The 142,058-nt window shown below is 40.9% G+C and overlaps 3 protein-coding genes across 6 annotated transcripts; 2 read left to right on the plus strand and 1 right to left on the minus strand.

The window, feature by feature from the left end:
- The first annotated feature begins 13,287 nt into the window (after nucleotides 1-13,287).
- XPO4 (exportin 4) lies at nucleotides 13,288-99,299 on the plus strand. Of its 2 annotated transcripts, none has more exons than XM_074569482.1 (23): nucleotides 13,288-13,377; nucleotides 36,848-36,953; nucleotides 40,630-40,771; nucleotides 41,031-41,169; nucleotides 52,867-52,983; nucleotides 53,762-53,915; nucleotides 62,229-62,341; nucleotides 64,815-64,972; nucleotides 65,241-65,415; nucleotides 70,728-70,904; nucleotides 73,127-73,269; nucleotides 73,387-73,532; nucleotides 74,857-75,034; nucleotides 76,756-76,915; nucleotides 78,601-78,770; nucleotides 79,732-79,906; nucleotides 81,007-81,300; nucleotides 82,152-82,332; nucleotides 83,855-83,973; nucleotides 84,921-85,051; nucleotides 85,826-85,943; nucleotides 87,222-87,314; nucleotides 90,968-99,299. In XM_074569482.1, the coding sequence occupies exons 1-23, from the start codon at nucleotides 13,288-13,290 to the stop codon at nucleotides 91,163-91,165; spliced, it is 3,477 nt and encodes a 1,158-aa protein (XP_074425583.1). In that variant the 3' UTR covers nucleotides 91,166-99,299. The 2 variants fall into 2 exon arrangements, with proteins under 2 accessions (XP_074425583.1, XP_074425592.1); XM_074569491.1 differs by having other exon boundaries at nucleotides 13,310-13,377; nucleotides 74,938-75,034.
- A 4,146-nt stretch (nucleotides 99,300-103,445) lies between these two features.
- Nucleotides 103,446-115,073, plus strand: EEF1AKMT1 (EEF1A lysine methyltransferase 1). Of its 2 annotated transcripts, none has more exons than XM_074569526.1 (6): nucleotides 103,446-103,486; nucleotides 107,174-107,233; nucleotides 110,768-110,921; nucleotides 111,613-111,695; nucleotides 112,341-112,621; nucleotides 114,110-115,073. In XM_074569526.1, exons 3-6 carry the CDS (start codon nucleotides 110,772-110,774, stop codon nucleotides 114,235-114,237), a joined length of 642 nt encoding a protein of 213 aa, XP_074425627.1. In that variant the 5' UTR covers nucleotides 103,446-103,486; nucleotides 107,174-107,233; nucleotides 110,768-110,771; the 3' UTR covers nucleotides 114,238-115,073. The 2 variants fall into 2 exon arrangements, with proteins under 2 accessions (XP_074425627.1, XP_074425636.1); XM_074569535.1 differs by having other exon boundaries at nucleotides 103,485-103,503.
- A 1,960-nt stretch (nucleotides 115,074-117,033) lies between these two features.
- Nucleotides 117,034-137,264, minus strand: IL17D (interleukin 17D). 2 transcript variants are annotated; one of them, XM_074569503.1, is made up of 4 exons: nucleotides 137,199-137,264; nucleotides 136,496-136,707; nucleotides 131,268-131,557; nucleotides 117,034-122,153 (listed from the first exon to the last, which is right to left on the minus strand). In XM_074569503.1, exons 2-4 carry the CDS (start codon nucleotides 136,541-136,543, stop codon nucleotides 121,838-121,840), a joined length of 654 nt encoding a protein of 217 aa, XP_074425604.1. In that variant the 5' UTR covers nucleotides 136,544-136,707; nucleotides 137,199-137,264; the 3' UTR covers nucleotides 117,034-121,837. The 2 variants fall into 2 exon arrangements, with proteins under 2 accessions (XP_074425604.1, XP_074425614.1); XM_074569513.1 differs by lacking the exons at nucleotides 136,496-136,707; nucleotides 137,199-137,264 and adding an exon at nucleotides 131,691-131,930.
- Between the last annotated feature and the right edge of the window lie 4,794 nt (nucleotides 137,265-142,058).

Here is a 142,058-nt window from a genome sequence, read left to right on the forward strand (position 1 = left end):
CTGGACACAGTACTCGAGGTGAGGCCTCACCAGTGCCGAGTACAGAGGCACGGTCACTTCCCTGCTCCTGCTGGCCACACTATTTCCTGATACAAGCCAGAATGCTGCTGGCCACCTTGGCCACCTGGGCACACTGCTGGCTCATGTTAAGCTGGCCATCCACCAGCACCCCCAGGTCCTTTTCTGCCGGGCAGCTTTCCAGCCACTCTTCCCCAAGCCTGTAGCGTTGCTCGGGGTTGTTGTGACCGAAATGCAGGACCCGGCACTTGGCCTTATTAAACCTCATACAGTTGGCCTTGGCCCATCGATCCAGCCTGTCCAGGTCCCTCTGTAGAGCCTTCCTACCCTCAAGCAGATCAACGCTCCCACCTAGTCTGGTGTCATCTGCAAACTTACTGAGGGTGCACTCAATCCCCTCATCCAGATCATTGATAAAGATATTAAACAAAACTATCCCCAAAACTGAACCCTGAGGGACACCACTGGTGACCAGCCGCCAAGAGGATTTCACCCCATTAATCACAACTCTCATGTAATGTGTAATTTTTCAATTTCTGAGTGGCTAACTATATTATTAAGTATTTGTTTTCTTCGTCAATACAAACATAATCACAAAACTGTGATTAAATAAATCAAAGCCTTTATCTGAAGAAACAAATTAATGCAACTTTATCTGAATTTATTTGAATAACTTTGTGAATGGAACTTCACAGACAACATTATACATGGACAACTAATAAGAAAATAATTGCTGAAATATTTTTTTAATATGCACTCTTTTAATACTCTGCTCGCTGGGAAAGAAGACAGGGAAGTCATGACATAAGAAAGCCATGACGGCCTCAAGGAGGTAAAGCACATTCTGATGATGCATTGGCATCAGATGCATAAAATCTTCACAGCCATACTGCTCAAGGTACTCGTCTTTAGCCCCAGACATTGTATGAACCTATCTCTTAAATCAGTTCTAGCTCTAAAGGGTTAAGGGGTTGGTGATGATTGTGCCTGCTTTGTAAAATAACTCCAGGTTGGATCCTGAAAAGCATAGATCAGTAAGCCTTTTATATGTATCTGACAATATATATCTGATTTTCTTGGCAAAAATGCCTAGAAAATCATGAGATGCTATGCTAATGTTTAACCAGCATGCTTTCTGTACAACCCCAGCAATCTCATAGCATTACTTAAAAATTGTGATAAAATGATGGGAAAGGGGGAGGTAGTTTATATTTATTTAGACTTTCAGGAGACTGTATAAGAAAGTAAGTGGTCCTGAACTGAGAATTCAAATAATATAATAAAAAGGAACTGGTTAAAAATACAAAAACCTAAAAGAGATTTACGCTGTAACTGATAAAAATTAAGAACAGGTGCTTCAAGGTTATGCATTAATTCCATTATTGTTTAAGATACTGCCATCTGGAAGGGGAAATATTAAATAAAATATCTGCAGATTGTACAAGTAAATTAATTATTCTAAAAAAAACCAGGCACAGGCCATGATACTTAAGAAAGATTTAATAAGAATATATGAATGGACAACATGATATCAAATGATAATTTAATAGTGACAAATACAATAAACACTGGAGACAAAAACATAAACTATTCATACACCTTCAAAGGGTCTAAATTAATTTGATGAGCTCAAGAAAAGCACCTGTGCATAAACATAGGCAGCTCCTTGAATATCTCTGGTAAACATGCTGCATAGCCATGAAAGCATGTAAAATGTTACAATGGTCAGGGAATATATAACAATATTAAACAAATCTGTGGAGTATTCCCATGTGGTATCTTTCACCCAGTAGCACAGTCTCTCTCAAATTTTTCATTTTTGATGGAGGTGAAAAGAGCAAAAGGAGGGAGACTCCACACTGCACTAATAACAGGAAACATATTTGCACAGAGAATACTACGTAGCACAATTCTAAGCAAGTTTCTAAGGACAAAAATTTAAGAAACACAAAGGGATTAACTATGTGCAAGGATAGCAAATGTTCACAAGTGTTGTCGTGTATTTCTATACCCAAAAGTTAATATTAAAATGTCTTCTGTCTTTGGAAAGGATAGTTTATTCCAGGTCTATCTTCAACCATTAAAGAAGTGGATGGCATACACTGAGGACATACGAGTCCATATCCGCCAGCTGTTCATCTACTTCCACCTTCCTCTTCAGAATTTCATTCTCGCCAGCTCTAGATCTAAGGTATAGTATTAAGTTTATATGAAGTCTAATCCAGAATGGGAATGCTTATGTACTTACGCATTTATTTTGAAGAACCAAAAAAACCTACAGACTCAAACCATTATTTTATTCCAGAATAAATTTTCTAGAGTTCAAAAAAAGTCACTCCACTGTCCCACAGAAAATTAAACTAGAGATGCTTAAGATTGTTAGAATGGAAACTATCTGGGAGAAAACTACAATGGATTGTATTGGAAAGAAAATGGGAGGAAAGGATCTTGACTGAAAGCTTCTAGAGCTATAAATATCAATCCGTTAATAACTTTCCGTTCATTTTGACAGGACAAGAGGAAAAGGGCTCAAGTTGCACCAGGGGAGGTTTAGATTTGATATCGGGAAAACTTTCTTGACTAAAAGGGTTGTCAAGCATCGGAACAGGCTGCCCAGGAAGTGGTTGTGTCACCATCCCTGGAGGTATTTAAAAGACGTGGTGCTTTTAGGGACATGGTTTTAGTGATGTAGTTGGCAGCGTTAGGTTTATGATTGAACTCAGTGATCTTAAAGGTCTTTTCCAACCTAAGTGATTGTATGATTCTTGTCGGTGGCAGCTTACAGTAGCCGTGAAGTAGGTCTAGTGTCTCAGCAGTGGAGTAAGCATACCCTAGCTGGAAAAATCAAAAAGGTGGACAGCACCTGGAACACAAATGGCAAGCAAGCAGTTGCAGTCAGTCACACAGGACTGTTTGGCAACTTCCAGGGGAAAACCCCTAACAGGAACAAGGTGAGATATCTATGGGAAGAACTGTGATCTTGCAATACCCCCCTGGAAAACCAGAGAGAATCTGAGACACTTGTCCATCAGCCTCCCAGAACTAGAACACCAAATCTGGGGGACCAAAAAAAAACTTAGCCTAGGAAAAACAGCTTGAAAGGTCTATCCCCTAGTTCCCCCATGATGACATACCAGAGGTAGAGTGGCACTAAAAGGATTTGCTGACCAGTTTCTTCAGCTAAAGTCACAGAGCTGGCCAACAAGGTACTCACTTGCTGCCCTCCCAGACTTCAAACCAGAGAAAGCAAAGCAGGATCAGGGCTCTCAAGTGCCGATAGAGGGGCTGGCTGGAGGAGTCTCAGAAAGCTCCTACTAGGAAAGGCCGGGTGAATAAATGGGAGTTGGGTACATAAATGGGATGGGGATATAACTTTGGAAAGAGTGGTTAATCTAACATTGCCTACAGCTGCTTGAGACTTCCAAGGCCCACCTGCAAAAAAAATTTAATTCCTGTTACAAATTTATTAGAAGGATTAAGAACTTCTTTATCACTGTTTATACCAATTGCCATACACAGAGGTGATTCTAGCACTAAGACAAGCTGCAGGGAAGTCCCTAAGGGGCTGATGATGAAAAATAGAGATGGTATTTCTGCCACATAGACAGCATTGCAAAGGGGCATGTCAAGGGGTGGAAAGTCTATAAATAGACCCAATTTTAATACTTTTACAAATGGCTTGAGAATAAAAAGTAGAGCACGTTAATGAAATCTGCAAATAGTATTCAGGCACATTCAGAAAAAGATTATTAAAAGTACTGTAAAAGGAAAAACTAAATTACTTTGATACATGGAATAATAGAAATGGCATGAAGTTTTTTACTGGAAGACTTCTGGGATTAACACCCTAAAATTCCTGCTGTAATATATGTATGCATATCATCAGGTGATTTTGGAATAACTAAGCCCCTAAAATGATGCAGATGTGAAACTAGTGGAGGCAATTTTACAACCTTGGTCTATGCATTTCCAACAGAGCTAAGGAAAAAGCAATGCCCCTGTAAAACATAGTCTGGAGTATCACCATTCTGGTGGTCACTTTTTGAGACAGATCAGCTCACGTTAGAACAGAAGAAGCGCTATTTATGAGAAGGAACTTATTTATGGGAAGAAAACTCTTCTAATTCTATATGAACTCTCAATATGAAGAATAAGGGGAACATAACTTTCTAAATATACATAGACTAACCATGAAGCAGGAAGAAAATCTAATTGGAATAATGAACAGTATCTATCCCTGTGCCAGAAAACCAGCAGCAAATACAATGAAAGTAAATAAGCTGCAAGTCAGAAGGATTTACAACTCTCAAAAGGCAAACTCTGGAATAGCTGTTCAGTAAGAGATGCAAGGACAAGAAACTTAACTCACCTTAGACACTATAAGCGTATATATGGCTGCGCATGACTGCAATGTGAGGTGCTTAAACTTAGAACTGTAAGGCTCTTCTGATTTATCATGTTTCTCTCATAGATTATATACAAATTTTTTTTCCTGGTTGACTTCATCAGGCTGTTATAGATCTGGTCATACTAACTATCCTGATGGACAATACAAATCTCTCATAAGGCTAGCAAATGTTTGGACTATCTGGTATAACTGGAGCTGCTGAAAGATCTTTCTAATGTCTGAACACACCAGGGAAACTAATATTTTTTTTTTCAATAAAACAGTCAAATCCACCTCAGACTAACAAGAAAAATTCATTTCTAACCATGCAGTGTTGCAGTCTGTTGCAGGAACCAGTAAGGAGGTGCAAGACTTTCATTGGTTCAAAACCATGGTGACAGTGGTTATCTACCCTGGAAACGCGGCAGGTAAGAATGATACCCACAGTTCATACTAACCCATCACCCAGGAATCTCCTTCTAAGGCACACTGTTATGTTCCCTCCATAAAACTCCAAGAAGGGGAGCAAGAAATCCTTTGAAAATCCCAGTTTATTCCAGAACTGCCAAAGCTGAAAAATCTCCTCATCCTTAGGCTAAGCTCAGATAAGGACTGAACTCTGTCATTTGGTTTTCAGAGAGCTTGTGCAAGCTACAGACCCAAGCTGAAGAGGCAGATTGGTTCTATGTAATGATCATTTCGCTTGTGTTCCCCCAGCTATTTGTGAATCTGTAACTGGCAGGGCAGTTGCATTGTACTACTAGCCTCTTCTGTATATGGAACAGAAATACAGAGACACTAAATAACGAATCCTGTTGTGTATTTCTGCTGTGACTTCAGAGTTAACCACCTTTAGAAAGCCTATGTTCAACTAACTGCTGGACCTTTCTTTATTGCAGTTGATTTCTCCACATGGCACACACCTATGGCAATTGTACAGAGTTCAGGTCAGCTGAGTTATCAGCTTGCTTTCCCCTGACTGCCTTCAAAATAGGAACTGGATAAATGATGAACTTACTTGCAAATACTCCGTGATATTTCTGCACCCATGAGGAAAACTTTCAGACAAAATTTCTCAGCTTATGTCAGAGGTGCTTAAGGGAAACCTCTGAAGTAGTACAGCAGCATTCACAAATACTACAAGTAAAACAAGCGCATGCATGCATGCGTGTGTGTGTTTTAAGCTGCAAAGGCTTCCTTGGCTCCTTCTTCTATGAGCTAGCGCAGATGTTTCACTTGTCAGTTTCTCCAGACCCTACTCTTTTGTACCTATATAACACACAGGGAGAGTCAGACATCCAGATCAGGCCCATGAATTCCCCTAGCATTAAGATGGTAAGTCTTACCTACGGGTCTTGCTGACTTCCACTTAGGTCCTTGATTTTTATGCAGGACCAGTGAGAACTTGGCTGTCACTTGTAAGCTACTGAGAGGAGGAAAAGCCATGTCCTAGGCAAATGGCCTTGGGAATAAACTATTAGGAGCAGGAAGCCTTTTGCAGGCATCTTTAGAGCAGGGCCAGAACAGAACAACCTCAGAGGAAAGACTAAAGTGTCAGTACTGTACCCTATGCTAATCAAAAGAATGACTTAATGTGGAGTGAATGACACTTATATGAAAGAATTAAGTGTCTAGAGACAGTAGCCTAAAATACACTAGTGCTGCATTGATCCCTTTTAGGTTGGCAAGTTTGCCTTCACAACAGTCTTGAGATGAAAGAGGCAGTAAGCTGGCAATCAGAGTTGGCATTTTGTGTGCTTGAACATAGATATCTGCTGGATGAAGACTTCTAAGTGTTTGTTACAGACAGGATGAAAGTGGCTAGCTTAAACTACCACCCTACCATTTAGTGTGCCAGTCAAGTGTTCCCAAATACCACAGAAAACCGTTGCAGAGGCAGCACAGAGGCTGTGTGAAGGAAAGCATATGTGTTTTCCAAATACTTAGTGTAAGTTACTGCTGATAAACTTCCAAGTGTGAATCCTAAGCAACATGTTCTGGTCAACCAGTCATAAATCCTAAAGATAACTCTGAAGGTCAAAATAGCTAAACTTAGTGACTGTTATGTTCAACTCCCCCTTTCTCGGTACACTGAAGTGCTAACCGACACGGTGGCTGCTAGACAAGAACAGCCAGGAAGAAACAGAACATAAGCAGATACAAAACCAAATACAGTATGCTTCCTGTAAAACAATTAATGCACTCACTTGTTTTAAACAATGCTTATGCTCTTACTATTACAGCTTCAAATACAGGAATAAGATGCGAAAAGTCTAGATCTAATAACACTGTCCACCTAACATACATCTTTTTCTTCTATTGACATTTTGCCTCCTGGAGTCAGTCTTATCTACCCCAATGTAAAGCCTTGCTTGTGAAAAGCCAAATTAAGTGTGAGGCACGTGCCTCAATTCTTGGGCAGAACATTAGTTTAATAAATACTGAGTGTGACTCAGTCATCCATGTGTCTGACATCCTCCTGAATTCCCCTTCTGCAGGCTGCTGAGGGAGCAAACCAGAGCCGCTGCTGTGGCAACTTGACTGCTGCTCTGGGTGTGCCGTGACTGCTGCTGGCCACTGTCACTGTTCACTGCTCTGACAGCACACACGCAACTACAAAAATGCACCAGTTTTCTATAACGTCATTCTTATCCCCTGTATCTCCATCTGTGTACCACTGGTGGTTATGGTTCATACTTTCTTTCCAGCAAGACCCAGTCTTAAATACCTAATATTTTACCTCTTCCAGTTAACCTCACTTATGACACACTCCATTCTTAGTCAAACTTCATTCTTAACAAAACCAAGAACTTGAAATTAATGACGAACGACTAATCTAGCTTTGCAGCATTGTGTACTGTGGCTTTCTAAGAAATAAACTGAAGAGACAATGTCTAACTCAGTGTGAACAACCCGAGGGAACACTTCTTCAGATACCAAGAAAGTTTATTTTTAATTACTCCAATGAATTTCTCATTGTCTTTATTTGCAGCTGTAGATCCTTAGTGCTGCTACAGATAGACCCCAGAAAACAAGCCAAGCCCCATAAAATAAGACACATAGCAAAAATATGAAGCCTAGCTTAAGCCCCTTTAAGCACAAGAGGAATGCAAGAATGGGCAGGCAAAGACAAGCACCCTCCTAGAATTCTTAGAATCTGCTTAATCATTTTTGTTCATCCTGCGCTTCCTCAACAAGAAAGGTAAGGTACCTCCTACAGACAACCTGCTTCTACCACAGACCTCTGATTTAGAGCTGGATCTTAATTTATTAACAAAGAAGACTTTGGGGGTAAACAGGAAGAGTACCATTCTCTGCATCCTGAAGGAAGGCAGGAGTAAGGGAGAAGTGGATGGTGATTGTAGAGACTTCAGCCAGAAGCAAAAGCTGTGAGGAGCAGGAGGATGCACTGGAGAATGAGACGTACAGTCCAGTCACGTGTGAAAGCTGCGAGGGAAATGATTGTTCTGAGATCATCTGTGAACATTAAGATGAATTGTCATTGAGAAGGGAAATCTGCAGGCTGCATTTACTTTATCAAATCAAGTACGTATAAGCCTTCTTGGTTTAGTAGTTCAAATGTGGCCAAACACAAACTGATTTTCAGGCATGGGAACAGACACTTTCCAATCAAAATTTTGCTTTCTCAAACTTTAAACCCATTTTCAAAAAAACAAAAAAGAAAAAAGGTGGCCTTCTGAAAAAAACTCAATTCAGTCTTTCAACTTTATTTTTCCCTATTTTTGTTCTTAGAATGGACTACTAGGGCTACCAAGATGATTAGGGGACTGGAACACCTCTCTTATGAAGAAAGGCTGAGGGAATTGAGTCTTTTTTCAGTCTGGAAAAAAGATGACTGAGGGGGGACCTTATCAACACTTATAAATACTTAAAGGGTGGGTGTCAGGAGGATGGGGCCAGGCCCTTTTCAGTGGTGCCCGGCAACAGGACAAGAGGTAACGGGTACAAACTTGAGCATAGGAAGTTACACTTAAACATGAGGAGGAACTTCTTTACTTTGAGAGTGGCAGAGCACTGGAACAGGCTGCCCAGAGAGGTCGTGGAGTCTCCTTCTCTGGAGACATTCAAAACCCGCCTGGACGCGTTCCTGTGCAACCTGCTCTGGGTGACCCTGCTCTGGCAGGGGGGTTGGACTAGATGATCTCCAGAGGTCCCTTCCAACCTCTACCATTCTGTGATTCTGTGATTCTAGCACAAGTGTACATATTCTCTAAGCTTGTAACAGATACTTTGCACAGAAACCTGTATTCCCAAAATTTTAAACTTTGCCCAACTTCAAAGGCAATTGAGAACTGGGTTCGTAATAGGAAGAACTGACCAAAAGCACTGAGTGCTGCTACCAGACCTGCTTGCAATAATTTTGGCAGAAGCTTTTGCTCAAGAGAGGAACAGTGACTTATATGTCTGTGTAACTTGACTGAGGCCATTTGTATGGAAATCTAGCCAGGGTGTCTGCAGGAATTAAGCTGAGTTGTTTGAAGTCACCCTGTCCAGTAGTTCACACTGGTGGGAGACCTCCTGTGTCACTGGAGATGAGCGTCATTGAACACCACTACTGGAACAGCTAGTACTGGAGCCACTACTCTGAACAGACTTCTGCTAGGCGCTGGTCAAAAGCCAGCAATAAATCAGGAAGTATTGCAGGAATTTATTGCAGATTTTATTTGCAATTTATATGCAGAATTTATTTCAGGATTTGTTGCAAAAATCCAGCCAGTGAAGGTAGATATTAGGAAAAAGGTCCCTGGGAAAGGAAGCAAACTGGATGTCCTGACCAGAGAAAGGAGGTCTACAGAAAAAAATAAGTGCAGGCTATGTGGGAAGAGATCTCTTGAACACATTTGAGAAACAGGAGGGAAACAGTCTTAAGAACACCAGGAAATCAAGATTAGGCAATAAATCAAGATGTGCGTCCTGATAGAAGAGGATGGTTTCGAAAGCTCCTACCTAACCAATGACGAAAGATTAATTCCTCCCAAGCTTGCCACTTGTAAGCTTGAAATTGCCATTGCACTTTCACGCTAGTGATCCACTTCCCTACTGACTTTGATTTCCTTGTCTCATCCAACTTAGTGCACAGTCACTTCTATTTCCGTACCTTTGACATTTCAGGTGCTCCTGACTATAACAGATCTTTTCCAGTATTATTGTGTGTGTGCATAGCACTGATTAACATATATTTAAAACAAAACAAAACAAAACAACTTAATTCATGACTGTTTTGCTTCCAACTGCTGGCTCATTTTCCTTAACATTTTAATCTTTAGCCAAAACCGGCACTAGTTGGATGTTTTCATCTGTGGAAGAAAGCAAGCTAGAGAAGGACTGCTAGAGGAGAAAGCACAGGCTCCGCTACTGACAACACTCTTTCTGGCAATGAGTCCAAAACTTCTGAACTATTTTAAGAGTATTAACACCCCAAAAGAGGGAATCGTTAAGGAAGAATGTGATGCATCTTTTTTAGCCAAGAGCAGAAATAGCTTCAGCATTCACTCTGACAAGATAAATGAACAATCAGCTTTTCTAAGACTAGCCAAGAGAACATTAAGATTGTAATATAGCTGAGAGACAATATGACTACTTGATCACGTTCATTTTTACTGTATATTACTCCACTTAGTCCTTCACTGGAAATGAGGGCAAGGTGCACCTGATGATGGCACAGTAAAATGCAAGATTTTGTTGTACATATTGTATATATTTACGAAAAAAAGAGTGGATTTAATGAATATGCTACTTTTGAACTATGCTCAAATAGACGACTTCAGGGGGAGAAGGGAAAGATTAAGATTGATCAAACGACTATGCCTATTCAACGAACTGATGGATGGATCCTAAGGTGTCATACTTTATCTGAGATGGAATAACCACCACAGCAGTATAGACTGAAGACTGACTGAAAAAGGGATGCGGAGGTCCTGGTGGACTGTGTCATGGACAACAAGAGCAGGGCCACTCCATGAGGGCGGATAAGCTGGGAAACAAGGCTGACCACAGCACAGGCAGGACAGTGCCCTCACCAACGAAGATGCAGCCCCACAGGATTCAGGCAGGGCTGGGTTGGTGACAGGCTTTCTCGAGAGCCCAAGACAAGGCGACACAGAGTCAGGTCCAGGGTCCAACCAGGAACGGCAGAAGACTGTCAGAGACAAGGCCAATGCAGGAAAAGTGGTTGGAGACAAGACTATACATTACACCCACTCTACAGGTCCATCCAGGAAGGCCAACTGATAAGCCAAGGCAACAGGAGACAAGACATGGCACAAGTAAACTTACAGTACTGCACATGCTAAAGTCCCAGGTGAGAGTGCCAGGGCAATTAAGGCCCAGTTGTACACTTTACTTGGCCCTGACAGACACCAAGCTAAACATAAGTGAGCAGAACACCACAGCAGTGAGCAAGGCTACCTTCATAAAGACATACTAGGTTGTTTTTACAGGCACGAAGCCAGTAGATCAAGAGAATTATTAGTCCTCTTTACTCAGCACTTTTTAGATCATGTCTGGAAAACCACATCACCGTTTAGGCCCCCCCAGTATGAGAAAGAAGTTGACAAATTGCAGTGAGTGCAGCTGAAGACAATCAAGGTGGTCAGGGGATGAAGGTACACAGCCTGTGAGGAGAGGCTGAAGGAACTGCATTCAGTCTCAAGGCTTGAAGGCAAACCCAAGAACTTCCCTTCAGTACCTAAGATTATCAAGAAAATAGCAGAACTCTCTACTGAGGTGCATGGCAGCAGGATGAGAGGCAATTGTCATATGGGAAGATTTTGATTTCAGGGGAAAAAAATTCACTGTCAAAACAATCAAGTATTGGCACAGGTTGTCCAGATAAGTTGTGCACTGTCCATTCTTGGAGATTTTCAAGACCCTGCTGGACAAAGCCCTTAGCAACTGGGTCACAGCTGAAGAAGCAGAAGGTTGGTTTAGAGACCTCTTGAGCCTCCCCAGCCTGAACAATACTATTCTATTTCTATTGCTCCCATGGCTACTGAAGTGTGCTGCTGAACACACGAGTCCACAGGAGAATGAAGGACCTTTGAGCATACTGAAGAAGCTGCTGAAGAATCTCATTTTGAATACAAGCTATAAGTACAGAAACACTCAACTGAAGTAGTCCTTTACTGAACACAGAATTCCTTAAAATAGCTTTTTTTCATACTCTTCAGGGTTTTTTTTCCCCATTACCTCCTCGTACACAAACTTCTAAGTGTTTAGCTCTTGTTTTGCTGTTCTTTAGAGTAAGACTCATTGTACATTGCACTGATTGCCCAATAAACACACTTCAGGACTTAAGTGTGTCATCACACTTTCACTACCTTCGGCCTCCTCCATCTCTGACTGTGAGTTCAGTTTTCCTTATACTCATCTCTCCTTTCAGTGCAGCCCTGCTGATCTCCCCACATTCTTCAACTGTGGAGTTGAATGTTACCCTGAAATACATTTAATATTCTGGCATGAATTACATTAACTCCTAGGTAAACCACAAAATCAACCTTTTACATGGTTCTATTGCCGCTTCTAATCCTGTCTAGTAGTGAGCGCTGCCATGACCCCTTCAGCACTGAAAGGTGCCATTTCTTGGGAGAAAAGTACTTGCATTCTTCTTTTGAATAGGAAAGATGTATTTCTTTCTGTCCTCCCATTTCCTTGATCCTTTCTTCTGCCTTTGGCTGTTACATTGTATCACCTGCATGGAAACATTGCACATTTACACTCAGTTTGTGTGAACAGCTTGTGAGCATTCAAGACTGGTATCAGCTTGCCCAGTTAGCTGATATGTTCCAAACTTTGCGTTAGTTCAGCACTAGAGGTCAGCTAATGTCTTCTCAAGGTTGGAAGGATGGGAGAACTATGGCTGCTGTCAAGAGTGGAGTGGGATGTGGAGAAGAGAACAGCCGATGCTGCTCAGGGGTATGCACGGCAAGGGACCTACTCTGATAGAGATCCAGCCTGGCCCTACGCACTGAGCACTCCTCGGCGCTTGCAGATCTTCCAATTTAGTGTCACCTGAAGGTATCAGACCTCCAAGTCTGCTCCAGTGTGCAAACTGAAGTGGAAACCACCACATTTGTTCAAAAGGCAAGCTCCTAAACCAAAATAAAATGCCAGTGAAAGCACAATCCCAGAGACCTTTTGCTCCTACAGGTGTACAACAACGTTCTCTCCAGAGTATTTTCCAGAGGTGACGCTGTCTTGTAACTCACATCGAATAACGTGAAGTGAGCTCGAAAGATATGTGGAAAAAAGTGCATTTTAGACCAGTCTTAAACATTGGCTATTTTGTCTGCCATAAAGCTGTTCCATTTGGAGAGAGGCTGGTCGCCTCCCCCACTCCCCACCACCCCCTAAGCTGCGTTTTAAGAACGAGCCCTTCTCACGCCACCGAAGATCCGCGAGCGCCGCTGGGCGCAGGGACCCGCCCGCGGCCCCACCGAGGGCGGATGAACCGGGGAGCACCCGGACAACGCTCCCGCCTCAGCCCGCTCTCCCTGGCCTGGCCCGGGCCAGGCCTTGCGGCGCTCCTCCGCCCACACGCGGGCCCCGGCAGGTGCGGTAGCCTCCAACCGGCGGCGGCGGCGGCGGGCCCCGCCCCAGGGCTCCCCAGGTCCCGCTGCGTGCGCCGGGCCGGGCCCGCCCGGGAGGCGGTCGGTCGATCGATCGATCGGTCGGTCTGTGGGTGGGTGAGGAGGGCGCTGCGGGGCGCGCAGAGGCGGGGGCTGTCTCCGGCGGTTCCCCCCGGCTAGCGGCCGGCGGTCACGCTGCGGCGGCGGCGCTTCGCCTCCGCGCCGGGCCCAGGATTGGCTGCGCCACCGCCTCCTCCCAGAATGCAGCGCATGGCGCGTCATTGAAGAGAGACCATGATGGCGGCGGCGGCCGCGGCCGCCGCGGCGGCGGGGGGGGCCCCCGAGGTGATCGCCCAGCTGGAGAACGCGGCCAAAGTCCTGATGGTGAGGCGGGCGGCGGCAGGCGCCGCGCCCGGAGCGCCCGCACCGGTTCCTTCCTTCCCTCCCTCCCCGCCTCGGCTCCTGCCGCCCGCCGAGCCGCCTGCCGCCCTCGCCCCTCAGGCGCGGGGCGCAGCCCGCTGGGGCGCGGCGCCTCCGCCGCCCCCTCCCCGCCTCCTCCCGCGCCCCGGCCGCCCTCCCGCCTTCCCTCCCACCCTCCGTCCTCTCCGCAGGCAGCTCGTCCCTGTCACCCCGCAGCCGGGCTCGGCCCCCGCCGCGCACGCCGCGCCGCTCCTCCATGTGCTGCCCGCTCTCCTCCGCCCCGGGCAGGCTGCCGGCGCCCGGAGCTCCCCGCCGCTGGCGGGGTGTCCTGTCCGTCCCGCGAGCCCCGCACCCGCCATTGTCCGCCGTAGAAAACCCCCGCCGAAGTTGCCGGTGGGCAAACTCTCTCCCTCCCGGCGGCGGGGGCCGGACTCCGGCGCGCCTCCCGTGGGGAGATGTGGGGGGGTCGTGTCCGATCCGCGGCCCAGCGCGGGCCCTGGGGCACCGGCGGCAGCGAGGAGGCGACCTCAGGAGGGCCGCGGGCCGGGCGCCGCCGGCTTCCAGAGTGTTCCTTCCCCCGGCGGAGCAGGGAGCAGACGGGGGCTCGCGGTGCCGCCGGCTCAGAGCAAAGCGCTTGGTGGTGCTTCGTGCCCTCGTCTCTTCAATACCTGTTTATTAACTGTTTGTGCTGGCTGCAAACGCGTTGTGTGTTATTTTCCGTGATTGCATGGAAAAGAAAGTCCACACGGCAAAGACCCGAATTGCGATGGAGCTAAATGGCTATAGTGACTGTTGGTATTAAAACATTCCTAGTTGGTCATCCTCATAAAAGTTTTTTGTTCCTTTGAATGAAGAGCTGTGTATTGGCCTGTGTCATTTTCAGGTCTGTCTTGCAGATCTTCTAAAACTGGCTAGCTTAAAGCCTTCTCCACAAAGTTTATCTTACCAAAACATGATTTCAACAGGAATAAAGTTTCTGAGTTATCAATATTAACAGTAGGAAAGTTTACCTGGTATCGATAATTGATCAATGACCAGAGCCTGAAATGATTGTGAGTTTAATGTCTAGCCCAAGTGGCCTGGCTGTAAAGCGATAGGTGTTTGGCTTTACTCGCAGGTGTCCTCGTCAAAATACTCGCGTGTTACTCCTTGTGAAATCAAAGCCTGGAAAACATTGACTGTGTTCTCAAACAGGAAAGTAAAGGCAGATAGCTTAGCAACAAGCACTAATCCTTTCAGATGAAAACTTCTCAAAGTATGCGAACAGTGATGCATTGTAAGCTTTGAGTTGCTTTTGATTCATGCGTGCCTTTGCAAAACACAACCGTGTAGATTCTTGGACGTTCTCATCGTGTCTGTGTATCTCAGTTTTAAAAATAACACAGTTGCTGTAATTACCAGAAGTGTTGGACTGCGTAGGGGAAATGTGTAGTAAGTATTATTACGAGACAGAACACGTGTGTGGAAGGAAGCTAGCAGTTAGGTAGTTTTCAGTATCAAACTGATAGCACGTGAAGTGGCATGTCCAAAGTTTTGCATCTGTTCTAGAAAACTTAACGTTGCTTGTGTTGGCATAGTTACCTCGCCTAGCCCTGCTGCCATAGAGAGGGAAATGCAACTTAATGGGGAGTTAAAGTAAATAAAAATGTTAATACAGTGAAAAAATGCAAGCCTTTTATGGTATTGTTTGTGCTTCTGTTGAAGAATAGGTGCTAAACTTGCCAGTAAAACTTAAGTCTCAGGTCTGTAAGCACACGGTCGTTAGGATCCTTGTTGAGTTTCTAGCTTCCTTTCTCCCTCCAGCCTCTGACAGTATGAAAGCTAACTTGTTGTGGTCATTACCTTTTTCTTTTTCTTCTTTTTTCTTTTCCGCAGCAGCTCGTGGAAGTCTCATAGACAACACTGAACTGACAAGAATTAGTTAGAAAGGTCTTACTGAGGAAGCTGCATAAACCAGAGAGATTTGCTAAAGCTATCTGTGAGGCTAAGCACCCGGAGTCAGGCTTTAAGCTGGTTTGGCTCTAGAAGAACTGTGAGAACTGCTTAGGGTTATTGCTGTGTATTTCTTCTTCTCAAAAATCATCAGGTTTTTGGAGTGACAAAGGAGAGGAGGAGTGTGGCTTACCATGTCAGCTGCTTTACAAAGGTGTATGTGAGACCCTAGAGACTGAAAGGGTTATGCGCTACGCTCCTGTTCTTTCTGACTAGCAACGGTGGAAAAACAAGGGCTGAATGATGTTTCAGGACTGCACCTGGACAGTGATGATCTTAATTTAATTTAGGCAGAGGGCTGTACTGTTTGGTAAAATCTGGTAAAACGTCTGCTTGGGAATGAGGCAAGAAGTGACTCTGTGTGGCAGTTGGGAGGTGTGAACTGATCAAACTGGTGGGATCACTTTGAAAGGTATTTATGTAAAAATCTGAGGACTTGAGGGAGGGTTGCGAACTCGGTGCTGGTAATGGGGGGTCATGAATAGAGGCCAGCACCTTGCAGTGGAGCCATACCTGAAGCAGTGGGAAAGGGCAGAGCTGTGAATGGTCTGACAATAGATGTCAGCAAGTTTTAACTGGGCAGGGAGCGGTGGAGAGATTCAGGGAGGTTTTCTTGTGGCAGCTGAGACAGTAGCAATCCGAGTAAAATACACTTGGCTAGGGAGGCATCAAAGGTGGTGCAACGTATCTGAGGATGGAGCAGGGAGAGGTGGTGGTTTACATGATACTTGCCTTGATTTCAAACCGAAACACTGAGCCTTGGGAGAGAATAAGGGACTGGAGGAATTCAGACATGCTAATAAGAAAACCTGAACGTGTTTAATTAACTTTCTTTGAGGGTAAGTATGGATTACTGTGAGCTCTCTCGATCTTTGATAAGTATTCTCATAGTTAGTTTTTTTTTTTTTTTAATTGCTCTGGATTAGTTGAGTTTTCCTTTGGAAAATACTTTTTATATATCAGATAAGAGATATGTTAGTGCTGATCTCATAAATTGCAAAGTCTTTATGGTCTTTGCAAAACATGGTGTGCAGCGTATGGAAACTGGAAAGATTCAATCTGTTCTCTCACCAAGCTCCTCTGAAGGAATGCTTTTCCTTTGTTATCAATTTTCGCCTTTCAGCAGGTTATAGGGAGCCCACATTCAAAAGGCTTAGTTTGGAAAATGATTGAAATTTGGTATAAAGTTGAAGAGTTGTTATAAAAGATGAAGCTTGAGTTGTCCTGAGCTGCCAAATGTGACTTTGAATGCTGGTCCTGTGACGGTTTTCTTTGGTGTGTGTAAGAGCATTTGCTATATTAAAAAATTTGCGCCTTTTAGGTACTTAATTCCTTTCCAACAAATCCAATGGTGTTTACTTGAAGTAAGATCCCCATAGTGCCTTGTAACTTAAGATGTAAAATGCTGCGCGGTCATGCAGTGACATAGGCTGATGCACCTTTGACGTGTGTGACTTTGGCTTGGTGAAGACCATGCACCATCTGTATGAACCAAATGAGTTTACTGCTCCTCCGTTTCCAACTGGCATGGCATCCCCTAACCAAATGTATATGGTTCCTATCTATTGCGTTTTGTTTAGCTCAGGGGGTAATTAATGCTGAATATAATTAGTATAGTTAAGCACTATTTTAATAGCTGTCTTCATGGATGAGAGAAGACAGAGGTTGTATTATTAAGTACAGAAATGTAAATGTCATCTGGTAGGTGAGAGGATGAAGTAGGAAGCATGCAGAAGACTGTTTAGTTATTGCTGGGAGTTTATTAAAGCAGGTTGAAATTTTTTAATGTATGTTGTTCTGTGACACCTAAATCTAAATGCACAGGTTATAGCTTGTTCCCCCTGCCCCCCTCCAAAAAGGGGTGCTCTGTTTCTACCTGCAGCCCCGCTTTCTCCCTTGTGACCCTGTGCTGAACATATTAATATTGCTGGGATGACACAGGAATTAAACAAGGGAATGGATTTCTGTCAAGTTAGCAAGACGAATTGGCTATCTGTGCAGCCATTTAAGTTGCAGAGCTAGCACGGGGGGGCTGAAATTAGATTGTCGGACGGGTACACGGCTGGTCTGCCCCTATTAGCAGTGGTGAGCTGTCATGTTGGCTCAAGTGCATCATATACCTTCACTGTACAATTTACTTGCTAACTCAGTCTGTCTGGAGATTAGAAATGCCAGACTTTTCTCAGAGGTGTGCAGTGAAAAGACAAGAGGTTACAAGTTTCAGAAAGGGAAATTCCAGCTGGAGAGAAGGCAAAAAAAATAAAAATCACAGTAAGTGTGGTTGGTGAAGGCAGTGGAGCAGGCTACCTGGAGAGGCTATGGGATCTCTCATCTTTGGAGATATTTAAAACTTGACTGAACAAGGCCCTAAACAACCTTACCTAACTTTGAAATGAGTTCTTTTTTGGGTAGGAGATTGAGAGAAGTGAGGTACCGAGGTCACTGTCATCCTAAGCTATTCTACGCAGTATGGGTCTGGGTAGTATTAACAGGTTCAAGAAGAGCTGAGCAAAGGCTTTTGCAACAGAATTCCCTTCTTTTAAAAGTTTGTAAATGTTCTTGTTTCACTGTGCTCTGTTTTGGGGGTGGTGGGGGATTCACACGTTACTGTCTTCTCAGGGTACTACTTAGTTTGTGGCTTATCCTGCCTTTCTGAAGGAGGTTTCAGGCTAAAGTTGGGTAGTCTGACACTGGTCATACAAAGTTCTCTTTCAGACGTTGAAATAAGCTTACAGAGTAAGAGCATAAGGCAGCACATTAGCATCCTTAAACTCCAAGAACAACTTGTTTATATCACCCACCCCAACAATTTGTAAGGTTGGCTTGGTTTTTGACCTGCCTTTTGTGGAGTTCACGACCATGACAATCCTCCTCCCATGAGGAAGTTCAGTTTCTCCTTGCAGCCTGTCTTGATTGCAAGGCAGTTTTTTAGACTGTGAAGCATGACTGATAGTAAGGGTGAAAGGAAGAGATGGACTAGCTCTGACTTTGTTGTGGCAGGTTACCTGCTGGAAGAAATCAGACAAATGAATCATTCCAATGCTGAGATTTGTTACAGTCCTGCAAGTCATCACCCAGCAAAGCAAGCTGGATGTGTGCTACATTATGTCTGGATTAGACCAAACATCTGCCCAGCTGAGTTCTGTTTCCAGTGATGGCCTCTAGCTGCTGCTTTAGAGAAAGGGTCTAAAAAATAAGGATAATCCTTTCAGTAATATACATTTTACCTTATTTGAATTATCAATTTCAAGAGCTCAAGGTAGCATCGTTGTATTTAATGATTGTTGATCAACTTGCCTTCCATGAATGTGTCCAGTTGTTTCTGGAATGCATCTGTATTTTTTTATTGGGTTTTATATTAGGCTTGTCTAGTAGTAATGAGTTTCACAGGTGTTTTTTGTAAAAAAAACCCCCAACATCGTGTTATTTGAGAGAAGCTTGCTGTTTGATGATTCATTCATTCTTGAATTATGAGAAATACCTGATTGTTGTTCTGATTTTTCTTCTACGGTATCCTTTGTGATTTTTATAGTTCTCTATCGTATTGCATCCTCCAGTCATCTGTTAGCTAAACTGAGGGGTCTTGTCAGTTTTTCATGTGGGAGATTCCCCGTACATCTAATCATCCCTGTACTCTTCTGTAGCTTTTTAGATTTATGATACCATTTGTGAGATGGACTAACCAGAGCTGTATTCTTTTGTGATACGGTTAAGTGAGGATTTTAGATGGTTGTAAATTTTTGGTATCCTGTATTCCTTTCATAATAGTTCTTAACATCGTGCTTTTCGCTATTACTTCAGAGCAGCAAGGTGATGTTTTCAGAGGACTATGTCCAAGCAGTCCGGATCTTTTTTTGGACCAGTACTAAGCTACTTAGAGTTCATCATGTGTATGTATAGTTTTTCCTCCTTTTGCTTAAGAACTGGTATGGTTGGTGCGTTTTACAGGCACACAGCTCATATTACAGCTTGGAAGATAAGTACATGCAGTGCATGGCATGCTAATGAAACTTACCTGGGAGCTGAGAGCAAATGTGCATGGAGCATACCCGAAGCATGCGGTACTAAGGGTGAGGAGTTGAGAATAGGAGTATGAGGATTGATACAGATTCTGGTATCTTTGAAAAGCAAACATAGCATCTGATGAAATGAAAATCTAGTGAAATAGGATTCTTCATGCTTAGGGTTTATTTTCCCTGATTGTTTCACAGGGGGAGTATTCATCTTTGAATCAAGATGATGTTTCACACTCATTTGACATGTCACTGTTGCATTGGCATATTTTTATATTTTGTTCTGAGTTGTAAATGACAATACTGTGTGTTTGCTCCTAGATTCTTCTGCTGGGGAGCTTCATTAGTCCGTAACTCCATCTGGATAATTCTTCTTCAGGCACTAGCTACCGCTGTCTTCCCTTTAACCTGCTTCCTAAGACTCTTATCGTTGTTATGCTAATCTGTGTTCATTAGTTAATTAACAGCTTTCCATATGGAAGGGTGGAAGAAATCCTCTTGATTAAGTTGAGCTGATGCTGTCACAAGCAGCTAAGTAATGTATTCCTTTTCATAAATTTCTGACACTGTTTAGATACTAAAAAGTCTGTCTGGATTAGGTATACATAAGATCTCCACTTCTGTGTCCTGGCTTGATGTAGGGGTGAAATTCTGGATTTTTATGATCAAGTCCTTCACTTTACCAGGGGAAAATGTGTTGTTTGTATCTATCTCCTTTCCTGCTTTCCAGGTTTCCTTGACTTCCCCAGAACAAAAGAAAGTGGAACTGGTGCCTGTGTTGGGGCAGTGACCTGGTAAAGGGAATGTGGTAACATCTGGAGCAATTTTGATGCACAGTGGGGTGTATGAGTGGCATAAAACCACATCTGTTCTGGGAGATGCAGCATAGAAGGGAAAGTGGCAGATCTGAGTTGTAGGAGACATTGATGTGGGTCTTCAGTTCTTTTTCATCCCATTAAAGTCTGTCTAAAACATCCTGTTGAATAGGGAGTAGTTGTTCGGATAGGGAGTTTGAGAAATGGGGGAAAGCTGGCAGGAGGATATATTTTAAATAGTCCCTGTTCTTTCCCTTCCGTGCCTCTACCAAAACATGGAGTGGTAGCGCACTCACTTGAGTGGCTGCGTGGTGAACTGGATTGGTAAATGGATGCAAGAGGAAAAGTTTTTTTAATTCTGGTAATTTTTAGTATGTTGCATTAGAAACAATTTTGCTACCTTAACTGAGGTGAAAAAGTTTGCCTATGGTCCTAAAAGAAACTTTGGTCAAATTATGCTGTTAAACCACTTGGAAGTAGCAGATATAATTCTCTTTATCTTCAGATCAAGATTGATTGTATTTATTTTTTCTAAATGGAAAATACACTTAAATTTGTTTGGATTAGTATAGGAGCAAGTGAATGAAGTTTTATTGCTTTCATTACTCTAGAAGTCAGATAAGTTGATTTAGTGGTGCCTACCAAATTAAAAATTCACACAACTATAAAAGTGAATATAAAGAAAGACTAAAGTTATATCATGGTCTGTGCTAAAATTATGAATTTCAGTATTTATCTCCATGCAGTCCAGCTGTGTTATGTGCAGCTGTGCAAAATGGTAGAGGCACAGCTGTAGTAGTGTTGAAATAAGCCTTGTGCCAGGGTTTCTTGAAGGCTTTGTATGATTAAGTTGTGGCTGTGAAATCAGTAAAGTGCGTAAGGGTGTTTTGCCATGGAATTTTACATTTTATGATGATGGTCCCTGGGATTTCAAAAGGGCTTGGCCAAGGTGATGAACATCTGCCATCCCAGGCTTGTAAGTGTGATGCAGACATATGCTATGTTTTCACAGAAGCCTGAACTAGCCTAACAGTGAGTGGCTGAGAAAAACCATTGCTTGTCTTTTTGCTGGATTGATTATCTGGTAGTTTAGTGAGCTGGGCTGGCTTACAGAAGGACCTGCCAATTGCCAAAGCTAGCATGAGATAATGTTAATAATGTGTGTCTAGGAGTGGAGAGGAATTGGCGTGGTCAGAAGGAGAGGAGGAAGGTCTCCATCACTGCATTGCCCCTCTGGGAACCACAGCCTTGGAGTTGTGGAGAGGCAGCCCCTCTTCACTACTGTTAACTTGGACCATTAACTATTAAGATTATTAACTTTTCTGTGGCAAAGGAGAATCACAGAATGGTAGGGGTTGGAAGGGACCTCTGGAGATCATCTAGTCCAACCCCCCTGCCAGAGCAGGGTCACCCAGAGCAGGTTGCACAGGAACGCATCCAGGCGGGTTTTGAATGTCTCCAGAGAAGGAGACTCCACCACCTCTCTGGGCAGCCTGTTCCAGTGCTCTGCCACCCTCACAGCAAAGAAGTTCCTTCTCATGTTTAAGTGTAACTTCCTATGCTTAAGTTTGTGCCCATTACCTCTTGTCCTGAGAAGAATAATACCAGCATCCTTCATCAATGTGTTTCGAAAACTGCTCATGGGAAGCGCTGCAGAAAAGTTAGGTGATATTTGTCCTTTTGTGTACTTTACTGAAAGTATTCTGTTTTCTTGGTAAGAGTGGGCTGTAATGTTTAGAGTGCTGGTGTTCGAGGTGGGTAGTGGTGGGGTGCTGTATTATGTCATTAAGGCTGTACTGGAGTGGATGGTATATTCCTTGACTTGATATTTCCAGTTTTTCAGAAATGGGTAACTTGGTAGCTTTTAAGACACCAAGAGGTAGTTGAGCCATGTTCAATTAGCTCTTCAGGCTGCTTTGGAAGGACCTTGAGTTCAGCTCTTTCACAAGTAAATATCCTGGCCTCTGAGGTTTTTTGCTCCAACAACAGGCGAAGGAGGGCAGAGGTAGGTCATAGAATTCACTAAAGAGGTTGCAGCATCATTAACACAGAGTCTGTAAATGCAGTAGTTAGGTGTACTCCAGAGGCTGATGCACTGGCCTGTGCCATGGGGCATCTGTGGCTCTGGGACTTAAGCATCGGTTTGTACAGAGCTCAACGGTGCAGTTGGATGACAATCAACATTGAGTTATACCACCCTTAATTATTATAAAATGATATTCCAACTATTGTTAATTGTGGCGTTAGTGATGATATGCAAACAGTATCAAAACAAACACAACAGCAGAAACAGTTGTACGAACACAAACTGCACTGGCTCATTTACACACTCGTTGATGAGTTACTGCAGAACCGCCACCTTCCTGTCACGTGGCAGCACAAGAGAAGTCATAACCTCCCTGCACTGCCTGGTTGGGGACAGGGGAGAGTCCCCACGCTGGTGATGTGGGGGCAAGCATCATCAATCTGGGGTCCTCTCTGGACCAGGATCTACATGTGTAGCTTTTCTGCCTTGGGCACACAGCGAAGGCAAGGGTCCTCTTCTCTTTTTGCTGTTTTTGTCTGGCTCTGCAAATAGGTGGTCTTCAAGGTTTTGGAATGAACTTCCCCAAACTTTATCTGCCACGGCTTGGGCTTGTATTGGTGGTCTTGGCATCACATGGGCTCTTCAGTCAGTTCCTCATTTGTCTTGCCATGACTTTACTTGGGCATCATTTGTGCTGGTGGAACCTGCCTGCCTGCTGTGGGTTTCACCTTACAGCACAGTTAGTTTCCTCTTATGTTACACCCCTCTTCTTAAAGCTACATTTTACACGCTTGTCACTGGTAGATTTCGTGAAGACTTCTCCACAGCATCTGTATGTATATATGTGTATACAGTAACTGGAGATCCCCAAATGGGAGACAGGATCTGTATCTCTCTTGCAACAGGACTGCAGCCCTGGGAGGAAAAAAAAAAGTTTCCTCTTGCAGCTACAGATAGATGTTGGTTTGATATTAGGTGCCTTAAAGCTGAGTTTGTGTGGTTTTAAAGCAGTGGCTGAAAAGCATTACTTTAAAAGTTCATTGATCTTATATGCAAAGAGCTTTGGGTGTTTCCTGCACTGACTATAGTTTTGAGGGGTTTTTTTTTTGTTCAGGTCTTAACTGTTGACATTTAGCTTAGCTCTTGTAATCTCTTCAGTCACTGATTTTGCTAATAACTTTGCTGCTATTTGACTTTTCTATCAACCACGCTTTTTTGGTAGCTTCCCAGATGGCTGAAATTTTGCATCTTTTTTGAGAAAATGTACAAATAGGTTTACAAAACACATACACTCCTCTCTGATGAGGGAAACATGAATAGCACTTTCCTTACCTGTCAACAACAACAGAAGCCCAACCCAAAAAACAAACATGCTTCTTCCTGAGAGAATTAAGGAGGCTTAGTTGCCTTTTTTTGTGACGTTGTTTTAAGTGGGATTAAGAACAGATGTTGGGTAGCTTTGGGATAATGAATTGTTTAGCAGGGAATATATAAATATTAATTCTAATATCAAGAGAAATGACAGTATTGTTTCTGGAGCTATTCTACTGTTCATGTTACAATAACATTCTCTCTAACAGCACTAAGAATAAAATATATAATTATGACCACATTTCTTCACAATAATTTTTCAGTATGTGGAGCCCTGTGACTGTTCAGAGCTTGAGACTTAACTGATTTATGCAGGTTCTTGCAGTGAACTCAGGCACTTAACTTTAAGGGAGTCTTAAAAGCTTCCTCTTTTAAACAAGCCCCCAAAGTATGTGTATGTGGAATAAAAGAATATTTTTCTTCATAAAAGAAGTGCTTTTTAGAAGAGGATCTCTCAAACGCCTATCACATGTCCGCTCCTTTGTATATTGGAGGGTGAATACAGAGATGTAATTTATTTGGTAATGTGGTTCAGGCTGAATTTGTAAGAGCGGAACAAATTAATGAAACAAGGTAAAAGTAAATTGCATTCTACCTTCTCAAGTATGTACAATTCTAGGTATATTTTTGCCATTTCCCAGTAATGGGCAAAATGTTAGGGAGAGGAGCTCTTAATAGGTGTTCAGTGAAAGTCCAGAATTTTTCCTGGTTCTGAGTGAAAGAAATTATTCACTTTACAAAACCATTTTCAGTTTCGCGATTCCTCTTGGCTTCCTTACCCTGCAGCCTGGATTAGATGATGAGCTTCCTCATCTGGCCTCTATTCTGTTGCGCTTTTCTTTGCTGTCTTGATTTCATGTTCCCTGTAGTTACATTTCTGTTTGCTTACATGATTCAGGTATTGTGTTTTCTGTATATTTTACTTGTGTCTGTAAGTTTCCATTAATGTGTTAACAGCTAAAAGCTGTTAACAAAGGTAGATGTATTAGGCCATGCTATTTTGAAAGTACACTAAGCCAAAGGAGTTTTCCATGTCGAATTTAGATAAGGAATTATTTTAAGTTTTCAAAGTTTATCTCACTTTTAATCAACTCCTTCCAAGTAACTATGCTGGGACAAAATGGTTTTGAAATTTTAGCAAGATTGATGGAGGAGGAAGTGCAAAAACCTGAATTTTGGCAGGGAATCTGACTTGCCCTGTGTGCCTGTCTTTCTTCATTAGCTTGGTGAGAGGAAATGCTTTTGTGATAGGAGGCAAAGCCTAAAACTCTAAGAAACTCCAATGCATTATTATCTCAGTTTAAATCTCTCATCAAGTGATGACTTTCAACTTCTGTGTTGTGTGTGTGTGTTACCCCGTGATGTCCTGTTACCCTGTGATGTCCCACTCCATCTTCATGTACTTAACCGTAAAAGGCTACCTGTAAGTAAAAGTAATGTTCCCCCTGCAACAATGGGTGGTTATAAGTGTAGTCTCAGCAAGTTTCATTTGAAATTGGGCAGCAGGGGAAAAATAGATACTATAAGGTACTCCTTCACATAGAGGTAAAATTAAAGTTTCTCTTGCAGTAGGAGAGCAGTTGCTGACAATATTTGATGTACAGTGAGCCTGATATAAATAGGTTATATGTCGCCTACTTCTCAATGTGTGATTTTTTGGAAAATGACTGTGGCCATTACTACTAGCATTATTAAGATCTGCTTTCTAGTGGAAGAGGAGTCACAGCAGTTCTTCCTTGACTTAAAACTTTGTCATGAAATTCACTGTCACACTCCTTGTGTTTTTTATTGAGCCATGCCTATACTGTCTTATAGGTATAGAAACAGAAAACATCAAGATGAGCTACTTGAATTTTGTGATTCAGTTGCGATTGTGATTTCAGGGGCTGTGGATGGGCTAGGGCCCTACCTCTTGCTGGAGAGCCAGGACCTGTCATGGGGATAGTCCACCCTGCAGCAGAGGCTGCAGTGTATGTTGATGCTGAGACCTCTCTCCTTCCCACCTTTCAGGATAACAGACAGGGCCTGAACTTGGGACCCATTTATCTTCCATGCCTCCTTGCGGAGGAAAAAGAGAAGTACCTGTAGTTGGTAAGAGCCAAGAGAAAAGTTTGGTTCATATCCACCAACACTTCTCCTCCTTCCTGCAGACTGAGGAGGCCAAGTTCGCTCCAGCTCCAGGAGAATGGTCAGAGGAAGGAAGCAGGACAGCAAGACTAGAGGCTAGTGCAAGTGCAGTTGTAGTAAAGACTCCTTATGACTTTTTGTATCCTTTAGTAATGTATACTATGTATATTTTTAGGGTTCCTGTGCTATTGCACTAGTGATGTTTCATTCCTACTGAAGTCAAAGCAAGCTGATCTTATTTGTTAACATTAAATGGTTTAAAAATATTTGGGGCAATGAGGTTTTGCATAACTGTTCTGTGTAGTTATGATGCTTTTCTTATTTGTCCTTCTCTTCTGTATTAAGTGTACTTGTTTTGTCCTGTCTGAGTTTTTTCTAGTCTGCATGGGTTGATTCTTGTTGCTTTGTAGGATCTTAATGACTTCAAGGGACTGTGCATGGATTTGCTTATTGCCGTCAGCCAGGCATTTTACAGAAATTACTTTGCTAAAAAGAACTGCCTGTCGGGCCTTGCTTATGCTTTGAAACATCAGAACAGTGAATGTGGAAATTAGGAAATAATGTTTTATTTAAGGCTCTGAACTGTAACCTCATGTCAGCATTCATGCTCTGGCTGTCCACAGCCAGACTACTGCACGCTAAATATCGATTATAGGACATTTCTCAGATTTATTTGTTCTCAGTATGCTTAAACCGATGTCCTAACTGCAGTATGGAGGAAACAGTAACAAATAGGTATGTCACACGTATTTTTCTAAAGCATTAGTCTTTACTGCTGTGTTACGCTGTATCCTGGTTTTTGTTGCCTAAATTTACAAAAGTGAAAGACTATTAAAGTTTACACTGAATTTTTTTGGAACCAATTTGAAGCATTTTCTTGACCCAGAGATTATAAAGAAAGCATTAAGATTTAAAATGAAAACTAGGTCTTGGTTGTAGTGTATGTAAGGTCTGTGATAATTGTGTGTGCTGCTATTGTAATTCCTTTATATGGGGCTCTATGAGTTTGGTCTAGCACTGGCAAGTTTAAACTAGTAACTCTTGGGATATGCAGAATTTCCCATGCAGATTTCAATCATTTTTCCAAATTCTGCTGGAGCAATCCTCCATGGGGTGGATGGAGTCTGGGCTGATCCTGTTCACCTAATGCTTCCAGAAGGTTGGCATGAGTCAGTGTATCAGTATACTGTTAATGTAGTTGAATTTGTAGATTTTCTTGTTGAGCAATGTGGATCATGTGAGGAGACTGACAACAGTCAGAGCTGATAGTGGATGAACAGCTCACATAGATACATAGATCAGCTACAGACATCCGTTTGTCAGGGTGCTACCACAGCTAGCTGAGGGCTACACCTTCATCATCCTCAATTCTTTTCTTTTCTCTTGCTCCTCTATTGTCCTGCTTCCTTGAACAAAGATTCTGCTCCACCTTCTTCCCTTTTGCCTTTCAAGTCCTACCCGCGCTTCTTCAAGCAGCAGGTCTTGGGTACCTGTTTTAATGCTGAGAAGCAGACGTGAACAGTCTATATTTGAGAGTGAAATTGTTAATAGAGAAGTAAAATCTCCGTAGTTTTTGTTGCTTATCTTGGAGAGGAAGTCTTATCTCAGAAAACCTTTTTGATATTGATGGTAATGATTTACTTTGGCTGTCTAGTCACTTAATGTGTATATATAGTATCTTCTATAAGACCATTTCAAAACTGAGAATAGATCTTATCACAAACCACAATTTATCTCCTGTTTTACTTGCAAAAAGACATAATAAAGTACATCAGCTTCAAAATACAAAATAAAATCTGATATGAAAAAAAGTCTTTTTTCCCTATTGTTAAGTCTCTGCATGAAAGCAAGACATGAGTGAGTAGGTGTGTAGGTGGTAATTCCTGCAGTAGTCACGCATTTGTTCCAAATATATACCGAAAAATACTGGGCACTCTGGAGTTTAAATAACTCAAATCATAATTATTCTTGGGAAAGATTTTTTTTTTTTTAAATCAGACAAAGTTTTTGCTCAGAAAGTTGTAAATCTCTGCCATGTTGTCTCTGTTGCAGGTCTGGTTGGAAGCCATCTATTGCCTCTTTCTTACCAATCTTCAGAAACAATCTTTTAAATTGGAAGATGAGTTACTGCTGTAATTCCAATGATTATTCCGAAAAAGCAAGTGCAAAGGGAGTAGTCGGAACGTAGTTGAATTTGTTTATTATACTAGCTAGGTTTTCTGTGGTAACTTAGCTCTTACTCAAGGCTCTGGCAGTAATGTAATGACAGATCTGAATTGGACAGCAGAAGCTGCTATCGATACTAGTTGACTAAACGGCGTTCTGGCCTGGTGCCTGAGGCAGGAACATCTGATCCACTTGTGAAGCAGTTGCCGAACACTGTAGAGCTGAGCATCTTGAATTGTTGGATGGCAGCATCTGCTTCATGAGTGGATCAGACATCCCTGCATTGTTGGGCATCAGCATCTGCCAGGGAAGTAGGGTGAGTAGCTGAGAACAGAAGTGTGTCTAATCATCCAGTTCTCTCTCTGATCCCTGTATTTGATCTCTTTAATTAGCAATTTTAATAAGGCAAGCAACAGTTATTGAATGTGTAGTTATTAATATGCTGTAGGAAAAAGCTTATTTAAAACTTGAAAAGCGTTACTGGTAAAACTGGGGTGGAAACTTGTTGTGGCTTGACTCCACAGAAGTCAGGTTAATGCAGTCTTGGGGTCTATTGCTTGACGTGACTGGTAGAGATAAACTTCGAATCTCTTTATTCTGAGAATCTGATTCTTTTGTATAACTCACCTATATAGCAGAACTGTGCTGGGGAGTTGTTCTCTTAAGGTGTTTCTTGTTGTGTAAGATACAAAAATCTGTTTGTAGGGGGTTTTGAGCATCTTGGTAGAAGAGCACAGTAAGTTAAAATTTCGTGACTTTTGATTGTTTAGGTATGTTGCAGCTATAACAATTGCTTATATGTATAGAATAATATATTTAGCTGTCCTAAATGCAGTATGTGCACTGGTTAAAAATTATTGCTTGCCCTTGTGTTTTGATTATGGTTTTTTCTTTTTCTTTTTTTCCCCCCTCTTTCTCCTATTTTTGCCCATACTCCTCAGCTACGTTATCACTCTCACATGGTGTTCCCCTGCACATGCTTCTCAGTTTCACTCATGACCTTTCTCCTATGCATATGCCTCACTGTTACTTGGTTTCCCTGCCGGCTGGGACATGTTGGCGAGCCATCTGGGCTTCCTCTATTCCTTGCTTCTCCGAGCTCGTCCTGCCTGATGGTGGCTGTCAGCAAGGTCCAGACCCAGTGGTGCCACTGCAGTCTGTGGTGGCTTTTGTTTATCCTTGTATATTGATAGAGATTCAGTTTCTTATGCTTGTCTCAGTTAGGCTTCCAGGCTGTCTGCAGCACAGTCTAGACACCGTTCTGAAGAACAGCTAACGTGTTTAATTGGTTTTTCATAAGCTGATAATGGCCCACAGACCAGAGGTCGGGAATGGTTTTATTTTACCTCTTGACTGCAGGGAAGGCAAGATTCCCCTACATGTTTGGGGAAGCTCAGTTTGGAGAGTTTGTGGTGAATTTTATGAAGTCACACCTCAGTAGAAATCTCAGATTTTTATTTCTACCCTCGTCAAGTTTGTAATGTGCTTTACTTGCAGACATAAACATTGCCTTTGGCAAGAAAGTTCCTTCTTGGCTTTAGCTGTAGCAGGTACAAGCAATTTGATCTTTTTTTTTTTAAACCAAAGAAAATTCTCTTAGTAGGCATGTTTGCCTTTCCATAATCCTACTAGTGTTTAGACTGTACTGTTCATAGGGGACCTTTTTTGTAGGTGGGAATACTGTGGGTGTCAGCTTAAAACACTCCGCTGCACTCTCTCTGTGTTCTCTTAAGCAGCAAAGTGTGGAGGAGTGCGTGACTGTTCTTTGTGACATGCTAATTTGCAGATTTCCACCAGTGTAATTGTAGAAAGACGCTGAATTTGATTGTATTCAGTGCTGTCTTGCCATAGCAAAAGTCTGTGAAAAATCAGAATTTGTCTCTAGCACTTTTCTGTCTGTAAGGAATGAATGCTGTTCGTCCCATCCTTAATTATGCTTATACAAGATCATGGCCAGGATAATTATTTTTTTTTTTAGCAAAAGTGTGATGCAGAGATAACAGTGCAAACTGGTTAGCTAAATCATCCTTAAATTAAAAACTATTCCATTATTAATTTTAATAATAATGTTGTCACTTGAATGTTAGAAGTTGTTAATTTTAAGATACTGTTACTGTCCACAAGTGACTGATAAGTAATATTCTCTGGCATCTAAAATCATAAAGAAAATAATGTCACTTCTAGTATGTGATCAAAAAATGTTGCATTTTGTATGTCTATGATGATCAACATGAAACTGACTGAACAGAATCACTTGAGGGGATTTGATACTTTTTTTTTTTTTAAAAGCAACGTGTTTTCAGAAATAAGAGGAAGGAACTAAAAAAGCAGACGCCACTTCAAATGTGGATGTGGTGTTACTGCTTCAGTCTGTTATTGGCAAATACACAGTGACTTCAACTTCAGTCTTACGAAGAGGGCATGATACTTGCAACCCATTTGGTACATTTCTCATGTCTCTGTTACCATCGTTGCTTGGCAGTCTCCATCGTGACCAGTTGTAATTATATATATATTTTTTTAAAAGGTATGTTACTGAGGAAGGAAATGCTTGTACTAAGCATGTGGTTCTGTATATGTATGTATAGCTTCAGATCCTCTATCTGCATCTAACTACTACTACTATTTAGAACAAAGCAAAACCCCCTAGCCCCTTATGTTTATACCTTATTTTCCAATGTGTACCTTCGCCAGATGTTTCCTAGTCATGTGTATATTTTTCAAATGACAGTTCATCTAACCCTTTCTCATATCTACTTCTTTCCTGTTCTGAGTGTCACTATGAATTAATATTTTAAATTATTTGTAATATCTGTTTGTGTTACTCGGTTTCTGCCTAGGTAATGTACGACAAATTTTTAGCCCGTTTAATTGTTCCAAGTTGTGCTGTCCTTTCTTGTAGCATCAGTGAATAATATTATATCATTTAAATAGGTGGTATACCATCAAGGGAGGAGCAGAAAAAAAGATCATCAAAGTTAGAAATGAGAAATCTGTGTTATATAAGGGAAAAAAAAAAGACAGGTTATTTTGGAGAAGAAAAAAGTAATTGGCAATATATAAACTTATGGAATTAAATGATGCTGCTGTATCAGGCGCCTTTTTTTATCTTCCCGTAGTACAAAAGGATGGTTGCAGGGAATATGAATGGGAAAGCTAGTTACAAACCTACCAGTGCTCTCCTGGCTGTGGAGGCCCCTGTGCTGTTTGGCGGGTTTAATATTGTTAATTTGTTGCATTTGTGACTTCTGCGTTTTTCAGATCAGTGGATTGCTTATACTAAGATTGCCAGAGGTAGATAGTTGTTATGAACAATGTTGGGGCACCCCCTATTTTGTTAGTAGGGAGAAGGGCGCTGGAGCTTCATCTGTGTTACGGTTTGTCGTAATAGTCTTGTAGTGGTAAGAAAGGGGAGAAGAAGGTTTTAAAGTGGGTGCGCTGACCTCGAACTCGTTGAGGAGAAACTGTTCTTTGTGATGGAAAGCTGAAGCCAGTTTTGTTTTTATCAGGTTCCATGCTGGAAAGAAAAGGTAATTGTTTGGAATTAACGTTTAGATTTTTGTAAAGTATCTGGTCTGATAGTCAAGGAAGGCAAAACTGGACATGGGATTAGTTTTACACAACAGTTTCTGTCCTTCCAAAATAATTGTCTCATTGCTGTAGCAGCCATGTAAGCTCAGATGGGCTATCTCCTGAGCGTGCTGATTTTATTGAGTTTTTTAATGTACAAAAAGTGAAAAATCAAATGTAGGGTGATATGTGAGTCTGTGAAAGGAAACTATTAAGAATCTAATCAAGGATATAAAAGCCTAATCTCTCTCTCTTCCTACCATTGAAAATCACTGCCCAGCTTTTGAAGGGCTTGTCTGTATCTGAGATCTTTATGTACTGTGGAGCTGCAGCCTGTGTGTTCAGTCTTTGTAAAGAAAGTTGGAGCATGCTTACATCACACCAGAAAAATGTGTTTGTACCTATGATTTGGGCAGCTTTTCGGTTTGGCTGATCTGTGCCAACACATTCCTTCAAACTGCATCTGTCTCCGTGTATCCCAAATTATTAGAAAGGTGCTGAGGACTCAGTCCTGTATTTACCATAATGTGGAGAACTTCAGTGTCCATCTCTCTTCTTTTTTTTTTTTTTTTTTTTCCTTTTTGTTTCCCCCCCCCAGTCCTCTTTTTTGACTGTGTGTTGTTGAAGGAGTTTTCTACTTTTGACTTCACAGACTCTATTTTCTCCTAAAGTTTAGTGTTTCTGCTCTTTTCAAAAAGGTTTTTTTTTTCACTGTCTCATTTACTGTTGATAGCTTGAGGAGAATCATTGCCATTATTTGTGGTGTTCTAAGAAGAGGAGTGAGAAGGGAAGCAAAGACCATGGCTTTCTTATGCTTTTTCCTTGAGTAGAAAAAACACAGTAAAGGTTTTTCATGACCACACAGAGAAAGTATGGGATTTCTGTAAGCACGTGCAGGATTTAAATTGTCTAACATATATGCTTCTTGGCTTTGTTACAATTTTGTCATCAAATACCTAAATACCTTACCTTAATTTTCGACTAGTGATAGCAGGACATAATGAAGTAGAACAAACTATGTTTTGTTTTTTTTTTTTTCTTTTTTTCAGAAGCTAGTTGACATGAAAGAAAACATTACTTAGTTGTCCAGGCTTTCAGATAAGTTTAGTAGTCCTGAAAGTATTAGTGCTCGTCTTCCAGTGTGTTTCCAGTCTTGGTTTTTTTCAGTTTCTCTTTCCCTTGTGTGAATAATCGCCATTTGAGTCAGCAGGCAGTGCTGTTGCTGTTCCTGTTGCTTTATCCAGACAGCCTTGGTAGCTGAAAGGATGTAATTTTATTTATAGTACTGTGTTATATGGGAACTCTATTCTTATGGGGCAGCATCTTGCTATGCTAAAACCAGAAAGATGATCTTTGTCCTGGAGAACTTTTTACAGGTAAATTGTTAGACAAAAGAGAGAGCAGAAGGGTATTAGTGGTAAGATCAGGCAGCACAGAAAGGAAAGTGGTATAGCTGGCCGTAGTTTCAGTGTGCCAAAAGAGTCTGATCATTACCACACTGTTTTTTAATTCCCCGTAAACTGGATGGTGGTGAAGAATTTGAAGGAGACAATTGGAAAGAAAACAGTGAATGTGTAAGTATCCTGGGGAGACTTTCCAAGCGTGATGGGTACTTGGGGTACGTTTCTAACCCTTTTGCGGGCACCGGCTTCCAGGGCTCTTGGGCTCCCCTAAGCCAGTGTTCTCGTAATGTGAAATTTGTACATAAAATGTGTGTATGCTGGGATTTGCTTTAAAGCCTTAAATTAGCTGTACTTTACTTTTGGTGTACAGATAACTACTGTTTGAAGGCAGTGAAGGCAGCAGACTGTGAGCTTTAAGCTCCCTCTGGTGGCTACATAGTACAGTTTAAAGCTTAACCTGTTGCACTTGTCTTTTCTGGAATTTTGAGAGTGTAAGTGCAGAATGTATTATTAAATTATTGCAATTTAAAAAATTAATACAGGAATATGATGTCCCGTATGCCTTTTCAAGGTGCCAAAGGTCTTCCGTAATCAGACTTCAGAGATGTAGAAGAGTTAAAATAATGTAAAGTTAGAGGTCTCTTTTCTAGTTATTGTAAGCATAAGGGGGTATTTCCCATGAAACTTTCATTCTGTCTTTTTTTTTTTTTAATGGTGCCGTAATTTGCTGTTGATATCCCTGAAAGTACCCTTAAGTGTTACAGAACACTGAAAATAGATATGATCTCTGTGTGACAAACTCAAATATGCTTTGTTAATGCAAAATCAGTTCAAGATCAGGTAGCCCTGAGCTCTCCTTGCTCTAAGAATGTGAATATAAATGACCCCAGGCTTGCAGAATGTTATGCTTTGTCATACCCAAAGGATTCCTTCTAACTTGGCTGTAATTTAGTGAGACTTCACGAGACTGCAGAGCTGTGAGCTGCAAGGTCAGTACTGCTGAAAGGGCAACATCATTTCATTCCTTTTCCTCCCCATTGTTGACTTGTCTGACTACTTGATGCTTATTAAAGTAACAAAAGAGTGTTCATTCCCCTTGTGTCCCCCCCCCTTTCTTTTTTTGGTGGGCTAGTTGATAGATGGGATAATTCAAGGAGGTGACAAGCCCACGCAGGTAAGAGCAAGAAAGGAGTGGGACCTCTCCTTTTGGTAGTGGAGAGTTACTAAAATAATTCACTTGTCTCAAGAAATTTGATTCTTAGTTCTCATGAAACTTCATTAGCCAAAACTGTGTGTTTATTGAGACTTCAGAGTATTCCCATGGCATTGCACAGCAACAGAGGCTGTAGGTTAAATGCACTTTAAATGGTAATTGTGCTGGAAAAAGCAGCCTGTGTCACCAGCCATCATGTCCTGTGCTGTGCTGGCACAGGCGTCTCTGCTGGCTTATGGTGATCCAGGCTGGGGGACTGATCGAGATGAAAATAACCTGCCTTTGGTGGGATGCTTTTTGGTGATCACTTTGCCAATCTAGGCATTTGCAGAAACGCTTGCCCATGGGCAAAAAAAACAGGGACTGCTTGCTTGTTTGTTTTGGTTTATTTGCGATAGCACTGACTGAAGTGTGTGTCAAGCTGTGGCAGTACAGGTCATTCCTGCATTTTTGATAACCTGCTGCAGATATTCTTCTGGCATTCAGTACAGCTGGCTGTGTCGCTGTGAATGTAGCCAGAGTCCCCGTAGAGCAGGACTGTCCTTCAGACTGCAGAGCACGTGGGTGGCTGGGAGCAGCTCTGTCTGATGGCTGGCTTCATGCAGGAGAGTTGAAGTTTTATCACAGAAGTGTCACATGCCCTAATTCACTGAGGTTGCTTCTTTACAAGTTTAAATTTGCTTTAAAAGTTACTAAAAGTTTGTGTTTCTGCGTTGGATTGGAGTTAGCTGAAGCTCAGTGTGCTGGAAGGATTCAGGTACCTCCATGGAGCTTTCTTCTGTGTCAGTTGCTCAGAAGTTTGTAATGCCCCAAATATCCGAAAACTTTTCTGTGCGAGCATCTGCATCCAGCCTGCTGACTTAGACCCTGAGATGCTGCTCTGAGCACTTGGGAGGCAGACTTGAACTGAAGGCATGCTGCCGTCTGCATGGGTACACAACCTCCTCTGTACCGCCTCCTGCCCAGAAGGGGATATAGGCAAACACTGATCAATCCCCAGAGCTGGTAAGGTTGAGCTGTCCTGTATGCGTTTAAATCACTGTCCAGGGAGATCCTGCCCCAAACTGGCTGTAGCAGAGCAGATTTGTGAAGGAACAGAGCATTTATTCTGCATCCACGAGGCTTTCTGGCAGCTGCCTTCCTACTCTTCTTTTTTTGCTGCCTTCCCAGGGCATTCATAATGTCTGCACAGGAAAAGTTGTGAGAGTCAGAAATTTGCTGTGTGAGAAGGAGCATGGCTGCTTATTAGGACCCCCTTGCTTTGAGGATCAGCAGCCTACTTTCCTTTGCTTCATTTAGTCAGATTATTGAGGAAATGATTGAGGAGCAGCAGTCTGGGATGTTATTAGCTCATATTTGAATCTTTTGTCTGTGTTTTGTCAAGGATGAATGAATTAAATCAGATTTGATATATTTTATTTACTGGAATATATTTTTCTTAAGTTAAATACCTTGGTCTTTATGGTAAGATATTTGTGCTTTTATTCCCAAAGCAGCAGGTATAAATCAAAACCAAAAGGTACGTGGCACACACATTCTCCTCAGATTGCCAGGAACAGGACTTGAATTTGGAGTTTGGAAGTTCAGCTGAAGTTCAATAACCTACTCTGTCACCTTGACCCGGCTCTGTAGTTTGTATGCAGTCTCTCTACGTGTGCACGTTCCTTTCCCGAATACGCATCGATTCATCTTACGCTGCCCGGTGTACGAGGGCAGTGTAATAGCCTGTAAGAGTATTTTGTGCCGTGTGCTTGTTTAGATAAATCCCAAATAGCAGAAATTGGAGACTATTAATGGCAAAAGCGGAGAGCAACACGGTGTTGTGAACAGCTGATGTTTTCGGCAGGGTTGCCCTTACCTTGTGGGGCAGTGGGAGCGGATCTCAGGGTTGCAGCATGAGGTGAGGCTGCAGTGCAGGTGGTGAGCTCTCATCTGGGTTCCGTAGGCTGATATCCCACCTCGCAGTGGTCCAGGTTACTGCGTAGTTTCATGCTTTACCTCCAGGTGATTTTCAGGTAGAAGCCACTGTGGAGCTGGCTTTCAGCAGTAGTGGAGCAGCAGGTAGCACCTGGAGCAGTTAAGGTGCCCGTGGTGTAAGGGGATGGGGCTGTAAGGGGATGGGTATCATCCCTCGTACAGCTAGGGAACCACTGTAGCCATCCCCAAACAAGCTGACCCCTCTCTAGAATTCAAGCCCTCACTCAGTCTTTAAGATGTCAATTTTAATGCGAAACACTAGAGGGTAGTATGTTACTGCTGATACTTTATTTTAGAGCGCATCCATAGTCATGATTTTTTAATCCCTCAAATTTATTATACAATTCAATCTTTTAAAACAAATGTAGAACTAAAGGAAAAACAGTGCTTTGCTTCTGTGGCTGTGAGTGTGTTTAGCGGCGTTCAGTAGACGTGTGCAACGATACTTTTGGTTTGAGTAGGAAAAAGATTGGGTTGAATTTAGATCTGACTTTTATCTTTCTTCAGAAGTGTCATCAGAAACACAATACTTAGAATTATTCACTCTCTGCCTGATGTCTCAATATTTACACTTACATGCATGTGATATAAATTACACGGTGGTATGTAAGAAGAGGCCATGACCGAGAAAGAACAGGTAGTTTTACCAAGACATACTTGATTTTAACAAGGCAACTATGTTTAAATTCATGACATTGCTCGTGTATATTTACAACTGGGATTGGGTTTTAGTACTTGGTTAACTCTTTCTTTTCTTTCAGGCACCACCTTCCATGGTCAATAATGAACAACGCCAACATGCTGAGCACATATTCTTATCATTTAGAAAATCAAAATCACCATTTGCTGTTTGCAAACATATTTTGGGTAAGTTTTGATAAAGGAAGCTAAGCACGTATGTGTTTTTGTAACTGGAACTGTGCCATTCTTTTCCACCTGGGAGTATGAACATTAGTTTTGATTTTGAGGAGGGGTAGTTTCTGATGGAGGATGAAGCCTATTGCTGCCCTTTGGTTTTGTTTCTGGCAGCTTTAAAGCTGTCAGGTGTAACTTCATGTAGCTAAGTTCCTAAACTGATATAACAGATTGAAGTTTCCTCTGCTACATGATTATTTGTAATCCTGTCTGATCTGTGGAATTTGTAGAACTGCCTGTAGTGTGATTCCTTGGTGCTTCCCATTAAATCAATCAGCAGTACAATTTTATATAGCTCTGCCAGCTTTTGCACTGATGCTGAACTTTTCCACGGTGGAAGTTTTTCAGATCAAATGTCTTAGTAAGTTGCTGTTAACAGACCAACTGTTGTGTGAAAAACAAACAAAAAAAAAGTTAGAAAAGTTTCTGCCCTGCTGGTAGAAGCAATAGAGTATTGATTCAAAGTTTTGTGGCGTTTATACCTGTGGAGAAAGGAAAGAGATCGGTAGGTTTTGCCTTTTATCAGAAATGTATTGGGTTTTGATGGAAATGATGTAAATGTGGTTGTGTTACAAGTCTAAAAACAAATCTGTTTTTACAGGCGCTAGAGAGACTTATTAGAGTTTGGCAGCTAAATAATCTGAAAATTGCAGGAGCAGTGAGCATGTAAGATTCCTGCTCAGCACCGCTGTACTGACCAGATGGGAGTGTTGGAGGCAGGCGAGGGGGAAGTTTCAGTGAAAGCTGACTCTGAAACCTGGTGAGGAAAACCTGGAAATTTATGGAAAAGAATATACGCCAAAAACCCCCAAAAGCAACATTTCTTTCAAAGGATTTTCCAGAATAAACAGAGAAATATTAGAATTATGTTTAAAATAATATTATTTTCATAATTCATTTATTCCACATTTATTTTTTTAACAGTTATTTCTAAAATGACTGGATTAGAGAAGTGCAATTCACGAATATTGTGATGTCAATATTGCAGGCCTACTACTTTGTTAAGCTATACTGTAAGATATAGAGCAGTGTGTGGTTCTTTTCCTATACCCACTCCCCAACCAAAATTTTTTCTGCAAATGAGTTTCTTCTGGGTTTAGTATATTAGAACTTCATCTGGTCCTGAAGACTGTAACCACACTTTTTGCTTTGTGCGTCAGCAAAATTGATGCTTTTTATTTTCACATTGATTTTTAGAGAATTTTAAGTGTGCAAAAGAACATATTTAATTAACTTTGTTTGCAGAACGTTTTGATCTCTCCTAAGTGATGTATATAGCACTGCTCAGAAGTAAATAATGGAAATTTATGACATAAATACCTAGCAGTACTACCTGTGCTAAGGGATACATCACGGCATCTTGTCCTTGAAGAAGGAAATGCAACTTAGCATTAATAATTAAATATCTGCAGACATTTTTCTTTTTTCATTTAGAAATATGGCTGCTTGGAAGAATGTGATCCTGGTTTTAACATCTTCTGGATGTCTAGAAATATTATATCCTTAAACTGCTCATGTGCTATCACCATTGAGAAACCAGCATGTTTCCACATGGGTCAGGTTTTTCCTGGCAGTGGCTTCTCCAATAGGCAGTTGTGATGCTGAGACCTGGAACTGAGAGACTTTTCCCAAAGCTTTGTGCTTCTGGAGTCAGTGTTTGTACAGTCTGGACAGAAAGAACAGCTGGTTAACACCTGGGAGGTGAGAAGGGAGAGGTAGGAATTATGAATCAGGAACTGGACAGGGAAACAAGCTGTTTATAACGAAGGATAAAAGTGTACTGAAGGGATATGTGCAGGTAAGGATGGGCAGGAACCAGAGGATTACAGTAGGTGGGTTTAAAAAGAAACAGGAAAAAAAAGAAACAGGAAAAAAAAATGGTCAAGACTGGAGTTGGAATGGAGATGGAGAGAGATAACAAAGATGTCGATGGCATTCATGGAAAGAAAAGTGTCCGAGCGATACAGGGAGAGCAACAGAGATGATGAGCGTAAGGAAAAGGGGAACAGCCAATACTGTACAGTTTCTTTAGAAACCTGGAGTTGAACCAGGAAGCATGAGGCTCTATGTTCTTCTGCTGTAAGCTTATAGCTCCTAAATGTACTAGCAACACTTATCCTGTCTTTCTTTAGTAACTTCATGTAGAGGATAATGGTTGTCCGACTAGTTATAAGCTTACACTGAGTGCTGGACGTCTGTGCTGTTAATGATTGCAGTTGTGCATCTGTGGTACTTGACACAAAGGAGAAATTGTATCCTCTTTTGTTAATAACATTCTCTTTTTGTGTGAGCTTTGTACAGTTTGAAAAGCCAAAGACCCAGAAGTTGGAAAATGGCAGAATTAAAATTCCCATGCAGGAATCATTTGGCTCATATTTATCTTTTAATTAGTGGTTACTTACTTTTCCAAATAAAGCTAAGTAGATTTAATGGTGGTTTATTTTTATTTAAGCATGTTCACCTGTGTAGGGTTTAGATTTGGAACCTGATTAAATTCCTTAAAAACATTTTAGCAAAGTGGCTGCTATCTTGGATATAGAACTTGCATATAAAGGATATGTGTTACAAACTTGTGTGAATATGATCAAGGGAAGAAAGTTTGTTTTGTAGTCTATTAAAGCCCATCATCTCATGACTGAGACTTTCTCAAACAAATGAAGTTTTTCTAGTCCTCAAACTCCACTTCTTATTTGGGAATTTTATTTCACTGTTTCATACTTTATGTTTTTGTCACCTGTGGCTACACCTTTTTTGAATGCTCTTTCTGTGTTTTCTACAGAGCTCAGTATGTTTGAAACTGGCTACTGAGATACTAAATGCTATTTCTAAGTTAAAATTTATAAAAGCAAAGGAACAAAAAAAACCTCCCACCTCTCTGTAGCTCTGTCGTCATACAAAATAAATACGAATTCTGAGGTTTCTCTTTAAATTATAGTCTGTAGTCATCCAATTTGTCACCTCTTTTCTTTTTCTAGTTTTAGTGCACTATATACAAATCAATCAGATATTCAGATAATAATACGTGATTCCTGCTCTTTGGTAGGAAGTTATATTTTTATTACCTCAAGATAAATATGGAAGCTTGAACATAATGTAGAAAACCTTAAATGCACCAGTCTGTAAAACTTACTTTGATAGTTAAACACAATTGTTATCTCTAGGTCTAAGTGGACTTGGTTCTCTTTACCATCCATAAAATAAATGTAATTTTATGCACTATTGGCTCCAAAGGCAAGCACCCAAATGATGGAGAAGTCTTCGGTTCTGATGTGCCTGTCAGATTGCTCATATCTTAATGTATTGGGACTAAATGAGTCTTTTTGTTGTTGTTCCACAGTTGTGTTAGCATTCTTATTCCTGATCTTTGACCCAGTCTCCTTGTGCAGCCAACTTTTCTTCCCTTAATCTCTGACTCAAATAATATTGGTCAATTTGATAATTGGGTTATTGATTTATTTTTCCCCACTTTTGAGGCATAAATTCTTTGTCTAATTTGATAGCAACAAAATTCCATTTAATAATAAATTAAATAGAAGTAAATTCCATTAATTTTTTTCTTAGAAATACACACAAAATAAATACATGTATGCCTTCTGATACTCTAATTGCCTTTTTTTTTTCCCCACAGAAACTAGTAAAGTGGACTATGTCCTTTTTCAAGCTGCTACAGCGATAATGGAAGCAGTTGTAAGAGAATGGATTCTCTTGGAAAAAGCTAGCATTGAGTCACTGCGAACATTCCTTCTAACCTATGTCTTACAAAGGCCTAAGTAAGTACAGGAAAAAAACCCTCTGAACATGTAGGATTCTACATAAAGTCTGTGTTATCCTTTTGATTCCAAGGGTAGTGGTAGAAGACCATTTCAACAATATCTTCCATTAACACTTAGTTGTCTTCTGTAAAGTTGTCAGCTTTCCCTCATAAGGGAAATTCACACAAAATGTTTGAAAAAGAAATGAGTTAAAAATTTTACTGAGCACTGATGTTCAAAATTATTTGCAAACATATTTTTGTGGTGTTGTTTACAGCCTTCAAAAGTACGTTCGGGAGCAGATTCTATTAGCTGTAGCGGTGATAGTGAAACGGGGATCATTAGACAAATCAATTGACTGCAAAAGCATTTTTCATGAAGTCAGCCAGTTGATCAGCAGCGGTAACCCCACTGTAGTAAGTATTTTCTTTTTTTTATTTAAATTTAAAGCAATCTGTATGAGCAGCATAAATTATATACTTAGTGACTATAAAATCTTGTATGCTTCTCATTTAAAAATTAAAATTAGTAATTAAGTTGATAGCTATTCAAGCAATTGTTTACAAAGTCTGAGATTTTTTGGATTAGGATGTTTTTGGGACTAGTAATAGTATGTGTAGTTCTTCAGTACACCATATTTTCTAGGAAATAGGTTTCTCTGAATAGCCACTTTAAGTGCCATGGGTTTTTCTTGTTTTGTTTCTCTAGGTTTCTTTAATAAAAGAGCAGGATCTAAAATGGATTTTCCATTAGCTGGCAGGTTCTCTACGCGCTCTGTTCGCCTTCCATCTGTGCAGAGCTGTACCCTCCTGTGGCTCAGCTGTCAGAATAGGCTACCCAGCAAGAGGCATAAGGCCTCTGCTGTTCTCTGGGAGACGGGTAGGTGGAGAGAAAGGGGTGTGAGGAAGTAAAACGTGGAATGGAAATACAAAACTTAATCTAGATTTAATGTCATACTACTAGGGGTAAGTGTTACCTTCCATACTGAGCTCAAAGTGGAAACAAGGTGTCCAATATCTATCTATGCATTTAGTGAAATTCCGTTTGCTATGCCAGGGGATAAGTTTAGAATAGGTCATAATAGAGGCATGTAACTAGAGATTAAAGAGAGGTGATTTTTCTCCTACCAAGTGCAAATCAAAGATAATGTAGATTCCATGCTGAAACTTTTAACCGAAGCTTTTCTCAAACAAAACAAACCTTGAGGGAATGGACTCCTGACATTGCCGAGCATTTAGAGCAGCAGTTGTACTAGTTGTGAGCGGCAAGTGTTTAACTCTGAAAATTCGATCAAAATGTGCTAGAAGTAATGCAGCTCATGTCATGGTCCTAAAAATAGTGTGTCACCTCTAAGCACAAGTGATATCCCCCTAGGGTATGGAAATTTCAGTTATACTTCTAAACCTTAATTTCACTGATATTTAGCTGAAGGGAGAACATTTTAACCTTTTTGGTTGTACATAATTTGGATAGAAATGGGCATTTGCTTAAGAGATCGATGTTAAGTTCATGTTTTTTTTCCGGGAAAGATAACCTTGTTATTAAAATGGAGCTACAACTGAGGTTTTCAAGTTTTTTTCATGGTGGTGTGTATGCTGATGTAGTTTATATAATCTTTGCATAAAGATACAGAAGTGGAGTAAATAGCAGCCTGGATGTTAACAAAGAAATTGTCTCTGAACTAACTCTTGAGCAATCCAACTTCTACAGTTGTGTTCTGTGTGTGCACTAATACGCAGACGGGCTGCACTGACCACAGCAAGCTAAGCCTGCCGGCTGTAAGCTATCACCCCAGGCTTGCTGCGGAACACAGCTCCGTGCACAGGAGCTCAGGCTGGGGGAAGGGACAATATTTCACTCTCTTAAAGTTTCACTTGCTGCCACTATACAGAGACCAAGTTTGGCCCAGCTTTTCATTTCCTTTTATCTACTCCTCTTCACAAGTATTACTTTCTCCATAGTTTTTCCAAAGTATGTTGCTCACATTTTAAGAAGGGTGTTTAAGACATCTTTAGTATATAAAGATGTTTTTTACTCTGGTATGCTAATACAAAGTACTAGCAAAAAATGACAGACGATGCTGCTGGAACATATTTTCTGTAAGGCGCAGTATATGTTCGTTAGTCTTTGGCAGGCTGGTTATAAACACATGCTCCCCTGTACGTATGAGGTTTTATATTATAAAAGAGTTCATAAAAATGTTTTTGTAATCTTCTAAGACTTTGCTGCAAGAGAAACTCTGGTGCCAGCACAGCTTTATGTGACCCAGCACTTGGCATACACAATGACAAGGGGTAATAAAATTGTGTGTTAGCACAGTACCTGCCACAGCTGAGCTCTGAGTGGGTTCAGGGCACACATCTCTGGTATAAATATATAATAACTTTGAAAGGTTGTATGAGAATTCATACAATGAATTAGCCACCTATCTTTTCAAACACGGATGAGTGTTTTTACTAGTGTCCCTGTAGCATTCGGCCATGCCCATCAGGCCATGTGGCACCGCAGTGGTGCAGCCGCCTTCTTGCCGTGTGGAGTCTCAGCAAAGGTGCTTCAGGGTCCGGTATGAAGCTGAGGGAGTGACACTGCTTTCAAGGTCCAAGATGCGCCATGCAGTGTCACAAGTGTTTCTGCACTTCACTGGAGATGCGTTTATATTAGTTATAAAAACAGGCCTTCATCCGAGTCAGGGAAGATGCTAGGATACAGGTGTTGGGAGAGATCAACGGAAGTTTTCCAGCCTTCTGTGCCTTCCCGACTCCTTCCACTTTTTTAACATGTCGTTCCTGTGATATGCGCTCTTGCCTCCAGCCTTGTACACTCAAGTTTCAGAAGTCTGTCATACCTTTGACTCCCAATTCTCTATCGAGTCTCTTGGTCCCTTTTCTGTGTCCTTCCCAGACTTCTGCTCCATGTTTCCTCTGACCTACTGCCCACCCGTTTGTGTCCTCCTACCTGAGGTTTGCTCCAGCAGCTGAGAAATAACATATAGAGTCAGGAGCATGTCATATCATATTTAAAAATGTTTAAAGCTCTGAAACGTGGCTCTTAGCTGTTGATAATGACTTTCTACAGCAGCTTGTAATTCAAAGAAAGTCCTTTTAAAAAAAGCGACATGGTCTCTTGCCTGCTTCCTGCTTGCTTTCTCCTTTCTGCTGGCTCTGGAGATTCCTGGCCCTTCTTTATCTTACAAAAATAAAGTAGGTACTTAATCTTTTCCATTCCCTGCAACCCTCCATCCAGTTCCCATCAGACATCTGTACTAGTTTCGTGTTTGTTAGGCACTCCTGTGCCACAAAATAACATGTCATGAAGGTTGGTGTAATAAGGACAGCAGCAAATGCAGATGGTATTGTGTCTTTTACATGTGTCCTTTTGCAGGATTTGGTATGCTTAATACCTTAACTTCTTGGGTATTAGTTAACAGTATCTTTAGAAATAGATGTATTTTGAAGGTGGAACTTGAAGGTATGTTGAGTGACGTTGTGTCAAACTCACATGGTAGCAAGACTGATGAATGAACTGTTGAGAATGCAAAACAAAAAGGAGACTGGAAGGAAGAGAAGGAAAGGAATAGTGATGAGAGGAAGTGGGCAGGAGATGAAAAAGATGGTTTTACTATTGAGTAATTTCTCAGTGGTGGAACACAGTGTACATGTTAAGGAAGTAACAGGGCACTAAGGAGAGTTAATACTACAGGGATGGGAAGGATGCATGGTTAGAGCCAGGGTTTGAACCTGGAGCATTGGCTCTTGCTGCTGCTTCTCTGCAGTATGGACCTTTATGGATCTCATGGCAGAAACTTCTGTCTGAGAAGGGAAAGCAGACTACAGAGGGTCTGGCTGCCTATTAATTTATAAATGAGTTTAGGTAGTAATCTTCTGGGAGGACAAGGATTAGATTTGGAGTTCCTGGTTTTGTTTTTCCTGGCTCCTCCTGTAACAGAGATACGAGCCTGCTCATGAAGGAGAGTCTGTAATCTCCCTCCAATAGCCATTTCAGGATCTCTTTTCAAAATCTTCATCTCTGGGGGACAGAGCTTCTGGCAGTAGACACAGTATCATGGGCCAATCTTAAAATGCTAAATACATGTTTTCTATCACTGATTTCAAGATTTTGGAGAACTGTATGGGCCAAGTTCTTCTCAACTATAAATGCCTTCAGTTTCTTGGCCTTTTCTTTTTGTGTTAGAATATTCTGCTTTTGCATAGCTGAAGGATTTAGTTTGTCCTTCACCCCTTCCAGAAGGACAGGAATCCTGGCAGCTAAGGTGATTGATTCCCAGGAGGAGGAACTGGTTTGCATGTGAACACAATCAGATGGACTTTGTTTAAAACTGGACTAAGGTATGGGTCACACCTGGATTTCTTCCAGAATATGGGCAGGCAGATGCAGAGGGGTTGAACTGCTGTAGGCCAGACACAGGTCTGGTAAGCAACAGAAACTGTATGTTTTAAGATCCACAACACATATGGTGGAAAGTATTCCGATATAAAGCTCCGTACCTGAAGCCTAAATTTTTCTGTGTGTGCAAGAAGACTTGTCAAGATATACTGGAAGAGCTCTGGGATCCTAACGGTTCCTTCTCTCTTAAAAAAATCTGTAAATCTGTTGGTCTGTTTCACAATATTCATGGCTGGGCTAGAGAGGAGGTTCAGATGCTTCAGGTTACCTAAAACTGCTCAGGAACGGGCTGTAGATACATCTCATGTGAACAGTGGGAAATATTAATAAGCAGAACTCTAGGCATTCATCTTCATTGAAATTAATCTATCAATAGTAGTGGCTGCATAGATAACTAATAACGCTTATTTTAGCATTTATGATTCTCATTTCTATTCTTTAAGAGGAATTTTACTTCTGGATCCCTGTCTAGCTGTTGCTGCCTCCTGTGGTAGGGTAGGAGTTGTAGAGGCGCTCGTGACTTTTATATTTGGACAAAAACATTTATATTACTTTTCCCTCTCTACCGTCAGTTGTATCTTCTGGTCTAATAAAATTATTACCTTGTCCTATGAACCTTGCTGCCCTTGAGACATGTCGAGTATAAAAACCAGATGGTAAAACAGGATATTTAAGCTGTTTTCTTCATGCTCACAAGTGCTCTATAAAGGCCTAAGTTAGCGTGTTAAAGATTGGTTTGGGAATTTTAGGGATCCAGAAACTACTCCTAATATGAAGTTAAAATTCGGTAATAGAAATGTAAGAGAACTTTAAAACATAAGTATTCTTTTAGTAGCTGTATCAGATTTTTCTTTTGAAAGAGAGCCTACTTTACCAGAGATGCAGTAGACCAAGACTCCAGCTTAGTTGCTTAATAACTTTAATATTAGAAATTCATAGCTGCCAGTATTGTTATCACTTACAATAGAGCTATAGTTTCAAAGACTGGGCTGGGAAGTGAGGAGACGATCCAGAGGAGAGATGTGTGCCCCATGTACTATGTGTGTCATCCAGGACTCTGTTTCCTCAATTCTGCCATCTCATGAGATGTGCAGATGTGGAGGCCCTCACCCATAGACCTCAGAGAGTCGCTGGGAAGAAAGAAATGATGCCTCTCCATGCGTTATATTTCTTTTATTACCATGGTGACACACAAAAGAATAGGCTTGAGGGGAAAAGCCTCTATAGGAAGTTTATTGACCCTGGCTGCTTGGTCTTCAGTCCCACTTTCTGTTGGAGGTACTGCCCTTCTGAATATATATGTTCAGTAATAAACTGGATCTGTGTGGGACTTTACTTAAAACAACCAGCCTCTTCCCTCCTAACCCTTGTTATATTTTTTTTCCTTTTTTCTTTTTTTTTTTTTTTTTTTTTTGTGGAGGACAGCCATGTAATGCAGCTCGTGTGACCTATCTGGCAGTGTGGCAGGCAGAGGTAGGCAAGAAGGACCAGGAAAAGTGGGGGGAGAAGGGACCCTCTGCCTACCAAAGAGCACTTGCCAGGATGTATATTTAAAGCTGGGTGATGCTGGTGTGGAGCTGCATGGCTAGTCTTACTATTCATTATTTTGAATTTAATTAAAAGTCTTGGATTTGTTCATGCAACTACTGTAGGAATGAAGATTTAACTGGTGCCTTTCAGACAAGAACCTGGAGAAGGATATGTTACCTCTAGATAAATAGTTTTCAGACCTTCACTTTCTTTGAGGTTACTTTCTTTTTTTTCCCTTCCTGATTTCTGCTTTACAACTTTGCCTATCCCCAGAGAAACAAAGAAAAGCATGTTTTTGCACCTTAAACTCCAGCAAACTCTGCCTGGACCTCTTCCACTATTAGTAGAGGCTGCTACTTCCCTTCTCTCTTCGGCCAAAGCCTGCATGCTTCACATGCCACAAGATCATCTTCCTGTAAGCCCCAGTGATTCACAGAGGAATTGGTTTTCTGAGCTCAGCCTTGGGGGTTTCCCTTGCTTGGTTTGCCTGGTTCCCCGCGAGGAAGGGAAGCAGGGTCTGGCCCGTTGTGCCACTGTAGGTGGGGTGTGTTAGCCTGGTGCTGCTGGTCTGCCTCTGCACGGTGGCAGAGAGGGAATGGGAAGAAAGGGGTGCGCTGCCCAGCCAGTCCCTTACTGCTGACAGCGCAAAACTGCAGCTGTGGGTCCTATTCCTATCACCCTGTCCCTGCTTTACAGCTTTTTTCCACCAGTTGGCTCATTTGGGAAGCAACAAACAGATAAAGTCCAGTGGGTTTTTTCCTGGTGCTTGCTTGCATTTCTTCAGAATACATTCTGATTTTCTTTGGTTGGGAACTACTACTTCAGCTGCTGGGTTCCCCCCCGCCATTGCAATACTCACAAGTTGAAAAGCTGGAGAGGCCCCAGTTACTCTGTGTACATAATGGTATTTCTTTTGGTCCTGTGGCCATCCTGTTAACCTTTCCATTTGGAATTGCAGCTTACGTTCTGGGGGTTTAGATACTCTGAAAACAGTAGCAAATACAGCTGTGCTTATTCAAGGAAGTTAGGGAAGAAGTGTATTACCGCCTTTATAAAGGAAGCCTTGCTTTAAACATTTTATTTTGATAAAATTGCTTTTGACACGTTCTCACTACAGAATTTTATCACCTGGGAGCAGCACAGCAAATTCCACCTCTGATAGATTTACTCTTTGATTCTTCCTGCTCTTGTGTGAGTTAAAATTAGCTAGTTTAGGGGTATTATGGAATGTTGTTTGTGGCTTCCCTTTGATTTCAGTAACAGAGTTGACATTATATGGATGGAGGCAAAAAGTCCTTTAAATACGTATTCAGGATGGCAGTGATTTAATGTAATAGGATAGATGTTATTTTCTCTGCTCAGGTGAGACCTTTATTCTTTTAAATATACTTACTTATTTTTCTGTAGGCATAAATGACAGTTGCAGAAGGTGGGAGGTGGAGTGGTAGTGCTTGATAGTTTAGGTTTTGTAGTGAAATGAATGATTTAATCAGGCCTCTGACAACCTAGCTGTGTCCCTGCTCTGAATTTCAGAACAGAGGGAACACTTCTGGTGTTGTAGTTCATTCTGCTTTGGCTGTTGGCTTTTCTGCCTTGGAGCTGGTGTACCACATGTCCGTTTTTTCCTAAGCTGTATTTGAACACTTCTTCCTTTCAGATGCTTTGTAACCTAACTACCCTCAAATGAAGCGGTTCACTTATTCCATGGGCAGCCCAGGCACAAGTGTGAAATCCCTTCCAACACTATGGCTTTAACTTTTGTTATAGGGGACATTCCATTGGGAGGAATAAGTTGCATTTACCTTCTGCATCTGAGCTCTATGAATTATATATAAATGTTGTTTACTTTTAAAATGGTGCTGCATGGTCTTTCTGTAGTGTCTGTGTTTTATTAGAGTAATTTAAAAAGAAAACCACTAAAACGATGTTCCTACTGGGTGTCTGCTTGCCAAGTTAATCTCTTATCACAAGTCCCATTGATCTTCTGTTTGAGCAGCTGAGAGTCTATTTTATGTATAGCGATCTTTCATAAAGTTTATTCCTGGTAATAAAGCTAACTGGGGTGAGTGCCAAGCTATTCTCAGAGGCAGTCTGCTCTCAACAAGAGAAGCATTTGATTTTGTTAGATGGGGTTATTGTTTGGGTATGTACTTGTGGCAGAACTAGTGAAATTGCTAGCGAGCAAGTCAAACTAGGTTCAGAGGTGTACTCTTACTGGTATGAAGTTAATGGCATTACTGCACAATAGACATTCAGATCTGACTTTTAATATGATGCCCAGAATCACGTGCATTTTCTGCTTATTTCTCTATGGTATTATTAAATTGGATTGTTAATCTCTTCTTTGGCATGGCAAAAACCTTAAAAAAAAAAAAAAATCCCACACTGCAAAACAAAGCAAAAAGCCCCTGGCCCTAGAACTTTACATCTATTAAGTGCACTCAATTTTATTATGTGTAAGAAGTAATTTTATTGCAGAGAGCACAACTGTATTGGTTTATATGAAATTATTTTGTTTTTCAGATTTTTGAAATCTTTCTTCTAGTAGCCTGTGTTTGTGTTGAGGGTAATTAATACACTCATACCAAACATACATGTAAATTAATTAAAAAATTTAAAAATGTATTTCAAAATATTAGTAGTTAACTTTCAGTAGAGTTACTTTTCATAAAGTAAAATTTTACTTTTAGTAAAGTTTACTTAAGCTTTATTCCAAAGTTTCTCACATATTGCTGCGTATTCGGAAGAACTCAATAGAGGGCAGGGCACATGTTCATTTATGTTAGTTAGTTTCTTAATATTCATATGAAAATAACAATCCTACTGCTATGCACAACAATCTACATAAATTCCTGTAGTCTTACGGCAGCTTTGGGAAGCAGCGGAGGTTTTGTGTGCAGCTCTAGGCAAATGCTTGAGATTGCCCGGACAGGTTACAGGTCTTGATCTGTTCCTCTGCTCTTGTCCATAAACCAAACTCCTGGGGGCTGGCACCTACCTTCTAGGAAACCAATCTCAAGCAATCTTCTCTCAGCCTGTTGTTGCAGTAAATTTTAAATTACTGGCCAATATCTTATCTTTGCTCTTCTCCTGCTCTGGTGATGTGGATATATGGGAGTACTTACAATTCCTCATGGATGCGAGGTGTAAGCGCAGATGCAGATAGTGACAGGAGGGCATGGATGTGCCCGTAGGGCACACAGCACCCTTCAGATGGTGAGGGAATGGCACAGGATTTGTACCCCAGGTGTTGAAATACCAAGGTGAAGGAGTTGGTGGGATATTGGGAATTCAGTGGGAGGGAGGAGAGCGGAGGGATGCGGTGTGCCCTGGTGTTTGCTGTGAGCAGGGCTGCTGGAGGGAGTAAAGTGTGTAAATCTCTAAGTGACATCATACTTCTTTCATGCTCAAAGCTGACGTTAGAACTACCTGAAATAGCTCTTAGTGACATCAGGGGGGCAGGTCACTACTCAAGCTGCTTTATCAGGCTCTTAGCAGATTCAGTCAGCCTAGCTCCATCCATTGCTCTCTACACATTTAAGAGATTTCTTTACCATCAATCATAAAATTTAACCTTCCCTTCAAATTTCCCCTTGAAATCAGGAGAAAAGCACACAAAAAAAAAGTGGAACACACTTTTACCATGCAATAGCATGTTACTTTCCCAACAGAAAGGATAAATTATTATATACCATATAAACAAACTGGAGAAAATGGATGGAGAAAATGTCTGTCATTTCATTTAATATTAACTATTTGTAATCACAAACTTTTTTTCCCTATTGCTCCTTACCTGTCATTGGAACTTACTGATTTATTTTCCAATAACGGGCAACCGACTGCAAGTGATGGGTAGTCTGCATCGCTGCCCTGCTTATCCTGTGGTGCTCTGGATGGCGGCTTGGTGTGAAGATTTTGCATGATAAAGTAGAAGCGGCTTAACTTTAGCCAGGCTGTTGTACTATTGTAATCAGTAATACCACATAGTAATCATGGTATTGTTATAGAGCATCAAACTGTACAGATTTGTAATTGCAACTAATGATGTCCTTACGTCATGGCTTCTCTGGGCTGAGAAGTATCAATGTGTCAGTAATTCAAGCATAAAATAAAAGCCTGCATTTTAAAGTATTTAGAGAGCCATGTGAGGCTTCTGCATCTCCTGGCACATAATGAAATTGGGCAGTGTTCTCTGGCAACTTTGATTATTCCTTTAAAAATATGTGTTCTTATCTGAAGTGTTGTCCTAGAGCCAATTTTGGGGGGGGGTTGGGGTGGGGGGTTTTTTTTTTTAGTTTAAAGTGGGTTTCCCCCCCCCGATTAATTCTTTTCATATGGAACTTCTAATGTTGGATTTAAATCTCAGTGTTAGCTGGTAGTAATTTTTTTCTATTGGATCAAATCTGGATTTCCTCTAAATAAAAAATATTTATTGTGTAAACAGCTTACACAGAAATTTGGATATAAAAATGTTTGAGCTAATTGGAAATATTTTTAAGTCTGGCAAAATTGCACTTTTGCTGGAGTAGTTTAAAGCGTGATGATGTTTTTCACTGGCTAAATGTTGCTTTTATCATGTGTGACATGCAACAGTGGTGACTGTAGATTAGAAATAGTCCACTTGAAATAAGTCTAATCTTTGCCATTTTTAAGAAATAGCTATTTAGCAGCTGATCAGCAATATTCTGGTCCACTGTACAGCTTTATTATACAGTAGAAGAGAAAACCCATATATTATCACGAAGCCACTATGTTCGATCTGTCTGGAACTTATTTAGCAAGTAAGAATGTTAATTTAGTGTATACTGGCTAAGATAACTAGTTGTCTGGGGGGTCAAGGTACTGACTTCAGAGGCATTTCTGAACAAAGATGTTGCAGTTGGTGGGTGGATGGCACTGCTCTCAGCTGTTGTATGGGCTTGCATAAATAGTATCATCTCCACTTTAATCTTTCGGGTGTTCAGAGGTAGTGTGCATATTTCTGTTTAACCCCTGGACACTTGCTGGCATGCATGACCCTTTAACAATTCCTATCCCTCTGTCCATCCCTGGCACCTTGGCTCCAAACAGTCTGAGAGGGTAGCCAGTAATTTTGAAGTTTTTTGCGAAGAACGTCTCTTTAACAAAAAGTGTTTTCATTTCATCGGTGTACAGTTTGTATTGTGCTTGTTATAGTACGCTTCTGAAGTACTTCTTGCGTCTCTGTACTATATTTACTCCCCTTTGTATGTAATGATCAGTTAAAGAAAAAATAATTAAAACTGGTGATGATGGTTACTGGACTTTGGCATCAGGAAAAAAAGCTTTTGTTATTTCAAAAAACAGCAACAAAGGCTGGAGCAGTGTGTTTCATAAAAGGAAGTTGTCTTTTAAGTTGTGTTTTAGGATAAGGATTTGATTTACCTTACCTCAGATTTTGAGAATGAAAAAGATACTTAAACCTTCAGTCTTCAGGGATCTGTTTCTCTAAAATTAACGTGCCTTTTTCTCAACAATTTTTATATCACTTCAGAGACAGCGTTCTAAAAGAGCAGTTCTTTCTGAGGCTTGTGGATGTTGTGCTTTGGAGGAAGGTATCCACCAGCTTTCAAGCCACAGGGCTTTCTGTGTATTTCTCTCCTTTTTTTTTTTTTTTTTTTTTTTTAATGGGGGGAGAGGGAAAAGGTGTAGTAGGCCGTGTATTGCAGGTGGTGGTTTTGACTAGCTTTTATCACTTTGGTGGTATGAATTTAATCATGATCAAATACCAACACGGTAAGCGTAGCCAATGCAAAGAAGGGCCAAAACAAACTTCAGAGTGACCTGAACTATTAGATCAATAGAAATAGGTGAAAACAGAATCTTCCCTGAAACTAATACCTGCAAAGCCCTGTGCACAGGGAGAGAAAGTAAACAGCAAGGCTGGGAAATGGATTGCAATAAGTTTGTTTCTGTTTTGTAGTGATGATGGTACCGGTGCTACCTCTGATATTGCTCAAATATTTGAATTTCTTTTGTAAGGATGGAGCCTGGATGATTCCAGAGATGGGTTCACCCAAGAATCTATACTCCTGAAAGTCTGTGTCGTTCTAGTTTGTGTTAGAAGAAATATGCTAATAAAATAATTTAAGGACAATGTAGGCGGTATTACATTATTGGACATCTTTTAGTTATATTATTCCCCCTTATTTTTTTTATAGCAAACTTTGGCCTGTTCCATTTTAACGGCGTTGTTGAGCGAGTTCTCAAGTTCAAGTAAAACCAGCAACATTGGACTAAGCATGGAGTTCCATGGTAACTGTAAACGTATATTTCAGGTAAACTAGTTCTGTATCAATATATGCTACATGTTTTTCTAAAATTTAAACACTGAGAAGCGCTTTCTTGTGCCAGGTGCATTCAGTTACAGCGTGTGCCTAACAGCATTTAATAGGACAAATATTATATTATAAATGCAGATAATGGCTATTTCAGGAAAGTTAATGATATATTTTTTAAAAAACTTGTATCAAAAAGGTGCTTTTTGCCCGTTTTGTGAATGTTGAGCTACAGATCTTCATGTGGTTGTACTCTTTAATTCCTTGGCTACCAATTGCAAACAAAACGAATACTCTGTGGAACAATGATAGTCTTAAATATAGCTTTGGTTTAAAGCCAAGGAGAGCTATGTATTTAAAAATATTATTGCAGATGGTGTAGTCTGGTTGTCTCAGATGTATTGTTTGGCCAGGCAGAAATGTTTTTGTGAAGGCATTGCTTTAAACTGACTGTTGTGGAACAACTTACCAACTTTTTTTCATGCCAAAGACCAATCCTCTCCTCCACCAGTTGTTAAAAAAAATATTGTTAAGTTTTTCTTTTATTGACTAGCATTTATGAGGAGATTTTTTTCTTATTCTTTACAAACACAAGTTATTAATTTTGGCAAAAGAGTGGAGGCGTTCAGACAGAACTTCAGAATATTTTCTGTATTTTAATGAAAAATAAGGTGGAAAAAAAAATCCTTTTCTCTTTAGAAAATGATTTCTTTTTAATCAACATTTTAATTAATGACTGAGAGACTCTATTAATATATTGTGTTCGTCCTGACTATAGGAGGACGATCTGCGGCAGATCTTCATGCTCACAGTAGAGGTACTTCAGGAATTCAGCAGACGGGAAAACCTCAATGCTCAGATGTCTTCAGTGTTTCAGCGTTATCTTGCACTAGCCAATCAGGTCTTAAGCTGGAACTTCCTTCCTCCAAACTATATCCTTTTAATGTCAGGCCCTTTCTTTCAGCTGACTTGGGTCACTCTACCACATGATAAGTAAAGTCTTTGTGAGGAGAGAAAAATGTAGAACTTATAAACCTCATATTTAGTCCTTAATTTAGTTTTTCTTCTATTAGTGCTCTTGGTCACCCCCGTGCTTGCTAACAGATGCTTACATACAGAAGCTGCTGTTGCTCTTCGTTAAAGTATTTTATATAAAAGGCAAAACTAGTTCAGCAGAGCAGCCTTCAGTTACGGGCTCATTGTCTGTCTGGTTGGTGCAGGGGAGAGGAAGAGTGTAATGTGCTGCGTTAGTGCAAAACCAAATGGTGAAGAGGTCTAAGCTCTGTTGAATTTTTATGTGGAGATCTGATCTGTCCTACTCTTCTCCCTCAGAGAAGAGGAGGGGGCAGGTAAATGCCCCATCATCTAGGAACGTGCCTTCTCAACCGACTCCCCATAAAGGAGCATGGTCATGTACTAGAGCGTGTAATACGTTCTCTTTGGTCTGAAGAAAAAGTATTTGCTAGCTGAGAGAAGAAATGGCATCTCCCTTTTTTGGCAATATACAGGTGCCATCGCTTCCATTTTGACATATTTGTGATGTGTGCTGATTATGAAAGTCCAGAGAAAGGTGAGATGGAAAGTAGAGGAGGAAATGGGAATCACAAAGAGAAAGAGTCTTAGTGAGGGAGAGAAGAAAAAAGGTACAAAAATGCCCAGCCCAAAAAATAGGCTAAAAGAATGTCATAGAAATAATCAATCACGTTCTCTATTAAATAGAGGGTTAAGACAGCACTTGCAGTAGAACATTACAATGCCTCTTTTAATAGCTAGACTGTCTTTAAGATGCTTAGTAAACTTTTCAAGAGCCACATTTTTAAGCTGGTTTATAAACTTTTTTCTAAAAGCCTTTTGAAACTGCTGCTAAGTAATACATACTGCAGGAATTTGGATGTTGCCTTCAAATTCACTGAAAAGTATTTTATTTCCTTTCCTGGGTTTGATGGTCAGAAGGCAATATCTGTGTGTTTCTGTTGTCTTTGATTCTGTTCATTATGCAGCGGGCAGCAAAAATGAAATTTATTTGAAACTGGATATTTCTTGTTTCACATTTGTAAAGCAGAATACCAGTTATATTGTCTTTATGGAAGGCGCCATGGATTAAAAGTAAATATCCCACTCCTATTAATCACTGAAATGATTTGGCAGGGGTCCAGAGAGAAATTTAGCGTATGTGCCTGCAAGACTGAGACTGGAGTTAAATTATTGCATTTTATAAAAATTTTTGGAAGAGGATTTGAGACTTGTAAGAATTGAAATAAAGTGTGAATACTTTTTTTTTCTAAGCTGTAATCTTAAATAGAACGGAAATGCTTTAGTGTTGTGCAGTGGTGGGTAGAGGTGGTTCCATCTGAATTTCAGTCTTGCTCTGTGCAAACCTCTGGTGTAATCCCAAATGCCGATAATATTACAGTTTGAAAGTGAAGGTTCATGAGCGCTTTATCCTAGGCTAGGGCTTGCAGTGATGGATATATACAAGCACAATGTGAAGCGTTGGGAGTTCCAGCTTTCATTTATAACTCTATATCATACAAAGTGATTTAGTCTATAGGTGCTAGTAAATAAGTATTAATTGAAACAGCTAAGCCAGCCATACTGCTGCTTAAGGTTAATAATGTTTTCTGCTGCTTGGCCTACTCGAGATACTACAACTGTTAAACAAATTTGTACGCTTCTAGAGATCAGATGGACCTTTAGTCTGAACCACCACAGGTGCTCTTACGTGGCGTTATTTCAAATCTGTTTCAAGTCTAACAGAAGTTGGAATGGCTTTAATCATCCTTGAGAAATGGGGGTCTTGGCTGGTGAAGATTCCATAAGTGTTGGGGTTTACAGCACCATGTTGGTTATATTGTGAGATTAATCTCTCTTCCTTAAGAAGACTGGTGTAAAAGTAACTGTTGGTTGTTAGCTCATGGGCAGTGAAACTTGACTTGGCTGCAGTTTCTAAATAGGTAGCACGTTACATAAAAACGTCAGAATTGCTGTGTTGATTGATCAGTCGGTATCCTTTTGGTATTCTCTTTCCAGATCTTGACAGTGCATATGCTGAAACAATGGGCATAAATTTAATACTCGATACATGGAGTAAAATGATCCATTGTATCTACAGATATATCTTTTTTCCTTTAGTGGATATTTCCCCTGGCAAGATAGTATTGATTCTCAGTATTCCCTACAGCATAACAGTAATCGGCAGTATTTGTATATAATCTTTAGCAAGATTCTTGTATCTCCAAAAAAGTAAGTAGCATAAATTTGCATTTACTCTACAGTGACCGTCGCCAAGAGGCATATTATTTAAATTACCAAGTTCTGAGAATTGCATCAAAACATATCACTTCTCAAGAGTTCTTGTGCTCCTACAAGATACCTTAGTATGTATTGCACTGTTAAATGAACAGTGCTGGCACCAATGATAATAGAAGAGTTGTAGTAAGTCTGTATTGTCTGTTGCTAGCAAGAAGAGCTGACATGAAAGATGCATTCTGGAATAGCCATCTCACTGGAGCAACGAAAGAAGAGAGGCTGGGACCTACCTACTTTAAAGTTGGAACTCAATTTTTGAGTGTCTTAGGATGTGGTGCCTGCAATAGGAAGGGCAGGGCATGATGACGTAGGAGGCCTCCTTTTGGTCATGTGCAGTTCCTTCTATTTCATTTTCTAACACACAGGCAATCATCTATTGTTATTTTTGTCTGCTACCTCAAGGTATTGGTGTTTGTGGATGCTTCAGAGGTTTTTGGCAGTACTGCTGGAAATGACAATAACAGAGGATTCCTATTTTGCACTAAGAACGTATGGCAGTCTGTTGTGGCATGTTGGCTTCTGTAGAGTTTCTTTTTTCAGTGCTGTTACAGCACTGTTAAATATTGTTTACTCAGGTGGAACTAGTTTTAACTGCATCTTTTCTTAAATGAATGTTTTGACTAATTAAGGAAATGCAGGTGATCAGTACTAAGAGGTACAGCCCTGTCCTTCACAAGAGCGTCTTCCAGGATCTTACTTCTAGTACATTGTGAGTGTCCAAAATCTCCAGTTAAGGAGCTGAATGTTGCTGGACTGTAATGCACCTTGACATATAATATGCCCTGTGGAGTCAGGATGTAATTGTAATTTATATTCTTTTACCTCCAGAGATGTTTCTCATGTCTTCTTGACTTCAGGATTTATCTGTTCTTGGCAGCCACATTCTAATGGACTTGGGATGAATGTCCTCAAATGCAAAAGTTCTGAAACAGAACATAAGATTTTTGTCCAGCTGTCTCCCATGTACACAAAGGTGTCTATTATCTGCCATTAGTAGCTGTTGTAGAACTACTTATCACTTATTCATTAACATATAGATTATAGTACATGAATAAAGAGGAACTGGAGCTTTGGATGGTGTTTTGGATTTGGTGTCTCTACTTGCTTGGAGGCAAGCTGGCAAATTTTCAAGTGAATGTAGAACGGGGTTGGATTTAAAATACAGGTTACGTAAACCTAATGGGATGCGCTCCACTAATGTGCATCATTTCTGTTCCATTGAGATTAATGGTGCAATGACAATTGTATGAACTGACTGAAGCTTTTATCTGATCTGAACACTTTTTTTTTTAAAGTGTATGTGTTCCTCCGCCACACAGTTAAAGGAACAAAACTTTTCCTATCTCTCTTTTTGAAAATGTCTTTTAAAACTCAAGCCAGAATGAGACACCTTTGTGGGAGATCCTGTGAACCACAGAGTTCTGCAGACTTTCAGGATTTGAGCTCAGTCCAACACAGATTGGTAGCATCTGTTATGCATAATGGAAGTACATGAAAAACACCCAGAATGCTCCAGAAAACTTGAAGTTTGTTTTGAGGAATGATTCAAGTTGTCATTGATGCTGAAAAAGCATCCTGCCCTAGCATCTCCCGTGAGCGTGATACTGAAAACCTTTTTAGCAGGTTGAGGTCCCCAGTTCGATTTGTTGCACAGCTGCACAAATGATTGAACCTGTACCGAGGAGCAACAGCACAGATTTCCTTCAGCAGCTGGGCCGCTTCCCTTAGGTCTTGTTTTTGTCGGCAGCCTGGGGTTATCCTGAATTTACTGCAGCTGTCTGTCTTTATCTGAAAGATGAAGGGCTGGGACACCGTCCTGGCTATTGTTTGGGATATAAAGAAAAATTCAGTGTAACTGAAATAGCTGTATTTAAGAAAATACAAAAGAGAGTTGCATTTTACTTTTATCAGACTTCTCACTCTTAGGTGAAAACTGACCTGACTCTGAAATCCCTGATGTTCAGAAATTATTTCTAGGGTACTATGTGTTTTCTTGACAGTCCTTTCTAGCAACTTTTTAAGTCAAAGTTGGGCAAAACCAAGAAGATTGACAGATCCCCTGAATTTGGTCATAATCGCACTAAGCATGTTTGTATTGATATTGAACTTTTTAACAGTTAGTATTTCATCATTTGGATTTTCCTGAATGAATTCTGAAATCAGTTTGCAATGTAAGAGCATCCTAAAAGCATTATTATCAGAAAAGAGAGCAATGACCCTTTTTATGAAGAGGAACTGATAAAATATATAGAGGTTTTTTCCTCTTCCGCTCTCTTGCTGCTGTGGTTTTAAGTTTCCAGTTTTGCAGCACTTTGTCATCAGTTTCCTAGATGGCAGCCTGCGTATAGTGGAAAGGCATGACTTCTGAGCCGCATCTGCACGGCAGTCACTTCTGCATAGGTGCTTTAAGTGTAAGTTAGGCTTAAAGTGATTAGCTTGCATACTATTAGCTGTATAATCATAGCAACAAAATGTATCAGGAGCTGCAGAATCCACTTGGGGTTGTCAACATGAGACTCGGTACTGGCACAGCTACACCGCTAGCGGCTCCGGAACTCGCCAGTTTTAAAATTAGCTTGGATCTTCTTACACTTCCCACGCCTGTTCTTGCAACTGGAGTCCAGTGTCTCCAACACAAAGTAGTTGTTTCATTTTCATGGCAGTTAAGAATACTTGGGTTTAATAATTCAGTATTTATGTTCCTTCTCCTGAGTGCTGGATGTGTTTGCTGAAAGTGTAAGTTATACAAAGGTTTGTGAAGCATTTCTCCATAGGGGGCAGCAAGCCTCTGCATCAGTTTTAGGCAGTTGCTGCTAGACTCATCCCATGTGCTTGGCTGATTAGCTGGCAAGCCAGAGGAGGTCTGAAAAATCCCAGTATAATCAGTATGTTAGCATTATAACACTGGATGGCAGATTTCCAAGCAGTTACCTTTCTAATGCACTTTTTTATTTGTAAAATATAAGTCTGAGAGTGACATGAAGCTCTCCAGAAATGTTCCAAACAACAACTTTAAAGTTATTAAAACAACTTCTAAAAAAAGATATTCAGGCCTTAGCACTCCAGGAGTTTTCCCTCCATTTTTGAGGGGTTCTTCGCTCCTGTGGACAAATTTGTGAATGGGAGTCCTGCAGAAGAAATCTCAGCTTGGATTTTTGAGTTCCTAATTTACTCCTCTGTGGAAGGGCAAGCCTTGCCTCTCTAAGGAAAAAGGCTGTGGGATCCATTCTCAGATACTGGAATTGGTGGGAAGTCCTGAAGTGAAATGTTATAATCCCGTGTGGCTGCCTTAGGACGTCAAGTATTTTGATACTCATCTTCACCCATCAGTCCCTTCCTGGGACAGAGGCAAAGAGTGGGGGGAAAACTACACGTTTGTTTATCTTTCATTTTCTTTTATTAATATATTCTTCCTATAAAACATAAAAAAAAATTAATTACAGTTTTAAAATGACAAATTTATAATTTAAAAAGGATTACTCTTATTTCTTCAGCTCATGAAACAAAACCAAGGATAGAGCTACGTATGCATATTTAGGCAAAGGTAAAAGAAAAATCTCTCTTAAATGTTATGGTCATCTTCTCTTTCTGTCTAGGCAATAATTGGTGAGCATATGAGCCTTATCATACACGAAAGCATCAAGTTATATTCTTAAGCTTTTTCAGTAGGGCTTGGTACATGTTATTGAATAATCTGTTCTGACTCAAGCAGAAGTTTCTAGTCTGTGTAGGAATCGGTGTCCTAAGTCTCATGAACTGGGTAAAACATTGCCATGCTTCTAGTAGCTGTTTCTTAGCTTGGATTTCCATGTCATTCAAAGGGAACAGTAATGAGAGTTACTCATCCTTCAGTAGAATCGAATGTTACAAACTTTTGTATTTACTACCAGAAGTGGTTTATGATTATTTTTCATTTAAAAGTAAACAACAAAAAACCCCAAACCCTCCAGGATGGCATAGTAGACTGATCTATGCTTATCATAAATCTGTGTTATAGCTTGAGTGCTTACAAAACAAATGTTGTGCTAGTTCTGTACTACTTGTTTCTTCATAAGTATTGAGAATTAATTTTTGATGATGAAGGCTGCATTTGTCCTGCATACACCCATGTACTAGGTAGCATAGTGCCGTTTTTTTTCAGGTTTGGCGTAACCGGGCTGCTGCTAACAAGGCCGAACCAGAGCATAGAATAAGTTGAGGTATTTCATGGCAGCAAGTATCTCCACAGCCAACTTATGCTGATGTTTGCATACATCTAGTATGTGATGGAAAATGGGTGTAAGATTTCCATGATAGGTGCAGGCATAATTTGTATTGTTCAGTGAACAGATATTTTACCCACAAATCTGCTATTGTCAGATGTGTCATCAGTCCATTAGCGTGAGAAACAGTACTAAAAATAACGGGATAGGGCTGCTAAATACTGAGGCTTGTTAAAATAGTGACAGCAAACTAGCCCTTCTTTCATTCCATGTGAAAAGTGTTATGTAGCTTGTCCCCTCTGTAGACTCAACCTAGTGCAGAACAAATTGGTTTTCAGAGATTGATAATGTTTCTATAATCACTTCTGATATTGATGTATTTCCAAGCCAATTGCTTATTGGAGAGTTAGAGGAAAGGACACTCTTGTCCATAAACTATTTTAAAATACTATTTTTTTTCTAAAACATTCCAAATGAAAAAGACAAAAGCATAGCTTAATTTGCCAGATGTTAGGCATTTTTGATTTTGGTGGAACTCAGAAGACAAGTGTAAATAAACTAAAATTGTGTATCCTGCCTTCTGCAACAATCCTTCAATCCTTCATGTTAAGCTAGATGTTTGCTTTATATATTGTTCTCTTAAACAAAACCCATCAAAAGTTAAGGGGTCTGCTTTCTTGAATGATACCGTTGTAAAACATTTTCTTCTGGATATAAATACTTTTTGATACTCCTTTTTTTTTTTTTTTTTAAATACCTGATGATTTACAGTACAAAAGTTAATGCAGTTCATTACCAATAAGTAAATTACATGCAGCTGAGCATGCCGTTACTTATTCTGATGGTTGGGTTAGAAAGGGATCAGAGAGGATAATGAAAGGTTTAAAAAAGATAAATGAAAATGTAGGTTGCTGCGTTGAAGCAGTTTTACTACTGCTTGGATTGGGGGGTGTCACAGAAGGAAGCACTTTCAAAAATCTTTTATAAACACTCTTCCGTGTGATCAGACTGACAAAGACAGTAACCTGCTTGTTTAAATGGTTTTGCTCGTGTCTCTGTTTTTTTCTATACTGGAGCATTTGCACGATTTTGTAAATTAAGTTATTGCAAAACACGTGGTAAGAACTGAAATGAGTACAGCAAAACCACGGCTTCACGGTGTGTGCATTTTTCATGCACGTTTCTTACAAACATGTGTTTGATATGACCATGCCTTGTGGTGCCTTATGCTTTTGTTCTTTGCAGTGCGATTAAAAAATGTAGATTAATGCAGGGCTAACATATCTGCATTCTGTGACGCATACTTAGCTATTTAGAAAAATGGGATATAGATTTCAATGAGCTATCTTTAGCTATCGTAAGGCCTTTTTAAAAGCTGCCAGGAAAATTTTTTAGAAAATGATTTCCTATTTTGCATAAATTTTAACACCTGTTAATTGCGGTTGCTTTTTTCCCTTCTCGCTGTGTCACATTAGACACCCTGGTTATCAAAGTGATCGTATCACTATGGTATGTCTCATAATTATGATCAAACTGTTATCTAACATTCCTGGAGCATTCTTTTTTTCAATACTTAATACCTTTTATTCCTTGGCCTCATGCATGAATTATGCTGTGTATGTGAAGAGGCTTAAAGTTTGTTTCCATTACATTCTTTCTGAATGGATCCTGTTGTATCTAGGATTTTTTTAAAGCCAAGTAGGAATGTTATTGTTGACCTTGACACCAGATAACTGGGCAGACATTATATAGCTATGTTTGAATCCTCACAAAATGTGATGCTAAAGCCAACAGAATCCTGGCGTGAGACCCTCCTGGACAGCAGAGTTATGGAGCTTTTCTTTACAGTAAGTTTCTTTCTTCAACTTTCATAGTCCAGACCACAGGGAAAGCAGCTCCTTCCTGCTCTAAAACTGTGTTGTTGGACTCTTCCTTTTGCATCAGGTAGGACTGATTCTGTTAACTTCAGCTTGCTTATCAAAACAAACAGAAGGATTGTATTTTTCCTAGGTTACCGAATATGTGTTTTGCCTCTAAATTGCTTTAAGTTGATGGCCATTAACAAAAGAAAAAGGTGTATAGCTATCTAAACTTTTATACATTTAATACATTTGGACGTGTGTTCGTCAAACGAAACCAAGCATGGTGAGTAGTAGCAGAGTGTGTCTTTCAGATAAGGTGTAACAGCTCTCAAAAAAGATCCAGTGAATGGTGTGTGTTTCCTGATCTTAAAGCGTTTGCGGAACGGTGTGCGTTTCCTGATCTTAAAGCGTTTGCTGAACGGAACAGCTGAAAAGAAGTAGCGTAATTGCAGTTTTCTAGCCGGTTTCAGCATACAGAGTTATGCATCTCTTTCCTCAGCCCAAAGTAAATCCAAACAAGTTAAAATAGATTAAATTAGGAGGGATAGGGAATAGGTAGAATTGGGATAGGGGAATGTAATATTAACTTTCTATAGCTTAAAAAAACCCTTGATATTAAATCTGGATAAAATAGTATTGTTTTCTTTCTACCACTGTTGGGGGGAGAAATTTGTAGTCTATGCTGTTAGGAGTTACAGCAGCAGCAACATATATTGGCTTATAGATTCATTTACTATGCTATTTTATCTTATGTTACCTCTCTTGAGACCTGAGAATTATCATTCTCAGGCTCTTTTCATTTTTGCAAAGCAGAGAAATAATGTGCTCAAAACTTGGACAAAGTTGTTATTAGACAAAGTAAATGTAACTCTCTCCAGTGCTGCTTGAGAGTTGTCTGCTACGTGCTTGGATACATGTCCTTACTTTATAGGATTTTTTGATAAATTAGAAATTTTTTTATATATGTGTTTGGGGTTTTTTTAACTGCAAGTTTTTCTGTTCCAGCAGTTTTGAAAAGGTGAAAAAAAATCACTGGCAGAACTCGTAGCAGCTACGCACAATCTGAACAGCTGTCTAGACTATCCAGACAGTTGCTACTGTCAGCTGTGAACCTCCACATGCAAATAACTTTTTGGCTTACATATTAACCCTTCCTCATTTAATAGTATGAAGTTGTCAGAGTTAGATATCTGTTTCTTTGGTTGGTTTACAATTATTCACCATAAGTATGTTTTTAGTAAGGTGCAGAATTGTTTTAATACATTTGTGTTTTACTTAAAAGTAACCAAACCCCACCTGTCTTTGATTATTTTTGAATGAATGCTAGCCAGGGCAGTCTGCTGTCAGTTTTGCTTTTAGATTCCCGATTTGCAACGGTTGAGGCTTGTAGTATTAGTTCGCTATTTGAAGTAATGTAAGTGAATGGCAATAGTTTATATTCATTTATCTGATCTAAGAAGTTTTAATAACCTTGCAAAAGTTGGCAGGACTGTCATGTTAGGGGAGCCTTCAGTTCTAATCTCAGCCTAGTGTGGGACGTAGATTAGGAGGGGTATTTCTGTTGCGGGGTTTGTTTCTTCTGCTAGTTTGATCTTTTGGAGATTAACTGTGCAGCTAATCCAACTAGTTATGAGTTGGGTGAAGTTGGAACTATAATGCCTCAGAGAAATGGTTAGTGTTTTAACTGTACTTTTATGTACAATATTGTTGAAATAATTTTAACCAACTTTGCTTCTCGGTGAAAGAGATACCCTATATTTATTTATTTGCTAAATCTTATACGAAAAAATAGGAGGCGTGAGCCTAAGAAAATACTTAAAATCCATACTTGCTAATTAAAGTTTGTTTGTGAGGATATGGTTACTGACAGATTTGAATCTAGAGTGTCTCACCAGCAGAAGTGATGACATAACAGTTCACGGAAATGTGGGAAGATTACTGCTGGCCTTGTATAATGCTAAGGGTGTTGCCAAGGAAGTGATGCATTCATTTTTGTATATGTCTTCAGTGTTTACCTCTGCTAAAGAAGCATCTACATAATCTTGATTGAACTTGTTGACTAACTTTAGCAAGACTCCATAGCCTAGGCATAGTTAGCATAATAGAGATGACTGTCATTATTGCTGTTTTTAGAAGGAGCAGTATGTCTGACTGGCTGGCATCTGTTTCTCTCTTTAAGACATAACATTCAGTAGACAGTTCAATTTTCAACATGTAGGTGAGACATAACTAAACGTTAGTTTCAGTGAGTTAATTCAAGGCTTGCGATTTTGTGAGCTGAGTCATGATCTTGACATTTACTATGGTTTAGAGAGTTGTAGAAACCCTTGCATTTCAGACTGAATGGAAGTTATAGTAAGCTTTTTTTGGTGTGTGCTCTTTTGGGTTGAGCGCCATGTGACTTGTTGTAAGAACACCCTATTTTCCGTGTATTATTAACTATCTCGCTTCCTGAAAGGTACATCGAAAAATCCGAGAAGATACAGATATGGCCCAAGATTCATTACAGTGTCTGGCACAGCTGGCGTCTTTGCACGGGCCAGTCTTTCCCGATGAAGGTTCACAAGTTGATTACCTGGCACACTTCATTGAGGGATTACTGAATACTATCAATGGGTATGTATGCCTTCTCTCTAAATTTAGATGGCATCTTTTAATCTTTGGAGCATAGCGTATCTGCGTGGAGAGCTGGTATGGCTTGCTTATTTCTGAGTATAATTTGTGCTTACTGCTGGATTACTGAAATTAAGAAAAGGCAGTTTAAAGTAGGTGGTGCTTAAGTAATATGAAATAGATTTATTGATTGCAAATGTATCGACAAAATCAATTCACTTTTAGCATTTTTTCTTAATGGCAGAAAACTAACTGCTATTTCTATCTATAGAATTGAAATAGAAGACTCTGAAGCAGTGGGAATTTCCAGTATTATCAGCAACCTGATAACTGTATTTCCTCGCAATATTTTAACTGCCATTCCAAACGAACTTTTCTCTTCATTTGTTAACTGCCTCGCACACCTCACTTGTTCGTTCGGAAGAAGTGCTGCCTTGGAAGAAGTGGTAAGTATCTGCTCTCAAATAGTAGGTAGTTCTTTTGTTTGTTTTTTTCTCTTTGTGATAAATATAAGTGACATGAGACTTTGGCTGTTGTATTAATAACTGTTGTGAATTCAGTGGTTTGGTTCTAGGTATTTCTGAAATCACATCTGAGAGGACTCTCTTTTTGTTTCAAACAGCATAATGAACATAATTACACACTGTGGGCATCTTTCAGGCTTTGGTTTGATTTAAAGCATTTGTCTCATTTTCATTTTAAAAAGAATGGATTAATTTAAAAATACTAAAGTCTTTAAATATTGCCGACTTGCTCTTGTAGGACTTCTCTGAAAACTGTTGTAGATAATGAACAAGCCACAGTCCTGAAAGCTTAAAATGACTACATGAACATATGGACAGACTGAAACTGTCAAGAGTTCTGAGTCAGGAACTTCTGTTTTAAGTGACTGTAGCTGTTAAGATCTGTTGTTAACCCCATACTTCTGAGCTCTTCATTTCATCCCTTCATTGCTGACGCTGTTCAAATGGTAATTCTGTGTACAAATCTAGCACAGGAGTTGAGAGGATTTTTTTTTTCCCTCTTTGTTTACTTCTTTCAAACTTTTTGGTTGTAACATTAAAGAGCAGTTGGGACAGTCTAAGTCTTCTGCTTCTAAAACTTCTGCTTCTAAAAGACTAATAAGGAGACCTAGTTTAAGGAAAAATGCCCATAAGAATTAAGACAAAAAATCTTGCACTCGAGCTATTTATGTGCAGTAGCTATCGATTTTAAAATGAGACTATCAAGATATAACCCAATGGTTTTTTTACCAGTTTTGCTATATTGACTGGGCTTAATTACCTGAATTTGAAAATAATTATAGAAGTATTGAGTTATAAAGTTGATGGATGTGGTTTTTACCAGAGATCACGGGTGTGTTAGTTAGCATTTATTGCAGAGCATTAGATCATGTCTTTGCTGCACTCACCTAAACTTTCAAGTGTGCTCATGTTTTAATCAAAAAATTGGTGATTAAATTTAAAATCTGAAATACAGCTACTTTCCAAAATACATTGGTCAAAACTTGTGCTGCTTTTGAGATTTTTCTAGTAGAACATTGGCCATATGTTCTGGTGCTCACCAACACATTTAGGAATGCTCCTGAAGCCTTTATAGAAAAGATTCAACAAAACCATAGGCGCTTATTTAAATTAAAGGAACTAAAGGAATGTTGTTTCCTCACTTAGCCTCTTGTTACATGAGAGATAGAATATGGAACCATATTTAATGAAAACGGTGCTCAACATAATGCCATTCAAAACACTTCATCTCTTAGCAAAAGCTTATGGTAGCTTGGACTACTATCTGGTACAAAGTTTGTTTTGTAAATGACTGGCCAGTTATGCCTAGTAAACTGTGGCTGCCAACGCTTAGATAATCCCATAGTTTTAGCTGAAGAAAGTCTTTTTAGTATTAAACTTAAATGTTCTCAAATTCAGCAACATCAGAAGGAGAGAATGAAAGATTTTTTTGTTTTAGGAGAGAATTTTCTCACTCTCCTTGAATCTTTAAATCATTCTGTGGAAGGAGAAACGTTACACTTTGATCCCTTCCGTTCTGTCATAGCTCTTACAGATATCTCAACTTCATGCTGTTTCTCTGATTTCCAGGATGATGCAGAATTCTGTGGTGACAGGCCTTCAAAAAAAAATTCTTATACCTTAACAGTGTGTCAGCAATAAGGCACGCTACCGAGATTTTTAAGTTATTGCTGACTTAATCCAGGTGGTGTAATGATACTGTGTGCTGTGCCTGTAGAAATACTACTTTGTATCCCTGAAAACAATCTTTTGGCTTAGGAATGTCCCAGCCATGGTTAATGTGTTCCCTGAGATTCTTGCTTAGACTGCTTGTGAGCTCATGTGCTGTCTGTAATTAAGAGCTTTTGATAGACAAAATACCATGTGTGTTGGACTCAGTAAAGTCCTCAGATAATACTCCTGGAACTTTTCAGAAATCCAAAGTGCAGCAGAATGCTGGCAGGCGTACTCTGTAAGCTTTGCTGGTCAGAAAAGCTGTTTTCACCATATTTCTGCCAGCAGAACATTTCACAGAATCACAGAATGGTTCGGGTTGGAAGGGATCTTCAAGATCATCTAGTTCCAACCCCCCTGCCATGGGCAGGGACACCTCCCACTAGACCAGGCTGCTCAAAGCCCCATCCAGCCTGTCCTTGTGAACATTGCATAAACCCCATGAGGCATAAGGGATCTACTTAGCTGAAGACCTGCTATGGATATGGTGAAAACTGGGAGGTCCTGAACCACTTCAGACCACTTCAAAGCAGCTAATACTGATTTTCAACCATGGCGGGAGAACCCACAATCTAAACATCATGTTCAAATGCTGTTTTACATTAACCTGCCTGTTGGGGAGATTGGCTGAAGGAAGTTGAAACACTTGCCTGAACAGCTACATTGGTGCAGGGCAGTAAGCTTCAGTAATGCTGGGGATTGGTTTATGGTGCAAGTTGGACCGGTAATCTCTTCCTTTAATAGCACTGGATGTGAGAGAAGACAACTTGCCCACAGCTATGCTTCCCCTTTGCTGAAGTGCGTATGCAGAAGTAGAAATCAGATAGTCCATCTGAATTAGTGAAGAGTACGAACAGGATGTTGAATGGAAAGTCAAATAGAAATAGAAATTATAATAAAGGCTTCTTTTTCTCAAAATGAATCTTAATGCACAGTTCCTGTTTCTTGATATATGTTTTTAAATATCATGTTATAGGAGAGATCATTCTGAATTTGGTCCTCCCTGCTATGCTTCCAGCTCTTTCCATGTTGTTGCTGCCTGACAAATTTTAGAAGTGTTCTTTCTTTAAAGGGTCAAGCATACTGTGAAGGAAGAAGTACTAGTTTTCTTTCTGTTTCCCATAATAGAGAAATTAAGCATCTTTGCTTTCATAGAATAGTTGGGGTTGGAAGGGACCTATCGCAACAGGCCCTGCTACAAAGTTTATCTCCATCTTTCCTGTAGGCTCTCTCTAAGTACCGAAAGGCTGCAATAAGGTCTACCTGGAGCCTTCTCTTCTCCAGGCTGAACAACCCCAACTCTCTCAGCCTGTCCTCATAGCAAAGGTGTTCCCTCCCTCTGATCATCTTCATGGCCCTCCTCCAGACCCTCTCCATCAGGTCTTTCCTGTGCTGAGGGCCCCAGAGCTGGACACAGTCCCTCCAGGTGGAGTCTCACCAGAGCAGAGTAGAGGGGGAGAATCACCTCCACTGACCTGCTGGCCGTGTTTCTTTTGATGCAGACCAGGATGCAGTTGACTTTCTGGGCTGCAAGCACGCATTGCCTGCTCATGTTGAGCTGCTCATCAACCAGCACCCCCAAGTCCTTCTCCTCAGGGCTACTCTAAATCCGTTTTCCGTCCAGGCTGTATTTGTGCTTGGGATTGCCCTGACCCAGGTGCAGGACCTTGCACTTGGCCTGGTTGAACTTCATGAGGTTCACACAGTCCCATTTCTCAAGCTTGTCCAGTTCCTCTGGATGGCTTTGACTTTACTGGTTGTATCTTGCCTCTTCTGAAGATCTGAGTTCTGAACTGCGCTCCACCATTGCTGCTGTTGGATCTATCAGAATGATTCACCTTCCCAGTCTATAGCATGTCACTTAGTTTACCTGTATGACATCTGTGGTAGCCCAGCTGTAGCTAATCTGAAATAAGGATTGGGAATTTTTAGTTCCTTTGTGACCAGATTTGTTCAATATGGATAAACTCTTTCTACTATTTGGGTACATACTTTATGGAGGCACTTATTAATCCTAGCTTCCACATGAGAATACCATAAAGTGTTAAAAACATTTTTTCATGGTATTAACTTCTGTAGTACCTTCTCTCAAATAAATGAACTGGATAGATTTGAGTTCTTTTGTTGTTCATAAAAAGACATGTCTGTGTATTGGTTTATGCTCTGGATTCTTATAACTTATTAAAAATTATATGTGAGTTATATACATAAATATATTACACACACACGTCAAAATATTTCAGGATTGAATGACTGTCTAAGAATCTGTGTGTCCTTTAGCCAAGTTTTAAAAAGTCCTGTTGTGGTGTCCATCCTAAATTTGTGGATTATGTTAGTGTTGAATACAATTTTGCCCCACTCATTGTCATCTTCACTTTTGTTTTCACACTTGCATCAGTGTGTGCCATATTTTAACTTCTGTAAGTATGACCACTTTGCACTTACAAAAATAGTGCTGTGAAGCTGTCTTGAAATGCTTCCAAGTGATACTAGTTTTTCCTCTTAATCAGTCATCCAGCCAATGTTTTCTTTTCTTTGTCTGTTCATCCAGCCGTGTTTGTAACTTCACTGAAAGTCAGGAATTCTTCTGTCTGGAGCATGATTAAGGCCTTAATATCTCTATTTCATCAAGGAATCATTTTACTAAGCTGTGCTGGATATATTGGATAAGTTGGTTATATTTACTAAAGTTCATTTTTGCATCAAATCAAAAAGCTGATAGGTACATCAAAAATACTTTTTAAAAGAAATGGCCTCTTGGCTATCTGGGTTCTTTAGTTTGCTTGTAACCCAGACCTTTGTTTTTCAGATACGTTATTTCTTTTTGCAACTTATGTACTACGTAGAAACGCATATGAGTAACTAAAACCAAGAAGCATCACTTGAAATGCACCAAGCAATTGGAGGTGGAGGCTTATTCTGTGGAATTCTACTTTTGTTTGGTCACAGAATGAGAAGCTGTGTATCATCATTGAAACTGGCTACCTGTAGTAGGGTTTCCTAAACGCATGCAATCTTACAGTGATTTCCTCTGGAACAGACAATCATCTTCTCTCTCTCTTTATTTCAGAAATAGTGGAATACATATAAATCTATATGCACATGTTCTATATTCGCTACTTAATGAAAAATAAATGGCTTAATTCTTTGTTGCTACTAATAAGAGCTGAGATGGTTGGCATCTTTGGGGTGAAAGCTCAGTAGCTCCTGTATTTAGGTAATTATACATTAAAGGCTTAATTTAAGACTGCTTTGGTTTTGAACATGAGATGAAGAGAAATAGCTAAACACCTTGACAGTTTTTTTTTTTAAAGCCTAGCAAGCATGAAAAGAGCACTGACCTTTTTGAGTTGCCTTAGTTCGTTCTGATATTTTCTTGACTATCCTTAGATGGGTTTTGTGACTGATTTTTTTTAATTGTTTCAACATTAGAAGAACATCTGTTAAGTAATAATGAACGTATATTCCTCTGGTTTAGTTTAGGAATAAGATTTTTGTTCTGTTTCTTTCCTCTCTTACAGCTTGACAAAGATGACATGGTATATATGGAAGCATATGATAAGTTGCTGGAATCTTGGCTTACTTTGGTACAAGATGACAAACATTTCCATAAAGGTTTCTTTACCCAACATGCTGTTCAGGTCTTCAATTCCTACATTCAGTGCCATCTAGCTGCTCCTGATGGTACAAGGAATTTGGTAAGCCCTCATTCTAGTAGTTCTTGATGATGATCTATAGTAACTAGCTCATGTCTTCTGGTGTGTACTGTATTATGTAGCTCAAGGGAGCTAGTATAGAATTACTGTTTGTGACTTTGGAAATGAAAATTTTGCTCTGAATTTGTTACTCAGGGGTCATTTTCCAGTCTGTTTCTCTCATTCTGAAGAGGAAATAAAGGAATACAAAGTTGGAAATCACTTTGAAAAAAAAACAGAAAAAAGCAAACCTGTTACTCAAATCAGCATGCATCTCACTGGTCTTCCCACAGATGCAATGACTAAACTTCTGACTGTCCTTCTCTGGACTAGCATCCCAGTTAAAATCCACAATGAAATTGGAAGCCTTTTATACAATTGTTACCTCCCATACATTATCTTCAAAGTATGCTTTTGAAGTATAATTGACATGCATAAGTGTCTGAAAAAATGTAGAATTACTATGCTCAGACTAGAAGAAACTTGCAATATTATGTGGCTCGTTTGGATAAAATGAATTCCCAATTGAATTTTCGAGGTGACTGTTCTAGAGAAAACCTAAAAGTACCTCAAGTATCTCTTGAACTATCGAGAAAGAAAGCAGATTAGTCTCTTTCCCAGGAGTCTGGATCTTACTAAAATAGATTCTCATACAGAAAGTTTGGATGTGGATGTTGGTTGAATTAATTACTGCATAGATTCAATTCAATAACTGTATAAAATCTCTCTTTAATTTAATGCTGTGCAAAGATCTCTGAGATACCTCATTCTGAAAAGCACTATATAAAACTTAATTCTGCTATCTCAATATGTAACAGATGGAAATAACGGTGCCAAAACAGAGACAAATATTTCACAAGAGAACTCTGAATTCATATCAGGCGGTCTTGACATAACTGGTATACACAGGTTAATTCATGTCATTCTGTGAGATAAGTCATTTATCCCATGGGTAACCTTTTAAAAGCCACAGCTGGCATTTTAGAATGCTTCTTGTTCAATATCAAAGCAGTAACAGGAACTTTCAGTCTCTGCTTTGAGAGCAGAGGCTCACCCTTCAGTAAACAGCTGCAACTTTGAAGTTGCCAAAAGAGAATGATTTGCTGGGTTACATAAAGAAAAGATGGGTTAAAAAGCACTTTGGATAAGGAGTTGTGAGTGGATTCAGTTGCCCAGAGCCTTTATAGAAATAAAGCATACGGATAGCTTTCTGTCACTTGGTTTTTGCTTTGTTAGTTGAGTAAATTTTATGATTCTTTAAGAGATTTTTAAAAAACATTTTAAACATTGATACTTAATTTCTACATATCTTCTCTTCATCTTCTGCTTCATCTCTTCAAGGAATAAGGTCTGATTATTATTGAAATAGTTTTATAATGCAGCCAAGATAAGCTTTGAGAAATCAAACAGTGCAACTTCTGCATCAGCAAGAAATAAAACCAAGATGATGATGACTATTATTATTATTATTAGTCTTCTGTTTTCCTGAGATTATAGCATTTACTTTTTAAAGCTTTTTTCCCCTCAAACAATGGGCTATGGAATATCTTTAACGAAAGAGATTATTTTCATTTTATCATGAAAAATACTGCCTATCGTGTGATTTATGTAAGATCCCAGACAACTGAAAACAATATCATTGACTAATGAATAGGGGAAAGCATGGAAGTACCAGTATTTAAAATGATTCTTGATCTGCTATATGTGATTTGAAATGCAAATATACTTCAGCAGTCTTCTGACCACCGGGTTTGCAGACCATCTCGGTGAGCCAGGGTCATTCAGTACCTTATATCATGCTTCTAGCAGCAAATGCTCGGCAGAGCTGATCTACGTACCCTGTGGTGTAAAGAACCGGTTTTGCTATTGTCTGGCCTGTGCTTATCCTATTAATAACAAGTATCAATTTTGGTAACTCTTAATGCTCGCCTGATTTCATAAACAGTGAATCTTTTGACTTGAGAGCACTATTGGAAACAGTAGCAAATATACAATTAACTGAATGAGGTTAATGAGTTTGGGAAATACTGATTTGAAAACAATATGAAGGCATATTTACTTCTCTGTTTAACACTTCTATGTCTAATTTAGTATGAGTCTGTTCATCCATGCAAAACACCTTGAAAGAAAAAGCCAAAATAATGTAGAAAATTGTGGTGGTGATGATAAAATTTAACAAGTATAACACTAACTGGTTGCTTCTAATTTTGTTGAAATAACCAAAGACTGCCAATGGTGTGGCCTCTCGGGAAGAAGAAGAAATAAGTGAACTGCAGGAAGATGACAGAGACCAGTTCTGTGACCAGTTGGCCAGCGTAGGCATGCTGGGGAGAATTGCTGCAGAACACTGTATACCTCTTCTTACAAGGTACCAAAAAAAAAATAGTCATGAATGCAACTCAATAAAGCCATCACATATGAAAAGCCTGACTTTGCTAAAACCGTTTTAAAACAGTGAAGTTTTTTTATTGTTGTTTGTTTGCAGTTTATTAGAAGACCGAGTGACAAGGCTCCATGGTCAGTTGCAAAGACATCAGCAGCAGTTACTTGCCTCACCAGCATCAGGCTCAATTGACAATAAAGTGCTTGATGACCTGTACGAGGATATTCATTGGCTTATTTTAGTCACAGGTTAGTGAACAGCTTTAAATAGGTATTATTTTGGTATTCTTATTACAGCTGGAACACCTCAGGAAAAAGAAAATCACTGTATATCAACTGTTCTTATTGATTATAAATCTTATCCCTTATGATGTTTCCATCTTACATACACTACTTGCAAAATCTTCGTTTTACTCTCATCTGCTTCGAGTAACATGAACGTTATCTTTAAAAGATAGATGAAATCTTTACGTGACGTAATGTCCTTTGGAAATTCCCACAACTAATTTAGTTATAGATTTTTTTGAGATGTGTTATCAGTCAGCCTATTCAATAAATTAGTCTGTTCATGATATCAGTTGTATTGTCTGGGGGCACATGACTTTATAAGGGAATCAACATGAGATCAGGATAACAGTATTACTCAGTGGGGGCAGAGAATCAAGTAAGTTCCAGAATCACTCAGTGCTGATGATCCGTGTCCTGGCATTTTGTTGTTTCAGGGAAGCTGAATTCAGAAACTTTTTGGTTTTGATTTTTAGATGAAACTCTTACATCTGTTTGCAAAACATAATAACTGAGACAGTGTCTGTACTTTGTTAGGGGATATGTATACTTTATGAAATATATTGTGGGATCTTTTTGAACATCTGATGTTTTAGTCGCTCTCAGATGTTGACCTTAATATGTTTATAATATTTTTCTATCACTGTGGGTGGAGTTTTTATTTGTAGCTCGCAGATGGTTATGAGATCAGACATTGAAAACTACGACTAAAGCTGGAAGTAATATTAATTATCTGGACACCAGAGTATTGTATAAAACCCCATGCTTCACCTGATCTGCAGTTGCTATGCAAGGAAAACTTTATTATAGCATATGTACTTGGTGTCTTAAAGCCTCTGACAGATTCGAAATATTAGCAGAACAGAAGTCCCAAATGAGATGGACTCAGTGGGGAAGCTGTAAAATCAAGGCTTTTTTTATCACATAAGAGGATAAGAAAAAAGTGACCCAAAATGTTGTTTTGTGGTTTTTGGGGTTGTTTTTTTTTTTTCCCCTCAATAGTTGAATTGATTGTAGTACTTCTGCGTGAAGCAAAGCTCATATCTTTTTTATTTATTTGTTTTTTTAATTTGGTGGTTTCTTTTCCAGTCTTGGTTCCTTGTCACTTTAGGTTCTACTGAATGGCTTTAAGGAATCTAAAGTTAACTTACATGTATTTAGTCAGGGTTTGTACGAACTTTTGATTCTGGTGCGATGCCTGCCGTTAAGCCAATGGATTCTCTAATCAAAAAGCCATAAGTTAACCTAGGGTAGAAAGTTGTGATCACTCTTTCTTTTTTAATGTAAGGCTACCTCTTGGCTAATGATACTCAGGGAGAGACTCCGCTAATACCTCCAGAAGTAATGGAATATTCCATTAAACATTCAGCTGAGGTTGACATCAATACGACACTTCAGATTCTGGGATCTCCAGGAGAAAAAGCCTCTTCCATCCCAGGATACAACAGAACTGATTCTGTAATTAGGTAAGAATGCATCTCATGCTATTAAGTATGTTAAATGCTTTTTCAGAGGGAAAAAAAAAAAAGGGAATATGAGTGGGCTTCTGTGAATTTGAAAAGTAAGAAAGTAATATGTAAACACTGAACACTGGAAAAGAAATATCTCTTTTAACCAGTATTAAAGTAAAGGCAAATAATTTATAAGAATGGTTTTATAACAGACATATTAAGGCAATGCTGTAAAAGAGATTAAGAGAAAAGATGAAGTGACTTTTTAGGGTAAAGAAAGGCAGGGTAAATACAGATGGTATTTCAAGTCAAGATGATCCAGGGGAGAACTTAGAAGAAAAATGAGTGAGACATCAAAACAGATAAAACTGAGTCAATATGGGAAGGCTGAAATGACTATAATGGCTCATGTCTTCTGTGAAGACTATTAGGTCAAAGCCTTGGAAATAAACAGAAATGTTTTTATATCTCTACTGAAAACCCATCTTTGATCCATTCGTTACAGAAAATCCTGAAAACTATTTAAATTACTAAAAAGTTGGTAGATCAAAATCTTTAGGTAATATACTCTATAATTCATTCAGCACATGTACGGCTTTAAGCAAATGCTTTTCAGAGCATCAGTGAGCTTGTCTACTTTGAACATGAGTTTCTGCCCAGGGCTGGCAGTAGCAGCTCATCTGGTCCTTGGTGCAGGAGGAATTGTTGTCGCTTATGTCCACATATTAGCCTATAAAAGGAGCAGGAGAGGGGATTTCTGATCTCTATTTGCAAGAAAGCTGATGCTTAGAAAGGACTCCTCAATTTGAATCCTCACACTTCAGAAGATTGCATTCCACTTTTAATTGACGTGGAAGATTCTTCACCCAAGATTAGTTCTTGTCTACTTCACATTTTCTTCTTCTGGAAGTGGCTAGAAAAAAATGGATCTTCATTAGCAATGATGGGCCTAATGTTCAGAAGTTTGAATACTGCTCACTGATGATACTGTTGGCAGCTTCAAGAAGTGGCCACCAAACAGGATTTCTTGATGCAGTGTCTCAGTGCTGATGGGAATAAAATCAGTTCTAAATAAAGAGAGATTTGAGGCTCTCTGGCAATAGCTCTGAAATGTCTTCAAGAAACAAACCACTGTCAACTCCTGAATTCCTTGTGAAGTATCACATTCTTACCAAATTTAATTGATATACTCCAAAAGCTAATATTTAATGTAGTTTTATGGACTGATTTTATTAATGCAATCACCGGGTAATCTGCTATTTCAGACCGTTTTTCTGCAGTAATGAGAGAGAGAGAAATAACTTGTCATTTCTGTACTTGTTCCTTGGTACACATCACACTGTAGAAGCTGCACAATTAGGACACACTTGGTCACTAAGCTTGATGGTGCAAGGAAGGGAGAATCAGTTTTACTCCAAGTAGCAGTCCCTTTGTCTTCGTTCCCTCAATGTCAGAATGCTTGTGAGCATTCTTTGTTGCAGTAATTTTGATGTCAAAGATAAACTCCTTAACCTTTAATGTATATTTTGAGGTTTTGGGGGATATTTGCCAGTCTATCCTGTCTGTCTCTCCTTGCATTTAAAGAAACAATAAATTCATGTGCTTTTTACTTCATTAGAGCTTAGCTTAGCTCCTGTTCCTTCTGTCATATTTCATGAAAAATGAAAGTGTTTGGTAAGTCACATTGCTTCTTCGAAAGCCACTCTCAGCATCCTCATTGTATTTTAAATCTGCAGGTTGTTATCTGCTATTTTAAGAGTGTCAGAAGTGGAATCTAGAGCAATAAGGGCAAATCTCACGCACCTCCTGAGCCCCCAGATGGGCAAAGATATTGTGTGGTTCCTCAAGCGCTGGGCAAAGACTTACCTCCTAGTAGATGAAAAGCTGTATGATCAGGTAAGGATATAACTCTCATGAATTAATTGGTGAGTATTAGCAATAATATTATAATGTGAATGCAGATGTCAGTGTAGCTATTTTAAAGTGCAATGATAAAGCATTTTTAATATTAAATGGGTTGTGGTTTATTTTGGAGTTTGTTTGAAAGTTGATGTTCTCTTCATTTTTTTCATTAGAAATATAAGTTGTTAGGGGACCCTTCTTGCACATTTTGGTGCAAATGTAAATTTTTTTATTTTTTTATTTTTTTTTAGCCATCATTGCCATAGTAGAATAGCATAGTGCGCTTTCAGGCTGCGTAATGGGTGAAACTCACCGACTACAGCAGTTCTATAAGCTACTTCGCACTATCCATCAGATCTTACAGTTCACCTCTAATATAGTGGTTGCCCTTGATGGGTGATTTAGTGAGCAACCTGCTCATAATTCTGAATTAGATATTTAACACCATCACAAGGTAGTATACATCAGCTAATGTCATGCTACTTTCTCTCCTCTCCCCGTTCTCATATGTTCCCATTGTATATATCATGATTTCAATGGTGCATTCGTTGTAAAGGGAAACTTCTTACCATGTTTGGACGGCACTAATCATGATTAGACCTCGATCCTGATTTTGCTTATAGAACTAACTGTAATCCAGCTAGCTGACAGAGGCCACTCATCCTGAGGAGGTCCTGTTGGCTCTAACTTTTGAGAAGGAAGCCTCTTCCTCCTCCCCTTTATTTCCACTACTGAAGCAACTAAGAATACTAACGCTTCAGGAGGCCCCTCCTTAACAAAAATAGGTATACCAAAGACTCATAAATGTTTGGAATCATATTATTCAGCTTGTACTTACAGCAGAGCTAAGGATTTGTAAAGGTACCAGTTGGGGAAGAATTGGAGAACATGTAAGAAGGAGACCCACATAAGAAACAATGTGAAGAGACAGAGTATCTAGGAAATGCACGTTTAGTTTGTGTTGACATGTGAAGGTGATTGAAACATCTATTTAAACCTTATGCTCAGTCGTGTATACGTTATGAGTTTTAAAGTTAGAAATGTTAGTGGTGTGCTGACAGGAAGCCCCTGCACAATTATTACAAAATCCCTGGACTTCGCTTTTGAGAAACATTTTTTAAAGATAGGAGAACAGGCAATTTTAAGGAAGCGTGTTTTAATGTGCCAGGACCAAAATGTGAAGTCTTTCCTAAAAAATTTACAGATTGAAGGAACAATCTGCAGAAAGCAGATGAGGAAAAATTACAATGAATATAAGGTTTTTTTACAAGACTCAATCTAGATCAACAGCTAGGTTTATTTCTAATAATTTTTATCACTGAATTTTGAGAAATTTCGTCATAAATTCAGGGAAGCACTTTGGGGAGATGATTTTGGGATCTTTCTTTTAATTTTAAAGCTTTTGAACTTTCATTTGCATTAAAAGCTAGACATACTCAAACATAATTTCTATAATGAAGTTGCAACTTTTCTTTGTTTTAGGTGTTGTGCTTAAAATTGCAAGATAAATATGGCAAAGATTTTTCTGTTAGAGTTGCTCTTTGCCTTTGTCTCTGTAACATTTGTGTATTTTAAGTAGGGAAGAAGTGACAGCCTGAAAAGAATTTGCTGACTGATTGCCATACACTTTGGGGTTCTGGCTTCTGTAAAACTCACTCATTTTAATGCTTTTCTTATAGATAAGTCTGCCATTTAGTACAGCATTTGGTGCTGATACAGAGGGTTCCCAGTGGATTGTGGGTTACCTTTTAGAAAAAGTGATCAGTAACCTGGCAGTGTGGAGTTCAGAGCAGGACCTTGCAAATGATACTGTACAACTGCTAGTAACATTAGTGGAAAGGAGAGAGCGGTAAGTTGCTATACCTCTGGAAGTCAAAAAATTTCTTTTGCTTCCTTTAAATTTTTTTGGCCAAAGTAATCCAGATATAGGGCACTTCATATTCATGTCTCTGTAAGTCAAATTACTTTAGTAACGTACTATAAATGGAAAAAAATATTGTCTGACAAAGTGAGGAGTGAGACCTAGATTGACAAAACATAATCTAACTTTAATTATTGTTTAGAAGTGCACTCTCCTTCCCCTATATTTGTGCCTCACTCTTCAACGGTGAGAAAGGAAAACTCTCCTGGTCTCCACTCTTATTGCAAGGATTTTTGTGTTGCTTATTTTTGTTGAACAAGTTCTTCCGGATTAAGAGTGCAGATACTGGCTAAGCCAGTATAAAATGTGTTTTAAAAACATATTAAAAAAATTTTGAAAATCCAGGATTTGGCGGATTCAGACAAATTTCAAAGTTTTCTTTGGTGTTACAAACTGCAAAGCAGGAAATTCTTGAATGTTTTACTTCTGTGAATTGACATGCAATTATGCACACAATCATGCATTCACAGTCTGCTGAAAGACTGTTCTGAAGTTTGAGGATTGAAATGCTTGAGGAATTTTCTTTTTAAAAAAAAATTAAAACCCACAGGAGCTAGTTTTGAATAAACTGCTTATTTTATCATGACATAATGAGACTAAGCTTTTAATCCATGCAATATGTCCATTAACTCTGTGTGTCTATGTGTGTAAAACTAAAGCACTTCCCTGCTTTTCTCCCATATGAATTGAGCTCTTTTCAGAGTATATACTTTAGAAATCTTAGAGGTGAGGCATTAATAAGATGAAAGTCAAAAGGCAATTTAGCCTTAGAATAAAGGAATTAAAATTTAAAAAAAAATCTTATGACAGCTGCTAGCAACCTGATGCGCTCTGCTCATACAATGTTGTGAAGTCTTTTCTTTAATTAAACTGTTTTTCCCTCTTCTAGGGCAAACTTAGTTATTCAATGTGAAAATTGGTGGAATTTAGCTAAACAATTTGCGAGGCGAAGTCCTCCTCTTCACTATTTGTCCAGTTCTGTGCAGAGAACACTAATGAAAGCTTTAGTTTTAGGAGGCTTTGCTCATATGGATACGGAAACAAAGCAACAATACTGGACAGAGGTAAGCTATTTTGATGCTTCTGTTACCTTCATTTTGGCAAGTAGTGAAAACAAGTTAGTTTAGGGAATTTTATGGTGACACAAAATCAACTCGTATAGAATCTTTAGATTTTGAACATCTAATACTTACAATTTTTTAGACTATTCTCTCTTTGAAGGTCAATATTTGTATGGCACCCATGAGCTGCCAAAAATTTTATCTAAAGCATCACAGCCTAAACAGAAACAACTAATAATTACCTGGAGGATTCATGAAGCGGCCAGTATAGCGGTACGCTTCAAAGAGACTATTATAAAAGGTTATAAATTTCCCCTGGAACTGCTGTGTCATTTCTTCCTTTTGTTTTAATTTGGTGGTGTTATGAATTATTCACTTAATGGTAATGACAGTAAGTAAAAAGCTAATGTGGAACACAATGAAGAGCCTTAACCAGTTTTTTTTGTGCCCTGGCTCCATTAAAGCTCAGATATTTAATACCAGAAAGGTTGGTGCCAGAAAGGAGACGGAAAGCAGTCAGTGAGCACCGCATGAGTTTGTAAAGCATTGTCCTTCTGAGAGAAACTTGCTTTTATTAGCAAAGCTAAGAAATTAGTGATTGAAGGTAAGACTGTAATGCACAGGAAGTAATTGAGAAAAACAGTTAAATGTTTTTATGGAAGTTTCTAAATTGGTTCCAAACACAGCTGATTACAAGAGAGATTGCACTATTGAGAATCATAATATGACAAAGATAATTACAAACATGAATCTTAATTAATGCTTTTATTGATGAACTGTAAGAATTTTTTCCCCTAATACTGAATTTGGAAGAGAAGGAAATACTGTGATCCCGAGAAAGTCATTTTAATTTGTTTAAAGACTACAAAATAACATAAAGTATTTATGGAGGCGCTCATTTTGGAACCAGTCTGGAGGTGGTGGTGGATAATGAGAATCACTATCACTACCACTTCAGCTTACGTTAATGTGACAGGTAGTAACATAATTGAGCCATTTGTACTGCTGTGCCACAAGCAACCCATGAGCTTGCTAAATTACTTAAACCTCACATCACGTGATAGTATGCTTATCTTAATCTGACTTTTCTACAAAAATTTAAGGTTCTTCAGCCACTTCAACAGCGATTCTTGAATGTGATAAACCAAGAAAACTTTCAGCAGATCTGTCAGGAGGAGGAAGTGAAACAGGAAATCACTGCTACATTAGAAGCACTCTGCGGCATTGCTGAGGCTACCCAGATTGATAACGTAGCAATTCTCTTCAATTTCCTAATGGACTTCCTTAATAATTGCATTGGATTAATGGAAGTATACAAAAACACACCAGAGACTGTTAATCTCATAATAGAAGTCTTTGTTGAAGTTGCACATAAACAAATTTGCTATCTTGGAGAGGTAAATACAACCAAAAGGGGAAGGAGGGGAAGGCGTGTGTGTGTATGTGTGTATACAGTGCTATCCCTTAAACAAAATAAAGGATAGTGATTTTTAGATTCTGTAGAGAAAGAAATGCTATATGGTCACATCTGTTAGAGGAGTTCCTTTGTTTAAAAACATACGCTTGCAAAGATTAAAAGCAGGACATCTAGACTGTTCTTATACTAATAAACTTAACCATAATTCTTCACTAAGCTAAGTGTAGGCATGGGTGGCAATAGAGTGCAGATCATGTTGAATACTTTTTTTAACCATATCAAGCTTCTGTGAAGGCTTGTCTAGGAGAATTGCAGCACTGTTTTATGTGACAAATGCATGCCATAGAGTCACTGCCTTGGTCCTAAAGCAGTCATAATGGATACCAAGATATGATCTGGTAAATAGAGTCACTGCAGTACACTTACATCTTTGCTAATTTTGGTTTTGCATCTAGAAGCGATCCTGCCTGTTCCAAACTGTGTATGCACAAACAGTATATTATGGCTCCAACTTTGATGGTAATCTAGTTTGTGAGATGACTGAGATGTCAGCCTGTCACTCTTAACACAAAAGAGAAGATAAGATGGAGGAACTGATAAAAGTAATGTTCTTCTGTTTCAGCGCGTAGCACATCGATATATGGCTGTAAGCGCTCTTGCTGTTTAAGATGGCTGTTTCCTTGACGATTTTGTGTGCAGTTTTTACAAAAAGTGGTTCTATAACCGAAATGAAAATCTTGAGGTATCACCAACCAAGTAACGCCATCTTAAAACTAAGTGTGGCACTTTTAGCATATGAAAGTTTTCTTATTGTCTAACATTGTTTTATAGGCCAAAGCCATGAACCTGTATGAGGCCTGCCTAACTCTGCTCCAGGTGTATTCCAAGAATAATCTAGGTCGACAACGGATAGATGTTACAGCAGAAGAAGACCAGTACCAGGATCTCCTCCTTATTATGGAACTTCTCACTAATCTTCTATCAAAAGAATTCATAGATTTCAGTGACACAGGTATGAAGGAATTGGTAATTGCTGAACCGTAACTTGTGTTCTAAACTGTAAAAGCCATTGTGGGGCATCCATTCAATCCAGGTGAAGTGAAAACTGAAGCTTAGGCTTGATTAGATCAGGATATGGAAACTACTATTTAATGTGCCAGTAGCAAAGGAAGGACTTTCCACATCTGAAATTATTATTGCTGTCATAAAATAGATAGAGCATGTATGAACTCTGAATGAGCTTGAAATCTCCATGTTGCAGGTATGAACATGTAGTAGCAGCAGTTTCACAGCAAAAAATCCCACATAGAAGTCGGAATAGTAAATTACTGCAAGAGGACAGATGGATTATCATCTTAGTACAAGATCCAACTTTTGTGAAATGCTGAGCTCATTAAAATTCCATCACGTTTGGGGGTTTTCTGTATTCCTCATTCACAGAACATGCTTTATGGTATGCGGGTGTAGCTAAGGGTTCTTTTTTTGTATCCCAGCCTGTTACATTTTTCCATATATTTGCCACTTAAAATTGCAGTAGTCCTGAATATAATCTACCCGTTCTAGCTTAGCTGTGCTGCATTCCTTTTGTGTAAGCTGAAAAGCGATTTGCGTGATTCAGATCTTACCATGTCCTATACAGCTTGCACAGAAGACATGCTCGGTAACAAACTGAATCTGCCTTGGTTGTTTTGACATTGCTTGTTGCTTTTCTGAGGTACATCTTGAAACCTTGTACTCCAAAATTCAGTGCATCAGTCTAGTTTTTTTGTCATGCATGCACAACACAAATACAGAACCAGATTTAGACTTTGTCCATTGAATGAACAGCTCAGCGTCATGTAAAATATTCTTTTTGAGGCCAGACATTGGGAGTTAGTTCCATGGAAAACACTGTAAAATACTTACCATGAAACTAAGGAATGTGAATACTACCAAAATGTAGTGCCCAGAGATCAAATGTATTGAAAGTTGTCTGCATACTGTTGCTAACACAATGCAGGAATTATAAAAGTAAGGTCACTGATGGGAAATATGGGTATTACCTGTAACTGGAGAAAACTTGGCAATGTCTAAACTACAGAATCTTCTGCATTAACTCTTCCATTTTTTTTCTCCTTGTGTTTATAAAAATATATATAAACCTATGTTAATATATAATACATATATAAAGTATTTAAAAGCAGTATTGTTTTGCTCGCTCTCTGTTTATGTGTGCAGGCATGCAGCAGCTATAGCTAGCAACAAATGCAATGTTCTGTAGTGGAAGGGAGCCCTCGAGCATCTGAAGAGTTCTGTTTTAGCGTGCCAGCTGGTACACGTGGTTGTGAAATGCTTAGTCCTAACGCATATAAATATAGAGTGATGTGGCAGCCTCCGTTCACTAAGTTTCTATTTTAATACAGTGCCTCATGTTTTTGTTTGGGGAGAGGGGAATAGTCCTATATTTAAAAATGTCTTTATTATAAAGAAATGGAACTCTTCCTTCAATATGCTTAATCCTCCTTTCATACAAAACATTTTTGTCTCTTCTATAGATGAAGTATTTAGAGGACATGAGCCTGGGCAAGCTACAAATAGATCTGTATCGGCAGCAGATGTTGTCTTATATGGGGTTAATCTAGTTCTGCCTCTAATGTCCCAGGATCTGCTGAAGGTAAGTATATTTTTACACGTAGTAGCTAGAATATGAAAACTGTATAGTAATGGATTCCTAGAATTCATTCCTATATGCATTCCACCTCCACAAGTTAAATTTTCTAGGCTTTTTAAAATGCAAATAACTGTTCCACAGTTCTAGATACTGTTTGAAAAGAAATATTGTAAGCTGAGAAAATGTATATTTGAAGGGCCTAAACAAAACTTTTTTCTTCTAAAAGTGAGTCCATGCAGGATAACAATTAGACAAACCTGAAACATGGCTTGTGGAATCCTTTTTCTGATAATGTCAGAAATGTGATAGGAGCATAAACAGTGACATTTAAAATAAAAATCTGGGAGCAAGTAGTAACTCTTCAATTATTTTCACAATACAGCTGGCTTTTGTATCATAGACAGCAGCGGCTTGTCAGTAGAACAATAAAACATGACACAGTGGAACAGCAGTAATTCATTGGGTTGCACTGTGTTAATGTTTTACTTTGAATCAGGGGAACACTTCTGAAGTGGGTCTCGGTTGTTGCCTCTAACATGCTTTCTCATCTGGTAGCGCTCCCTGAGCATGAGAGCTACGTCCATTTTAGATGGAACTGAGCCAAAGCATGCACCCTAGGAGCCCTCCTGTCTGTTGTGCTCCAAATGCTCGTCAGGCTTTTACCCCACAGGACTAGATTTGCTCGTGTCTGAAGTACAACTCCTTCAATTTGTACAGAGCAGATACTGGACTCCCACCATCATCTGTTTAGCTTTAGCAATCTTTTTTTATTGTACCAGAGTGTTTGCTAATAAAGTTGTAGCCATTCTGATGACTCTGAAGTTGCCTACTAAAATTGTCTTTTCTTCTTCAGTGGAAAGCATTGGTCCAGTCTCTTTGTACAGATGGAAATTATGTCACAATAGAGTTATGTGATTGATTCTAAAATTACCATGTTTTTCTTTTGACAGTTTCCATCCCTGTGTAATCAATATTACAAATTAATCACTTTCATCTGTGAGATTTTCCCTGAGAAAATTCCACAACTTCCAGAGGACCTCTTTAAGAGCCTAATGTACTCACTGGAGTTAGGGATGTCGTCGTATCCTTTATAGAGCTTGGGAGTGTTTAAAAAATCTGACTTGCTTTTATAAGGACGTGTTAAAAATCAGATTTTATTTTTCTTTGCATTTTTTTCCTTTTCTATCAGTCTCTGTATCTATAATTATATATCGGTAATCAACTCTTGCTCTCTGGTGACTGAGAGTTTCCCTGTAGTGTCTATTGAGATTCTAGTATTAGCTGAATTTCCTCTGACTCGTGTTGCTTGAATGCAGCCTTTAAGTGGTTTAGCGTGTAAGTTTTTTCTGGCAGCCATTCCTGCCTCCTCCATTACTTCACTTCAGAGTGTGTAACTTCATAAGCCTTCAGCTGGTATCCCAAAGCCATTCCTGAATTAGTTTCTCAGCTGGTAATACAAAACACTGCTGCTGTTCTACTGGGCTGGCTCCAGAGCATTTCCTGTCAGGGTGCCAATGGGCTCTCCCTCTCATAATGGGAGTACCAGTTTCACTAATCTGTGGCACGTGTCAGAAACAGATGAGCTTGACCATAAGGGACTCTTTCTGAAAATGTTATGTCAGAGAGGGTTATGTTACCTTAGGGCGTGTAGTTAATTAAAGAAGGCAACGAGCTGGAATTCTTTTTTTTTCCCCTTTTTCTATATTTTTAAATTTAATTTTTTTATTAACAGCTTTATAGTAAAAAGAAATCTTGGAACGTACAAACATTTAAAATATTTTCTAGTGACACCACTGGGAAGTTTTACCGCCATGTAATTGAAATCTAACTTTGATTCTTTAACGCCCGTTACCAGAATGAGTTCAGAGGTTTGCCAGCTCTGTCTGGAGGCTGTAACACCATTAGCAGAACAGTGTGCAAAAGCACAAGAAACAGATTCAACCCTTTTCCTAGCAACAAGGCACTTTCTTAAGGTAAGATGTCCACGTTTTGTGTTACTTCATTTTTTTTGCATACAGGTAGCATCAAGAGGCAAAACAGTGATCATATCTGACCAGGTTAATCAGGATCACACATACAGTAAGAAACAGCCTGTTATCTTAAACTGGCAGTTTAAGAAAAAAGAGCTTGAAGGACTGGTGACACTGGACTAGAGTACAAAAGAGGATGGAGGCATAGAGAGAGGAAATTACTTATTGCCAATCAAAAAAAGACCTGAGCCTCTCAAAATGCAATTTATATTTATCCATGCTCTGCATACGAGCTCTAGAATGAACCTGATTGACAATGTTAGCAGTTACGTTTACTATGAAATAGAAAGCTTCCAGAATTGTGTGAACTGGGTAGGCTGGGTAGAGTACTAAAACAAGAAGTAGAAAAATGAGCATAGTTGAGAACTAGAAAGAAAATGCTGTCATTTATTCACTGTATCCAATGAATTATGCATTTTCTTAATCAAGTACCGTATTTAGTACTTTCCTTTTAGGACCATCCATTCTTATCTCATCGAATTTTGGAGTGACCTGGTAGCAACCAGGTTCCTGCTAACTGGGAACAAAGTAATTGGAGAACTTGTGTGCCTGTCTTCTGATTTTTGTAAAGACTTCCGTTTTCCTTGAGACATCTTTTCTTACCAAACTGACATTCGAACTTCTGGGGATTGCTCATTAAAACCATGCATCAGCCAAGCTGAGAGAATGAGAAACACCTTAAATAATTTAATTTGTCTTTATATTTCTTCTAAGTTAACATAGCTTTCTGCCTTTTCTCTAAATTTCCGCTTAAAATTATAATACTGCTCTTATTAATCTGTTCCCTTTTTGGCTTTCTGTGAGCTGTAGAAGTCTCCAAAGCTTGAGGAAAAAGTTCCCTGTTTTATTCTGGAAGACCAAACGCTTTTTTCATTATTTCTCTGGCATATCTGCAACTTTTGGAGAAAAATACAAGAGATGCCATTTCTCTCTGAAGAACACATATAAATCAACAACAGGTTTCAGTGCTTTGAGATGTGAATTTGTGCTGTTAAGCCAAGACCTGAAAGTTCTAAGAAAGTTCTTTTAGAACTTAGCTTTCCAATTACTGATACCTAAATTTTTTTTTAAAAAGGCAACAAAGCAAACAACAAACTTGGATGTTTATAAATACATGTTCATTATTATTATCAGAAGTGCAGATGAGGTTCAGCAGCAAATGTTGGTAAAGTAGAAAGTTAAGTTTACCCTTCCGTAACTGCTTCTGTTTTGCGATTTCAGATGGTCTTTGATATGCTGGTACTTCAGAAGCACAACACAGAAATGACAACTGCAGCAGGTGAAGCTTTCTACACATTAGTGTGTTTGCATCAGGTATGGCATTTAGACACTTACACCCTGAAAACCAGTCACTTGTTAAAGGAGAGTGGTTAGTTACTGTGAGTCTGGCAAATCACGGAATCATTCAGCTTGGAAGGGACCCTCAGGAGGTCTGTAGTCCAACCTCTTGATCAAAGTGGGATCGACACTGAATTCAGGTCAGGTTTCTCAGGACTTTTTTCAACTCTGTCTTGAAAACTTCCAAGATGAATATTCCAAAGCCTCTCTGAGTGGCCTGTTCAATGTTTGTTGTTTTTTTTTTTTATCCATATAATTCACGTACTTTCAGCATCTGCCAGACAGTCTTGGTTGCCCACCACTGGACTCGTTCAAGTTTATCAATATCCTTCTTGTGTTAAGGAGCCTAAAACTGGATGCAGTATTCCACATCTAATCTAACAAGTGCTGTGTAAAGACAAATAATAAATACAGCCCAGTATATTGCTAGTATTCATTGCTGACAAAGCACACAGCTGACTTGTTTAGCCTGCTGTCCACCAGACCTTCAGGTCCTTTATTCAGCAGAACTGCTCCCCAGCCTGCAAGTTCTCAGTCTGTATAGTTGCAGGGGCTTAGCCTGTTTCAGCTGCAGAACTTTGCATTTGCCCTTGTTGAATTTCATGAGGTTCCTGTCAGTTCATTCCTCTGCCTCTGAACATCGGTCCTGCCCTTGAATGCATTGGCCACACTCCCCAGTTTGGTTTCATCCACAGACTTGAGGAAAGTGTGTTTCCTCTCCTCCAGGTCACTGACTGAAATATTTAACAGGACAAGCCCCAGCTGAGAGCTCTCACTGCCACCTGTAACCAGCTTCCAGGTGAATATGAGCCATTAACCACAGTCCTTTAGAGGCTGACGATACAGGTGTGTTTTTCACCCACATAGTAGTCCACCCACCTAGACAATAAAATCCCAGCTTGGTTACAAGGGTGCTGTGCAAAACTGCTAAAGACTTGCTACGATCAAGCATCCCTGCTCTCCTGTCATTCACAGATGTAGTCATTTCATCACAGAAGACAGGCTGGTAAAGCATGATGTACCCTTGGTAAATCCATGCTGGCTCTTCTCAGTCCCTTTCTCTTTCATGTGCCCAGAGATAGCTTCCCAGGAGTACTTGCTTCGTGATTTTCTTAGTCATTCAAAGATGTTAGAGAGCAGCCTTGTAATGACATGAGCCTAGCTTTCTGAACCCTTGGATGGATTCTGTCAGGTCTCATGAGTTTGTATGCATCAGATCCCTGGTTTGGTCCTCTTTACTACTGGTAGTTCCTCTCTTCCTTGAACCCTGTCTCTAGTCATAAAGGTCTGGGAAAACCTGTCAGTGATGACCAAGGCAAAGAAAGCGTTGAGTATTTCAGCCTTATCTTTTGTCTGTTTTCTCTAAATCACCTGCTCCATTCAGCAACAAGACCCACGTTTCACCTGTTCCTTCTTTTATTGTAAATGTACTGGTAGAAGCTGCTTCTCTTGTCCTTGGTGCCCCTTGCCAAAATCAGCTTTTGCTGAACTTTGCTTTTCTATCGTTGTTCTTGTCCAGACAATGTTTGTTTTCCTCCTTTGTAGCTGTCCCTGCCGCTGTCGCCTGCATGTGTCCTCTTTGCACTGGAGTTCAGTCATGAACTCCCTGCTTAACTGGGTCGATGTCCTGATGTGTTTATATTGTTTTCCTTGGTTTCTGGACAGTCCATTCTTCTGCTTGGAAGAGGTTGTCCTTAAAAACCTGTCAGCTCTCCTGAGCTCCTTTTGTCTTCAGAGCGCTCTCCCACAAGATCGATTCCATCCACCAGTCTCCTAAATAAGCTGAAATCTGCTTGTGGTGTCCAGGGTCTGTACCTGGCTGCCCTCTTTACTTGCTCTCCTAAGGATCCTGAACTCTATTTCATGATCATTGTAGCCAAGGCTGCCATTGATGACCACATCCTTGACCAGCTCTTCCTAGCTGTGAGTAGCAGATGCAAAGTCGTGGGTGGCCCATCTGGCATTTGAGCAAATGTCAAGGAGGTAATCTCTTGTAATTCTGATCTGGAAACTTCCTCAGGTTGCTGGAAGATGACTCAGTCCACTACTCGCCCTGTTTTAGTGATTTGTAACAAGCTCCCACCGTGATGTCATCTTTACTACCTCTCCTCTGATCATGACCCATAAGCAGTCAACTAGGCTCTTGCTCAGTCCATAGAAAAGCATGCTTAACTTGATCTACCCTTTCACATAAATGGCAATCCTCTGTCCTCTTCTTGCCTAAAGAGCTGTCCATTGGAGCACTCCAGTCATGCCACCTGTCCCACCACATCTCAGTGCCTGCAGCGATGTTGCAGCTCTGCATCTGTCCAGGGAGCTCTAGCTTTTCCTGTTTGTTTCCAAAGCTGAATGCATTTCTGCACAGGCATTTGAAGCTGGCTTCCTTTCCACCTGTTTCATCCTTCCTGATGAGCACTCTTAAACCCATCACACTTCTTGCATTCTTACTACTCTTGGTGTCTGTCTCCTCACTTATCTACAAGCTGTTACCACCATTCCCCAACGTGCCCTTGAAGCCCTTCCTGCCAGGTTGGCAAGCCTTTGGCAAAGATGTTTCTAAGCCACTTTGTCATATGGATCCCCTCTCTTGTTAGCACCCCTCAAAGAGGGACTCATGATGATGTAAGACAAAAAGAGCCTGTGACACCAGCCACAGGTGGCAACTTCATGTTGTGTCTACCCCCACCCAAGCCCTTCACCAGCAGAACCGTGGGGACTGTCATCCTGGCTCCCATGCCCTTCACCCTTGCTCCCAGAGCTCAATAGTCACTCTGAACTTGCTCCAGGTGCCCCTTGGCAGTGTCCTTGGCGGCCATGTGGCTGAACAACAAGCAGTGATAGACTGAGAGCCAAGAATGATCCTCAGCAGTCTGTCCATAATAACAGCCCAGATCCTGGCCCCCAGCAGCGTTTTTAGGTCCCCACGTCATCCTCTGCTGCACAAGCTTTCATAGTCTCTGTTGAGTCCCCTCCAGGATGCTGGTGCACAGCAGGTAGCCAGGTGTTCACCACAGGTGAGCCAGGCGCCTCTTAGTCACTTTGCTACTTTTCTCAAAACTCTCAATGGTTCTTTCACTGTCATTTTAGTCATGTTTGACATGTTTCTTCGTCTTCTGTTTCTGTCCAAGTAAGCATGAAAATAAGCGGGGAAACTCTTGGAAAGGAATCTAAGCTCTCTGTCCCATGGAACGGAATCTAGAGAAGGGAAAACCTGTGGGAGGAGATGGTCGGTATGGCACGCCGAACGTGGGGCGGGCGTGAAGAAAGAGAAGTGTGGTTTGCAGGAGTAAGCCTATGCCCAGTAAGAGCCATAAGGCACTTTGAAGGGTCTGCCTTGAAGTTTCTTCTTACTCTGCACTGCAAAGCACCATACCTAGCTCTCAGGGCTTCTTCAGCCTTACTGAAAAACCCGGCCTGATTAAAGGGCTTTATCTGGTTGAGAGGTAGGTGAAAGGCTGCAGGTCCGTAGTCGCTTCTGGTTCCCCAGCCAGTGAAACTGGTAACAGGTGGAGAGGTACTGATAATTTTCTGTCACAGCCTTGATTCTGGATTTTGTCCCGATGAAAGAAGTTGTGTATGTTGTATCTTTTTTTTTTTTTAAGCTAATAAGATTCTTGTTTATTTTACAGGCTGAATATTCAGAGCTAGTTGAAACGTTGCTATCAACTCAACAAGATCCAGTAATTTACCAGCGGTTAGCAGATGCCTTCAACAAGCTTACTGCAAGCAGCACTCCTCCTACACTGGACCGTAAGCAGAAGATGGCCTTCTTAAAGAGTTTAGAAGAATTTATGGCAAATGTTGGTGGACTTCTCTGTGTAAAATAAACAACAAAACTCTATGCCTAATTTAGACCCTTTCTGCAAAATGCACTGAGAAATGCTGAATGCTGACTAAATCTTGTACCTGTCTCTGGGTTCTTTGCAGCCATCTCAGATTCTAGAGAGCCTGGAATTTTGAACGTAACACAATGGAATAGGAGAGGTCAACTTTGAATCAGCTTCTGCTATTACGTGTTAGCTGCAATCTGTCATACTTGTGTGTGGGAGAGAATGAACAGAAAAATTGAATTTAAATTTTTTTCCATATATGTGCAAACAGATATGGGCACAATGAAAAATAAATTCAGTGCCTTCACCCCTCCCCCCACTGGTTTAAAATATGAGTGGCCAGATAAACATACAGATTTCATTTCTACCCAAAATCATGTTAGAGTGTGATGCAGATACATGCAAAGCTCTGAACAGCTTAGCTGATTTTAAGCTTTATTTTTCCTCTCTTGAAGTTTGAGTTTGTGTTCCAATGGGGAAGAAAAACCAAATGGTATTTTAACTTGCATTTAGTTCTGGTTTTCTACATCAACCTGACATTGCATGTTTAATGCACTGCAGGTTTTTACATTATGTTCTGCTGCCTAAAGTTCAGAAGAATAAAAGGTGTATATTTTTGTTCCCCTGAAATGAACTTTAGGAACTGTAGCCATTTCATTGCCTTAATTTAAAAGGAAAAAAAAAAAAGCTCATATACTTTAGATAAGAAATTTAAGGCAAGATTTGACTCTTCAGAGTTGGTTTAGGATGTTGGCATTAAGCTGCTGTGTACCTGTTGCAGCCCTTCATGTTGATGTGTCATTTTGGAATGAGTGTCTAATGCAAGGTTTATGTGTAGTTTTACTTTCAGTATCTGTTTTGATTCATAGCCGGGTTGCACGCAACTGCAGTGTATTTCTACACTGAACTGTTTGCTTAAGCAATAACAACTGAAATGGTGTAAATTACTGGCAAACCTTTTAAAGTTGGGGCATTAGCTAAAACAATTACGCTAGAACAGGGGCATCAAACCCTGTTACTCAAGGGCCATATCTGTTTGACTCGGGTCGAGAAAGGTAATTGGGATGTGTAGTGCTGCGGGGGATTTTGGTTGTCATGAATCTGTCTCCACTTCTGCAGAGCCCTCCCAGCTGCTCTGCTCTTGCTCAGTTTTTTATATCAGCACTTTGGCTGTTGTGACAGCAGAATATAGTGCCCTGAGGATAGTGGACCAACAAGGGGGAGCAGCACACGAATACGAAAGCAAGGCCTGCTTTGTCTCCAGTCGAGAGCCAGAGGAAACTGAAGCAAACACAAATGCTGCATGTGTAGTAAAGTGGATTTTCGTGGAAATACACGGAGGCAGAAGCGGGCCCTTTTTTTTTTTTTTAAGACCTCTGGTAGATTACGCTGTTGAATATTTCCCATGTGTTTTTAAAATTAATATAAAATGTACAGCATACACCTTTACGTGGCTATGTATAGCATCATGTTTGCAACTCTGTGCCATTCTTCAGCTATTCATCTCAAAATTAGTCACAATAGCCAGAATTTTTAAAAGACATAAATCTGTAATACTGTGCTATAAGTGATCTAAGGCTTTTTTATTTTTTAGTTAAATCCATACCTGTCTCAAGCATGGATCCACAAGGCCAAAAATGCCATCTCTTCATTATACTTTTCTTTTTTAATTTATGTGAAAACTGGGCTAGGGCAGATGTACACATTAAAAAGTGACCATAAAACCTGTTAGATAATGTACCTTCCCAGCTAGTATTTTATTTCTAAGATAATTTGCATAGTATTTTACAACAGGGGTATTGCTCTCAATTTTTTCTTTAAACTCTAATGCTTTTCTTTAAGAGATTTCTTGACTGTGCACTTGCGCAAAAGATAATGATCCTGGCAGGTCCTTCTGTTTTTAAACTGTTCTGATGGCTGATTTTTTTAAATTTGTCTGGGTTTTGCTGTGTTTTTGAAACTCCTTGTGGAGTTTCTCTGAGTTTCCATGTTGAACAGGGCAGCAGTTCTGAAACCTCATTTTTTCAGGTGTAGGACATTCAAGCCTGGGAACACACGTGGCAGTAGGAGCTGCTAGTTTGTCATGATGTGCGCAATGTCAAATATCTAGGCCAAAGTCTTCAAAGAGATCATAGTAAATACCTTCACATTTTTTGGGTCTGATGTTCATTTCTTTTATAATTAGCTCTGTCATTGTCATTTTTTTTAATCCTAAAGCTGTCTCACTATTTAAAAGTATTTATTAACTTCAAAATTTTGAAATCCTCTTGAATATTATGATTGATGAATGGGAGCACAAATTGAGTTAGTATTCAGGACAAAGTAATGTGGCTACCCATTACTCTTCTTATCAGGCCCATTGTGTTGTAACAAGCAGAGACGTGCAGCATCTTTTGACTATCAAGACTCGCTGAAGTACGAACATTTACGTTCAAAGACTGATTTTGAAGGTTGATTAAAACTTTCCTTTGCCATTCATTTAAAATTAATATTATATGTTTAAGGGAAACTGTCCTGGTAAGGGATTTTTTTTTGTAGTTTTCCTGCTTGATGTTATGCTAGACAACATTCTTCCTTTCGTGTTTCTTAATTTTTCTTCCATTCTCGTATATTCAACAGGGATCTTTCCATGCCATTTTGTGTCTCTTTTAGAGCAAATGCTAAGATGTCTCTGCTTAGTGACATGTATGAAATTGTTGCAAAAGGTTCTGGGAGTAAGTTTTATTAATTCATACTTCTGCTGGCTAGGTGGCTGCTTCTACCTAAACTATCTGGCTTCTATATCCCTTCCAAAAAAAAAAAAAAGAAAAAAAAAGAAAAAAAAATCCTTCAGTGATCTCCTACACATACAGTTGCTGTAAGTCTGAATGCAAAAGCTCATTCAAGTCCATAGGAAAGACTCATTCATAGACCATTTTCACATTGAGAGCTGGCTCCACATAAGTGTTCTGAAATTTTTATAGCATCACTGCATTGATTTTCCATTCGCTGTGCAAAGTGAATAATGGTTCTAAAAACGCACCTGTTTTTTTGAAGAAAAAAAAAGGCAACTCAAACTGAATTATAAATGCTGCATGACTTAATTGTAACAAATATATTTGTCTAGACTTTTTTTGCTAAAACAGATTATTGCTCCAGTGTTTTCATTCTGAGAATAGAAATTAAGTAGCTGCTTTCCCATTTTTCCAGCTCCTTCCCCATTGTAATAGCTGGTTCTAATGCTGGCATAATAATTTTCTGTTCTTCAACCTATTATTTTCGACGCTGGCAAGCGTGACCATCTAGTTGGGTTATGAAATCCAAGACCACCTTGAAAGCACAGATACACATGGACAGGGAGAAGTGGACTACTACTACATGAAATTTCCACTTTCATGCACATTATGCCTTAATTACCCTCACCGAATTACTGCCAGAATCTGCTACTTATTGCCCAGAGGTTTGTGTTTCACTGTTTAATGATAAAGGGCTCACTGTTTTCCTCAGGAATGAGAAACTTGTTTTCTCAGCATGTCCAAATCCTACTATTTGGAAGAGAGGGGGTTGAATCGGAGTCATCTCTTCAATAATGTGTAGCACTCACTAAAGCCCCAATGTTTACCTGGGTAAATCCCACTATATCTAAGCCATGTAGTTCTAGAAAATAAGCTCGCTTAGAGCAGTCAGTTGTCCATTTAAAGTCTAGTTCTTTAAAAGGTGAAGCAAATTCTAATTTGTGATCTGCAAAATTATTAAAAAATATAAATTGCAGCATTTATCTTGTAAGACACTTCAAGTAATGTCAGTTTTGGTTAAATAATTATATGAGAAGGGGTGTTTTTTATGGAAGTAGCTTGATGAATATAAGCGCAGGAGTAGGAGCCAGGCTCCTCTAATTTTGTATCAGTTTTTCCACTGGATCCTCTGTGGCCATTGGCAAGTCGCTAGAATTGTGTCATTGTTGAAATAGCGGCAATACCGACCTACCTCACAGGGGTGTTGTGAGGATTATCTTATGCCTATAAAATGCATTGAGGATCAGAGATGCTATGTAAATATTAAATATCTTAATTTTAGTTTTGTGAGGTGTAAGATTTACTGTAATGAAATCAGAAGATTTTCATAATTACAGTGCCCAGTAGAGGCAGCAGTGGTGCAGCATTCCCCAAGACTGGTCTACTGCAGTACAGTAATGCTTGCTGTAAATTGTAGTTATTTCAATTACAGCCAACTGAAATGGTGGCATCTTCTTAAATAAGATAAGATTCCCCACCAGTGTGCCTCGGTTCTGGTCTAAATAGTGAGAGAGGACAGTTGCTAGTTATTCAGGCTTTGGTGCCTCTACTTGTGACAAGTGCCGCTTGTGGTGGTAGGGGATTTTTGGTTGGGTTGGGTTGGGTTTTTTATGCTTCTCTGCAAGGAACAAACACTCATTTTCCCCACATCTCTTCAAGTCACTCAGTATAACCAAAGCCTAATGGTATAAAACTTAAAAAGCCAGCCTGGCCCCCCGACAAATTTGTTTTTAATGTGAATAGGTTGTGCCCTCTTTGCAGTGAACGAGAGTAATGCTTTCCAGCACTAATCATGAAACAAATCACGAAGTGTCGTTTGCTCCAGACCCTTAAGCTCTCAGCTGTCTTACAAACCCCTTTTTTCAATATAAGATTTCTTGGGGCCCTAGCAACCGAGACATGGTATCCCTGGCTTTCCCTTCTCCTCAGTGAATTAAAGTAGATTCTGCTTTTCCATTTCTTCCCTTTCCCTATCCTGCTTCTCCTTTCCTTTTAAGCCATTCTCAGAAAAGATTTGGAAGACCCTTCCAACCTCAAGGGAAAGATACTACCCGTGTGATTTTCCAGTCTATTACAGCTTGATACTTGAAATTGATAAAATCATTTCTAATAGCATTCCCCAGCACATTTCAGTCTCTCATTGAACCATTCTAGAGTTTATATTTAGGAAAAAATATTACCCTCTTTTATTTGTTCCCTTTGTGCAAAATAAGGAAGCTCCATGCAGTGAACATGCAGTTTCAAGGCAATAAATGCTAGTACTGCTGTTGGTCAAGTTTGTAAATATTTTAAATGTATAATTCAGTACTATGTTGAGTTTATATATTAAAAATGCAGGGATTGAAGTGCTAGTTGATTTCAAGTATTGTTTTACCTGTACAGATGAAGATAAGAAGTTGCATAGAAATACTTCACAATTTGTTGCAATAAGACTTGGGAAATGGCTGTGTAATCAAGCCTTATCACAACTGAATTTTCAATTTTCAAATGAACACTTTCTGTATTATTAAGATCCATAAGCAGGAGGAGGATAAAATTGTTTTCCACTAAAGACTTTTATTATTTTGTTTTGGCCATGCGTGATTTGTGTGTATTCTTGTTTAATATTTTTCTAAAATCTCACCTCTGTTGAATCCCTGAAATAGCATTTGTTATATCTTCTTACGGTAGAAACAAAAATAGTAACATTATGAAACCTCAGGCTACACATTGTGCTCTTTGGCTACCGTGAACGCACACAGTAATTCAGTTAAAATTGATGGGGTAACTTTAATTTACATTGGCGCTTAAGGCACGAGTTTGTCCATCAACAGAAAAGTGAAAAACAACAATGTGATCAGGCGTGTGACAGGAGTATCTCACACTGGACTGCAATTACCAGAAGTGGTAATTAATTAATCTTTTACCCCATCCTCCAAAAAAAAAAAGCTTAATGGTTACTTTTCAGGTCACTGTTATTGGTGGTGTTTGTGTACCCAGAAGGAACACTGATTTCTGGGTCTTAATTTTTTTTTTTGTGTAGATATAATCTAAACAGTTTCTGTTGATGCCTGGCATGGAAATGTTTTCCAAGCTCGTAATCTGTTCCCATGTACGGGACATCCAACAGTATGTTACTTCATGTATATCAGAAGAGTTCAGTTAAAGGCAGCAGTTCCGAATGTGCTATAATACAATTACATTTGGATAAACTACAAATATTTTCAGTTACATTTGGATAAACTACAGCTGTCTTCTATTGTTCGCCTCTTACTTTCATGCACTCACCTCTTTAAAAAAAAAAAAAAAAAGCTTCACAAATCCTGAAAGTAAAACTACAATTATGGTGGTGACAGCTTGCTATACATCTTGGCCGTATGCGTCACTAGGCTTTTACTGGTTTCAGAAGTAAAATTATTGCAGTTATATGTTTATTTTGGCCTGGTTTAGTGCAGTGAGCATTTTGGTGAAAGACAGAAACATTTAAGGTAATTTTGAGCAAATCCCTGAAAGCAGCTGGTAAGATTAACAGCAGCGTATCCAAGAGCCTTTCATGTAGAAAATTGAATTATTCTGCTTTACCTTAAATATGAGGTCTGGAATAAACTTGAATGATTTGGGTACAAAGTCTTTATTCACACTTGTTTGTGTAAGTGTATGCAAAACCCATCAATTTTGCCTTTATGAAGCTTACATTTGCCTCAGTCGTGAGTGGTGGAGTTGGTGGTGGGTTGTTTTCCTTCATTGATTTGGATTTGCCATGTATTATAAGCAGAAAGGTAGAAAGCTCTGCCTTCCCAGTGAAATTTGTCTGGCAGGTCAACCGAGGAGGAGGTCGTACATGAACTGGAAGAGGGGAGGAGGAAGGGGAGACAGTAAAAAGTTTGCAACCTTATGTGGAGAAAAAAAATAAATCAAGCTAATCTGTAAGAAGAAAAAGAAATCCATAATACAAGTATCATCCTATAACTTGGTAACTTGTGTCATCCTGACAAGGATTAGTAAAAGCCTGCCGTTTCATCAACACGTTTTTTTGGGGGAAAAGAGAAAGTTCTATTTTGGAATTGTATGCAATGCGGTACTACTGGTGTGAGCTTTGTTAATTAAATAATAAAATCTTTATTTTGCGAAACATTCCAGACAGATCTACATCTCCAAAGAGAACACTGAAGTTGCCCACTGTGACCGATACATAATGCATTACTAGTTTTTCTTCCATTTATATTTGAATCTCATGGAACAATGGTTTTCACCTTACCATCTACCAGAAGTTGTCAGACTTGATTTTTCCGACACTGTTGCCTTTGCAAGTTAGAGTAAGGCAGAGCTTTGGGTGTGATGTACCTTCCCCTTTTCTTCCCCTCTCTCTCTGGCCTACTGTTCTTGGTTGCGAAGGCGTGAATGTTTGATTTGCTTTAACCTACTGTTTTGGATGATGTGGTTTGGGTTTGTGGCATATTCAGACAGCTTCCAATCTCTGTGTTCGGTGTGTACTGAATGAAAGTCGTCACTAGACTCCAGCACAAGTATTGATTTGAAAGCCTCGCTTACAACTTGGTTTAATAAGTTGTCAGGACGTTTTGCTTTAATTGTAGAACTGCACCGATACTTCTAATGGTCTTTTGTTCATTCAAATGATTGTTGTAACTCAGAAAAAAACCCCAAAGCCAAAATCCCACCACCACACTGTGGAGTCTTTAGGAAGATCACTGATGTCCTCACACGAGATCAACACTGCTTTGGGGAAGGCTTAACACTCTTCTGCCACTTTAAGGAAAGACTGTTCTTCTGAAGTACTTTTTGCCTGCTTTTAGGCTGTTATGCACTTTCATGATTTCTTAACAAACTACTGTTAAAAATGTACTGTAACATGGATTTTGATAAGCGCACATGTATTTAAACAATTCACTCAGCCTCAGGAAAGCTGGAAAAATCAGATACCTGTTTTGTATCTTGGTTAAAATGTTTGTTATCTACGTCCCTTAAGATGGCCAGATAATGTCTAGATCCTGTAACTATTTAAGATACCAGAATAGTCTGTAAAAGGAGGACAGTGTAATGTTACTCTAGGGACTGAGAAAATGGTGTCCTTCTCTTATTTTTCTTAGAGGTATATATAGTCTGAATTGGAGTTTCAAAAACAAAAAACAGTGATAAACCCCATTTACTGTTCAGGAAAAAAAAATGTTTTCTTTCTAACACTAGCGTATTTCTATTTTCTTCCTCCTCCTGAAAAAGCGTGTGTGAAATAAGTGCCGAGGTATGTGTAGGAAAACTGTAAAATCTGCTGCTGTACATAATGTTTGCTACTTGACTGCATTTTCTGTTCCACCTTAATTTTACTGGTTTTGCTAAATATATTTTATATATTTTCCTTCCTGCTTCTTGTGATGGCAGAGTGCTTACATCTTTGGGGGGAAAAAGCAAAAAAACAACCATGAGAAAGTGCTGGCCAGAAGATTCCATCAAGATTGTATGTTAGCATGTATCTCAGGTCATTTTTTGAGGGAACAGCATAAATCAGGGTCAATATGGCATAGTAAAATAAATGGGGATATTAGAATGTACAAAGGTATGAATGCTAGTAATTCTGTTTCTGGGTCTTTTTTTTTTTTTTAATTACTTCTAAAATCCATTTAAAATGTCAATACCACTGGATAGTATTAAGTGACTCATGGTCTACTTAAGGTAGAGCATTTTTCAGTCTGAAGTCTGTAGCTTTCTCTGTGGTCCCTGAATTACTTCCAAGGGATCTACAAAGCCTGGCAAAATAGGAAGAGGACACTGTGATCATGTATCGCTGTAATATTTCTAAGATTTGCATCTCCAATAGAGAAAGAGTTGGGAGTCCATAAACTGTTTGAGGATGAAAACGTACTGCTGTACTTGAATTCAGAGAGCGACTGCAATCTTTGAGAAGGCTGACTGGTAATCTGCCCTACTGCGTGACCCAAGGTCTCGGGAAGCTCTGATGCAGCTGGCCCACCAAGCTACCCCACGGGCCTCTAATGCACGTTTTATTCTGCATCTGTAGAACAGCTCGGTATTGAAAGAGAAAGTGCAGTAAGCCTCTCTTACAAAGACAAGATGTTGCAGGTTGTTCTGCGAATAGAGTATTTCCACTTTATTACTTTCCGTCTTCAAAAGTAGGATTATGTTGATGCTAACTAGAAGTAATCCTTGTATGGCTGTAAAGCATTGCGTGCTTGGCTGCCTTCTAAATGAAACGTGCAGTTGGTTTGACAGCCCTAAAAATGTCAACATTTTGTGGGGAAAAAGCTATTAAGAAATTTCTTAGAATTAATGGCAACAGCAGAGGTTCTACAATTGGAATTCAATAATCTATTTTCATATTAGTTAAAATGGATTATACTTTTTCATATGGCTATGGTTTGTGCTACAGGAAGAGGACTCAAAAGACTTTAACTAGTATAGAAAATACAATAGAATATAAAATAAAAAGAAAAACCTCAAACCACAAAAGCCTTATGAGTAACAAGTTGCTATAACTTACCAGGATAGGACTGTGTTTGTAAAAACTCTGCTTTGTGCTCTGCTCCTGATCTGGTCCGACATAGAGTGCTAGCAAAGGGATCAGTAAAGTAGCGGTGGTCTATGTCATCAGGTTCAAGTCTTGGAGACGCCGGTGTCACTGCTGTGTGATGTGGGTCTGTCAGTGAAAGGATAGGGGAGATAGCTTAAATAGAAATACTTCTCTGCAAAAAAAGATCAGGAAACAATAAAACCTAATTAATTAATACAAAATTTCTTGCAGGGTGCACTTCAGAGGTGTTCCCATATTTGTGGTTTGTTTGTCCTCACATCCCAAAGAAGTTACATTGTAAGATGTAACCTGTTTTCCTTCCTACAGGGCTACTCCAGCTCCTCCTGAGCTTTCCTTCTAGAACCATCATGTAATGTGGACTCAAGCAAGGTCTTGAGCTGTCTTTGCTGCCAAGTAGCACCTGATCAAGTAGTAACCTAAACAATTTTGCCCTGCCCGCCCCGCCAAACCCCCCCACAGCCATGTGCCCTTACATGATCTCTGTAACCTCCTGGTGAGGAGGAATCACTCATCGTGGCAGGGACTGTTGCTCAGGGAAATCTGGACTGAGAGTACGTCTCTGCCCAGTCTCCTCTATTCTTTCCTTATCAGCCCTGTGCAGAACATTTGTCACATAAAAAGCTTTACAAACGTGTATGAAATACGAAAATTACTTAAATGCCACTTCTTTGTGGCATCTAAGCCAGATTTCTTATTACACTCAGTAGTACGATGCAAGTGTCGGATAACTGTCACTTCGCAGCAATGCAGGGAAAAGGGGTTGGGGGTTTTTTCTGTTTGTTTTAAAGTACAGCAGTGGTGGTAATGTGAATGGATATGGGTGCATTCCACATAGGACGGTCTTCCGTGCTGAGATAAGGACCTTTTTTGGCAAGACCTTTCAAAGACAAAGGGGTAACGCACTGCATGCCAGATCCAGACTTCTTGCAAGTCTTTTAAAACCAAATGGAAATGCCCACAGTTCTCTACTGTCATGCAAAAGCCTTGTTTCTAAATGGAAGAGAGAAAAAAAGTAGGAGGATCTACAGGAAAAATCAGCCTATCCCCACATACTCTGGTGGCAAGAAAATTTTATTCTCTGCTGCCTACATAAACTGTGCTGCAAAAATATTTTATCAGAATTTAGTGTTTCTGTCTTCCATGGAAATAGTTCTGCCCTGCTTGTAGGCACAAACCCAGGACTTTCCATTCAGCCACAGCAAAGTGTTGCAGCAGATAAAGATCCAACATTGCCAACAGAACACCTAGCTCTGGAGAATGTGAGCAGAGTCTGCTGTTGGGTTAATTACAAAACTCTGATGGGCAGCCTTCTACGAGTTGGTTTATAGGAGAGTCACTGAACAATAGAAAGACAATGTTATGAAAATGCTTTTTACAAATTACCAGACAGAAGGAAAAAAACAGTGGTGAGGAAGTTCTTAAGTTTTTGTTTTGGGGCAATATGAGATGCCAAGAAGTGCCAGACAAGCGCACTGTGCCTGCACATGAGGAACAGGGAGACAAGAAGATTTTATGCCCGAAGGGAAAGATGCAGCAAATTAACTGAAACAAAGAAGGTACTTTAAAACTTGCTGTCTTTTGAAACTACGAAGAAGGACTTCTGTCTGTATGCAAGAAAGCAAACTTGTTTTAACTTGATAATCATAGAATCACAGAATGGTTTGGGCTGGAAGGGACCTTAAAGATCATCTAGTTCCAACCCCCTGCCATGGGCAGGGACACCTCCCACTAGACCAGGCTGCTCAAGGCACCATCCAGCCTGGCCTTGAACACTTCCAGGGATGGGGCATCCACAGCTTCCCTGGGCAACCTGTTCCAGTGCCTCACCACCCTCATAGTGAAAAATTTCTTCCCAATATCTAATCTAAATCTACCCTCCTCCAGCTTGAAGCTATTACCCCTCGTCCTATCACTAAATGCCCTTGTAAAAAGTCCAGCTTTCTTGTAGGCCCCCTTCAGATACCGGAAAGCTGCTATAAGGTCTCCTCTTTCCCAGGCTGAACAACGCCAACTCTCTCAGCCTGTTTTCATAGGAGAGGTGCTACACCCCTCTGACCATCTTCGTGACCCTCCTCTGAACTCGCTACAACAGGTCCTTGTCCTTCTTATGTTGGGGGCTCCAAAGTTGGACGTGATACTCCAGGTGGGGTCTCACCAGGGTGGAGCAGAGGGGCAGAATCACCTCCCTTGACCTGCTGGCCACGCTGCTTTTGGTGCAGCCCAGGATGCAGTTGACTTTCTGGGCTGTGAGCGCACGTTGCCAGCTCATGTTGAGCTTCTCATCTACCAACACCCTCAAGTCCTTCTCCTCAGGGCTGCTCTCAATCCATTCTCTGCTCAGCCTGTGCTTGGGATTGCCCCAACCCACGTGCAGGACCCTTGGCATCTAAGTTGAGACACAGCTGTGACTTCAAAGTCTAACGTGACTGGGTACCAGTGCATGTCTCACTTCAGGTACAGCCTATCTAAGATTCCTGTATCTGTGGAAATAACTTCTTCAAACCATGCCAGGTGTCCCCCTGGGCCTGACCTCGCGGTAGGAGGGGAGGGATGGGCGGACGCGCGAACCTGGCGAGAACCGGCGTCGGATCGCTTTAAACCCACCCCAACCACCGCAGTGGGGAAAGGCACAGCGAAACGAAGGCTCGCCTCCGGCCGCCAGCTGCGTCTCCAGCCCCGGCTCAGACGAGGCGCCGGCGCAGGCGAACACCCTGCGGAGCGCGTCTGTGGCCGGGAAGGGGCGGCGGGGGCAGAGGGCGGTGCTCCCCACGCCGCCACCGCTGCGCTCCCGCGGCACCGCCTCGGCCCGGCCGCCTTGTCAGCGGAGAGCGGGGGGGGCAGCGCCTCTCCCCGCCCCGCCCCGCCCGCCGCCTTTGCTGCCGCTCCAGCCAATGGGAGCGCAGCCTCTGGGATCACCGTCCCGCCCGCGGGGCCGGCTCAGCCAATGGGCGCTGGGGTGGGGCGGGGGAGGTCCGCGTGCGCGGAGGGATCTGGCGTCCGGTGAGTGGAGCGAGGTGGTGGGTTCCGTGCGGGGGGTGTTATGCTTGCGGGAGGGTCGCGTGCCCACCCCCTTTCCTCCCCGGGAGGGCGGCCCCCGGGCCCGGCCTCCCGCAGCGAAGGTGCAGCGCCGGGTGCGTGCGAGAGGCCTTTGTGGGCCGAGGGGGCCCTCACAGCGGGGCGGCCTTCGGTTCCCCGAGGAGGCGCAGGGGTTTCGCGGCCCCTGCGGCGGGGACGCGTCGCTTCCGGCTCGGCGGGAGCCGCTGAGGGGGGCGGCGGGAAGGGAACCCGCCGACCGGCTGGGTGCTGCTCCGCGCCGCGCCAGGGGAGGTGGTGGCGAGGCGACGGCTGGCAGGTGGCGGCGGGCTCGGCCCTGTGGGAACCGTATTTCCAGGTCAACCAGGAGAGGTGCGGGGGTTACGTGCACACAGAAGTGCGTGCTTAAAGCGATTAAATACAAGAGAGAACGGGGAAAAAGTTCTTTCTTACTCAGAAACTGTCTGTCTCGTCATTAACGTGTAGGAGATAGTGGCGGTTCAGAGTCCAGCCTGCTCCCCCTCTCTGCTTATTAAAAAGGATGAGAATTGGGCTAGAATACATCATACTTACCTTCTTCAAGTAGCCACCCAGACTCCAGACCTTACTTTCTGAATCCACTGCAGTTTCTATGTATTTAGTAATCCTCTGAGAGTTTATTTTCCATAAACTTTTCTGTTTCACTCTGAAGGACTATGAAATTTTGTCACGAACAGGCATTCAGTAGCTCAGCTAGACACTGTGTCAAGAATCTGCATCTCTTGATTTTTTTTTTTTTTTTTTTTTAACCAGGCTCTTGCAGTGCACACTTGTTGCCTTCTAGTTCTTGCCTTGGAAAACAGAGCAGCTGATCTCTGCCCATGCTGTTTATGCCGCTTCTGATTGCACGCTTTGCAGCCCTTCTCGGTTACTTCTCATACTCATTCCCCTGCAAAAGTTGTTTGAGTTTTTTGGATGTCTCTCTACCCTTTATAATCTTTTATAATTTCATTATTTTGTCTGCTTTTTGTTGAGATGAAGGGACCAGAGCTTATTTTAAATTTCTTCGTAAACTCTACTCAATCATGTTCTTAACAAAAACCGTTCCCACTCAGGCAGGAGACTTCGAGATTATATGTGATTCTTCAATAACATATCGGTGTTTGGTGGCAGCCAGAAAAAACACATCAAATGTTAGAATTTTTTAGGAAAAGAAGCCGTAGCAGAAAACATCATAAAACGACAGCATAAACATGTGATCACCTGTATCTTAGATACTGTATAGAGTTCTAGTCTCTTCCTCTCAAAAAAGGTATATTAGAAGCGTTTGACAAGGGTGAGCAAATGCATGGAAAGACTTTTGTCAAGACCCTTCAGGTTAGAAAAGAGCCAACTTGTGGAGTGAGGGAAGGGGGATGACTTCCAGGTGTCTGAGAAAGGACATGTGGAGTGGTGTGAAGAGTGTGTAAGGGCTCAGCCATTTGCTTTCTCTTCTGATACACAAAGTATTTGCATCATGTGAAGCTAGTAGCCATGTTCACAGCAAGAACAGGTAGTTATTCGTAAAATAAAACTTCTTACTAGACAACGTTATAGATTAAAAAACTTAATGTGAATTTAAGGGATACTGGACAACTGTCTCTAAGGGAACTGCGTTCACAGAATAAATCACTTAGAAAATGGTTAAAGTCTAGGAGAGTATAGAGTGGGGAGGTATCCCATATACTTGCCTTATCTGTCTTCTGAGACAACTGCTTTTGGCAGCCCTCAAGATACAGAATGACCGGTATCAACCCTTAAGCTGAACTCGTACAGCTTTCCTCTTGAGCCATTTGGATGTTAACAAAAAGTTCTGACTTAATCCTGCAGTGGAGCAGGTAAGCTGCTTCTGGTCCACAGATCCTGCCTTGTCCCTCTTTCCCTACTCCACAAAACCATCAGTACATCAGAAAACTGCTCCAGGTTTGTGTGCAGGTTTGTCAGTTCTGCTTTTCCGACATCCCCCAGCTTGGCCATCCTGTTCAGAGGCTGTTCTATTTCATGGTACCTGGGCCCCAAAAACTTGAGTTTTTGAGTTTTTCCCAGTTGACTGCAGGGGAACGAGCTGGCTGCCTGTGCTTGAGGATGACCTCTCAGATGTTTGAGAAGTTTTGGTTTGTATTAGAACACTCTACAAAACAGATGTAGGTATGGCCTAGCATTTCTCCATTTCTTCTGGATAGACCACGCTAGCTTACAGGAGGATTTTTTGTCTAAATTACTTTAGACTGATGTATTTCATACACTTTGTCCTGTCAGTCATTCTTGTGAAAGTGCACTTCGCGATACTCCCGGTATGTTGTCAAATCATTGACAATCAACTCTTTTTTAGGATTTACAAATCTGAAAAATTGTTTCCAGTAGGAGAGATCCTTTCTCTGTCGGGACTTTTACTATGGTTGGGACAGACTCCCTCAGCACCTACGTGTGCGTTAGTCTGGACACCCCTCCGATCATCGTCTGGGCACGTGGGATTTGAATCCCTGTACGTGGTACGAAGCTGAAGCTTGAGCAGAGTGCAGTACCTCCCTGGTTTTAAGGTAGCAGGGCATGCGTCCAGCCTTTTAATAACTTTCCAGTCCCTCTGACTGGGACTTGTTCGCCTCCAGTCAGGTGCTTGCAGCCCCTTCCAGATGATTTTCATTACGGTGACACACCATTGTCCAGATTTTCTTCATATGTGTTGCAAACACCATACATGATGAGCCGTTCATCTCAAATACTGACTTGGGTGGCTTAGGAAAAATACAGACAACTATATTTTACTCCATTTCATGCTATCTGTCTTTAGATCCAAGCTACTCTAGAATAAAATCTTTCTGAAGTTGCACATGCGCTTTTTATATTCTTGGTAAAAGATCTGAGGGGCTAACATCATCCTCTTCCTCCCCCCTCCCAGCAATGAACAGGATGGCTTCCAGTTGTATTCCTGTTCCTATTCCTTGGCTTTTCAGTAGTCTTTCCCCCTTCAACTAAGGGACATTTTATTACAATGAGATGACTTCTTTAGGGTGCCATAAAAGAATAAGCATTGGAAATTGTCAGAGCAGCAATGTGTGCTTCTGCTTGTACGCTTACCAAACAGTATTTCCAAGTTACGTGGGCAGTTGGGGAAGCCCAACTTAAAGACATCAGTTAGGTTGATGCTATCTCTTTGGCAGCGAAACGGTAGCCAGTCACCTTTGGTGCAGTCTGTTGGTAACAGCTCTGAAGAGGCAGTTGTGTACTTTACAGTGAGTGTATTTTTTTGAGGAGACTTTGTAAATGTGGATCCCACCTCCTGCCTGTGTTCCTCCACAGAAGAGGAGCTTCCTCTCGAGTAGTGCTGTGGATCTAGAAGGATCTGACCTCTGGATTTTCTGTCTTTATGGGGTGAGCAATGGGGGGGGGGCACATGGGGCACTTGCCTCAGCTGACCTGGTGACTGCAGGTTTCCAGGCCCCTCTGGATAGGGGCACGGTTACATTTGGGCATAGAAGCCACACTGTATCGCTAAGACTACTGGTTTCCAGCTGATCAGAACTTCACAATTATGGATGGACCAAAGGCACGGGAGTACAGAAGGACTGTAGTAATTTTGGAGTGAATTAATTTTTCCATAGTGTTCCTTCTGACTTCTTTTTTTTTTTATTTTAGGATTTGGTTGTATGAAATTAGAATTTTCATACACGACGGCTGGAAACTGGTGTTAAACAGGTACAGTATTCTTGTGTAGACAAGGCCTTGGAGTCTGCTGTGAGCTGTAAGCCATATGTTATAGTTGTAGTCACCTCACTTTTCCCATTTTAAGGATAGATCTGGCCCTTTAGAAGCCAGTAGCATTCAAATTTGCTATTTTACCCTATGAATACAACCCTGCCTATTCATGTTCTGTGTATCTGGTGGAGCTTACACCCTTTTTTTTCTGCTTTCCTTCAGATGAACTTTGACTTCACCGTGAGTCTTATTTTTCCAAAGTTTGTAGGCAGTGTTCTTGAGCTGTTCTTGGACATCTGATTTCTTTATTGTTTTGCTTTTGAATTAGGTGCAAATGCAACATTTAAACTAAGAATTAATAGTAAAGATCTGCCACGTTGCTAGTTTCAAACCTTGTATTCCTATTAATACAAGGGTTTAATGCAGGTAATATGGCTGTATCAGCGCTGTATGAATCCCCGGGCATTCCTAAAACGCGACCCTGTTGCCCCATATGGCTCTGGTAGGGACTCCATATGAGGGCAGAGCGCAGGCTGCTCCTGGAGGGATACAGGGGCTGGGGCAAGCACGGACGGGCGAGCTGGAGCCGCAGGGCTCAGGGGCTTGGGAGTTAATTGTTTAAAGGCTCCCCAAGTACCAGAGGCACTGTGGGTTTCTCTGCTTCCTCCCATCCTCCCCCAAAACTCTGAGGGTTGTTTCTGGACTCAAGAGCAGTGAGCTTTCTGGGAGGGGTATAGAGGGGCTCTCAAACAGTAGAACTTTCTACTCTCTTGGGGCCAAAGGAATTTACAAGTCTTGTTCACATAAACTCACTTACTTTAATAGTTTTCTGATGTAGTTACTGAGCGTGAAAATGTCTTCATGCTGATGGCCTAAGTCAGTATATGTAGACAATATATCTATGTTCCTAAAAATCTTGAATTTTGAAGGTGTTCTTAATAGATGTACATAATATTTCCACCATATGTTCTGAGTTACCTCTCCTTGCAGCCTCACAGTTAATTACTGCTTGTTTCCTAAGGCTTTACTTTACAAACTGAAGACTATTAAAAAATCAACTAAAAATATTTATAGAAAAAAAGATGTCTATGGCTGTATGCCTTTTTATCTACTGAAACAATGGGTAATGCTTCATCAGCGATTTTATCTGTGAGGGTTTCAATTCATAGGCATGGGTTTAGTCTTTGCAAATGATTATATGGGCTCACTGAATACAAAATCAAAATTTCAGCTTTTGACTTAAGAACTGCAAGTTCGCATCTGTTTCAGTTTCTTAGTGTCAAAGCATAGATGTGCTCTTGCCTAGGGGATAACAGCAAACCAGATTACTACATGTATGATGCACTTAATAAAAAAAGAAAGTTTTGAGATGAGTGATTTTTAACTTCTAACATCTGTCCTAATGAAAAAAGTTCTTGTATAGGGCCTAAAATGGATTGCAGCATTGTGTATTGTTAGAACATTGTTGTTAGAAACTGTATTATCTTTGTTAATCTGCAGTCATTTTTCTAGTAAATAATTTAAATAATACATAATTTAATAATATCATAGAATCATAGAATCATAGGGTTGGAAGGGACCTCTGGAGATCATCTAGTCCAACCCCCCTGCCAGAGCAGGGTCACCTAGAGCAGGTTGCACAGGAACGCGTCCAGGCGGGTTTTGAATGTCTCCAGAGTTGGAGACTCCACCACCTCTCTGGGCAGCCTGTTCCAGTGCTCTGCCACCCTCAGGGTAAAGAAGTTCCTCCTCATGTTTAGGTGGAACTTCCTATGTTCAAGTTTGTGCCCATTGCCTCTTGTCCTGTCCCCGGGCACCACTGAAAAGAGCCTGGCCCCATCCTCCTGACACCCACCCTTTAAGTATTTATAAGCGTTGATAAGGTCACCCCTCAGCCGTCTTTTTTCCAGACTGAAGAGACCCAAATCCCTCAGCCTTTCCTCATAAGAGAGGTGTTCCAGTCCCCCAATCATATCAATATATAAATAATTTTAAAGCATTTATGTTTCATTCAGCAAACAACTAGGGACAAAAGTAACCATTTTGTTTTTACTAGGTAGCTTGAGTCCAGAATTCTCCTCTTGTGTGATGCTAATGGTATAGTTGGGTCTTTAGGCTCCGGAGGATTCCCTGTTGGGCCAACCTGGCCTGAGAAGCCAGGAAGTCAAACAATACTATGGAAAAGCCAAAAGCTTTACTCTTATCACACGTAGGTGTGTGCCGTGTCAGTGGAGTGGCAGAGTAATTATTCTAGTGAATACTGATGAGTTACTGCACAGTGGCAGGTTAATGGTACCATTTTTCCAGCAAGTAAGGAGAAGCTGAGTTTTAGGAAACGTCTTGAAAGCTCTGCAAGGGCAAGCAGCATGGAGGGAAGGGTGGAAGGGGAGGAGATCGCGAATTCTGGAGTTGTTCTTTTAATGCAGAGAATAGGTAGAAGAAAATCCATGAATAGCTATGCTTCAAATTATACGTAACTTTTGAGGTTGCACACAGCTTGCATGGCACGCGGTTCTCTCTGTGACCTCTGCACAAAGGCAGGGTCCCCCCGTTTCCAAGTTCTGTTGAAGTCATTGCACTTGGACTAGTTCTTAGATCAGACACAGAGAAAATAGGTTTCTTAAGAGAAGAATCTTTTTCGTTTTCTCCAGTACTTTTCACGTGCTGAGTTCCTGTTTCCATCACCTTCGTTCCACGAGGTGGCACTGTCTCTTCTGGGAAGGACACTTGCTTCAGCTTTCCCTCTGGGCAGCTGCCGCTCAGCTGCTGGGGTGAGCAGGGTTAAGCGATACTGCGCAGCGTTAACCCCGTTCAAGCGTTTTCTGAAAATATCTGTACTTTTCCATTAGTATATACCGTGTCTTTTTGATACGAGTTATGTCCATGTTCTTACACACAAAATACACAAATTTTTGGTGAGGTAGTATTAATCTTAGAAAAACATCTTGAGCTTCTTGCCTCCCTTTTTTGTTTGTAGAAGGTTTCTGGCATTCAGAGGAATCTTTTTATGGTGTGGAAGTAAAAGCCAGGTGATGCTGATGCTAGAATACTAGTTTACTTCATTTTGAGTCAGAATTGTGTGACTTCTGAACATGGGAAGGAATGACCAGTAGCTCTCACTGTTCTGGGAAGGAAGGGAATATTATCTATAGGATTTTCCAAATCCAAAAAAGGTTTCTTTTTCCTGGAAGCTGATCCAAAAAAGGTGTACAGATTCAGAAAATCAAGACCTGAAATGACAACTTCCCTGTAAGAATACAAGCAAAATCTGCGTTGTATAGAAAGGGAACAGTGTTGCTGCTGTTCCTGAATTCTCTCCGGAGACGTGTTATTTCCAATCTGCCTCTCACCGGTTTAAGAGCTCCTAAGTAGAGGGAATATGTTTTCTTGTTAGCAGGTTTTCCTAGTTAGCTGTTAGACTGTCTGCAGTGTCGATGGTGGTTGTTTTACCTCAGAAGAGTATGCCGTTATTAAAAGCATTCACCATTGAAAAGGGTTAACTTAATTACTTTTTTTTCTCTGGTTGACGTCTAGAAAAATGGATGATGATGATGATGACATTCCCCAGCTTTCATCCCATACGTTGGCTGCCCTCCAGGAGTTCTATTTGGAACAGCAGCAGAGAGAGGGCATGAAGACCTCCCAAGGGTTTAATCAATATTCCGTTGGCTCAATAGAAGAAGACTGGGTAAGAAACTAAACTTCAGTGAATGAAGCACAGTTAGTGGAGTAGCCTTTAGCAGCTTTCTTTTGTGGATGGATAATGAAATTAAATGAAAAAGGGGAACACTCAAGATGTTCCTAGACTGGCAAAATCAAACTATTCATGGACCATAACACTATAGGGATATTTGCTTTAATATTAAATCTGGGTATAATTATCTGTTCTACATGTGCGTGGGGGGTACAAAGAAATCTTCTGATTGATTTTTTATTTGTCTCTGTATTGCTTGGGGTTTTTTTTACTCTTTCTGATCTCTTTTGGTTTAGCACTTTTATCCTTTATTTCCTTTTATACTGCTCATTATTCAAGCTCCTTTTTCCTCTTCTGCCAAAGTAACTCAACTTAAGAGCACATAAATATTGTGCATCTGCACTTTGGGTTTGAGTTAACCTTGTCAGTGATTTTGCATTACTTGTTTTCCTGATACTGCAGTAAATGCTTTGGAAACACACAGTGTAAGCCACCTGCTGCTTGTTGCTGGATTACAGAAGTAAAAAGGCCATCAGGAAAATGGTCACCTTTCCAGCTTTGCCGTTTGTGAACTGAGAAGTTGCTGTGGGTTTGGGTTTTCTTCAAATATGACTCACCACACCAGTTGTACATAGCACAGTCAGAAAATTTGATGATGTTTGTAATTTTACGTTATCTTTCTCAGCAACTGAGCCAGTTTTGGTACAGTGATGAAACTGCATCATGCCTGGCTAATGAAGCGGCTGTGGCAGCTGGAAAAGGAGGCAGGTAGGTTTTAATAATTACACTGTAGATTTAACATGTCTTTTCTATAAATCTTCGTTTCTACTATGTAGACTAAGCACGCAGTTTAATTAATTACTGATGATACTTCATCTTTGTTCAACTGAGATACTGCAGAAATGCTTTACTGTTATTTAATTAATAATTCATACTGACCATTTAGCGTTTCACTGAATTTTGGAGGCTCTGTCCTGTAAACGTTTACTATGAATCTTTTTATTTTTTGAGAAATGCAAGGCGCTCCAGAGCATATTAATGACTTGTAATTCTTTTTTCATACAATGTTTCTGTAGAACAGATGGAAAAATTTGGTTTTGTTCCTATTTCTGTAGGGAGTTGTTTTTAATTTTAAGTTTTCAAGTATATGTCCTTGCTGTTCTGAGGTAAGATTTTCTCTGTAGTTAAGCTTAAGGTCTTTGTGCAGCATGGAAGTTGAGTAGTTAATGGCTTTAATACTTAAAACTCTTATTAAAGTAGTTATTGGTTAAAATGGAGGAAGAATAAATAACTTACATTTTTGGGACTACTGTTTAAAATGCTTTCACAAAGCATCCCTGAGGACTGCTGTAGGGTTTTTTTATTGTTGTTTGCCTTTTAAATTAATATCCTAAGTTATTTTCTCTTTTTCAGGATAGCATGTGTTAGTGCTCCAAGTGTGTACCAGAAACTGAAAGAACAGGATGGTAAAGATTTTTCAGTGTGTATACTGGAGTACGACAGAAGGTTTTCTGTATATGGAGAAGAATTTATCTTCTATGATTACAATCAGCCTTTGAACTTACCTGAAAATCTCCTGCCACACAGTTTTGATATCGTAATAGCAGATCCACCCTATCTGTCTGAGGAGTGTCTTCAAAAAACTGCAGAGACCATCAAATACTTAACAAAAGGAAAGATTCTGCTTTGCACAGGTATAACTAATAAAAATATTAGGTCACCACTAAGCATCTTTTTCTCTCTCTCAAAAGACAAACTTACTCAAATTGGAAAAATACTAACTCAGTAATACTAATTTATCATCAATTCAAGGAGGAGTATGTCTCCTAAGCTTTCTATTGGAGTACTTAGCTCAACCGTTATTTTAAACTGAAGGCATGCGTTTTTTAATAGTTAAAGCCAGTACTTTTTTCATATGGCATTACGAGTTTTACTAAATTTTGAAGAATTGTAAGATCATCCTGCAAAGTCCCAGAAATATTTTTTTTTCTTGTAAAAGGGTCACTTTCTATAATTGCAGTGATTGAATTCTGGGTATGACAAACATAGGTGCAACTTATTATTAGTGTCTTACTGAATTACCTTATGAATTTTTGATTTTCTGAACATGTCAGTAGCTGCAGGATTTCAGCTGCCACATACTACTTAGCATCTAAGGTGAGCTAAGTAGAAAGAATGACACATAGGTTGGAATGGCCTTTACTCAGTGAAGTGGGATGATTTTAGTTAAGTCTTGAAAACAAAAACACCAAAAAAAGTCAACCTTTTTTTCATATTAATTACCTGTCCTTACTGGCAAACACAGAAATTGTCATGTGAATGAATGTATGAGGGAATTCTGCCACTGTGATTCAAGTAAGGAGGCCTTACGCGCTGAAATGCAGCAGGTGGAATTAAAAACCATTGATAAGAGCAGTGAAACTGGAAAATTTACCAACTGTGCTTGCAGGTCCTTCTTTATGAAGATGCACTTGCTGGTTTAAGAAGCGAAGAGTATCTGCTTTAGTCATGGTGTTTCTTAAACTGTAATTACAAGACATCTGAAGACATCCAGCAAACTTTTGCAAAAAAACAAAGGACAAAACCCTTCTATACATACAATACGAGGAAAGTCAAGCAAGCAGGAAAATAAAGAAAAATTAAAATAATACATGGACAAAGAAAGCGTACTATTTTGTTTAATTGCACATGACAGTCATGCACAAGGATGGTTCTCAGAATTTTTTTCCCTAAAATGGATAGGTGGTCCTTCGGTTTACAAAGTTTGAGAAATACTGCTCAAGGAAGTGATTTCTCATTGTGTAGCTGTAAATATGGCACCGTGGTTTATTTAAGTGGTTGAGTATATGTAATCTGTTTGCATTTCCCATGGCTCCCTACCATGTAATTTCTTTGGCATGTAGCAACAAGATTGAGTTCAAGTTTCTGTTTTCTATAAAAGGGGCACAGATCTTACCCTCTACCTACTTTTATGAAACTTCACTTTCTTGGGGCATCTTCCATGCTTTCAGATTTATTTTAAATTTCCTAATAGACTCAGTTGTTAAAGAGGGCTGACAGTCTAAGCATTGCATCCTCAAAAAAAGCAGGCTCTGTATATATGCATTTGGGAGGAGCTATTAAAAAAGCTCAAACATTCTGTTACTGTTTTTCTCATAGAATACTAATTATTTTTGCTGCAGGTGCAATCATGGAGGAGCATGCAGCAAAGCATCTTGGTGTGAAGATATGCAGGTTTATTCCAAAACACTCACGAAATTTAGCCAATGAATTTCGTTGTTACGTGAACTATGCTTCTGGACTGGATTGATTCTCATAAGATCTACAACTTTTTCAGTCAAGTTCCTTTCTGGTTTTTAGCAGTGACTCCACATTTCTCAATGCTGAAATACTCAGCCCCAAGTACTGTTTTCTGGGCTAGCTTTAATCAACGCAGTGCGATAGCCTCTGTCTTTTAAAGGTCTACGCATTTGCAGTAACTGTGTTTTTTATCTGACCTATGAGGTAAATGGGGACCAAACAATGCAGGTGCTGGATAATGGGAACTTCTCTGTTACAGAGTTTCATTCTAACTGTTATTTTTTTACCATTCAAGGACTCTTCCCTGATCTTTTTGAAGTGATTTTAGCTGGTTGGCTTATAACAACACATAGGTGCTTGCCTCACAGACATCAGAATTGTCATTGCATCACAACTGATGAATTGATAGCTAGTGGATGGTTGAAAGAGCATGAATAGTGGTCTCTTTTCAATCTTGAGAGATGCTCCCACAGTAAAAGGACTGAGAGATGTTTGTTCTGAAAGTGTTGTGTTTTCACATTCATAATCCAGTAGACTGATGTTTTTATAAAGGATAACTAAAAGAGAAAATAGGTCTCCTTCTGGGGAGGCCTCTGCAGTTGCTTTTAATAATAATCAGAACTATCTACCAGCTGCCAAGTAAGATAAGACTTGCTATCCACTCTTGTTGCCAGACTGGCTTTTTAAAAACTTGTGGTTATTATTTCACCTTTTCTCTGAAGCCTTGTCACAAACCCAGACTTTCTTTCTGTAAAAGATGAGATCTATTTTGTCATCACTTACCACCATATAAACTCGTGTATGTATGCTGTACTAGAGAAAAAGTAACACAAGTTGTTAAACATCTCTTTGCAGAAGTACAGTGCATTTATTTTGTGATGGTTATGTGTTAGCGCAACAGAAAATCACAAGCTTTTTAAAAACCACTCAGCTAGGCTCTTGTATTTACTAGTTAAGCTAATCTCCAGAGGTGCTATAAACCTGATGTCTCCTTGAAAAAAGCACAATAAGGATTTCCCCATTAGAGAGACCTTTACTTTCATTAAGAATCCTGTACATTAGAGAGGCCAAATCACCTGAAATACAAAGTAATTACTGAATAAATATGTAACACATCAGCCAGTCCTTGCATTGTGCTTCAGACTGTGTTCATGGGTTCTCACTTTGAATTACCGTTGGTTATGAGATACTTCTGTAGTAATGTGAGCTATACGTGGTAGTCCCTTAGATCTTGAATCATAATGGATCTGATTAAATACAGTGCCTGCTTTTTAATAGATGTCACTATCAAGCTAAAGATGATTTACAGGTACGTCAAGTTTGTAGTTAGAAGAACCGTCTTTTTTTTCCAATTGCCCAGTTTTATCTTTGCCTTCTGTTCCACAGACAACAGCACAGTGGTAGAACAGGAGCCTCTTAGAAATCATTGAATCTTACAAGGCCACTGAAATATAATATAATGTATTGATAAACTCACACTGTTTCTAATAGACAAGTGTCAAATCTTATGTGAAGGGGTTGGGCTATATTTCAATCAATTTCAATCAAAATAGATGATATGTTAGAAAAATTAGAGATTTTTGGTAACCGGCAATTTTTAAAGCCACTTTTGACAAACCTTTGACTGCACTACTGCTGTATTTTTGGGTGAAAGCTGGTTCATAAATTCCACATCACTCATGAGTTTTATCCGCTATAAATATACTATACAAAATATAAACACTTGTCTTTATGTGAAAAGGCTAACAGGAACGTTTCGTCTACAAAATGAAGTACCTAACATGAAGCATTACAAAAATTATTTTGCGGTGGGGATAAACCTGATTAAGCTTGTGAGACAAGACTTTTAATAAGGTAGAGATAATACTCATGTTTCTTTGAATTTCTGCTATTTGGATGCACATTTTCCCATCTGGTGGAGTAAACAAATTATCAGGAATAATGTAGGTGGAATATGATCCTGTCTCAGTGCTCAGAGAATCGTGCTTCCTGAACTGGACGCAACACTGGTTCCTAAATACCCGTCCAAGACTGCTGCTTTCTTCCCCACTTTCTAAGAGATCTGGTCACTTCCTAAGGCTTCTTCCCCCTCACATTTTATATCTGCCGCTTCCTCCCCCTTCCCACCCCAACATAGCGTTCTCACGTTTCATGATGCCAGTTTTCTTTCTCTTTCACGTGCCTTGGTTTCCATCAGGCTGGTACTGGGTATTGTTAAAATGAGAAAAGTGCAGCAGAGGAAGAGCTCGCAGGGAGAACGGAGACTGGGGTCTTCCGGCAGCCTCTCTGACCCCATGGTGGATACAGTTTTGCCTTTCAATCCAGAAGCCACTCTTGCTGCTGAGCACAATAAAGCCAGAATCCCCCCTGAAAACGAGGGCCCACAGGTGACACACAGCTGGGTTTAGCTGTTCTCCAGGTGGCTATGCCGTTACTTTTTTATGGCCAGTTTAAAAATAAAGCAAACCAGAACGTTAAATGCGTAGGTATTGGCACAAATCTGTACTTCACAATTGTAAACTGGTTTATGTTTATTACCGTAATGTCTTGCACACCAAACAGATGGAGACAATGAAGTAACTCCTGAAACTTTATTTTTAACTACGTAGAGACTTCAAGTGGGACAGTTATTGCCAGAAGTGATGATATTCTTCCCCTGCCACCACCTAAATTAGAACGTGCTATTCAAATACAGCTTCACCTTTGTTGCTGCTTTGCTATTAATTCCTTCAATTGTCTACTTAATTTTGGTAAATGTGTGTTGTTGGGTTCTCGATATCAGAATTAAAATAAAACTTTGCTAACCTCATCAGACACCTTTCTTAAAAAAAAATAAAAGTACAACATTCAGTTGTACCAAGAAATTCAGTTCCCCAAGAAAATAACTGCTACTTCTCACATGTAGGTCAGAGGCTTTGAAAAGAGGCACTGTGAAGGTGCACGATTATGAAGATGAGGGTACAGGTAAATCTGTGTAGATGCACTCAACAGAGCAGCCTGTTGTCCACTGGCTCCCCTTGGAAAAGCCTGGTGAGCACAGGCAGCTGCCCACGCAGAGTGGCATTCACAGCCTTCAACGATAGGAGGGAAACTATTTTTTGTCATACTTGTTTCCAAGGAATTAGCTGTGTTTCTGAGAAGGCTTCGAGTCATGAAAACACGTAGTGAATTTGTACTTTGTGCCACCACAGTAACATTAAGTATTATGTGACAGCAAAAGCTATCTTTTTTTCTGTAACAGGATTATTGAAAAAATCTTCAGTGTCAAGTAGATTGGCTTTCTTTATTGTGGATGTTTCATGGATGGATTTTTCTATTGGAACAGCCTGTGGTGAAATGTTATCACCATGCTACTTTTCCAGTGGCATTTAGACTGCAGAGGCATATGTGCTACAGCCTCTTGGCTGCAGTCACAGGCGCTGCGCAGCAGCAGGACATCTCAATGCCCTGCTGTCAGTATGAAGGTGACACTTGGCAGAGGAATCCCGGTGTCTCGTGCACAGGCTGATGGCTGTAGGTGAAAGTGAATACACTGCAGCTGCCCGCACCTTCATGAGAAATGAAACATTTCTAGAAATGCTGTTGCGTGAAGTTCAAGGTACTGCTTCCATTAAGATCTAATCTGCACTTCCCATTAAAAACGGTGTTGCTCTTAGCATGACGTTGCACAGTTAGCCCGCCTCTGTACCACACAATCGCCTTCACCCCTCTGCCCGTATCCCTCTGTAGCAAAGTGGGAAATACCTGATGTTGGTTTTGCCACTGTCCCTTGCTTACCTGCAGGGTGCAGTCCCACTGCCGTACAGTGAGGTGGGAAACAGGGCGGCTGGGTTTGGGTTCCAGAAGCCCCTCGTCAGCCGGTGTCAGAGCTGCTGCCTCCTTAAATGGGAGTACAGCAAAAACGAGTGGTAGTTCACACCACTACTCAGCAAAACATGTAGGATTAACTAGATCTCATGTACCCTAGTCCAGGTAGTTACGGCTGTTCCCTAATCCCCGTGAGATTAATGAGTGTTTATACTTTCTGAGCACATTCTAGCCTTTTTCCATTTTCTCCTTGCTGCTTTCATATTCATGTTCCTCCACGTGATTTCACATTTACTTGCATCTGTAGCCCTCTGCCTATTCTGACAAACACTTTCATGTAATGACTGTCTAGTAAACCAAAACTAGCATCTCAGGCTTTTCTCAACCTTCCTGAATGATACGATTTTTCCAACCTATCTTAAGTGATACTACAGAGAAGAAATTAATCTCTTTACCAAGGATATTGTTCTGTCTTTTGTGGCTCCTAATGTATTCCAGGGACAACCTCATCGAAGGAAAAGATTTTCCTGGCGCAACAAAAATTTTCTCAAATCAGCTGCAGCTGCCAGATAGTTTCAGCTTTGAATTGTTTGCATTTATTGGGCCTGGAGTTGGTTCAATGAGGCATTTCATGTCTGCCTTGTGTCAACAGTTTGTGAGCCTTGAAGCAACTCCAGTGAACCGTCCCTCCCCCCCATGCAAATTAAAGGCAAGGCTGCAGCAGCTGTAACCAGAGGGCTAGAAGCTGGAAAATGTCACACTACAGTTGAAGTGAAACTGATATAAATTGATGATGTGATGATCTCTAAAAAAACAATAAATCCAAACAAACGCAAGCTACATTTAATACTCAAGCTTTACCACATGAGTGATGTGGAGAGGGTTTATATATGGGAGGATATTTTGAAGGTTGACAAATGTTTGCGTAGATAATAGTTCTTGATGTTAAGTATTACAGTTGTTCACTAACAAATTACTATCAAACAGTTGCTCACTCTAAAACATAAACATAGCTTTTAAGAGACACCTAACTGGAAAGCTGGATCGGGAAGCAAACTGGCTCAGCTAAAATGTCTGTCACTGAAGAGGGTGAGGATTAAAAAAGGAAAATGGGCTTCTGAGTAAGATAACATGAAGTTGCTTGTAACCATAGGAAGCTTTCTGCACTTGTTGCCGTATGACGAGAAGGAGGTCGCCAACATACATCATCTGTTGATCCACTGAGGTTTTGCAGTTCTCTAACACTTTCCTTTCAGTCATCCAATTCCTGAAGCTATATGTAAGCTAAAGCATCTGTTTCTCTGGATTGGCGCAACCAATTGTGTTCCATTTACCTGATCTTCGCCTTCAACTCCCAGGAATTCCCAGAATATGCTCTAGTTACTAGAAAACCTCAAACTGACACCATGATTTATGCCTGGGGGACAAAAGAGTAGCAACAAAAAGTGAGATTTTTTTCTCCACATCATGCAAATAAATCCATGTGCTCAAGTAACTAATTTGTTGCAGATAAATTTGCATGACAGCAGTCTGTGGGCAAACAGATGAGTTTTGCTGGAGGGCAGTGTTTAGCCAGAGCTTTAATTGGTGGCCCTTCTGGGTATTTACTAAATTTAAAGGGCTGTGTGGTTTGGGATTTTTTTGCTGTTGTTGGAGTTTTTGACTGCCTTTTACTGTGAAGACTTTGCTGAAGGTACAACTTCACCCTGTCTGAAGTATGTGTGTGGAGAAAAAACCCCACAATTTAATAGTGAAACTGTAAGATCTTAGACTGCCGAAGCATCATCTAATGCAGTGCTGCTTCAGTTTTGTGGGTCTGTGTCTGCTTCCCTTTTGAGGTCTGCTGTCTTTGATTACCATTTCCCTGTTCTCAGAAGGTGAGAAGTTCTTCCGCATTAGGAGGAAGGAAATTGCTGCAAATATTTACATTCTCCATGAAACAGGTAACCACCTTTAATTGCTGGCAGCAGCTAGGCAATTAGCTGTTCTCTGAGTAGTATCAACACCTTATGACCTTCTTTGAACCCTCTTTTGAGAATCCCCTTGAGATAGAAACATCACAATTTGAGGAAACACAGATCTGAAAACAAGTAGAATTGCGGAAAAGCATCTGCACAAGAAACGCGGTTATAAACTTCAATCTGACATTGTGATGGGAATCTTTTATTGATTTCTGGAGTTCTTAAAGTTGTTTTAGGCTTTCTAAGAAGCGATACAGATTGCACTATAAAAATACTGTTATACTAGACTGAGTCATAAAGAGCACAGTCAATAATTATGCACCAAGACAAGGAGTTGTCATATGATTTAACTTGTTAATTCTGTTTAGCTCATAGTCTTTCCATTCTTCATCCAACAACACTCCAAAGGAGCGTGTGTTTCCATAGTGTAGGGACTTTATCTGCTATGGATTAAGCCCAATTTTGAGATTCTTGAAGTAGCAAATACATTGCTGCAGATGGTGTTTATTCTTTTTTGTAATGATACTGCTGTCATGATCCTTCAACTGTAAAAGATATTCTCTGCTGTTCATTCAGAGACCGACCAACTTAGGTGATTGTGTCCCCCTGAGGAGTTATGGTCATGCAAGGTATGCCTGGTTATTCCTGATTATCATTCCCTAGACTGAGTCAGCCTTCAGTCCCTTGTTCTGGAAATGCAAGCCTTTGTGTATGTGGGGTTTCTAGTTAGGGCTTGCCATCAAGTTCCTATAAGCTGCAAAGATGGAAAAGTGCTCTACCACAGACCAGCATCTTTTGCAGGTGATTGTCTGGTATGTGTAGCATAGGGAAAAATGAGCAACAATTAATAATAATAATTAATTAATTGTATAAATTAGTTGGATTTAACAGCTTTGGATTGGCTGGGACTCACCTCAGTGACCTCTGTAGCATCTAGAAGTTAAGACCTAGCCTGTTTACTCAGCTGCAGCGTACCTGAGATGAAGCCTACCCTTCACACACACTTTTTTAATGGGGAATCTCCTCTCCTAACATGGAAAAGATTTTGTCCTTTCAACTGTATGGAATACAGTTTTGTCACAAGGAACAGTTAAGCAGTTAATGATGAATGAAATCTAATACAGAATTCTTGGGACCCAAACTGTGTTTTTTCTAATTGATATTTTCTGTGCAATTAGACTTAGTCCACATCAGAAAAGTCCACTGCAGTTTTGCAATATTCTAGCATGCTTTTTCTCAAAACTTTTGTCCCCATATTTGGCAAGTTTAAAAATAGCAAACTCATAGAATATTGTTTCATGAATGACCCAAACTCAGCAAAGGTTTCCTTGCTGTAGCGTATAAATAGCCAAAGATATAACAGCCAAGAACACTGCTTGGAGTTGAGATATGCAATATAAAGGAAGGCTCTCCCAGCCCGAGAAATCATCCTTTTAACCGCTAATTTGGCACATGTATGGCAGCTATGTGATTTTTATATAAGAATATTTAGAAGCAGATTATAAGATACTCCTTAAAAATATCAACAACCAGTATTCTGCTACAGTAAGAGCTAGCATGTCTTACAGTTGCATTATCTTCTAAAATTTACTGTGAATAAGCAAGGATAAAATGTTCTGCTCTAAGGAAAAAAAAAAGTTACATTGGAATTTGCAACAAATACTTACATGAACTAAAGAAGTTCTTAATATGAATTGTCATCTCTAATGATCTGAGCGACTGAAATAACTGCAAGTAGAAAAAGAGGGTAAGACAATGTGTTTGCTGCTGTGGTGCAGTTTCCTGAGGTGGTGAAATGATGATGGGAAGCCAACACTGTTAACATGACTCTTAATATATTCTTCATTCGGATGATGGCTTGTTCTGGCTTACCAGCAACTTCATTTCTTGCTTATCTATACTGGAATTTACACTTTCGGCCTCTTTTTCTTGCTCAGGTACACAAGTGCATCCCACTGGGATAGTGACGTAATCTTCTGTGTAGACGTAACGGCCCCCAGCACACGACGATGTGCGACGGAGGATGACTGTCGGCATGTACACGGGGGTGCTGCGGAAGTGAAAATTCTCCTCACCAAAGATCCCCATGAGGCAGCCTTTGCACAGACAGTAGGCTTCAGGAATGTATTTAGGATATCTTGTGGGATCATATGAAATTCTGTAAGGAAGCAAATAATAAAGATTCACTAGTATCTCTAAAAATAGATATATTCATCTGGAAAATGTTATAATATGATTTGACCATAAACATTTATATAATGTTTTTGTTTTCTTTGCCAGGAAAAACAGCTCTAACTGTTGCTGTCTGGCTTCTTATTTGTGAAGTGTAAAGAAAAAACAGGAACAACTTATAGACTGATCAGGTCCTACAGTGCACACTGAAGTATGAAGTGACTAGCTTTCTAAAATTTGAGATTCAGGGGTTTAAGCAGACTAAGTTTTGTATTTTTGACTGAATGGGTAAATAGAACATCAAAAAGGACACTTGGGCATTTCCAAACTTTTGATCTGCCCTGAGTTCTTCAAAAATTCTTGTTAACATTATTATTGTTGAAGCTATGACATGATGTTTCAAAATTTTATAATTTAAATAAAATTAAATTGTACTATTATCTCTGCAATAGTTTTTGCTCCCTAGTATACTTGGGGTTATAAAGATCCCTTCGTCTTGAAAGCAGAACTCTGTATTTCTTTCTCTAATTCACCTGCACTGTCTCTTCCTCTGACCGGAGAAAAGTAACATTTGCACACCCACGCTGAGATAAACCACAAAGTTAATGTTTTTTCTGCCCTCTACTGCTACACTTTGAAGTACAGCATTGCCCCAAAGCTTCTCTTTTTTTGTTGTTTTGATCCTTTCTTTTTGCTTATTAATGCCCTGTCTCTGGAAATTCCTGATTAGCAAGAGCTGGAAAGCTTGTAACCTAAGTACAGCTTGGACCAACAAAGTCCCAAGTTCCAACATTCCTTGCTGGATGTTGTTGGATGCAGAAACAAAGATGTGATACTATGGTCTCAAGTCGTACAGATCCTGGCTGACTTACAGCCATTGTTTTTAGCAACAAGAGTAAAAGCTGATAAAGTCTGCTTGTTTTTTGAAATAAAAGACTAAGTACACAGTGGAGTACATGTACTGGAGTGTGTAGCCAGGCTGCTTATTGTGGTGGTGATGTACTGTTGCTTTGTTCTTTACCTGCTTTTCCTGTGTGTCATTATTCTCAAAAAGATGTTTGCACCTCCAGAAAAAGGGAATTTTTTTACTAATCCTATGCCAGCTGTCCTCTTTCTACCTGTAAGCTTCCCCCAGATCACCTTCTGCTCTCATACTGCTACAAAACTAGCCCAGCTTCAGCAGTGGCTGCATGTCCAGCGGGAAAGGGATGATGGCTCTCTCTGGCTGGAGAAGCGTTCAGCCCATAAGCACTGCCAGCCGCCTCGTGGTGCTCCTCCCGCAGAGCCCGTCCCCCCTCTTTGGGAGGATGCTGACCTCACATACATTATCAGAAGCAATTACCCACCTCTTAGCTAACAGAAAACCCTTTTCTTCCCTTTCCACCTGTTCCTCCTTTCACACTGCAGATGGTTAGACCTACGCACAGTGCACTGTAGAAGTAACAGGTTGTTACTGGCATGCAGAGAGCACGAAGACACATTGGGAAGTCACCTAGCCAAAATGCCTCCATGACGCAGGCTCAGATGTATTTGCCCATGTTTGTCCAGCCTGTTCTTAAAAACTTCCAGAGGGCATGCCCAGCCCGCCCAGAGGCTCTGTTGCAGTATTTTACCACCTCTTTACTTGGGAAGTTTTCCTAACAGTGAAGCGGAGCATTTTTTTTCTTGCAAACTAAATCAATCATTTCCCATGTTTGGATGGGAAATCACAGCAGCTGAGGCTAAAAAACTAACAGTCAAAGATTTCATATGAGAGAGAATGTTCAAGCCTGTAATGTTTACTGTGCAGTGCTGCAAAAACAGTAAAAATTCTCGCACTGGGTTTTAAACCATCCTCTACTTGGGATCAGGATAGGACCACCATACAGTAGATAAAGTGGGGCAACTACATAAGAAAAATGAACACCTTAAATACCCATCATCAATATAATTATCTATGGAGTGATACAAACGGTTTATACAATGCCACCCTTCTCACAGCAGTTTTCAAAATCACCAATTTTGAAAAACATAACGGACTTAAAGTGATTCCCAAATTGTGTTTCGCAGAATGCCATCAGGGTTTGTACCAGTTCTGTGACTATGAAAGTGTTAGCCTTTTATCTTTTCAGGTGGTCTCTCAGGTAAGGGTTCAGCTGAGGAAGAAGCAGCGTAAGTCTGCCTTGAGCTGTTACTACACAGTCACTTCTAGTCAACAAAATCTGCACTTGCCAAACAGACAGCCTGGCTCTCCTTCTTGCCTCCGCCCCTGGGTTGATGCTAATGTTCTTCTTGTCACAGGATGGATCGGGGAATTCATCCAACTGAAAAGTAACCTCATGAAAAGCTGGATTTTGGTCCTTCAGCTGTCTTGCCACATACACAGAGCCTTACATAAACAAGCCAGCACGAACAAACAGCTACAGATGAAGGCAAAAGGGAGCTGCCCTTTTCAGGAGACGCAACACCAGTTTATCAGTTAAAACAAATCTGGAATCACAGCTTTAGCCAAGCACAGACTTGCTTATTCTATCATCAAAGAAAATAGACTTTACTTTCCAATGGCCATATATCTTTTTAAGGAATTTGTTTTCCTCACTGAAAAATCTCACCAGTTCTCTCATCGCCAGACATCTGTGATGTCGCAGATATTTTTTGCAAAGCTTCTCTGTCCCGTTTATATTGCTTACTTTCCCCAGGAAATACCTTCATGTTACAGGATCTCACACCAACGTGAAATAAAATGTCTGGTAGCCAGCAGAAGGGAAGAAAGTGGAATACAGGCTTTTCTCCTGTGATACATTCCCATTTCAATCTCAAGTGTGAATAATTTCAGTGGTGGATTGTTAAACACACCATATGTCAAGTCACTGGTATTTCCTCTTCTGTATTATCTCTAGCACCTGGTTTATGATGTTACTGGAAAGCATGAACATGCTTCTGGATGCAAACATTAGAGTATTCACTAATAACAAGAGAACGCTGTCACTGGAAACGTGGTATACAAGCTTCCCCTCCAAATTCCCATGTGGCAAAAGTCAGGTACAAATGATTTTTCTGGGGAGAAGGATGGTGTGTTTTTTCTACTTTCTACAGAAAAAAACTCACTCTTGTATTGCTAAGTTTGCTGTAGATACCCCTACTCCATCATGTGAGGATTACAAGGAATCAGAGAGGATCCAAACCCAAAGATGGATGCAAAATAATAGATGTGCTTTTGCATCCGGACTGGAACTTTAAGCCTGAAGACACTAAGTAATGCCTCCTGAAATTAAACACTGAACTCAAATGTCACTAAACTTTGGAGCTATGTCTAAGGTTCTGCATCTTCAGCTCAAACATGTTAAGAAAGATCATATAATTAAAGCCTCATTTTCATCTTTCTAGCCAACCCAGCCTGATTTGGGTCTGAACTGCCAACAAACACCAGTAACCTGGCCGTATAAATGCAGTGGTGTGACCTGCTTCCTCTGTTTTCATCCATTGAACATAATCACTCTGTGCGTGTAATGAGGACATCCTCAGTTGCTGCAGTTTGATGTATGTTCACTACAAGCACTACAAGTCATGTTTTTATGTCTCCTCCTGGAAGAGGGCAAACATGTTTGATCAGGTTAATTAACTTGGTAAAAGACATATTCCAAGTTCCCACTGACTCTTTCCTCTAAGTAGTGAAAGCTGCACCTAAATGGGGTGGACACAACAGAAGCAGCTGGGAAGAGTGGTGGAGAACCAGAGAAGTGCCAACTTTCCACTGGCACCCAAGTGTCCCCTGCATCCTTGTGTCATTTGCTGTGGCCACTGCTGCAAAGGAGACAGCTCAGCCATTTTGATGAGGGTTGCCCTTGTCCCGTGAACTCAGGTTACTGGTATGTAGGCTAGCTCTGCCTAGCCAGCGCTCCTGATTTACAAATGACAGGAGCAGTGAGCTATGCTGGGCTGCTGTGTTTCCATCTGCTGGAACAAGAAGCAGGTTTGTACTGAACTGGAACTGCTAATGAAGTGTTACTAGTTCTAGGCTGCTTTTCCTTATGACCCTACGAGTGCTTTGAGAGGTCCCAGTGAAAAACAAACTTCCTGCCGTTTATGTACTAAGCCTGGAAACTCAAGAGAAAATATTCTGTCAGAAGTAAAACTCTTGCAAAGACTTAATCTGTCTTGTCCTGTACTGCTACTTTCCTATGTAGTATTTTTAATAATATTATCACTTCATAGTTTCCAAGCTTCTAAATCCAGTGGGTCAGATGCTGTGCTGGGGCAGGCGGATACAGCTGACTTCAGAAAATCACTGTTAGCACTAGGCTAACAGCTGGATGTTATCAAAAGTCTAATAAGCAGATCATCATCCCTTTACTTCACACTCTGAAATACTTACAGGATTAAGAGCTAACAACCTTTTTTTTCCCTCTTGGCAAGGCATTTATACAGCAGGTGTTCTTTTGTTCACATTATGCTTAGTTTGTTTTATATACAGGTGGTAAGTAGAGAGCTCGCATAAAATAGCCTTGTACTAACAGTGATTTTCTAAAGAGTTGTACTAACACGTACTCAAATAAAAAGGACAGCAGTTCTGCGTCCCCTTCAATTTTTTTCCTCTCAGCTGCATCTTTGGGATATGCACGCTGTGCCACATGGCAATGTTAAATCCTGGAAAATGTCTTGGATAAGGTTCTTGAAAATCATTGGAGTATTATTTAAAGGAAAGCCTTCTTGTATGATTTTTTTTTCAAAAGCACTGCAGACAAGCTTGGCTTTTACCAGTAAGGACAGACTTGCCTGTATTAGATTTATTAAGATTTTATGTAGATGAGCACTAAACCAAGGATGCTTATAAACTGAAACTGGTTTTTGAAAAGCAGAAAAAACAAGCTGGACAATGTTTCAGAGAGGGACTAGCTAAGATGGGATTTCATGATCAGATCAATGCTGACAATAAAAGTTAAATCTCTGTAAATTAACCCTTAGTAAATGCAGGGTTAGGCCCCCAAGACAGACACAGAAGCCATGAGATTTGGAAATTCAGAACCGGGAATGACTTCTTGAATACATATAAAGAATTTTTGCTAAATTCATGCAGAAGTGTGTTTGCAGAAGACTCTGAATGTATTCCTACAAACTATCTACATATGCTATTACAACCTTAAGACAACCGAGAATAAAAATAGAGCTGATGTATACAGCTGATTAACAAATGGCACCTGTGCTCTGCAGCACCATGAATGGAATCACAAATGAACATTACCTGTAAATCCACTGTTGACTTCAGTGGGATCAGATTTTTCAACTATTACTCTGAGCTTTACAATCAGCCCCTGCAAATGTTTAGGCATGCATTTAAAATTAATCCTTTTTCTAATGGCTCTTGTCCAAGAGCAACTTGTGTGTACGTTTCTGGAGCAGAGCTTGCATTGGTAAAGATTCACCATGCTTATGGCTTCTGTGAAGTTTAACCAGCAGTACCCATCCTGTGCTGTCAGTGAGATCTGTAGGTCATTAGACAACCTGTGTCATTAATTCTTGTGAAGCAACTGCAAACCATAGCAGTAGCCAAGGACCATGGCTGGTGCCAGCATCTCCTTGTACAAGCAGGTTTTCTGGATTTCATTTACTGTCCGGGTAATACTGCTAAAAAGGACAAGCAGCTCCTGGATAGATGTCACAAACTGGCACACAATCAGCCTGATGATTTCAAGGCATGATGATTTCATGGCAGAGTTTCTGCTGCTGGCTCTATTTTTAAAAAAATCTGGATAATTCTTAGACAAACTTCCTGAAGTGCTGAGCAAATCCAGTATGCTCAAGATTTCACTCAACTCAACTGACTTCAGGGAACTCTGCTGTCTCTTTATAGCTCTGCAAAGAGCGATTTGTGTGATTAAACTTTGTGCCCTGAGTTATATACTGATCTCCTGTGGCCATCAGGATGGAATTTCAGTATCAGGCTGATGCACTAATATTTTTTCCCCTAACTTTTGCCTCAAATACCAACTGTTGGTTGCTGCCAGCAGCAGGATCGTGGAGCAGATGGATCTGTGGTGCAATCCATGTGCAACTCCTGTATCTCTAGGTTGTAGCAAGCCAAAAATGATGTAAGTCTTGATTTTTGTATAACCAAATTAAAGACCAAGTAATAGAAAATAAATAGTAAGCACAGAACAAAGACAAGGAAACAAGCCACGCAAGGATTATCTGTACTCTGAGCCAATCAAACCTAGTTCTTCCACACTGAAGAGAATGACACACTTGGATATATGCGATGCAGTAGGGTGAATGTTATACATAGATCTCTAAGTAATATATTTGATTCTTTCTCACAAACGCTGATATGAAAAAATTTCAGTTGACTTGAACTGCGTGGTCACGTGAGCAGAATTACAAGAAGCAGCGTTAAACAGCTGGGAACAGGTGCCTAGGGAGATATGCAGGGGAAGGTAAGTAGAGCCAGACTTAATATCTTTATTATTAATGACCTGGAATAGGGAGTATAAACAGCATGTTAATGAAATCTGCAGATGGTAACAATGGGAACTGCTGCAACACCAATGAAGACGGAGAAACAGCATGAGGTATCTCAGACATTAAAATGCAGGTCAAAAAGAAAAAAGACCCTTTGTGCACAGAGCAGAAATCAATTGCACTTTAACTCTTTAGGGGCAGAAAAGAAGTTGGACAGCAATATCTCTGTGAGACGTGCTGAAATGGGGCAGGAATCTTGATTCAAGTTTCAAATTGTGAAATTCAAGCTTTGAGGGGTGTCCTATCAGGGTGTACAAGGGGGGCTGCCTACAGTGAATTAATTTCTGGGCATTCATTACTAGAACTCTAGTGAGTCAAAGGCAGTTCACGACACAGCAACAAATCTTGGCAAGAGGAGCAAAGGGGAGCAACTCATGAGGAAAGATTAAAAGAATTAAACATAAGTAGGCTTGTCAAGAAAATTCTGTGTTACAGGAAAGAGCTGTATGCAGTTTTTCAGAATAACACCCCTGCCATGAAGAAGAAATTGTTGGGATCGTGAGTGCAACTGGTTAACTGTGGACAAGATGTAAAGTGCCATTACTTGGAATGTTTAATGGAGAGAGCTGCATGTCCTTTTCAAAGCTCTAATGGGATCTGGGAGCTTGCTTCCAGGGTGAACAGGTGAACACCACAGATCAGAACAGATCTTCATAATGCTTTTATCTGGCTTCAAAATCTATGAAACAGCAGGTTGTAATAGCAAATACACATTACTAGTCATAATGAGCAATTTTATATTTTTATTTTAAATTTATTTCATTACACATCTTGCAATGTCTGTTGCCGTCTCATTACACACTAATAATACAGTAAAAATGGGATTGAGAAAAAAAGCTGTAAATGAGATCGGTTAACTAGACTGTACTCAGACCTCTGCACCCTAGAGAAACAATCTCCACCTAAAGAAAATATTAGATTCTGCCTTTGACGGTGTAATTTTTTTTTACACTATCTTTTAAAATTTCTAGCTTGGAGATGTCATCAAGTTACTTGTATGTGAATGGTTAGTGGTCCATTTGAAAACATTTTGATGAAAAGTACAGTGTATTTGCAGTTTCTTAGTAAACTTTTTGTAAGCCAGGCCCTAAATAGCAGCTGGTTCTCTGCTAAGAAGTAAGCCTATACAGAGCTCCAACTGAAAATAAGTACTTGCCCAATGGGATGTGAGCACGGAGGGCACTGTTTTTGGATCAGAAGACCAATTTTCTGATAGCACTAGTATTTGGCAAAACCAACATAAAAAATACCTGAGCCTAATGGTAGGTGTTCCGTTCAGCATACTTGCTTTTTGCACACTTAGGTAGCTTAAAAAATCCTCAGTCTGCTCACAGAAAATGTATTACTAAAAATAATTTTCTAAAAATACTTTGTTTATGAAAGGCTCATTGAGCAAATAAACCATTTTTCTCTCAGTAGGATTACTTCTTAAACTAAAAGCGGGCAAAAACCATGCCACAAAATGAATGTTTACTGGAGATCACTAACAAGGAGATATTTAAGTTTAATGAATACACAGTAACTGCATCAAGGTATGTATGAAGGATAATGTACAGAAAGAAGCAAGAAAGTCAGTTCCTTTTAAGTTTGTGCATGTTTTAGTTTCCCGTTGTCTGCAGTGTCTTAACGGAAAGCTGAAAACAGAGAAGCCAATTCTGTCAGTCTTATTCAGACAAAGCTACCAGAAGCCTCGATAGCAAGAATATGGTTTTGGTGTTCTAGATCAGTGGTTTCCAAGCTTTTCCAGAGCTCCCTACAGAAGTGCGGACCCTTGTTTTGTGTATTAACCAGGCTAAAACCAGATTTACTTTACCTAGTTATTTGTATGCCCCCTTAAAAATAGTCTGTCAGCTCCTGTTCCGCCTCAAGGGAGGGGGGTTTGCAAAGCGTGGGTTGAAAACGCAGATGTAGAAAATGGCAGTACTCATTCCATGTCTACGCTCCTGCAGCAAACTGGACAGCAAGCCCTTGGGAGTACTTGTATCAGGGTACGTGAAGATGTGGCTCTGCTGGTATGTAACCAGAACACACGCTGTACTCTCACATATTTTAGAGACCAGCAATCACAGTGTCCGGAGCCACATCTCAGGCAAAGCATCTGAGCCCCCGTGGGGCTGCTACAAAGTCACGGGGGGCTTTCTGGGTGATGGTCCTTTGCTGAGGGTCTTCTGAGTGAACTTCACGTGTGACAGTTTCCCAAAGTGACTTTCTGAGGGTCAGTCTGTGTGTGTGAGCTCCATCTCACAGCCTGCTCCACCTCAGTAATTTTTCATTCCCCTTTCTGCCCATTAGACACACACCTCACCCAGGGGTGGGTTTTTTTCTAACATATTTACTTCATATCTGCCTACTTAGACGTCTACTTTTAACACCTTTCCGTCAGGTGTTTCCGCGGGGTGCCGCGGACATCCCCTCAGGACCGGCGCCTCCGGCACCCGCCTCACAGGGGAAGGCGGCAACACCCCCGGGCAGGGACAGGGGGTGGCACAGGGGGTCCCGCCACAAGGGAACCGTCTCTCTTCAGCCGCCCGGCACCCTGCCACCGCTTCGCCCCTTGGAGTCCCCCCTTCTCCCGCCTTCTCCCCCTCCGGTGCCCCGGACTCACCTGTAGGCCCAGGGCGAGGCGCTGCGCAGGTTGACCGGCAGCCGGAACCTCTTGTCGCCGGCCGGCCGGCCCCCGGCGGGGCAGCTGGCGTTGTGCTGGCGGCCCGTCGGCTCGGGCTGCAGGGTGTGGTGGAACGCGCTGAGCATGCCCGCCGCCAGCCGCCCGTACAGCTGCTCCAGCAGCTCCTCGGGCCGTTCGCCGCAGGTCCGGGTCCGCGCCGGCCGCTTGGGCGCCTTGACGGCCTCCGGGCGGAGCGGGAGCAGCGCCGCGCACAGCAGCGCCGCCAGCACCTGCAACCACGCCGCCGTCAGCGGGGCTGGGACCGGCCGCGCCCCCCCACACACACCCCCCTACACCCGCCGCGCCCCGGATCCCCCCGGTCGGGGCGCTGCCCTGCCCGGTCCCCGTGCCGCAGCCCCTTACCCTGCCTCGCTGCATGGCGGTCGGGCTGCCGGAGGGAGCCGAGGAGAGCGGCGGGCTGCGGAGCCGCGCCGTGCCACTGGCTCTCTCGGCGGAGGAGCTGTTGGAAAAGTGCCCCGCTCCTCACTGCATCTCCCCTGGCCTCACATGCCAGGAACATTTTAGGCGCTCACGAAGGAGGCGAGCGCTCCGCGCCGGGAGCTGGCCCCTACCCCGCTCGGCACGGCCGCGCCATCCTGCCCCGCTGCCCCCCGGGGACAGCCTCGCAGGCACCGGTGGGGTGGGTCCACCACCAGCCGCTGTCCTGCCCCGCGGCCCGGACGGAGCGGCCTGCCCGACCCTGCCTGCAGGCCCGGGAGGGTGTTGAAGTCCCTGGCGGGCTGCGGGTGCGCCCCTCGCCCTCTTCGGCTGTGTAAGGAGCCAAGCGCTCCCTTCCATGGCAGCTGTGGTGTGGAAATGAAGCAGTGTCTTCTCAGGCCCACTGGGCCCCGGAGCCTTGAGTGGGACCCACCAGGCTAGGGCAGGAGATTGAGCCAGGGTGGTTTTGGCCCAGTCGGAGCCAAGGTGTGAAGGCTGATGGGGAAAAATGTGGGGATTTACAGTTGAAAATAGCACAACTCTGGGTATGGAACTGCAGCTGAGGAGGGGATTACAGACCCATAGAATTGCCTAGGTTGAAAGGGACCTTTCAGATCATTGAGTCCAACCATCAACATAACACTGACAGAAATCATCACTAAACCATGTCACTAAACACCACGTCTCTCTGCCTTTTAAATAGCTCCAGAGATGGCAATTCCGCCACTTCCCTGGGTAGCCTGTTCCAGGGCTTGATAATCCTTTCAATGAAGACATTTTTCCTAATATCCAATCTAAACCTCCCCTGGCACGACTTGAAGCCATTTCCTCTTGTCCAGTCCTCTTGAATTGCTGCAGTCCGGACTCTTTCCATCACTTTGGAGCAATTGGCACTGTCCCTCGTAGGAGTCTGGGATCTCCGACATGCCCAGCTCCAGGGCAGCACCTCTGGTTTGTTTCTTCAGAAACAGCCCCGCTGTGTAGATCCTCCAGCAGACACTGAGGGGGTTGAGGTCCCCCGTGAGGACCAGGGATGGTGAACGTGAGGCTGCTTTGAGCTGTTTGTATGAGGCCTCATCCATCTGTTCTTCCTACTGAGGTGGCCTACAGCAGAGATCTACTGCAACGTCACAGTCCACTGACTGAAAAGGAAGCCTACGTCAGAAGGTGAGAAACTTGCATCATACATATCTAAATGAGACTGAGGTGAATCTCACCTCTAATGACTTCTCCCCCCACTCTGTGCTGGTTTACTGGTGCTTTTAACAGACACATTATGCCATAGAATCTAGGCTGGAAGGGACCTTTAAAATCATCATGTCCAACGTATTCAGGGTCTCTGGCACAACCCACAAAAATAAGCATCTGTAGTCCTCCAGGTCATAAAAGATGTGCTCCACTGAAATGATTTGCATTAAAAATGGCCTTTAGAACTTATCACTTGAATCAGATGTTTGGTGTGTGATGATTAAGCCCTGCACGTCTATTGAGGCATTTAGTGTAAGAATAGTCAAATATTAATGTATTGATCAGGAATAAGGGAAAATAGGTTCATAAGTCATACAAGAACTGTGAAACCCCAGCATGGTACCACAGAAATACAAGCTGTCCGTTTGTATTTCTGATGTCCAAACTGTTCCAGACTATACTGGAATTGAAACAGAATCACCCAGCATTTTTAATGTGATGAAGTGACTTGATTTCATGGTTTCTGAAAAGTGACTGAGTTCAGTTAAAGTGTGATTTTTAGTGGTTTTAGTACCTTATGCATCACCAGTCAGTATCACTCATGAGTGGTATCTTAACCTGGAACTGTATGGGATTTGAATCAGGTTTCAGCTCTGAGGAAGGACTTTGTTTCAAATTGAATTAAAAATTCTCCTTTGCAGTCATATCCTCAGGCAGGAGGCTGGGGCAAAGCAGCTGCCCATTTAGCCCAGTTCTGGCACACCCCCTGGGCTCTACCCTGCACCTGGCCTTGTGTTACTTCAACACCTTCGAGTGATATGCGTGGCAACGTGACTAATATTTATCATGACAGATGTCTTTATACTACTTTCCCTGTGATAAACCAGTATCTTTTCTCAACACTTTCTGAATAACATGAGGCTGTCACACTTGACTTTTATGTGCTTCCTTTATATACATTGACATTTCTGGGAGAGGTCTGCCTCAAAAAATGAGAGCAGGAGAGGAAACAACAGCACAGACATTAAATTGCCAGTGAGTTTAAGGCTTTGAGTCTTATCTAGAAAATATTCTAATTCTGTAGATTAGTTTAATAGTATTATCTGATTAGCAATCTCATTGATTCAAATAATAATAAGAGGAATAATCACAGAAGGGCGGCAAATTAGATTCCATTACACGGGAACTGAAAGAGTGCTATGCCAGCTCTCAAGGCATAGTCTATCCCAGAGACATCTGAATCATAAAAATTCAGTTTATATTCTTCAGCAAAACATAGATTCTACCATGACTTCTGAGAAGTTACTAAGATTATTAAGGTAACAGTATCGTTGTCATTAACTTTGATTTATAATTTGCTGAGAATTTGAGGGTTTTTAAAAAAATCTATATCATGAAATATTAGAAAAAATCTTTAGTAATGAAAAGCCTGTCCCGGATTTGATGCAATATATGATAATATTTCAATCAATACATTCAGAATAGCAGAATAGCCATATGCACCTTTATGTGAATCTATAGGGAATTCCATGGCTCATGGCTGTGAGCAATAATGTCTCCCCGGAGCCTTCTCTTCTCCAGGCTGAACAACCCCAACACTCAGCCTGTCCTCATAGGAGAGGTGCTCCAGCCATCTGATCATCTTCATGATCCTCCTCTGGACTCGCTACAGCAGGCCATGTCCTTCTGATGTTGAGAGCTCCAGAGCTGGACGCAGTACTCCAGGTGGGGTCTCACGGAAGTGGAGTAGGAGGGTAGAATCACCTCCCTCAACCTGATGGCCCCACTTCTTTTGATGCAGCCCAGGATACAGTTGACTTTCTAGGCTGTGAGCAGACATTGCTGGCTCACGTTGAGCTTCTCATGCACCAACACCCCCACGTCCTTCTCGTCAGGGCTGCTCTCAATCCATTCTCTGCCCAGCCTGTCTTTGTGCTTGGGATTGCCCCAACCCAGGTGTGGGACTTTGCACTTGGCCACGTCGAACTTCATGAGGTTCACATGGGCCCACCTTTCAAGCCTGTCCAGGTCCCTCTGGATGGCATCCCTTCCCTCTAGCATGTTGACTACATTACACAGCTTGGAGTCGTTGGCAAACTTGCTGAGGGTGCACTCAATCCCACTGTCCGTGTTGCCAACAAAGATGTTAAACAACACTGGTCCCAATACTGGCCCCTGAGGAATGCCACTTGTCACTGGTTGTCACTTGGACATCGAACCATTGACCACGACTCTCTGAGTGCTGTCATCCAGCCAATTCCTTATCCACTGAGTGGTCCATCCGCCAAATCCCTGTTGCTCCAATTCAGCGACAAGGATGTCATGCAGGACAGTGTCAAATGCTTTGCACAAGTCCAGGTAGGTGATGTCAGTTGCTCTTCCCTTATCCACCAACGCTGTAATGCTGTCATAGAAGGCTACCAAATTTGTCGAGCACAATTTGCCCTTGGTGAAGCCATGTTGGCTGTCACCAGTCATCTCCTTATTTTCCACGTGCCTTGGCTCAGTTTCCAGGAGGATCTGCTCCATGATCATGCTGGGCACTGAGGTGAGACTGACAGGCCTGTAGTTCCTTTTTTCCCTTTTTAAAAATGGGGATTATGTTTCCTCTTTGCCAGTCAGCAGGAACTTCACTGGATTGCCACGACTTCTCAAGTATGATGGATAGTGGCTTGGCAACTTCATCTGCCAGTTCCCTCAGGACCCACAGATGAATCTCATCAGGTCCCATGGACTTGTGAATGTTCAGGTTCCTTAGATGGTCTCGAACCTGGTCTTCTCCTACAGTGGGTAGTTCCTCATTCTCCAAGTCCCTGCCTTTGTCTTCTCCAACTTGGGTGGTGTAGCTAGAGCACTTGTCAGTGAAAACTGAGGCAAACTCAGCCTTCTCCATATCCCAGGTGATGAGGTCTCCCATTTCCTTCCAGAGAGGGCCCAAATTTTCCTTAGTCTTTCTTTTATCACTGACATACCTTTTCTTGTTGCCTTTGATGTTCCTGGCCAGATTTAATTCTATCTGGGCTTTAGCTTTCCTCACCTGATCTCTGGCTGCTCAGACAATTTCTCTAAATACCTTCTAGGCTACCTGTCTTTGCTTCCTTTTTGAGTTTGAGTTTGTCCAGGAGCTCCTTGTTCATCCAGGCAGGCCTCCTGGCTTTTTTGCCCAACGTGCTCTTTGTTGGGATGCAACGCACCTGAGCTTGGAGGAGGTGATCCTTGAATATTAACCAGCTTGCTTGGGTCCCTCTTCCCTTGTGGGCTTTATCCCATGGTACTTGCATTTAGCTCATGCAGTGTTTCCACTCCTGCAGTTACTGAGGCCTACCACAGCACTGAGGGCATCCTACATGGCAGCAGGGAACACAACGCACATTGCACCTAAGCTAAATGCCAACCAAGCTATCTCTAGCACGGGGGCAAGGGTCATCACATCAACATAACACAATTATTGTTGTAATTATTTTAGACATAGCACCTCACTGGCATGGCCACACTTCCTTCAAGACCTGAGCTTCCTGAATCATGCAGGTGTGTTCACTTACCAATAGCTTGAGGCCTTCCAATACATGTTGACATAGCATTTTGGACATGCACGTGGCTTCTTTCTCTTGAAGAGACTCCAGTTATATTAGTCCCCATCAGGGATCACTCTCCAGCCTTGAGTCCAGGTGGCATGTCACATCTTGTATTCCCTCTCACAGATGGTTACACATCAGCTCCTCTGCTCCAGGCCTGCCATGGCCATGTTGCGATTCTAGTAGAGACGTAACCATAGTTAACATGGTTTTGAAGGAGATGAACCTGGGCTAAATAATTTTGACTGTCAGCAGGACTTACTATTCCAGTGTTGGAGCTGGATCATATGGCTTTCTGTCAGTTCAGAACAAGCTCAACTGTGCTTGAAAAATAACATGCAAATACATCATAACCCAGAGCATTGTATATTCAGATCCCCGTGCTATAGGAGACAACATGTCCCAGAACTTCCTGGGAGTTTGTGCAGGAGTGGAACAAAAGTGCAATTCTGTTTGTAAAACACAGAATTTTACATAACATACAGTTAGGCATCTGGGCAAACCAAACCAAGAAACTGCTGCTGATTAAAATCTCTCTGATGTCCATAGGAGTGTTTCTACAAAGTCGTGAACCATATCCCAAATTATTAGTAATTCATACCACTTTATCATGGACATGTCTATGCAATTGCAATGTTTGATTAGATGTACTCAAATACATTAGATGTACCCAAATGGTTTTGTGTTAGAAGACCATGACAGTATCTTGCCTGTCATCTTCTTTGCGCAGTTTCACAGGTTTATCAATGCTCCTTGCCATGGTCCCAAATACTTTCTCCCACTGTGATTAGTCAGATGCCTCATTCTGCTCCAGTCTGTAGCTGAAAAGGCTCCCTCCTGTCTGGCATGTTGCATCCTGGAAGCCCAGGTTTTCCAAGACTGTAAGCCTGACAGATATCCCAGAACGTGTCATCCCGTAACCAGAGCAGTAGATAAGGCAGCACTGAAGAACAGGCAAGAGAAAGCTGGGTCTCAAGTGTGACCATAAGGTTAAGCCATCTGCCTGAGTCCTTCTCTGAGAATTGTTCAGCTCGATTGCCTTTCCATCTCCCCTCCTTTGTCTTTAGCTGATTGATATTTCATTGAAAATATTAAAAATATACACCGTTGTATTGGGTGTCAGTGCCAAGGTTTCGGCAGTGGTGGGGCTGCAGGGCTAGCTGCGGTCAAAAGAGGTCAGGGCTCCCCAGTGCCAGAGAAGACAGAAAGTTCCTGCTGGCTCTACAACAGACCCAGCATATACCCAGCTGACGACAGTACACAGACTCTGTGTGACAGGTGTGCGCTGTCTTTGGGTTACTGTCAAGGAGTGGAAAAAAGTAAAATGGTAGAGTCTGTAGGGAAACTGGGGATTCACCAGAGACAAATGAGGCAACGCACTTCTGTATTTCTCATTCTAAAAGACACAGGTGGTCTCCCTCAGTTAAAAGTTGAACAGAGTCAAAAAGCCAAAGACTGCTCTGGCTTGGCATGTTAGTGTTCAGAGTGGTATCCGAGTTCTTTAGCTACCTAAGCCATCCATTCTTTCCCTTTCTGTCCCTACCTGCAGCAGATGAGGTCATCTTTTTTCCCTTTCTGTCCTGCTGCTGAGAGAGAACTGCAGCATGGGAAAGACTTCCAGAAATAAGACAGGTGGCATCCACTTCCTTTTCACACTCTTTTCCGGCCTCTAGAAGAATCGGGCCCTAGAGCTTACTGTGTCTGTCGTCTTTGGTGAGCTTCTCAGGATGTTCCGTAACTGCGCTGAATGTGCTCTGCGTATACCACCAAGCGGAAGCTGGGGCAGTCCTAGACTGAGCGCTGCACCACTCTATCATGGGAAACACGTTATGTATAAAGCAGTTCATTAACGGTACCATAAAACCCACAGGACAACATTCCTACAACTGTGCCATTACGGAAGTATTTCTGACCACTTGCAGAGACATCTAATGAGACTGAACAGTTATTTTTAAAACCTGAAAAGAGCATTTCATGAAGATATGAAGAGAACTTTCCAGTGTCACTAGTTGGGAAACAGTCTAAGCACCAACACTGAGAATGAGCGGAATGAGCGTTGGAAATTTTAGAAGACTGAATCCTTGCATTTCAAAGTGTAATAGCCAAAGTCTAAATATTAAACCAAACTCACACCAATGTTTTAAAAACAAGTCCCTGCCACCCCAGTGTACTAGTTTTGCAAGTATTTATTAGGAAATTCTGAACACCCGACTAATATTTTTATGTCCAAAAAGTGATATAAATCAGGAACCCCATGTTCCCATTTAACATGTCTCAATGACTTCACATCAGACTTGTTCCGTTCATAAGCAAAATGATGATTTCTGTAACTAACATCTTTGCACCAAGGCAGTAGAAAGCTTCCTTTGTGTAGTTAGTGCCACAATCCTCAATGTAAGATTCACGGAATCACAGAATTTCAGAGTTGGAAGGGACCTCTAGAGATCATCTAGTCCAACTCCCCTGCTAAAGCAGGATTGCCTAGAGCACATCCCTCAGTACTGCATCCAGGCGGGTCTTGAAAGTCTCCAGAGAAGGGAACTCCACAACCTCCCTGGGCAGCCTGTTCCAGTGCTCTGTCACCCTCACTGTGAAGAAGTTTTTTCTCATATTTGATCGGAACTTCCTATGTTCCAGCTTGTGCCCGTTACCCCTTGTCCTGTTACTGGGATCCACTGAAAAGAGCCTGGCTCCATCCTCCTTAAACCCACCCTTTAGATACTTATAAACATTAATAAGGTCTCCCCTCAGCCTTCTCTTCTCCAGGCTAAAGAGTCCCAGCTCTCTCAGCCTTTCCTCACAAGGGAGATGCTCCGATCCCTCAGTCATCTTTGTTGCCCTGTGCTGGACTCTCTCCAGCAGTTCCCTGTCTCTCTTGAATTGGGGAGCCCAGAACTGGACACAGTATTCCAGTTGTGGCCTCACCAGTGCAGAGTAGAAGGGGAGAATGACCTCCCTTAACCTGCTGGCCACACTCTTCCCTATGCAGCCCAGAATTCCATTGGCCTTCTTGGCTACAAGGGCACATTGTTGGCTCATGGATAATTTACTGTCTACCAAGACCCCCAGATCCTTTTCTTCAGAGCCGCTTTCCAGCAGGTCCACCCCTAGCCTATACTGGTGCCTGACATTTTTCCTCCCCAGGTGCAGGACCCTACACTTCTCCTTGTTGAACCTCATTAGGTTCTCTGCCCAGCTCTCCAGCCTGTCTAGGTCATGCTGGATGGCAGCACGGCCCTCTGGGGTGTCAGCCACCCCACCCAGTTTGGTATCATCAGGAACTTGCTGATGATACACTCTGTCCCCTCGTCCAGGTCATTGATGAATATGTTAAACAATACTGGTCCAAGTATTGACCCTTGGGGGACACCACTGGTTACAGGCCTCCAACTCAACCCTGCTCCATTAATCACAACCCTCTGAGTCCTGTCACACAGCCAGCTCTCAATCCACCTCACTGTCCCCTCATCTAGTCCACACTTCCTCAGTTTCCTAAGGAGGATGTTATGAGAGACAGTGTCAAAAGCCTTGCTGAAGTCAAGGTAGATGACATCTGCTGCTCTGCCCTCATCTAGCCAACCAGTTATAACATCATAGAAGGCTATGAGGTTGGTCAAGCATCATTTACCCTTGGTAAATCCATGTTGACCACTTCCAATAACTTCCTTCTCCTGAACGTGCTTGGATATGACATCCAGAACGAGTCTCTCCATTACCTTCCCAGGGACGGAGGTGAGACTAACCGGTCTGCAGTTCCCTGGGTCCTCCTTCCTGCCCTTTTTGAAGACTGGAGTGATATTGGCCTTCCTCCAGGCCTCAGGCACCTCTCCTGTTCTCCATGACCTTTCAAAGGTGATGGAGACTGGCCAAGCAATAACATCTGCCAGCTCTCTCAGCACTCGCAGGTGCATCTCGTCAGGGCCCATGGACTTATGGATGTCCAATTTGGCCAAGTGGTCTCTAACCTGATCTTCCTCTACTGGGGAAAACTCTTCCTCTCTCCAGACCTTCCCTCTTGCCTCCAGGGCCTGGGATTCATGAGGGACAGCTTTAGCAGTGAAGACTGAAGCAAAGAAGGCATTCAGTAGCTCTGCCTTCTCTATGTCTTCCACCACTAGGGCACCCATCTCATTCGTTAGTGGGCCTACATTTTCCCTAGTCTTCCTTTTTCTATTGATATACTGAAAGAATCTCTTCTTGTTATCCTTAACTGTGGTGGCCAAGATGAGTTCTGCTTGAGCTTTGGCCCTTCTAATTTTTGCCCTGCATAGCTTCACTACACCTTGGTATTTTTCATAAGCAGCCAACCCTCTTTTCCAAAGATCATAAACTTTCCTTTTTTTCCTGAGGTCCAGCCAAAGCTCTCTATTTTGCCAGGCTGGTCTTCTTCCCTGTCTGCTTGTTTTTTGGGACTTGGGGATGGCCTTCTCCTGTGCCTTTAAGAGTTCCTCCTTGAAGTAAGACCAGCCTCCCTGGGCACCTTCGCCCTTCAGCACTGTCATGCAAGGGACACTCTCAACCATGCTCCCAAGCAGGCCAAAGTTCATCCTTCGGAAATCTAAGGCGGCAGTTCTGCTGGCTCCCTGCCTTGCTTCACCAAGAATCGAAAATTCTATCATTTCATGATCACTCTGCCCAAGATGACCTCCAATCTTTACATCCTCTACAAGACCTTCTCTTGTAGGGGGTCCAGTAGGGCACTTTCCCTAGTTGGCTCCCTCACCAGCTGTGGTAGGAAATTGTCTTCCACACACTCCAGGAACCTCCGGGACTATTCCTTCTCTGCTGTGTTATATATTTCCAGCAGACGTCTGGGAAGTTGAAGTCCCTCACAGGAACAAGGGCAGGCAATCGCAAGACCTCTGCCAGCTGCTTACAGAATATTTCATCGGCCTCTACATCCTGGTTAGGGGGGTCTATAACAAAATCCCACCACGATGTCTGGCTTATTGGCCTTCCCCTTGATTCTTATTCATAAACACTCAACACTGTCATCATGCACATTGTTAAGTTCTTGGCATTCAAAACTGTCCCTGACATAGAGCGCCACCCCGCCACCTCTCCTTCCTTGCCTATCCCTTCTGAAGAGTTGGTAGCCATCAATCGCCGCACTCCAGTTGTGCGTGTCTTCCCACCATGTTTCTGTGATGGCAACTATATCATAGTTTCCCTGCTGTACAATGGCCTCTGACTCTTCCTGTTTGTTGCCCATGCTGCGTACACTAGTGTAGATGCACTTCAGCTGGGCTAATTGCCTTGCCACTTTATTGGGGGGGACAAGCCCTTATTCACACCTGACCGTGCTCAGACATTTCTGCAGTTGCCAACCCATCACTACTCCTCATGTCTTTGCTAGCACACAGGTCATCATCTCTCACCTTCACTGCGACAACAGGCTGCAAGACCTTACTAGCGCTTTTACCTACCAGCACTGGCATGCTGCTCCCAGGCACCACTTTAGTAACTCTGGTTACATCCCCATCCCCCTTCAAACCTAGTTTAAAACCCTATCAATGAGCTGAAATCTAAT

Source organism: Larus michahellis, chromosome 1, assembly GCF_964199755.1.
Source record: "Larus michahellis chromosome 1, bLarMic1.1, whole genome shotgun sequence".
In the NCBI taxonomy this organism is placed as follows: domain Eukaryota; kingdom Metazoa; phylum Chordata; class Aves; order Charadriiformes; family Laridae; genus Larus; species Larus michahellis.

Excerpts from the sequence above, each read along its gene's own strand:
- EEF1AKMT1 (XM_074569526.1), top strand. The coding sequence starts at position 110,772 with ATGGATGATGATGATGATGACATTCCCCAGCTTTCATCCCATACGTTG. Across the intron at positions 111,696-112,340 it reads GCAGCTGGAAAAGGAGGCAG|GATAGCATGTGTTAGTGCTC; the intron begins GTAGGTTTTAAT and ends TCTCTTTTTCAG. Across the intron at positions 112,622-114,109 it reads AAAGATTCTGCTTTGCACAG|GTGCAATCATGGAGGAGCAT; the intron begins GTATAACTAATA and ends TTTTTGCTGCAG.
- XPO4 (XM_074569482.1), top strand. The coding sequence starts at position 13,288 with ATGATGGCGGCGGCGGCCGCGGCCGCCGCGGCGGCGGGGGGGGCCCCC. Across the intron at positions 41,170-52,866 it reads GCAGCGGTAACCCCACTGTA|CAAACTTTGGCCTGTTCCAT; the intron begins GTAAGTATTTTC and ends TTTTTTTTATAG. Across the intron at positions 87,315-90,967 it reads CATTAGTGTGTTTGCATCAG|GCTGAATATTCAGAGCTAGT; the intron begins GTATGGCATTTA and ends TTTATTTTACAG.
- IL17D (XM_074569503.1), bottom strand. The coding sequence starts at position 136,543 with ATGTCCAAAATGCTATGTCAACATGTATTGGAAGGCCTCAAGCTATTG. Across the intron at positions 131,558-136,495 it reads TGGAAGGCCTCAAGCTATTG|GTGCTGGCGGCGCTGCTGTG; the intron begins GTAAGTGAACAC and ends GCGTGGTTGCAG. Across the intron at positions 122,154-131,267 it reads GCCTCGCCCTGGGCCTACAG|AATTTCATATGATCCCACAA; the intron begins GTGAGTCCGGGG and ends GCTTCCTTACAG.